This window comes from Phycodurus eques, chromosome 11, assembly GCF_024500275.1.
Source record: "Phycodurus eques isolate BA_2022a chromosome 11, UOR_Pequ_1.1, whole genome shotgun sequence".
NCBI classification, from domain to species: domain Eukaryota; kingdom Metazoa; phylum Chordata; class Actinopteri; order Syngnathiformes; family Syngnathidae; genus Phycodurus; species Phycodurus eques.
Window position 1 is genome coordinate 11,779,761 of NC_084535.1, and position 125,158 is coordinate 11,904,918.

Below are 125,158 nucleotides of genomic sequence, written 5' to 3' on the forward strand. Positions count from 1 at the left end.
AAAGAGCACGACAACCTAAGCAAAAATAAGCAGAAGCAGAAACGTCCACAAGAAAGCAAAATTTCAACTACTGTGAGGCAGATATGCTAATCGGTACCCCACGCCAATTTTGGATCCCAACTCACCCTGTTGAAAATAACTGGTCTATGCTGTCTTTGTAGTCTTGACTTCATGTCCGTTTACTCTGCAGTCCCACTGGCAGATATCTTCAGAGGCCTGATTCCAAATGAAACAGTCAATGCATCAATTTGTGGTTTAACTGAATAATCTGAAATCTGGTTTCCATCCCAGTGTTATATTGAGTTGAAGAATGTTGCTTATTGGTGACCTTTGTGGATGTAGCTGTCAACATGTTGTTCCTCTTTAGAAGGCAAACTAGTTGTGCTCCCAGTGGTAACCTCCATTTTGCAACAAATCAATTCCATACAATCGACAACGTTTTTAACAATCAATTGAGCACTGTGACCTTAATTATTTTGCGCTACAAAATGTTTGTATCTAATGACAACTGGAAGGAATGTAATATAATTAGAAGTTAAAAATTTTTTATTTTTTAAATCTCCACATTGATTTCCCTTACTTAAATGCTTAAATGACTAAAGGTAACTTGCTTTCAAAAGGTCAAGTCTACACTTGTTTTTTTGTTTGTTCGTTTTTGAGCTACCATTGAAGGAAAATCTGAATTTTTGAATGTTTTTGTCACCCTGCATTGACAGTACCCTTGAATATAAAGTAAAACATTTATGTTCTCACGGGCAGATATGACAGGAGGCGGCTGAGCTATCTATCATGGAATTTTTAAAATTTTTATTCTTCATCCTCGTGCGTGCGTGTTTTGTCCTTGGGCATGTGATTGATGGAAGTAGGACGAGAAGCTAGCATGATCCGTTTAGATAAAGGCAACTTCACTCAACTCCGGTGATATCGCGTTCCCATGATGTGAGCAACACTTGAGCAAAAGACTTTCACATTTTCACAAATCCCAAACCAAATGCTTTCCTCATGTTTGTGTTTCTCATTTTTTAAACTACCAGTAGCTGGTTATTTACTCGCAGTATTTAAGAAATCTTCATGATTTACTGTGTTAAATTACAATGAGTTCTCCTACATTTAAATATAACAATATTTGTGTGGAAACAGGCTGTTTCAGTGCTGCCCAGTGTTGGCAGAGGTTTGCACTTTATCTACCTACTGCCTTCTAACTTTTATTTGAACTTGTTGGCAGAGTGTGCAATGTGTAGGTGCTCATATTTGCATGCAGGAGGAGTGCAACAGACAACAAAAAACATTTTACATTGTGGTTTTGAAAAATCTCATTTTTATTTCTTGTACAGTGAAACCTCTCATGTTGAATACAAGCCATTCAAGTTTCCCAGAGGAAATAACAGAAATAGATTATATAATCTTTTTCTGGGCTTTGACAAATATTTTAACACTTCTTATCTGCAATTTTATTACTAAGATCTAAAAACAAAAGTCTTTAAATTTGAATAACAAAGGTATAATGGAGAGAAGATTTCATGTGGTTATCGCGTCTGCCTCACAGTCACGGGTTCGAGTCTCTCCACAGGCCCTCGTGTGTAGGTTTGCGTGCGTGTTTTCCCTGTGCTTGTGTGTTGTTTTTTTTCAGGCATGTCTCCAAATTCCATAGTTTACTTAAATACTCCAAATTGTTCATAGCTGCAAATGTGAAGGTGAATGGTTGTTTTCTACGTTATCTGTGGTCTGCAATTGGCTGGCAAAAAAAGTCCAGGCTGTACCCCGCCTCTGGCCCAAAGTCAGCTGGGATTGGCTCCAGCTCCCTGCAACCATAATGAGGAAAAGAGCTATATATAAAAAAATGAATTGACATTTACATTTTTAACATTTTCACACAGGTGCAAAAAGATGTTTGTGACTACATTTCCTGTCCCACTGCTCATTTTCCAAGGGCCCTCTTCACATAATTCCTGTTCTCCTTTTTTTTTTTTTAAGTCATACATTTGTAAAGATTTTTTGGGTACCAACAATGACTGGGTGTAATGCTCAGGTGAGTCACATGGCCTTAACATTTTTAACTGTTGCACAAGTGTAAAAATAAAATAATCACTGTTAATGTAAAACATAAGAAAAACAATAAAAGCGTCACCTTACGCAGTCAACTTGCGACTCATGCTAGCAGATAATGTTAGCAGCCGACTTTACTTTTGTCTGCTTATTACTTCATGAAACCGCAGCTGTACCTTCTTTTCACCTTATGTATCAACGAAAAAGCCAGAGGAAAAAGTAAAACATGTTCCAAGAGATGTATAGTTATTCAACAGATATCATGGCAGCAGTTTGAATTCAGACATTTTGTGTGACTTCAGATGCTTATTTTTCCTGAAAATTATAACTTTAAGTAGCTCAAGGGCATTCTACAATCAACTGTTAGTCAAAGTAACAATTGCTATCACCACAGAAGAAACTAGGCCTATTCCTTGTCTTGCTTTCCATTTCGAGGACACAACCTTATTCAACCTCTGTACTTTTGTGAATGAATGGGGGAAAAAAGTTAAAATCAAAGGATTAGCCCCAGAAGGAGCTGGAACAGAAGATTTGGAATCTTAATTGAAAGACTTTCTGTGTGTGTATTTCAAATGTAGGTCACTATTGTGTTTACAAAGCGTTTGTCTGGCGGGGTTAATGCCGTTGTGCTGCAAAAGTCAAGTAACTAAACAACTTGCGGCTTCTGAGAAAGCACGGCCTGCCACGGGAGCTGCTGAAGCAGTTCTACACAGCGGTCATCGAATCAGTCCTGTGTTCTTCCATCACAGTCTGGTTTGGTGCTGCTACAAAAAAAGACAAACTCCGACTGCAACGGACAATCAAAACTACTGAAAGGATTGTCGGTACCCTACCCACCCTTGAGGACTTGCCCGCTACCAGAACTAAGACAAGACTGTGCAAAATCCTCTCGGACCCTCCACATCCTGGTCACTGGCTCTTCCGGCTCCTTACCTCAGATAGGCGTTACCGATCAATGCAAACTAGAACTAGCAGACATTCCAACAGCTTCTTCCCTCTTGGAATCAACTTCTTAAACAGCTAACTTACAATTCCATTGCAACATGCTTCCAATTTCTTTTGTCTGAGTTTGTTGTCACAGTTCTGTCGGGCCAATTACATATTATTCGTGCACTCACTGTAGTAGTCACGCCACGCTGCACTATTTGCATATCTGTTGTTGACCAATACTGGCCACTCTTGCCAGAGTAGCATCTGCCCCATTTGCACACTGACTGAGAAGTATCTGCAACATTTGCACAATCAACATTGTCCCAGATTATCGCACTACTCGTCACTTCAAACTGCATACACTCCTTGAAGTCTCGGCGCAGTTTGCACAATGGTCATTGCACTGGACTATTGCGAGATTAGTCATTCGAACTGCTCTAAGTGCTAGAGGACTCAGCATATTTTTGCAGAATTGTCAAAAAAAATTGTACCGGCAATACCAGATATCTCGCAACCCTTTATTGCTCAGTGACTGTTTTTCTCAATGTCTTTATGTCTCAAAAGGGTTCTCTGTCAATTGACTGTCTGTTGTCGTACTAGAGCGGTTCCAACTACCGGAGACAAATTCCTTGTGTGGTTTTTGGAAATATTTGGAAAATAAAGATGATTCTGATTCTGAAAGATCAGTGCACAAAAGACCCTTCAGGTGCCTCTGCTGTTAGTGTAATGAGACGCCATTGGAGCGCTTGATGACTGAAGTCATGGTCAAACCGAGCAAGGGGGCCACAGATAAATGTCGACTTTGAATATGGGAAAGAAGACAATATACACTTTTCAATGTTGGATTTTCAAGTGAGAATACTTTTCAGCTAACTGAAACTTGACACTTCTGTTGAGCTAACATTGTTTTGCTAGAGTTGTTCAAAGCCTAAAAAAAATATGACTTAACGATGTAAAAACTTGATAGTGATCCTTTCTTAGATATTTGACAATAGGATAACTATGCCGGTTTCCATACAAAGATACATTATGAGCCCTGTCTAATCAGTTAGACTATGACTGATTATACAGTATTACTAAGAGCCCTAGGCAAAGAACAGTGAATTAAATTAACTGATTTCATTATGTTCACTAACTTTATATTTTGGGGTGATCTTGCTAGTCAAACTTGAAAAGTGATGGAAGCTGAAGGGGCCTTTCTGTGTTGGTCTTTATGACCAACACAGAAAGTTGGTCATTATCTAAAAATCTGTAAAAAGAAAATCACAAGTTTACACTCAAAGTATTTTCCAACAACGGGTGTCACTGGCTGCGATTGGCTGGCAACCAGTTTAGGGTGTACCCCGCCTCCTGCCCGATGATAGCTGGGATAGGCTCCAGCACGCCCGCGACCCTAGTGAGGAGAAGCAGCTCAGAAAATGGATGGATGGATGGATGGATGAAGCAGCCTGGTTGCCAGCCAATCGCAGGCCACACATAAACAACCATTCGCACTCACATCCGCACCTACGGGCAATTTAGAGTTTTCAATCAACCTACCATGCATGTTTTTGGGATGTGGGAGGAAACCGGAGTGCCCGGAGAAAACCCACGCAGGCACACGGAGAACATGTAAACTCCACACAGGTGGGGCCGGGGATTGAACCCCGCTCCCCAGAACTGTGAAGCTGACGCTCTAACCAGTCGCCAGGCTACATATGATCAGATAATGTATGTCTTTGAATCAGTTAAGCAGCAGATGCCCCATTGTCCAAGGGTTATTTTGGACACCATTTTCCAAGTAAACAATTGTGTTTTTATGACTTATCATAAAGTTATCATAAAGCTTAGTGTCGGGGGCGGGTGGGGTGCTTTTCTCCATTACTCATGGAAAACCTGCCTTTTCGCAGTTTTCTGTAACATGCCAAGGAGAGTCTGAAAACTTTGTTGTTGTGGCAAAATACTGTCTACAGTAAGAGTATTAATTATACAGTACTTCTTATATTGTAGTGTCTCTTTCATTAAGACTGTCGGCCGTAAACAGGCCTCAAAAAACAAAGAAAAACAAAAAGCGTATTGTCCATTCAACCAAACCTCCACTTAGGGTTGCATGATTATGGCCAAAATAATAATCATGATTATTTTGATCAGTATTGTAATCACGAGGATTATTCCTCACGTTAGAGAAAAATCTTTATTTTTATTGCACTACTTTTTAACAAACAATATGTAACAGTTTTCAGTTGGCATTTGCTTCTTGAATGTATACCCACTGACAATACACCCTGATTACATTGAAGAAACAAATGCCAAAATCAAACGTATGTGTTTGCAATTTCCTATTTTAACCCGGCAGTTCTTTAATCTCTCACAGATGAGCCACTTTGCATGGCGCTGAGAGGCTCATTCTAGGGATTTTTTTTTTTTTTTTTTAAATTTAAATCAAATAATCCAGTCTAGTACCAACTAGAGTTGGCTCTTACTCAGATGCAGGAATTGTTATGATAGCTTTTGACCAAATTGGATATCCTGGTATTCCTCAATAAATTCAGACCAGCGGAAATTCTGCTTTAGGGGGAAAAGTAGGTCAGTGTTCCCCGAGATCCAGCAGATAGCGCTTAAGAAAAATAGTGATTCAATATATTTAATTTTTATAAATCGACTCATATTCCTAATTGTAATCTAATTTCTCGAGTGAGTCTATGATCATGCCAACTGTCCCTGTCTTTTCTCTACTGTGTGTCGCACATGCCGCTTTTCCTCTGCACAGTACTTGGATTGGCTCTGCTTGGGATTCCACTTCAAAACAGTATCACCGGAAACTGCAAAAAACCCCAAAAAACACTGCATTCAAACATGAGACATGCTAACAAACAAAAACAATGAAGGGGAAATGTGATGTCCTTTATTCACTTTGTGGCATTCCGGCCACGGTAAGAAGACACATTTTATTCAAGAAGAGATTGTAAAGTATAATACTGCAGCATCTTGAGTTTAGGCATGCTTATTCTTATAATTTCTTCCAGTGTATCCTCAAATGCTAAAAGGTTCCGCCCGACCAATGTCCAACCAGGAGTAGTTTGTCACCCATATGGTACCTCAATCAGGCACTCAAATCAGTACTTCATAGTACTTGCTTTTGCCAATGGAAATTTGGCACTATTGATTCAAGTTGGGTCAGGAAGACTTGGCAATGTACCGTAGGGTTGTGCTGCTGGATTATGACCCAGAGAGAGTACTGTTGTTTTTCTAGCACGTACCCTACTTAAAGCGATCAATCAAAGTCAGCAAAGGCCCGATGATCGGATGTCTCGAAAAAACTTTCCAGAGCGATTTCCACCCTGATCTGCTCACCAAACGGTCGCGGCTGACAATTGTAAATGTTAAACCTGTTCAATATTTCTGCAAACCTTCTGGAAGTGTAGACGCCCCGTGGCACCGTGCTGCCTCTCACAGGTCAGTCTTGGTACATCTGGTTTGGGAAGGAGACTTATATATCATATTATGTTTGGTGTGCTATGTTAGTCATCTCAAGTCCACTACACACCATAACAGTAGAACATACTGTACATGCTGATTTGGGGTCTGTCACATTTTAAAAATCAGTTAAAAGATGTTAATCATTGGCAATGTGTGTAGCAGGCTTGAGTGTTCGGTGATATCTCCATATTCAAACAGCACTGCCAAACAGGAACAAAGCAGCCTGTCAAAAGCTATTGCGTTTCTGCATGATCCCACCGCTAATCGCACGCGAGCCTTCTTGAAGAGTCATCAGCATGTGTCAGCCTTCAAAGTGTCTCGTTCAGCGCGTTAAAAATCTGTCTTTGTCGCCGCTTCTGATCCCGCCGCCGAGCCTTCAGCATGAGCCGTTGCATGTGCTCATCATTTTTGCAGTGCTGTGTGCCACTTTTTTCCCCACCCATCTCTCCCTCTCGGATATCCCCCCCGCCAGTCATGAGCGAGCGTGGCACCACGTTAAGACCGAGAATGTGCATGTGTCGGAGCTGTCCCCTTAATCCTTACAGCAAATAAAGGGAGGCTTACCCAGTCTGGTGCACATAAACACCAGTGCAGGCTGGCAGGCCCATTTCCTGCGCATGTTCCTTATTTCTTCTCACCTCCATGCTTCATCCTGTGGTTGTTCCACTTTCACTTTCTTCATCCCCAGAAATCGAAGTGACCTCCCCCCCCAATCTTTTCCCCTTCTCCCTCTCTCCTGGGCTTGCACACAATCCTGGCAGCTCACAGCACCTCCGCTCCTTTTGCCAAGCCATTTTTGGGGTTTGGCTCGAAAAGCAAAAAAGGATTACCCTCGCACTCACAACAATTACACTTGTCTTTACCCAGCCAGCCGCCAGAGCCGCTGAATAAAAGGAGAGGTGCTGAGGAGAGATATGGGGTGCCATTTGTAAACATTTTGTCACATGTAGCTTCAAACAGTGTTTAAAAAAAAATGTAAATAAATGGTCTGAATTTTCAAGAATCACTTCTGCACATTTAGAACAATCTTTGTCAACTCTCTAGTTAAATCCAAAAATTTAATGTGACACCTAAATCTCAAATCTAAATGCTAAATATGTATTTATATGTTAAATATATATCTAAATATGAATCTTAAATATACATGTTAAATATATATAAAAAAAATTAAATTTTATATTTATATATATTTAAAATGTAAATTTGAATATAAATCTTAAAACTAAATGTTACATTTTTATATAAATGTTAAATCTATACCTAAATATAACTCTTACATTGAAACATAAATATTAAAACTAAATGTTAAATATATATTTAAATATGTTTCAGATCAAACTAAATATTTAGCTAATAGACAAATCCACACTGCAAAGAAATTGACGTACCAAAATAAAACTGTGTTTTTAGTGTCAAATAACGTATGCAAAAGATCTTGTACAGTGAAATGGACCCTTGAACATAGATTATCACTACCTGAAGTAACAAACTAGTTAGAGAAACTTTATTGGATGAGTACTTTGAGTGTTTAGTGTTATTTTTATGAAGATGTGCCTCTTCGCCACAGCTCTGCATTGGGTTATTGCTGGGTGCAGCTGGAAGATTGCGCTTCTCCTTCCGGAAATCCTCGCTGGCTGGGACCTCAGCCTTCTTTATCAAACGAGGAAGCTAGCTAGCTACCACAGCCACCGGCCTCTGTCGCAGTGCCTCTGCCATCGGGCGCCGTCTACCTTCAGCGCTGGGCAACCGAAGCAGAAAGCAGCCATTCGTGTGGACGTCGCGGGAGCCGGGGGTGCAAGCAAGCAGGGAAGGGGGGCGGGCGCTTCATCCTGAAATGCCTGTGTGAAAACAAAAAATAATAATATAAAAATCACAGCAGCTGCAACAGTTCTTTTTTTCCTCCCCTCAATCCTCTTGCGACTTGTTTTTCCTCCCCTTATTTCAGGAAGTGATAATATATTTCCAAGGGTCAATTTCACTGTCTAAAATGATTATTATTATTTTTTTTTATGTTGTTATTTAACGCTACAAACACACAGCTTTTATTTTGGTACTTCCGTTTCTTGGCAGTGTGGATTTGCATATTAACTAAATATTTAATTCAACCAGATAGAGTTAGATTTAGCATTTAACGTTTATATTTAATGTTTATATTTGCATTTATATTTAACATTTCAATAAATATTTAACATTTAGTTTTAATATTTTGATTTAAATTTAAGTTTTATATTTATATTTAGATTGAGATATATTTAACATTTACCGGTAGTTTTAAGATATATATATTTAAATTTACATTTAAGATTTATATATATGTTTTACATTTATATATAGATTTAACATTTCAATATATATTTAACATTTAAAATATTTATATTTAGATATATAATTAACATTTAGATTTGAGATTTAGGTGTAACATTTAATATTTGGATTTAACTATAAAGATGACGAATTGTTCTGAATGTACAGAAAAGTGACTCAAAAATTCACCAGTTTTTTTAAAATACGTTTTGAAGCGAAATGTGACAAAATGTTGCTGTTCTTTGTGGCGTGAGCAGCTTTACAAATGGCACCTCATAGAGAGGTCTCTCTGAGACAGCACGCTTGCAGCTATTCCCTGTGCACATTTTAGCCTTTAATATTCTTATATGTGAGACTTGGTTTCTCTCACTCAGTTGTTTCCACACCAATAAAGATCCATCAAATCAAAAACAATGCATTTTTTTTGTCCATTTCGGATGAGGATCTCCATTTGGATGACTCTCAACCCAGCTATGTACTGTAATATGAGACTCAAATCAAACTAGTGCCCGGACATGAGTGATGAGTCTTTTAATTCATCGAGAAAGAGCCAATTAAAGGTGCATTAATGCTCAAGTTTACAAAATGTTTAGTTCACATATAATACTATACACTATTTTTGTGTATTTTAGGGTCATATTAGGATTTCACTCGAAAGCTGAATATGCCTTTTTGTGAGGTACTGTTATGAGGTTTTTACCCATAAAGTGCAAAACAACAACAAAAAACCTCCCCTAAAACATTACCTACACTTTCATAAAAAGTGGCATCTACGAAGAGCCACCAAGTTTATTTACGCAGCCATAATGCAATGCTTCAGTGCACATTGTCGAATCCAATTTGAACTGTGTAAAACAGAAAGCTAGCTAAAATAAAAACCAGTATACATAGGATCTTAGGTTTAGCGCCATAGTCTATCACTAACCTACGCTAGCTAGTAATACTCATAGAGTAAATATTTGAAAAAAAAAAAAAACTTCTCGGCCAAATCAAACGATCAAATGAAAAACAGTAAGTATGGCAGTAACTGAGCATGCCTCTTGTTACGTTGTTGTTAAGCCGCTCCGCAAACTAGTTTCCTGTGCGTTTTTCATAATCTCTCAATGACGTGTCTCGATACTGTAAACCGGAGGACCCCTGTATCTAAATGCATGCTGATAAGAGTCACTCCCATTTTGGACAATTTTACGCTTCCATCTTTGTGGGACTGTGGCCTGGTATCTACATTTCTTTTATTTCAACTTCCTGTCATGGTCAGGTGTCCCGATGCTTTCATCTTAACAGGGCACACTTCGAATATAATTGAATTCTATAATTATCCGACTCTGCTTTATTTCTTTGAGCTGACATTGCACTTAAAATCATGACTCTATAAAAAAATTGCACAAAAAAAGGCTAAAAATAGAAAGTGAGGGAGTGTGCAACGATACAGAAGAGAGAACATCCAGAACATTCCTTAGATGAGGGGCTTCTTTCAAAAAAAATTTTTAAAAAGCCCCAGTCATCATATTTTTTCCATGTATTTCAATTTTGTTTTTGGGGTTCTTTTATTTCCGCCTGAAAACATTTTGAGGGCATGGCAAATCAGTGCAATCTTCCCTCCCCAAAATGTCAATTCCCTGCCTAGTGAGATAAAAAGATGGCGTCCTTGAAAGAAGAAGAAGAACACAAAGACGAATGTGCACACTACGTGAGCGGCTGACAAACTGTCACACTGCTCCTGACGTGTCCCTCCCATTTGAATCCGTCACTTTTCCGTATGCATGATTAAGCCGTCACAAGGTTGCTGCTTTTGTGTTGCCTCTGGGAGAAAATGTCCTACTGTGAGCGACTGAGAAAGTGGAAAGAAAGAGCATCCATAAATAAACAACCACCTCCTGCTTTTTGCTCAAATTAGGCACATTCCTTGGGAATGAGCGTCTACAAATATGCACTTCAGCTGCCATCAGCGCTTTAGGGTGTTTGGTGCGCTCGCAGCGGTACGTTTGGTGAACTCCTTGTCAGTGTATATGCGACGTGAATGAAGACAATCTTGAGGAGAAAGTTGTCAGTCGTCGTCCTCCTTGTGTGTCAATGCCCACGTCGCCTTGTCCTTTCTCCTCTGGGAGTCTTGGTGGCACTAAAGTGATTAGAAACACGCACGCGCACACTCGTGCACATGCACATGCACGCACGCATGCAAAAACTCCTGCTACTTACTACTGAATTACTATGATCCACTCGAGGCCAGAACCAATCCATGGGCATCCTATAAAAAGGAACTGAGAAAAAGTAAAACTAGATGATAAAAAAATTATTATCCATGCACGTAAAGTAGGAAGTAGGTACCAATAATAATTTATCCTCCTCGGCCAGCTGAGCTTCACATAAGATGATATGGTAATTATTAATTTCTATTAAAAACTGTATTGGCCCTTTAAGAAGAAAATGCGCCAGCAATAAACACTTACAGCAGAGACTGTCCAGTGTGGGCTGCGTAAATTGGTAAATTGGCTTTATTGAGTTATAAACAGTAGTTTAAAAAAATAAAAAACAGCCTGAATGTTAAAACTTTAAACAGCCTTACATTGGATAAATAGTAGATTTTATTTTTCGGTGATTTTGGATGTTGTGCAGCTCTTGTCATAATGCATCCAAGTGAAAGCAAACGTTTTTCTGCTCTGTCTTTCGCAATTTCACTCCCGTTTGCTTCGGCTATGTGCTCAGCTACGCTGCTGCCCCATCCAATTATGTGTGCAGCAAACATGCGAGGCCCTTCAAAGTAAATACATATTCATTGAAATGCCAACACAGGGTGAGAATGGTGTGTGTTTAATACTGCTCTCTTCCAAGTACAGAAAAAAAGATGTTTTGTTGATTTCACTGCTGCAAACTTGTTATGCTCTACGTGTTCACTTATTTGTGCTTTTGCCCAGTTTTTGTTTTCAGTTAGTGCGCTAATGATGAATTGTTTACTGGCTTGTTTTGAAGCACTGTTCAAGCTGCATGCAAGTGTTTGATTGTGAGGTTTTTTTTTTGGTTTTTTTTGGCTTTTTTGTGTGGAAATTGTTTTCCAAGTACTTCCTTGCAGCAGAAAAGCACCGTTGGAAAGAGGTATGTTAATGAATAACCAGTGGCTATATTATTCTTGTCAGCACTGCAGTCATTATTTCATATATGAGACGTTTTGTGTACCTTCAAAAGTGAATAGTCACTGTGGAATTTAATCATAAAAATGGCGCATAACTACGTCACCAGGGCTGCTCAAGTTCTTATTTTTTGGGGAAGGGGTGACTCATGCCGGTCATCCATATGTGTTACTGGGTGCTGTTTTAGCCATGCCCAAAAAAATCATGAAAAGATAAATGGTGAAATTAAGTTTAATACTACATCGTTTTCAGTCTTTGCATGTTTTCAGCAGTTATCTTATTCGTGCAGACGGAGAAAAAAATTATTACATGAACATAAAGTAGCAGTTAAAATGTGCTGGTTTAATAGAATTACTTTGAGATAATGGCCACAACATGAGCTGCACTTGCAAAATTAGATTTTATACAAGTACAGTGTATAAGTATTACTAAATTAATTGTATAAATTACAGTGGATGTAAAAGTGTTGCTGTTGTTACTGTAGTTATACTGTAGTTTGTAGTGGTGTACGTAGAACTGCACTACAGTACAACATACTGAGAAGTGTTTCTAATATGCTGGGTGCCTAATTTATTGTATTTCTTCACGTAGTAGCTGGCAGCTTTTGATTATTTTTTTTTTCAAGGTCTCTATGTAAAGGATGGTGATGATATGACCGTGGCTCCTTGCCTGGGCAATTATTCCCTCTGTTGGAGGGAAACAACGTGAGCACTTCACAGCTCAACCAATTCGGCTTAAAGGTGCCTCAGGAAAGTGAGCGCACAAAGTCATCGTGCGCCATAAATGTCACTTTGGGATTGGGCAAAATTGCCCCCCCCCCCTTTTTTTTTTTTTTTTTTTCAATTATTATTATAATTTTTTTTTTAGCTTGGTGTAATGACAAGTCATGAGGAGTCATTTCCTGTGTATTTAGTCTAGTTTAGCACTTATTTGTTCCCATTATTGAACCAATGTTGCTCCTCTATTTTACTAACATGGCACATTATCCTGAGGGGTTTGCTCCAACTGCTGACCTTCCTATAGCCTGTAAGTGTGTGTGTGTATGTGCACGTGTGTGTGTGTGCGCGTGTGCGTGCGAGCGTGCGCTGACATGGGGCTGAGGGAGCAGTGGGCTAATAGAAAGTGTATTGACTGGGCCAGTCACTCATGGCTGCTGTAATAGCTGCTGGGCCACTCTGGGCGCCAGTCGATAAAGTGTTGCTTGTCTCTGCGGGCTGGTGCGAAAGACCTCTGTCAGCAACCGAAGCAAAATTAAATGTTTGATCGACCGCCTTCAAGATGCAGTTTGTGGTGCGTTTGTCTGAGAGTGCATACTGAATTTATTTGCTATACTTGTCGGGGAAGTTGGGTTTTTATCGAATTTGATATTTAGCAGCTCTAGGGAACAAACATGGCGGGGAATGAAAACTTAGATTTTGGTGCAAATTCTGGATGTAACATACAGGTAAAGGAGGTAGGGGAATGCAGTATGCATGTATGCTGAATTCATGGTTGACTCAAGCGAGATCGAAAGGTTTTTGTGTGCGTGTTAACCTCTGGTTTTGTGTGCGTGTTAACCTCTGGTCACATTTTCATGCGTATCATGTTAGTATTTTGTATCTTTGCAATAGGTGAGGCAGCACGGTGGTTGGCACCTCTGGCTCTGGTTCTGGGTTCGAGTCCCGACTGGCCATCCTGTGTGAAGTTTGGATGCTCTCTGTGTGCTTGCGTGAGTTTTCTCTGGCTTTCTCTCACATTCACTAAAAATCTGTATGTTAAATTAAATGACGACACTAAATTGTCCATAGGCATGAATGTGAGTGTGACTGCTTATTTGTCACGTTAAATGGCATAGACAAAAAAAAAAAAAAGATTTGCATTTCAGCGACACCGATATGTCTGTGAGGTGTGACGCACAGACGCTCTAACGCTGGTTAGAGCGTCAGCCTCACAGTTCTGAGGACCCGGGTTCAATCCCCGGCCCCGCCTGTGTGGAATTTGCATGTTCTCCCCGTGCCTGCATGGGTTTTCTCCGGGCACTTCGGTTTCCTCCCACATCCCAAAAACATGCATGAATTGGAGACTCTAAATTGCCCGTAGGCACGACTGTGAGTGCGAATGGTTGTTAGTTTCTATGTGCCCTGCGATTGGCCGGCAACCAGTTCAGGGTGTATCCCGCCTCCTGGCCGATGACAGCTGGGATGGGCTCCAGCATGCCCGCGACCCTAGTGAGGAGAAGCGGCTCAGAAAGTGGATGGATGGATGGATATGTCTGTGATACTTTCTTCTGATTGAGGCTCATTTGGGCAAATTCCTTCATGAAGGTTCATCAAAGTACAACCCGTAGAATTCACCCAAAAAGACTGCTTTGAAACAAAATGGACAACTTCCTGTTAAATTTTGGACAATGGTCCTTAATTTTTCGTGCACCCTGCGCATGATAGACATGTCCTCCTCCTCATTCATATTAAACACAGTGATTCTGAGAGGGCCAACCAACCACTTGATACTTGTGCCCTGATCAAAAGATTAGACTTTTTCATGCTTTTAAAGTCCCTGTAAAGTGAAACTCAACATCTTTTGAGAGTGTTTACATGATGGCACACAGTTTTAACAGATAAGTAGCAATAGCATTTCTGTTACATTTTCATTAATGTAACAGAAAAGCAAAGCAAACATGGTGAAGCAGCATTTAGCTATTATGCTGCACGCAAATGGAATAAGTTGCCAACAGAAGTGACGTCAGCCCCAAGTGTGCATGTTTTTAAGTCCAGGTTAAAAACTATTCTTTTTCCCCATGCTTTCTAGAGCATTTCCACTTTTAACATATTTCTTGCACTGTATGCTGTTTTGTATTTTTATTTATTTTTGTTCTCTTTGTTTTAAATGCTTTTAATCAAGTAAAGCACATTGAGTTACCTTGTGTATGAAATGCGCTATATAAATAAATTTGGTTTGCTTTGCTTAATAAATTTTCGCAATGAATAATACAGTATGCGACTATTAATGACAAAAGGTAGACTGTATGCTGACTGAGTTTCAATGCGAATCAAAGTAGATATGGGGGGGAAATGCAGGTTTTGCACAGCACCCATAAATCCATGGTCCTGTGTGGATGACTGAGTCGTAATCCCTCAAACTGCACTCTTCTGTGTACCTAGACCGCAAACAACTGGCTCCATGGTTACATTGTTGATCCACCAACACGCACGTTCGAAGTCTCGCTGGATAAATGTTTTTTTGGCAACAAGAATGGAGTCTTAACCGGGAGACAAAATTAACTTTGCGTGGATAAAACCGAGAGATGTGACTTGCACCTTTTCGGTCCGCAGAGAAACAAACAAGTTTGTGTGGAAACTTATACAAAGGTAGTGCTGTATTGCTAAACAGCTCAGGCCATAGCCGCAAAAAAACTGTTTTGTGTGTTTCTTGCAGTGCAATAAAAGTACATTTTGGTATTATAGAAATTGGATGAAAACAGTTTTTTAACTTTACAGTATGTTTGAATAAATCAAGAGTAACTCTATCTCAAGTCCTCTTTCCACATTGAAATAAGTGGAACTGCCATTATTCTGTTCCATCCCCACATAGTGCTTCTCCTGCTGTTTGCGCCTTGGTCACCAGGAGGGCAGTATAAATATATATTGGTAATTTTTAGCAGAAGATAAAATATATACTTGAGTATTGTGAGATTGTCTGTCTACATGTGCTGTATGCCATATGTGTTCAGATAACTGTTGCTTAAAGGGTTAGAACACTGCAACATTGACGTTATTCGTTGGCGTTTTGTATTGTGTGTTAGCATTAAGCTACTGTATACGACTATGGTTGTTTTAAATACACATGTAATTCTCTTACGTTTGGTTTGACAGTACCGCAGTTCCTCTCCGGATACCCTGTCTTAGACTTTCTCTAGAGCAGGGGTGTCAAACGTATTTTTGCCGTGGGCCACATTGTAGTTACGGTTTCCCTCAGAGGGCTGTCGTAACTGTGAAACCATAAAAATCTTTAATCGCCTCATCATATTTACGCACGAAATGTATGAACTAGTTTTGGAATCAGAAATCAAGGGTAATGGGTTTTTGAACTATTATTAATGTTTGGTAACACAAAAATTTCTAATACAAACATTTCTAAGATATATATGCTTGGGCTTATTTATAAAAATAAATTTGCTCATAGCTATGGCTTGCATTAAAGACTGCAATACTGCAGCTATAAGGACATAATAGATCACAGCAGCTCCTTTGGTGCATAATGTCTGTCGCTGGAAGGGTCCCTGAAGTAATGCTGGCATGGGTGGGGTAGTGAGGTTGAGTGACAGCACTGACATTCTGACTGTGGGGGGGCAGAGACAGGTGGCGACACGAGCAAGGTCCCTGTCAGAGGAGGCTGAATTTGGAAGGACTTACTCGACATAAACACAGTTGGGATGAGACAATGCATCACGGGTAAGATCCTCCTCTTGATCACATGATCCTCGATGGAGGGGGGGTTGTGTCTTTTTGATGCACGGCAGCCTGATGGCGCTAATCCCGCTGTCTCGCCGCTAACCTCTGACACCTGCTTCCCGTCACAACCACGGCGACAAGCCGAAACAAGGTCGTCACATTTGAGTTTGCAAAATACCTCGAGAGGCAGTTCTGAAGCCTCGGCTTCCAGCGTCGACCTTTCATCATCCGTCTTTCTTTGTCGTCGCTCGCACGACCTTGACAGACGATTTCCAGCAAAGAGATAAGTGGTACATGTATGCCCAGCGGCAGACGAGGAGTAGAGCGGCTAATACGATTACAGCTAATTTCTGCCAAACTGCTGGTAATGCAGCTCGGGGAGGGGAAAACTTCCAAGTGCAAACAGACACACCCTGCACCGGCATAAAAATCAAAACGTCAGGCTGATTGAATTAAGGTAAAATTAACTTTCAAAAGCTACCTCTCTGTGAGCAAAGATCCGATTTAATTTCGCTTTCATACTTGGCGTCAGCACATACAAAGACAACATACCGCATAGTAAGGACCTTGGGCATTTATTTGGGCTAGTTGCTATCTGTCGCTTGTCCTAATTAGGGTCGTGGGTGAGCTTGAGCCTATCCCACCTTACTTTGGGAAAGAGGCGTAGTACACCCTGGGCTGGTTGCCGATCAATCACAGGGCACATATAGACAAAAACAAATATTCATACTCTCATCTATGGATAATCTGGAGTTTTCAATGTATGTTTCTGTAATGAGGGAGAAAGCCAGAGTACCTGCAAAAAACGCATACAAGCACGGGCGAGAACATGCAAACTCCAAACAGAAATTCAAACCACAAAACTCAGGACTGTGAGGGAGACCTATTAACTGATAGGCTACTGTACAGCTAATATTAACGGGATATTACAATATAGGTCAAGTGAAACTGAGGTTTAAAACAAAATGAAAAGGACATGAAAAATGTAGAGCAATAGCAAGAACCAACGCAGACTGCGTGGAATGAGTATGTCGTCTGTCTCCCCAGAAAAACAAACAAACAAAAACATCTACATCTACTGCAATCCTAATCGTTGTTAAATATGCCATCTCCACATAACCTTAATTGGTCGCTAATCCTGCAGTATGATGCCACACTTTAAATTGTTTGAAAGACAGTTTTTCGGTGCTGCTTTTTTTTGCTAGCAATCAGGTTAAAATGTGCTGAGTAGTTCTGTGAATTTTCATTTATAGACTTTAAGTTGGACGGCCATCGTTCGAGGAAATGTTGTATTTTTCACTCACTTTAGTGACAAAGGTATTAGGACACCTGGCGATTGCACCTAAAGTGTTTTTTGTTTTTGTTTGTTTTTTTGGTAACCAAACAGCTTTTATTCTTTTAGGAAAAATATTTTCTGGAGAGTGTCTGTGGGAATTTTTGTCCCTGTAAGAACAAGTCAGAGATTGACTGGTTAGGTGTTTGATGAACCCATTCAACCATGCCTTTACAACCTTTCATGAAACAAGCTTGAATTTAAAAAAAAAAAAAAAAAAAAAACATTCGCCACAAAGTAAGGAGCAGTGACTTCTGAAGTATGTGGGATCAAGAATTAGGTTGACCTCATAAGTCTATTTTAATGCCTGATTGATTAATTAATTGATTCGGAATATTCTGCCTCTGCTATCCAGTGCTGAAAGGAAAGTTCCTAGTTCGACTTTCTTGACATATACTGTACGACAAAGCAACCTAGCCACTCACTTGTCACGTGTACCCATGATGCAACTTTGTACAATTAAGCGGGTCAACTGATGCTATGAACAGAGGCGGCATGCGACAGTGTTTAACACAGATTGCCAGACAGAGCCGCGTTCGCCTACTCAGGAGTAATGAGCCCCTCGTTTCAGATGAATGTGTCTGTTTACAGCTTGTTGGCAAACGGTTATCATTAAATGAAAGGCTCTGATTGGCAAAAGACGCTGGCAATTAGCCGCTTTTGCTCCGCAAACAGAAAGTAATAGCATAAACTCGGCTGGGGCAATGGGTATGTTTAAAATTGGTGTAAATAAATAATCTGTCATTAAAAATCACTCTTGATTCAGTTGATTTTACTGAGTGGGCTTCCTGAGACAGCAGTCATGTTGCCTGTGAACTGTTTCGTACGATGCGACCTGTCATGGGTTGTGTGAGGGTGGCTAACGCACGTCTGTTATTTTGTTTGCCGTTCTGCTGGCTTTGCTCGGGTATGTTGACACACTCGAAGTGACGCTCATGAGAAAACTGTCAACTGCACAGACGTCAAACCACCCAGAGGTTTTAGGAACTTGAGAGATACGGTATCCTTCATTGATTGACACCCAGCTTTGAGGCCTAAAATAATTTACACTGCAATCTGTGAGGTCCAACAGAATCTGTTCCGAGATGCAGGTCGAAATAATGAAAATGGGAAATAATCTGCTTCAGGGTAAAACTGTCACTGTTATAGAACCTTGAATAACTTTATCAGTCATTTTCATATGTACCATACTGGTATAAAATATAAATTAACTACTGTAATATTAATTTTTAGGTGTGTGAAAAAAGACATCCAGGAGATTAAACTAAAGCAATCAATTTAAACCTTGACGGCACTTCATACATTACACTGTGTGCATGTGGCACATTGATACATTGTCAAACACAAATATCCGCCGGCACCAAATTTACCAAGCAATCAAGTAAGTGCCGCTTATCAAAAGCTAATACAGTCAGCTAATCTGCGCATTCGACACATCTGAATGTAGCGTGATTTACCTTTCGCAAAGCCACCACTGTCGAATTTAACCTTACCTGGTCGTCTACATATTGACTTCCGTTTTCTTCCTCGAGTGAAGGCTAAGTGCTTTTCAGTGTTCTAATGTGTGCACAGTCGTCCATCTCCTCCGCTCCACTAATACAACAGTGCCTCATTAATGACCTGCTCCATTTACAGTGTCGACTGCTTTAGAGGGAGGAGAGGATGTGTATCATTAGGGGAAGAGAATGGTTAATTCATTCCAGTCTTTAAATGATTAATTTATTGCAACCTTTTGTTCATTATAACAGTGAACTGCTTCACACTGGAAAGATTTAATTCCTGTAATTTGACATGACCGTAGTGAGCTGGTTTTATTGTTGTTGCAATCAAAGTAGGACTTAGCACTGCAGTACAATGCGGCTCATAAACTAGAGACTAAGGCTCCATAGACACGACTTTATCAGAAAGGTTTTCAGGTTTTGAGCCTGTTTGCTTGTCAACAGACTTACTGGATCTTTGCAGCACTATTGATTGTGGCTTTAAGAAAGCCCTAGAGGATTTTGTTTTTGATCAAATGTTTTGCACATTAATCCAATCCAACATGGCCAAATCTTTCACTGCTTGACCACCTTCCCCCTTTTCCTTCTGCTCCTACATAATGCTGATCCATTAAAACAAACTGCTGCCTTTTTATGTCCCCGCAAAGGTAATTTTCTGCTTAGCTAAAACTTTTAATTGAATTTGTGGCTTTTTTGTTGTTGTTGTTGTTACTGCTTCTGGAATCAGTTTATACAGTTTCAGAATCAGTTTTTTATCCAACACTTTTTCTATACAATTTAATGGCATGTGGGCACTAATGCTACATTTAAGCGCATGCATATGCAAAATCTGTGTGTAGCATTTATCAGTGTTGGTCTGGCGTGGGTTGTTTTTTAAAAAGATATATTTATACTCTAGACTCGAATGCCCAAGGAAAAGTTGCACTTTGGAGTTTCAACTGATTCATGGCTGTTGTCATGATACATCATGCCAACTTGTGAGCAAACAAGGGATTAACTCAGCGCTTGTTTTGCATTTTTGGACTATTTTCAAAACTTATTTCAAAAGGAGCAGCCGTAATACAGCACAGTGATGAAGTGGTTAGTACATCTGCTTCACAAATCTGAGATCGGTGGCTCAAATCCGGGCCTTTGTGGAGTTTGCATATTCTCCCTGTGGTTGCGTGAGTTTTCTCCAGGTCGAGGCTTCTTCCCAAACTCGAAAAATGTGCACAGTAAGTGGACTGAAGATTCAAAATTGCCCATCGATGAGAGTGTCAACGGTTGTCGATATGTTCCCTCGAATGACTTGTGACCAGTTCAGGGTACAAATCCAGTGTACCCCGCCTCTCATCCAAGGTCAACTGGGATAGGCTCCAGTGCAAGTGTAATCCTAATGAAGATAACTAGTAGAGAAGATGGATGGATAAGACTCAGTGTGGGTGTCAAGAGAAGAAGAGCGTGAGTACAGAAAAAGAAGAATATAAATTGTAAGTTCCGAGGAGTAAATAATTCAATTAGTTAATCATTTGTTTCTTTACAATAATTTGAAGTGCACTGCATTAATTACGGCGACCAGCGGTCTGATTTTCTCAGCTGTCTAAAGAAGCAAACATGACGTCAGCGATTGGTAGTTACAGTTACATACACTTTATTGCACAAGTCCTGCAGGCAGCATATATATATTTTTTTTGCTTAATATGACACTGGCTTGGAAACAGGAGTTCACAAAATTCAGAGATATTCTCCCCTCCCTTTAAAAAGAAAATAATCTCCCCATTCTCAAGTGGGAAAATTGGTCAAATGTATTCTGTAGTCGTTAGCATGATCTGCCTCACAATTCTTAGATTTGGCATTCAATTATCGTCAATGGGTTTGTCCTGCAAATGACTGGCCAAAGTCAGTTGGGATGGGCTCCAGCTCATTCGTGACCTGACTGAGGACAAGTGCTAAAGAAAATGAATGAAACTAAAAGTTTGAAACTCTCCTTAAATCATGTCATAATCTAACTGGTACGCTATTGCACATTTTTGGATCATGCCCCTTAATCTAATTTCCATTGTAGTGTCCCTTAATTGCATTCTCATCGTTTTGACAATGGTGGGTGTGACCTAAACACAGATAACTAACTGGAGGCAGAGCACCTGACTATCTGCCTGTTGGCTTTGATAAACTAATTTAAACTGTAGACAGTCTGTCTGTCTGTGATCGTGTGTATGCGTGTTACAGATTTAGCTCACCGGCTGTGGTTGTCGAGATGACGGCAGTCACTTGGGGGTGGGACATCAGATGTAGCCGTCAACTGACAGGCAGACTTATTACACTGGCTGTCCCCCTCCTGAGTGGAGGCCCAGATACATACAGGATTAGGCCAAATGCTGCCTCGCTTGCCTCACCCACTTTATGGACTGTTTACTTTAGAACTGGGGAACATGCACAGGAAAGGCCAGAGCTGAGTTTCAAACCCAGAACCCAAGAACTGTGAGGCAGACATACTAGTCCTGCCATAAATAAATGTAATTTTTTATTAAAAATTATTTGAACATTTTATTTTGTGAGGGAACTACATTGTTAGTGTGTAATTATGATGTGCAATGGGAATTTACCAGAGCAGGATGCACCGTGATCATATAATGGTGAAGCAGCATGTGGCACCTTTTAATTTTTTTTAACGCCCTGTTCCAAGTAACCATAAACAATAAACAGACCTTGTTTGCTGCTCTGTACAAGCTCTCCACTTTCTTCTCCTCTAAACTAAACTAAAAAAGACAACTCTTGTTTTTTCCGCAGTGTTTATTACAGTACATTGAGTCGACCTCTATGACACCTTTAAATCAAGAAACATACCACAGTTTAGTAATCCTTCCTGTCATAAAAGTAAAAGGTTCAGACGTGCATATTTTACTCAATTCATATTGCACTTCTCAATGATTATGCTTTGGTTGAAAAACACACGCACCTGTACAAACACACGCATCATTCGCAATGTATCAAAACTCAGACACAGACATTTACATAAACGTCAATATGCAAGATAACCTGTGCCCTATACCCGGCTGTACATAGACATTACACACACACACACACCCTGCCTGCCACATTGAAGGTGTCAGTTCAGCATTTTAATTAAAGCTCCTCTCCCTTGCCGTGCAGCAGCAACAGCAAAAAGCTTTTTACCAGAAGAAAGCTTTTGCACTTGGCAAAGCGTCCTCATTTGTAATGCAGCGCGAGATGCATTTGGATTATTGCAGAAGCAGAAAAATAAAAAAATAAAATTTATGCGTGAGTGGAGCAACAGTGTTGTTGACTTTATCCAAAAATAAATAAATAAAGAAATTGTCAGTTAACTGCCAGTTATTTATTCATGATTTTATTTCATTATCATGTGGTTACATAATGACTACGGGCTTGGTCAGAGAGGCGGACACAGTCAAAAGTATAACCTATACGTTGTATTTTACCTTGTACACAGTGGAACTTTACTTTTTTAAATCATATTTTTTTTAAAAACTAAATATTTGCTCTTGATAGTGCTGCTGTTTCTAACCAAACCAAATGTTGCAATTCACTCCTTTAAAAAAAAAAAAAAAAAAAAAAAAAGAATATTTTTTTTAGGAAGTGACAACACTATAGTTTTGCAAAATCAAATGTAAGTGTGGCTGCGAGTGCGGAACAAACACCTTATAAGTCACGCCGGCTGTCTGTGATTGGTTGTTTTTCCTCTGGCGCGGCTGTTTCTTTAACGTCAAATTAAAGGCACAAGATAGGGCCAGAGATGGCTTTTTTTTTTTTTTTTTTTCCCACAGACCATATTTATCATGCTATATCACACTGCTGTCAAGTCATAATGACTGTCTTAACAAATATGACAAGAAGTATCAAAAAAATGAAAAGCGCAAATTCCTCATTTAAATGTAAATTGTTTTTGTGAGTGTTATTATTGGATTTAAAACATACACTAACCAAGTACTGTAGGTTTGGCTGCAATATTTTAATCCTGGAAAGAATTAAGGAGAGCTCTCTAGTTGAGCAAGCTGTCCTTATTACCTTCAAACAGTTATTGTGTGACAGGGTAAAGTTGGTCCTGAAAACCTCTCAGGCCTCCTTGCCCCAAAGGCCTCATCACAATGGCTGCCGTCGGACATTTTATCTCTGTCTGCATGTATTAGCACAAGCTCTCTTTAGTTTTTATTGGTGGTTCCAGGCCGCCGATCTCCATCCGTCGTCTCAAATGTGGAGTTGAACCGAGGAGGGTCAGAAGATGTTTTTTGACAGGGACGCTCCGACAGGCACCGACACCTGCTGTTTTGGAGAGGGCTATTGAAGTGCAAATCTGTTTGTTGCTGTCCAATTTGGGCTCGCATCACCATTGTCGGCCGTAACAGCCACTTGCAGTTGCAATTTGTCTTTGATGTTTAATCTAGCTGGACAATGGGTTTTCCAAACTGCTGTGTTTAAGAAGCATATGTTTCCTTTAGATTAAAAGTGGATGGCAGTGTAATGACAGTCTAGTATAACAATTACACATTTACATTTATTTTTTATTTTTTTAACAAAATGTAAACGTTAAACGTGCATTTCCATCCATCACCAGTACACTCGTCACCAGCCACTTGCAGGGCAAACTGACAAACAACCGTACACACATTCACATCAACACCTTTGGACAGTTTAGTCTTCAGTAAACTTAACATGCACATTTTTGAATGTGGGAGGAAGCCGGAGTGCCCGCAGAAAACATGCAAGGGGAGAACATGCGAATTCTACACTGGATACCAAACCCCCAACCTCAGAACTGTGAGGCCGATGTGCTAGCCACCAGTGGCTAGCATTTCCTCCAGTTATTGTTTTTTTTTTTTTTTTTTTTTTTTTAAAACAAAACTTTACCTTCATTTTTTAAATTAATTAATAATTTACTAAAGGTTAATGATGGGCATTTCTTCCATAAAAACCCTTTACGTCTAACTTGAAGGAGCTAATTTCATGCAATTATACGAATTGGGCTGAAATTAGGGAAATTGTTAAGGCAAAGTTATTGGTACCTGATACATGGTGGAGGCTCTGTTATGTTTTGCTGCTTTGCTGCAACAGGAAGTTGAATTTGTGCAGGTCACAATGAAAAGGCCCTGTGGAGGGAAATATGCTGCCCTAGTGTCAGAAAACTTGGGTTCAGTCGCAGCTCAAGTGTCCTTCAACAGAAGAAAGACACAAACCACACACCTAAAAATACCCAAGAATGGCTAAGAACAAAACAATGGATTATTCTGAAGATCCATGTTCTAAATTCAATTGAAAATCTGTCGAAGGGGCTGAAACATGCATTCTGGAGAAGACACCCTTCAAACCAGATATGAAGAGATCCCAGAGCTGAGTCAAAGAAGAATAAATTTTTATTGGTGTTGTTTTGTTTTGTTTTTTCATAAAAAAAATAAAATTTTGTTATCACTATCAATAGTTCTTGTTTAACAGGAAACGTCAGGAAGGGTGCACGTTACAATCCTCAAGAGATAACCACAAATCATTTCCTTTTCTCAGGAAGACAGTTTGCTTTGTGCCACCCCCGAGCCACATGTACTGACATTTAGAACTAAATATATTCTTTTAATTATGCAGTTGTACATTGTCACAGTCAGGAGACTGTACTCTCTACTTACCGGACTTCCTTAAAGAGTGGCCTCTAGGTGTCTTAATTTGGTGTGTCATCCATTCAAAATAGATCCCTTGATACCTTTTTCCTACCAGAAAGTGAGGCTATATTCAAATCTTGCCAGCAGTTTTAATACTGCAAACTCCCTCTTTCACTTTGAATAATTTGAGCATTTGTAATTATTCTGCCAAAACACCACATCACCGAAACGCATAAAAGATATCCTCCTCGTTGTCAATTTTAGTGAACAAGATATTTGATCAATGCGGCCTTCAAAAAAAAAAAAAAAATGTTTACATTAATCTTTCTGTCACATACGAACATTCCAAAGTTTACTGCTAACCAAAACAGCAGCATCTAACGAGGTACGTAAACAGTCTCTCAAATAAAGACTTTATGGCATGTTGGAAGGTTTTGTGGCTGTGGGGTCTTTAAGGGCACACACTACAGGCTTCTTTATACTCGCGTGGACGGCGACCGCGCTGACGTCACTGCGGCGATCCCGCAAGCAGTTTACCTTTATACTCGAGCGCAACCCACGCGCGTTTTTTTGAAAGTGTGCTGCAGTTCACCTCCAAGTCGGGGGTGTCGCTACGGCTGGTATCGGCTAGGACGCCACAGGGTGGAGTTTCCTATGCATTTTTTGGCCATTTCCGGTAGACGTTTTTACTTTCCTTTCCAGAACAAGTAACAAACCAACAACAATGGCGACCGTGTAACAGTGTCTGCTAGAACCTAGACCTAGGTTCTATGGACCTAGATGTTAAGATGACAGTTTATTTATGCTGCAAAATCGATCGCAAAGGCGGTGTTGTAGGCGCTATGTGGAACCGGGAGAAACGCTGATTATGTCATCACAGCATGTGACTAAAATGGACCAATCACGAGAGATGATCTCCGCGGCATTTTACGCGCAGCAACAATTTTTGACGTGTGCGCGTCAAGTGACGCAGAGGGGCTGTGCGGGCCAATTCGTCGGTCACGTGATGCAATGCGGGCGTTGTCGGCCGCGGGAGTATAAAGTGGCCTTACCTGTATGCAGGCAACTGCAGAGGGTGTTGCTCACCTGACGTCATCAATATTCATGACCTTGATACCGTGCTCCACTGTGGGCTAACTGGAGGGGTGACCTTGTTTTCTCACCCCCCCTCCACACTTATAATACACATAGGTAGGATGGCACGGAGGAAAAGACATGATACCGATGTGAATGTTTTATTCAGTGCACCTCCTGTTGGCCATTAAGAATCCGCAGCATCTCCTCGTTCCTTGAGTTCCCCTCGCTCCTTTCATCGCTCTTGTTTTACTCAAACGAAATGCAAGTGCCTGAGTAAACACATCATTCAGTTATCCCGCAGTTCCATCCGACTGGCAGGTTATTGTGTTCCTTATGTCAACATTTAGTGAAAGCACGCGTTGTCTGCGACGGGCCACAGCCGCTCTTCCTCAGTCTTCTGCATCAGCGGCGTTACCATGGAAATGTTGCCGCGAGGCCAAAGCTTTGAAGCAGTTCCCTCTTTTGGAAAGAAGCAGAATATACTTTTTCTAATCATCCAGCATGGTTCACTGTATCTGCATGCAGCGCCACAACTTATTTTACTTCCCATCAGAAATTGCACTTTTACCTTATTTTTTTTTCATGAAGCAAAAAAAGTCACTGATAATGAAGCAAGCCCCAACCCAACTATTTTTTGCTGTACAATATAACAGTTATTTGACAAAATGTAAATGAAGTATTAGTACCCCAAAGAGTGGCATGATTCAGAGCTGTTAGTTTTGGTCCCCTGCACAATTTTTGACTGGAAACACTCACGAAAGGTTCCATATAAAAAATCTGAAATGCACTTCTGGGTGGAAACGGATTTTCCACAATAAGTACCTTTAACTGTAATTTCGTGGGCCATCAGAACACTGTTAACCAACTTGAAATTTCACATATGCTCCAAACGTTCTAACAACACAAATTGTATACACTAAATAACATACAAACTTTTATCATTTGCTGACCTTCCGGGATAACGTTCTGTAATAAAAGTACAGTCAGGTCTATAAATATTGGGACATGGACATCTCATCGTCCAATGGATTTGAAGCGAAACCAACCAGGCGTGCTTTAACTGCAGACTTCAGGGTATTGACATGCAAACCAGGTGAACGGTGTAGGAACGACAACAGTTTATATATGTGTCTCCAACTTTTTAAGGGACCAAACATAATGGGACAATAGCGTGCTCAGCTGTTCCTTGTCCAGGTGGGCACGAATGGCTCGATGGAACTGGTTCTCTCGTATTTACTGATGATGTGACTGCAGCAGTATAAATTCTGGTGTTTCGGGCAATATTATCTGCTCATATTCAGCCACATGCTTCTGAACTCGATGGACAGCAAAGTGTGACCCCGAAGCATACCGTGAAAGCAACCAAAGAGTTTAATAAGACAAAGAAGTGGAATGTTTATGCAATGACCAAGTCAATCACCTGACCTGAATCTGATTGAGCATGCATTTCACTTGCTGAAGACAAAACTAAGGGGGATTTGCAACCAGTATTAACAAGTGAAAGTCAGATTTATGATTGTTCATTTGTCCCATTACTTCTGGTCGCTTAAAAAGTGGGAAGCATGTTTACAGACTGTTGTAATTCCTACACTGCTCACCTGATTTGAAGGTACATACCCTCAAACGAAAGCCAAATATCTGCAGTCAAAGCACATCTTGTTAGTTTCATATCAAAAACTTGTGGTGTTTAGAGCCAAAATGGTGAGAATTGTGTCGATTTGCCAATATTTATGGGCCTGGCTTTATAAAACATCAATGCCCCAAAAATTGTTTCAATGTTTGACCCAAATTAAATGCATATTTAAACCCCAGAAGCCAATCTTCTGGATTATAGTCACCATTAAGTCTTCATTGTGATAGGAATGAGATATTTTCATGTCAGCTCTTGTTAAATAAAACAATTACAACAGTAAAAATGCATAAATTTTGGCTTCAAGAAAAAATGATTGAGAGTAGTTGCTTGAGAAACACAAATGCTGTATGGGATTATAGCAAAACAATACATGTGTAATCCAGAATTTTTATCTTTTTCCCCTTGAGTATTATCTTTTATTTATTTAATTTTTTAAGTTAAATACTTGTGAACAATGCATCTTTATCCTGCTTTGCATTGAGACACCAGAAACATTTTATGTCAACACATAATTTATACACATAAATTATGAGTTACTAATTTGAATTGAATGATCATAAATTCTAATAGGATATTGCTACATTTGTTTTAAGACACTAAAATTAAGAGGCTTCTTGTTCAACTGACTATTGTTTACGTAACACAGTTACAACTGCAGGGATTTTTGTGTTGGAGTAGAGGGACTGTTGTCCTCCCCCCCCCCCCAAAAAAAAAACAATTGAAAGGAATCATTCTTGAGTACATTCAGAAAATGGTTAACTGTGCTGAATTATGCATTTAAAAATACTACAACAGAAACTGATACCATGAAGATCTAACCATCTGTTTCTCTGTGGCATAGTTTTAGTCTTATTTATGAGAACTGCATCGTGACTGAGAATTGGACAGGGAAGCATTCAAAATGCAAATGACAGCAGCATTTGAAAGATTACATCGTGCAACCTTGCCACTTGGAAGTTGAAACAAATCACAAAAGTATTGCAACCTTTAAAAATGTTTACTATAATAGCTGAGAAATAACCATAAACATTTCCATGACCCTTGTCACAAAATAATTTGACTGTCAACAACAACAAAAAACTTTACTATTACCAACAAATTACTTTTTTTTTTTTTTTTTTTTTTTTGTCCTGTTCGGCCTTTAGGTCAAGCAGAATGGAATATCTGTATCCCTTTTATGCTGGAACAGTTTTACTGTGTCACAGTGGAGTTTTTCAGCTTCCGCTGTGGTTTCTTAGTATTATAATTGAAGGATGAGAAAACTAATTCATTACATTATCTACAAAACTGAAACATTAAATATGAGTGTTGCATGGGGCTCTCGTGCTACACCCTGTGAGGGAACGACAGGACAAGATAGAACAGGACAAGAACAGGAGAAGAACAAGGGTCGTGAACACGGCTGTACAACTGAAGTGTGGTGGGATTGACTATGTAAATTATATAAATCTATAGGACGAGAGTATGAGTGAGGGCATACACAAGCAATTTGCATATTCATGAGTTATTTGTCGCAATAAGTGAGTGGCCCTACACCCAGCGAAAAGGTCCCAGGGGTGTGTGCCTGCGGACACATGCAAGTGAATTGACACCGTTTTACATGCACAAAGACTGACAGAAGTGTCCTGTAATTGCTGTGCCCGCACCGTGGAGGCTGAGGACCCCACCCAATCAATAGAGGGGCGGGATCGGCCCAGGTGGACGGGACAGGTCCCACACCGAGGGACCCAGGGGGGTCCGCCGGCCCCACCGAGGCGCCCCGACAACCGGCCACCTGACGGGGGCCGCAGGGGCCCGATGCCAGCCCCCCAGTTGAAACCCGGTCCGACACCCACACCCTCCCGACCCCATACCAGTCCCCCCGGAACACTTTGATATGTATATGTGCCCAGATGTGATTAGTGAGAACCAACAAATTATTTGATTATGGCCAAAAAATAATTAACTACCACCGTGCACCTTGAATAATTTGATTATAGCCACCATATACTGTAACTTGAAACAACTAGAGGTTATAAATAATTACATGATAGTGACGTCACTTGATTGCAGCTAAAAATTACTAGAGTGATTCCCAACGAGTGTAAGAATATTATTTATTTACAACAAATAATGTAACTTCGTTCAACTATCTATGCCAGCGACATGTGTTGACAACCTGTACAATTAAGTGGACTTCCAGTAGATGGCAGAAAGTACACAATTAACCTGTTGGTCTACTTTTAATAACATTTTTGTTTGATGGCATGCCATGAGATTTCAGTATGTTCCTTGACTCAACAAATGTTGGGAAACACATAGTATAGCCCAGTGGTTCTCAAACTTTTTCGGCAAATCTATTGATATAGCGCATTTCATACACAAGATGATTAAAAGCTGCATTTCCTGTATCTCTCTTCAGAATGGCACTATTGCGTGTCACAACAGATTACATTCTGGAGACAGGGAGTGGTGGAGAGCTATGGCAAATCTGAAGAGACAAACTTCAGCTGTACACGAATGTGTTATTTAAACTAATCCACTAAAATATAGAAAGATGAATGCATATTATGTTAAAATGTGCATTTAAAATAATGATTTAAAAAAATAAGGGTTAGGAATGTGGTAATGACATGCCATATAACAGGGTGTGAAAAGAAATTATTTCAACTTCATGTCTGGACTGTAAACCGACTCAATAATACAGTGCATTTAAATACTTATAGACTTCACACAAATGACTCAAAACTACTATAAACTGCCCAAACAACATGGAGAGGGAAAAAGAGAAATGTGTGCTGGTTTTTTCATGTCACGAGTATGTTAACCTGTATTTTTTTACATCACAATATATGTCGCAGGTTTAGAAATTATTTTTTTTTTTTTATCCAGTGTCGTGCAGCCTGGTGGCCCGATGGACGACTGGTTAGCACATGTGCCTCACACACCCAGGTTCAAATCCGGCCTTGCTTGTGTGGAGTTTGCATGTTCTCCCCGTGCCTGTGTGGGATTTCTCCGGGTACTCCGGTTTCCTCCCACATTCCAAAACATGCATGGTAGGTTAATTGAAGACTCTAAATTGCCCATAGGTGTGAATGTGAGTGCGAATGGTTGTTTGTTTATATGTGCCCTGCGATTGGATGGTGACCAGTTCAGGGTGTACCCCGCCTCTCGCCCGGAGATAGCTGGGCTAGGCTCCAGCACGCCCGCGACCTTAGTGAGGATAAGCGGAACGGAAGAGGAATAAATGAATGATTTAAGTTGGTCTTTTTTAAAATTTTCCCCACAAAAACTTAACCCAACCCTTGGACAGGGGTGTGTAAACTGTTTAGACCCGCTGTATGTTCCTCTGCATTGAATTTGTCAATAAGTGTGTTTTCTAATGTGTTCCACATTCACCCTCACAAAAGTGCAATATTAAACAATTCTTATCCATGAATACATTTCTGTAACATTTAACATCACATAGTCACGGTGACATCAATGCAAATAGACTTTACTGCTTCCAATGGTGAATTCAAAGTGCTGCTAAGGAAGTGTAAAAAAAAAATATAAATCCACAGAGATCAATGCTGATGCCTGGTTCAGCATGTTCCAAAATGTGTGTAATTTAATTGCATTGAAGCCAAAATCCCTGCACGTCGTTCAGTGCAGTGATCCGCCGACACACACTCAAAAGACATTTTATTCTCATATCAATGTCAGCGTATTTATTATTATTATTATTCAATGAGAAGAACACATTTCCCTCCTCACCCGGTGGCTTAGTCCGGATAAACAATATAAATACAAAACTTGTGAATCTCAATACACAGACTTGAAGCTACTGCTTATTTACACAAAACATTTTATTTTATTTTTTTGCTTCTTTTCTGCTTCAAAACAGCCTTTTAAATTGTCCGTAGAGGAAAAACTACTGTGTAATTGCAGTAGGTCATTTGAAGTTCACTCATTTCTCACAGAATGCACAAATAAAAACATCTTTTTAGTGAACCAGCTCTTATCTGAAAAAAAGGAATAGTAGCTTGGTGTAGTCCAGTGCCATGTCAGTCCTCCACTTGAATGAATTGCAAATCCTAGTCCGTGTAGCAACAGCACAGGAAAGCGGAGCCGTTCCCTCTCTTAAAGTGCTACAAACAATTCAAAGTTCACTTTACAGACACTCTAATAAGAGGACACACACAATGTTGACAGTTCAGGTATCAAAAGGTTTCACTTTTTAATGAGACAGAGGTGAAAGTTGCCGTTTTCGTTGCTGAGGTGTGAGCAATAACGCGTTATTAAGCTAACACTAGAGAGCAGCACTATTGCCAAAATGTGCAAGAAATATATGAACAGAAAAGAAAAAAGCAAGTGAATGCCACATTTTCCATGCATGGAGATACATTATCATTACACATTGATTGCTACATACTGTAGTTCGCAAGTGATGTTTTTCCTCTGGCTCTAGCAACAGAAAAAGTTAGAATACATGTTGCCCTTTTCAACAGACCAGGGGAGTTTTTGTTGCCTCCGGGCTGCTTCTGACATCAATATTCAGCTCTGTAGGAATGTTTTCACCAGCTTCAACATGAGCTTCCTGTTGAAAAGTCTTTGTGTGTGTGTGTGTGTGTGTGCTGCTTTTTGTCTACTGTCATCAATCTAAGCCGGCGTTTGATTATTCCGAATCACCACAAAGATGGGGTTCAAGAAATCGTTTGGTTGGAGTCGCTTCCGTCCACAAAAAGAACTTTTCATGCAATCTGAGGTCATTAGGGGTTTTCTTGTCCTTGGATTTTAAAAGTGTGGGCCTGAGTGGTTTGTCATGTGATGTAAAAAGGAGCCCAAACTGAGAATTGGATCACTGTCCAAACACTTGGCACACTGGACAGCTTGATACACAAATGCTGTTCTATGACGATAAAAGCGAATTATTCGTACCCTGGCCAAATGTTGAGTTAAAATGAATGTGTTGATTGAGTGTCTGCTGGCTGGAAAGTGGCAAAATAACTCCTGTTAAGAGATATTAAGGACAAATATTAAATGTTTATTTTTACATCCTGATAATTATTCACTATTTCCTATCAGCCATCCATTTTCTATTCTGCTCATCCTCACTAGGGTTGCTAGGTCACTAGGGTGTACTGGAGCCTATCCCAGCTGACTTGTGTATTCGTACAACCGTTCTATTCTACATTCTACTCATGTATGTCTCAGTATTGGGTGAAAAGGTCACAAGGCAAAACATAATCCAGAGATACAAAGATACGGCCAAATGGGACACGAATAGCAAAATTTGATATTACACAATGTAACGCTTCGGGTTTGTGTGGTGTAGTGAAAAGGAAGAGGGCCAGAAAACCGTATCCACACGAGTGCTGGGATTCCTCAAAAAAAGCTTGTTGGTTATTTGAGCTGCAACTTTTACAGCCCAGTTGTACAGAACGTCTTTGTTCATATGTGAATCAAACAAAAAGACCACGTTACCTGTCGTTACAGGGTGAGTTGCTTGACAAAATAAAAGGAGCTATGGCGGATACCAAAACAAAGGCACTGCCCGACGATGACGTCACAACAACAGTTGGTCTGCTGTAATTGGTGGATAGCGTAAACGTGAAGCTGGCGTCTCAGGACAGGGATAATGTCTGCAGTATGGAAGTATTTTAACTTGAAAAGAGATGGCAGTGCAACAGTGTAAGTAAATTCAGCATTTTGCATTTCTGTTGTTCATTTCAATATTAGACTTGTTGATCTATATTCTCCAATGCCCTGAAATTGGATTGTATGTTTTTATTTGTGACTAAATGTGAAGCGACCTCTTGGAAGTGGAGTTAAGCGTAAGTGTGGTCTTATTTCTACAATGTTGCAGTGTATAAACTTGATTAATTGACCATTTAAGATCTTTATTTTGTTACTGCACTAAGTGGAATTTCTGGTATTTTATGTTTAAGAGTTTAGTTTATTTAAGACAGGATATTTAAATATAATTCAATTTATTTTTTATTTAAAAAAAAAAAAAAAGAAAAAGGACAATTAAGACAATTTGGATGTGCTTACTTTTTTTTTTGCTAAGGTATCGGATCTGGAGTCAGTATAGGTAGTGACTCGGACTCGGGCACAAAAAAATGTGATTGGGACAGTCCTACTTCACAGTTATTTCGAACTGAGAATGTAAAGAAAACCTTGAGTAACAAGCCACATGCCGCTTCACCAAGTCTAAAGACATGTAGTAGCCTGTTCTGGTAAATTTGCATTAAAATATTCATTTTTTAAAATGTAAATTCCACTGTCACTACACATAAATTGTAATATTCGAGTTAATATTGTTTATTATTTTCCCCAAAAATGCCTCCCCCTAATTTCCATCTGGAAAATGAACACTTCACCTCATCTGCAGTTGACTAAATAAATATAACTGGCCACTATTTACAGCAATATGTTAATTCAGAGCATTGTAATTAACTATACATTTTGGACATGACTATGCACGTACAGAGAAAGGGTATGAATAATCTTTAGACAAGAAACCTTAAGACAAAATGTAAAAAAAAAAAAAAAAAAAAAGGTAAAACAAGCAAATTTAAAACTTATTAACACAATGTTTTTTTTCAGCAAAGAGACACCCATTTATCAAAAATAACCACTTTTCACTTTAACTGAACATTTGGCCAGCGTATAAATAATTTATGCTTACCTGCAAGTAACATTCTGGGCATTGACATCATTATAATTCAGGTATTTTATTATTATTATTATTATTATTATCATTATCATCATATATGGCAGTCCACAGCCGCATTGCCTTTGGTGGCTGTTAGTGTACAACTCATGTGTAACACTTCGGTGCAGAATAAATCAGAACAAATCTCAAGAGATATCATTTTAGGTCAGAGAAATTAATAAATACCGTTGAAATAACCCACGCGCATGTTTCCGACGTGTGGCTGGATGTCTCGGACGGTCTCACACGCACGCACGGATTGTTCAGTTTATGACATATGGCAGGATTTCTGAAGTCTGTTAACTCCATGTCTTTCTTGAGAGGCCCGGGTGTTCTCGTGGCTCACTGCTGTTGCTGCTTCAGGCTGCAAGCGAACAAACACAGAAATGATTTTGTTAGTCTTGTTTGGTGTCTGATGTGGGCTCATCTGACAAGAAATGTCTGTTTTTGCCGGGGGCAACGTGGATGGAGCCCACAAGGGAGAAAGCAATTCTATTTGTAGCACGCTCAGGACAGGACCACGGCAAGTAATCTAATTTACCTTTAATCCATGTCGCCTGCCATTCTTAATCTAGTGGATGAGTGCAGAACAAAACAAAGGTCGAGAAGGCGAAGTGTTGAAACTAATCTGGAGAAATGAAATGTATTTTCATTGTAATTTCATACTTTATGCAACTAATCCCTTTTCACAATATTTAACCTGGCTGTACTTCAAATGAAAAAAAAAAAGAACACACAATGGACAAATCCTTCGGTTTATTTGCATTTCAGGTGCCGCAATTGCCGTAAAGGTGACCCTTTATCTAAAGCTGCTGATTTTTTGTCATAATGGAAGTCGCCGTGGCTGCATTCTGCCATGAAACAAAGCACTTCGCACTTAATTCAAAACAAAGCGATGAATTACGCCGAAGAAAACCCACTTAATCAAGCATTTTTAATCACATTTGGACTCCCCACAGAACAGTGAGATTTAAACGATCCATTATCATGACTAATCCTGCTCTTTCGAGTGTAGCTACATTTAATAAACGACAGAGGTGCTCAATTGATGGGTCACAACCCAATATCAGGTGGAATGCTGCCTGCTAGTTTGTTTAGGTTTTTTTTTTTTTTTTTTTTTTTAATTTATGGCTGTCTTACTTGCTTTATTTAGCAATCAAAATTCAACTAGTATGGAGCAGAAAAGTGCAGCAGTCTAGCATAGCTTTGGTTATTGGATTGGTGTTGCTGTAACATTTCAAATTTCAGAGATAAGATGATAAAGCATAATTGTATGTTTCGGTTGGGCGGATTGATCCAAATATCACCAATAACAAAATTAATAGTTTCTTTGCTGTTTATTTCCTTGAACTCTAGACTTTGGGGGTGTGATAGTTATTTACACTTGATTTTTATTATTATTATTTTTTTTATTTTCAAAGTCCGAAAACATGTTCACTCGAGGAGAGATGTTTTAACTTTGTCTTCTGTTACTTGAACACACATTCTACTTAGCCATTTCTTCAAATCTTTTGTTGAAAGAATGTATAATTTTTTTCCGCCTTATTTCATGAAACAAAGTACATTGAAGGGAGAAATAATATAAAATGTTTGTGTTGTAGTTTCTGAAACTTAAAAATTGTTTAATTTGTTCTTAAACAATAATTTTGCACACTCTCTCAATATTTATGCATGGGGAAAATTTATTTTGTTACTGTTCTCTTGTTTTGGAACAAAACCTTTATTTTTTTTTTAAGTCAAACTTCATACGTGTTCTGTCCTGGGTTATAACTAACTAATAATCTAAAACTAATAATAACTAATTATTACAAAGTACTGTGTCAGTATCTGTATCAGTATGGGCATCTGTGATGCTTGGCATGTATTTACGTCTTCTAAGATCGATATCAAATTTTGCTGTATAAGGCACCACTCGTGATATATAGTGAGGGGTGAAGTTTTCATATTTATTGTATTCACCTTTACACATGCACTTATTTTGTTCTGCACCAGCTTCTTGATATAGCTCTTTGAAAATGTAATGTATGCTTGTAAACACTTAAATGTTAAAAATATGACTCTTTTAATTTCAAAGGTTAGTTTTGAAAAGTACATTAAATCATTTGCTTTATTATGCTTCTATTAAAGTGGTTTGCTAAGGTTGTATGTTCTTTTTTTTTTTTGACGTAGTATTTCAAAATGACTTTTTTTAACACTGTGGGACAATTTAGAGTGTTTGAAAGTTTGTGTTTTTGTATTTCACACACAGCGGTTAGATTATTTGTTAGCTCTTTATGGCAGTTAAGAATCGCAAAATGTTACTTAAAACATTGCCCCCTGTAAAGTTAATAAAGGTTTCATGATGGCCACAGTTTGAACCTGGGACTGATTGTCATTTTCCATTATTTGCGCTGGGAATTTATTTTTGTAATTAGAGGAGAAATGCCCAATGCCAACATTTATTTAATTTAATTTAATTAATTAATTTATTTAAAATAACTAAAGCAACCTATATCACTTATGTCAGGCTGTGCACTTTTTTGTTCTTTTTTAGCAAATTCAAGGTCAGACAAAACATTGTTGATTGTTTTTATTTTTTATTTATATTAATAAGGTTATCTTTTTAGAAATTTCAAGGTGACCATATTGTAGTATACATCTCTTTCTGAAGTAGATAAAATGATGCAGACAGAAAGTGAATACATGGTTAGGGAAATGAGACTCCAGACAGGCATTCAAGGGAATATTTAATTCATTATAATTATTATGCTGTACCCTGAAAGTAGAAAAAAAAAGCATAGGGGCGATGCAGTTTCAACTTTGTATCAATTTAGCATGAGGAAGAGATTGAAGATACTTTGGAAGTGGGTTCACTGTCAGGGCAAGACTGGTGGCGTCCTCACTGAGTTTAACTGCTAAACTAACTTAATTGCAAGTCTAAAGTCTAATGCAAAGACACAAGCAAACTGAGTTACACATTGTATAAACTTGTGCTGAATGCAAATGGCCCATCTTTGCTTCTCATTACACTGGTACAAAACAGAAAGGACAACGAACAGCCATGATGCCTGATTTAAATCTACTTTTTTTTTGGCAAATGTCTGCCTCAGTCTCTTACCGTGATGTTTCCCCCTTAGAGATAGCTGTACTCTCTATCTAGCCATCTGTGCTCAAAAATAATTCAGGCTACAAGATTCTTGTACTCAGTCTTGAGCCTACAGCGCTAAAAGAATCCTGACAATAGAAAAGGTGTAGGAGCCACTGGTCTAACCAACATGTGCAGGACAGGTGCTGACAGCTACTACCAAGCGTGTGTCCAAACATTCCAATTAAGACGCGATAGGGGTGGTATTTTCGGTCGGTGATACGGGTGGATGGATGTGGGACATTTTATTCCACATGTACAGAGGCACACACCCCCCCCCCTCATGTCTCACATTGTTCACCTCTGTGAGCAAAGGTGAAAGCTGAAAAGGTGGTGCAAATAGAAAACCTCCTCACAAACACTGTGTGGCGTGGCTGTTGTGACAGGGAAGCAATTGAAGACTTAAACTAAGAGACTATATACAGAGAGGGCACTGAAAGGAGGCGTGTGGGCGGTCTCCAAGTGACCTCTTCACGGTGCAGATATTTGTGATCATCTTTACATCATCTGCCCGTGAAGGTCTGCTGGTCGTTCCCTATAAATGTACTTTGTACGGACTCGAGCAAATCAGTTTCTACTTTCACCGCGCTATGTCAACTACCGTCAGTGCTCTTCTAGCACGCCAGATTTAAAGGGAATGAAAGGAGCCGCTTCGATTGGACAAGATTCCAGTCTGATGTGAACACGCCCGCATCAACGCAGACATCCCTCTTTTAGGGAGTCTGCTCACTTCACTCAAGTTCAGTTGCATATTACATCAGTACAGCCCAAAAAAGCCACATAAAACAATGGAAAAAGCAAAACACACACACTCAGAGTTAATATTTGATGCTTGCTGAGCTAGTGGAATATACATGACGATAGTTCGAAATTCCCATCTGTACGAATACTTTGAACTGATTGACAAACTTAAATACAGTAGAGTATTTTCTAGTGGCGTAATAGTTCATGTATTCATACTTTTCAGTATGGAGGATCAGTACGGTATAGAGGCATACTGACTTTCTAGACTGAACATATTAAGTAAGGAACAGAAAAAATAACTACCTCACACTCTAGTCACACGTCTACTCTGTAATCGAATAAAGTGCAGCTCAACTTCTGGGCTAGTGGACATCATGGCTAGCGTTTCGGCAGTATGTTAACTTATTTCAAAAGACATCACATGAGCGTGAATATCAGTGGAGTATGAATAAAAAACCCTCAACTTTCGTGGCATTCAGACAGACTCCCTGGCTCTTCAGATGGAGCCAAAGTAATAACAGATGCCATTGTTTTTTTTCATCGCATAATCAGTAACGCTGTTTAAACTCTTACTGTTGTCTTCATTTTTTATTTCCTCAAAAGAGGACAAACTACAAATGTTGAACTTTCATAAAAAACATTCAAGCTATAAAATTTATTATATATTATTTTATAAAAATGTTTTTGTTCATTTGAGAAGCTTTCATTCATTGAAAAATGTACTCCGTGTAGTTCAAAATGTTCTCTCATTTTCAAAACCAAAAGTACGTAGCCTGTGGTTGTTGGCGTACCATTAGCTACTACTACAGCACTGTTTTGCTCAAAACAATAAATTCTAGTTCAATGTCTAAATCAGAGGACATGTAGAGTTAACATAATCGATGTAAAGTGCAAGGCAGCAAGGTGATGGTGTGCAAAAGTCGTGTGGTCTGTGTGGACCCATCTTAAGTGAAGGTTTTAAGCCCATAATCCGTCCCCGAGCCATGCATGTGGGAGGTGAGCCATATGAAGATGAGAAAATGAAAGCGAGAGAGCGCATACACAGCAAGTGAAGGTCACCTTGGCACCCTGCATTTGTGCTTCTGTCTGTGCCAGGTAAACGGCGCCAGTTGCTACAGGAGTCAGGATTCAGGCGTGCCACCCCTCAATAATGTCATTGATAGATGTGCTATGGGCTGGGATATCGTGTATCAAGAAGCCTACATTTTTTTTTTTTCCCCACTTGTGAGTTTTGATGTGCGTAGGGGGGCTAAACCTTCCACCACAGCAGTTTAAAGGAGACACCTATCCATCCATTTTTTTTTTATTGTGCTTGTCCTCATTAGGGTTGTCAGTGAGTTGGAGACTGTCCCAGATGACTTTGGGTGTGTGGCTGTGACACCCCGAAACTGGTCGCCAGTTAATCTCGGGCCACAAACAACAGCTGACGCTCAGATTTTCACATTTTTGGCATCTGGGAGGAAGCCGGAGCACTCTGAAAAGAACAATGCAATGCCACACAGAAAGGTCAGCGCCAACATTTGAACCCAAACCTCAGAATTGTGAGGCACACATGCTGAGGCAGCAGCTTTGTCTCGTACGAATGTTGCATATGGCTTTCGTTACAAAGACAACCTGTAGTTGCACTAGGGCATGCAACGAAGTAAACCTACTCAGTGTTGGCAATTTAATGACTTTTCCAACCCCTCCAGCCACTATGAGAAATTAAAAAAGCAATTGGCAACAAATCTAGCAACTTTTTGTGGTGTTATTGGAGACTGCTGGAGACTGAAAGGAGCATCTCTCGGTATCCAGGCTAAAAATGAATGGCGCCAAGCCACCACTGGCTAATTTAACAATATACAGTATGGACTCAGGCAGTTGCTATACAATGGCAGATCTAGTAGCCTGGCTGCCAAATCCTGGGCGGAGATACTCAGTGCAGTTATTATTTAAATAAGCACTACTCTTACATAACAGTGGGCCGGAATTGCAGAACGGCTGGCTTACACATTTACTTTGTTGTTTAATTTCAGGCGGCACGACTGGTTAGCGCGTCTGCCTCACAGTTCTGAGGACCGAGGTTCAACCCCCGGCCCCGCCTGTGTGGATTTTGCATGTTCTCCCCGTGCCTGCGTGGGTTTTCTCCGGGCACTCCGGTTTCCTCCCACATCCCAAAAACATGCACGGTAGGTTAATTGACAACTCTAAATTGCCCGTAGGTGTGAATGTGAGTGCAAATAGTTGGTTGTTTGTTTATATGTGCCCTGCGATTGGCTGGCAACCAGTTCAGGGTTTACCCCGCCTACTGCCCGATGATAGCTGGGATAGGCTCCAGCACGCCAGCGACCCTACTGAGGAGAAGTGGCTCAGAAAATGGATGGATGGATGTTTAATTTCACAAATGATGGGTGGATAGTTTTCATAATAACCTCCCTCTGTTGTGGATCATGAGGTGGTTATATTCAGATGAAGTACCCTCCGTTGTGGTTTATTCCAAACAAAATGGCTTTATGTGCATTGTTTTTAATCATTGAGATACTATGGTCAAGGTGTATATCAAGATAAATAATGTGTGCCTCACTATGATAGCAATGCAAGAAAGTGTGTGCGTGGTAGATGAGATACATACGGTGGCCACCGTAGATACAGGCTAATCAACAACAACAGGCCATGACACGCAATTACGAATGCATGTATGCAGGCCTGCCCATTAGTTGGTCAGTCACGAGGGACTTCTCGCTTAGCACTGTAATCTCTTATGCTCTCTGTTGACCCTTCCTGTGCTCTATCACCACTTCCTGATAAATGTACAGTACCTGGTTTTGCAGTTTGTGTACAGTATGTGCCTTCTGTGACATTGATGCCCAATAATTATCAGGGTGAGCAGGCTAAAAGGTTTGTCCTCGACATCACCAGCACACCCTAAGTGCGTTTGCGTTAATGTCAACATCAACATTACACATTGGTGCAAAAGCATACATGAGACAGTGCTTATAGACAGATAATGTCAGGTCAGAGGTCAGAATCATATGAGCACCCAGCATGTGGAAGCCATTTCTTCCTTGTGAGGGATGTAAAAGTAATTGATTAGTATTGTTTTGGGTGTTATATTGGGACTGTCACTTTGTCACTAAGATTCATCATTTATCATTTAAAACAGCGAAATACTATGTTTTATTAGTTAAAAACTACTGCAAGTGGAAAAATAGTTTTTTATTGGCCTTTTCACCTCTGTATGTAATGCCTAAGGAGGAAGGATTTTAATGAATTCCAAAATACTGCACCTTTGCACTTATGAGTTCAGCTAGCCAATAGTCAGGCTTCCTTTAAAGGTGCTAACACAGAACACTGGCATTTGGCTGCGGAAGTCAGTGTTTATGCCAGAGGCTCTCGCAAGGGAACAAAGATTATTTGTGGTATCTTCTGCTAAAGCTATAGGAGAAAAACAAGTTAGATTTGTTTAAGATTGTAACCTCCTATAAGAGGAGGTTACAACAGGAATTGCAGTAAGTTTGACTAGATTTTGATTCATTAAGAAGGAAGGAAATGTGGAGGAAGGAAATGTGGACAAGACTGTGAACATGACCTGCTGGTATAAAGTACACTACCAGCACAATTAACTCTAGAGGTGCATCTTGCATTAAAACAGATGATCAAAGTATCACAACGAGCAGTATAAACATAGTTAACACAACATTAAAATCAAGGCGCTTGTACAGTACTAAAGAGAACAGCAGTACACTTTGCAATGGATCATTATCGTACTTTGTTTTCTGAAATTATGTCAAATGTATGACATTGTATTTGGAGTGAATTCTAATGTAATAGAAGTAAGTCGTAGTGATCATAATTGTAACAAATCATATTATATTGTGATTGGAGTGAATTGTTTCATGTGAATCCTGTCCTACAGGAAGTCCTCGATTTACGAACGAATTCCGTTCCTACGTTGGCGACGTAACACGAATTTCCGCACAAGTCGAATTTCACCGTTAAAGTTTAAATTTACGGCAAAATACTTCTGTTACGGGTATTGTCCCACGTGATTGTGACAGCAGGCTCAGTGTGTGTGGCCGTGTGCGTCGATGTGTGAGTGAGACTGGACTGCACAGGCGTCATCCGGTGGGACTGTGAAGGAGGAAGGAGTGAGCGCCGGTGCGAGTGTGTACAGTAGCAAGTGTAGTAACGGCAACCGGGGAAGAGTAGCGATTAGCGGAGGACCGACCCATTGACGTTGAATGTGCAGAGGAGTTAATAAAGTAATTAAAGTAGCAAATCGGTGCTTCGTGCCTTTATTGTTGCCGCCACCCAGCTCAGCTGTGCAACGAGAGAAGCAAGTTAACCCCTGCGTCTCCCGACCACGGGCACGGGCGTCGTGAAGTCGCAACGTCGTAGGTCGAGTACGTCGTAACTCTAGAAATTCTTGTGTTTTGATTGGAGTGATTCCAATAGTAATTTCAGTGAATTTGATTGAATGAAACAAATTAATCGTATTGTAATTGGAGTGATTCATACCCTATAACTGGTCAGCAACATGGTGCCCGTGGACACCAGGTAGCCTCCGAGGACGACATGAGGACCTGTTCTAAAAATAGCTCACCAGCAAGAACGGTCTAATTTTTGTCTTGCTATTCAAATAAATAAATAAATAAAATAGTCAGTGAACTGCATCTAACTTTTTTCTCTTCTTTTTTTAAATCGCACTTGCACTGTAAATTGGAGAGACAATATTAAAAATATCCATCCATCCATCCATCCATCCAAATTCGGGATACGTCGTAGGAACGGAACCCGTTCGTAAATCGAGGACTTCCTGTATACTGTATATATTATATTTCAAAGTTTCATATTGTAGTGTGTGACCAAACAATTACTGTTTGTGGATACAGGCTAGTGGGCACAACGACGACTACGAGATGATTTATCCCCTTAATAATTTGAAGAAATTCAGGAGTGTGTATCAAACTGGTAGCCATTCGCATTAATCAGTAACCAAGAAGTAGCTGTTAGTTTCAAAAAGGTTGGTGACCCCAGCCCGAGACATAATCGGAGAGAATTGTATCATGTTTGGGGTGAATCATACCGTAATTGGAGTGTATCACATCGTAGTTGGAGTGAGTCAAATACCATTGTAATTGGAATTAATCTCATTATATCATAATTGGAATGAATCATATCGTGTCACAATTGGCATCAATCATATCATGTTACATCTAAATTGGGGAGAATCCTATCATAATTGGACAGAATCAAATCTTATCGTAATCAGAATGAATCGTATAGCATTGCAATTGGAATGAATGATATCACATCGGAATTGGAGTGAATTGTTTCGTAACTGAAGTGAATCATATCTGATTATAATTGGAGTGAATAGTATCGTAACTGAAGTTAATCATATCGGATTGTAATTGGAGTGAATTGTATCGTAGTTGGAGTGAATCGTATCTTATCAGATCGTAGTTGGAGTGAATGGTTGTGTAATTAGAGTGAATCATATCGTATTGTAATTTGACTGAATTCTATCATAGTCGGAGGTAATCGTATCACAGTGGGGTTAGCTTTGGATGAATCGTGAATGTATCATATCATTGGTTCAGTGATGGAGAGTCATATACCTAAATCCCTATTACTAACCTGGATTGACCCTACATATTTATTTGTCAGTCCCATTGGGACAGCAGGCTAATTCTTATTATACCTACATGGAATGTGGCATAGCGGCACGGTGGACGACTGGTTAGCACATCTGCCTCACAGTTCTGAGGACTGGGGTTTGCATGTTCTCCCCGTGCCTGCGTGGGTTTTCTCAGGGCACTCCGGTTTCCTCCCACATCCCAAAAGCACGCGTGGTAGGTTGATTGGAGACTCTAAATTGCCCATAGGTGTGACTGTGTGCGCGAATGGTTGTTTGTTTATATGTGCCCTGCAATTGGCTGGCGACCAGTTCGGGGTGTACCCCGCCTCTCACCTGAAGATAGCTGGGATAGGCTCCAGCACACCCGCAACCCTTGTGAGGACAAAGCGGTACAGACGATGGATGGATGGATGGATGGAATGTGGCATTGGATTACCTGTAGACTTATTATTCTTTCATTTTCTAGTTGCAGTTGACCAATTACTTTACCGGTGCTTCCGTAGTACATCCAGGTAAGTACTCTGGCATCACTGCAACACATTGTTTCGTGGGGAAATGGCCTGCCAAATAGACCTAGTTATATCTCTGCTGTTATCTTCCAAAACAGTTCCAATTACAGCGAGCAGTCTGCTGCGACAGAGTAGAGGGAGGATAGAGTGTTTCAAATGACCTGCAGCTGACGGTGAGCAAAACAGATGTGTGAGATAGATAAAGAAGGCTGGCAGATAAACACATCCAGCTGTTTCGAAGAGGAACAAAATCTGTTGTGGCTTTACCAATGACACATCCCAAGCGTCTAACACGTGCAGAGCCATAAATAGAGGTAGAAGAACACAGTGTTCATGCTTGTTTCCTCGGCCAGCGCTAAGCTCCTGCTACTGTCAACTGTGCTCTCATCTCCTCTGGATGAGCTTAAACTCTTAAAAGAATATGCACAAGAAACGTACATTTTCTGATGCACATTGACCTTTTTTCTTTTTTTTTTTGCATTTTATTTGCATTTTAGGTCAAAAACCTTTTTTTTTTTATAATTCCATCAGAGTATATATATATATTTTTTTTTTCTAAAGATAAACTGTTGCATTAACTGTTTAATTTGACTGTGCTTAATCTGAAAACTCTCTAAAAGTCTAAAACACTTCCAGAATATTACATATTGGGGAAAAAAAAAAAAAAAAAATCACATTTTTGTTTTGTTCATTGGTTTGCATAATCAACATGGTGCTGCAGTTTTGGTTAGCAAAAAGAGTTTAAATAGGCTCAGCTCAACTCTTTTGTCTGTATGTGAAAAACAGTGTACAGTTACGACGAAAAGCGATAATTGTGGGATGTTTCTATTTAGAGGATGACATGTCCAGCGTAGAATCGGGAGCACAGTGTCTATTAGAGGGACGGCCACTATTTAAGGAAATAGCGTATGATATTGAAAAGCTACTCTCCTTCACCATTAATTCAAGTAAGTATGTTTTTCTTTTTCCTTGATTCACTAAAGCTGTTATTATGCCTTTTGGGGAAATCACTTTCTTCAGACATCTCATTGATTAAAATGTTAATGCTTTTCAGGCTTATGATAGGGATAGGCACAAATATCCATCAATCATGTGAAATGGTTTGTTGATTGATTGTGTCTGGAAGCAAGTGAACCAAAATGGAGTGCGCTATTCATTTCTTGGCTACAGAGGCACTGTGTTGATTCCACCTTTACGAGTTTGGTGTGCAGAAATGTCACTTGTGGACGTTCAGCTACACAACCTTTCTGGGCAACATTATTCCGATCAAAATGACTTCAAAACATTCTGAGAGAGATTCATTACATTAACAATTATTTTATTATTAGTTACCAATTTTCCCCATAGTAGATAAAGAAAATGTAATGTCCCCTGTTGCTTTGAAATGTTTGAAAGCTTGCAAATGCATTTCTTCACATCCACATGTGGGACAGGAAGTAATTTTAAAACACTCTGCAATTTCTTTGAGGCTAAATTGGGAGAAAAAAGGTTTTTACAAAATATAGACATCTAAAATGCGACTGTGTGGCCCAAAATAAGGAATAAATCTTTCCCAAAGGACGTTGAGTTGTTGTGATGTTTGCATTCATGTCATGTGGACCAAAACTAAGGCGACACCCAAATCATCGCCTGTGGAGTCTCATGTCACCTTATTTCTTCACTCACAGTCCCTTCGAGCTTGTCTAGTGTGTGCATTAGTGTATTTTCATTCACGTCAGTAGAAAAAGTGACACTTGGCTAAATGTGCTGCACAATACAACCTGACAGGGGCTTTACATGCTATCATATCATGTCCCAATTTCTACTCCACCGTAAAGATGACAAACTGCACACTTCTTCGCTAATGGCTGGAGTGTGCTCACAGTAGTGGGATTTAAACAAATGTGATTGAAAGGTCCTGTAATTTGGCTATTTAGACCTCCACAGAGTGACAGGGACATGTTATAAGTGTCAATTTTATTTCATTTTTGTCCATATTTGGCTAAGACTGCCCCCTCCTTCTGATTGGTTGCCTCCGTGTAGAAGACCCACTTGTGAGAGCATGTGTTTGTTCTGTTGACAGCGCTGGCTCAGGATTGGAGAGGTAGGCAGAGATCTTCACTAGTGACGTAGGTAAGCTCGAGAAAATTCGAATGACCTGATTGCATGCCTCTCAGCAGAAACACTTCTGGAACTCTAATAACAGTAATGCATATTTCAAGTTTACTGAGGTATCATAGAGATGATATTGAATCCCAAAATACTAGAAAAAGTTGGTTTGGCAAAATATGTCCCCTTTCACAGTCATGCGCACGAATTGAGTAACACCTGAGTGACTGGAAGTGGGCAGAGCAAGTGAAGTTGATGAAGTAGAAGCAATTGGTCTTGTTCTGATCCCCAGAGGATAAATGTGGGGTTGGACCTATTTCCACTACCACTTGCGCAACTAAGCCAACGCAGTGCGCCTTTGCAATACTTCTGTAAGGGCTGCGCACTGTTAAATTGTGCTTCCAGTGGCTCTCTCTCAAGGACTTTTCACACTTCATACACACTGTAAGTCTGCGGAATCTCTTTCAAGGACTTACCCAGAATGCACTTCAGTGACCTGGGATGCAGGCAATTTCCAAATTTAATTTGATTAGATTAGATCAAACACTACCACAGCGCAATGTCTGTTACAGCTGGTTATATATATATTCCTCTAAACCAGTTACATAGCATATTGCTGTAAATCCGCCCAACAACCATGTCTCTTTGCAAAATTTCAGCCTCTGTGACTTTGACTTTGTGTATTTGTTGCCTCTACTCATTGTACCGTTAAGAAAATTTGCAGTCGCACCCCTCCCCATGTTCTTCTGTCTCTTTTGCAATCCCTCTGCTCGTTGGCCTCCGACACCATCTTTGTGCTGCGTCGCATCTCTCTGGCCATCTGTCTGACTTTGTCTGCGGCGTGTACTACCACTGCTGTGTTTATTAAGCTCTCCAATAAACAACTCTTTCAGTGTCTCAGCATCCTTCTCTGCTTTACCACAGGAAAAGTAACAACACTGAGATTTATGAGCCAACGCCTTGAATTACAGCCCACATGCAGAAATCTCAAACATTGCAATTTGGGAAATTAGCCCTCAACCATGCCAGTTTACCCTTCGGTATCCACAGTAGGTTTTTGCCTACCGTGCTAAAAGTATTTAGTTGCAGTCCAAGTACAATGGTACCTCGAACTTCGAACGCTCCAGAAGTTGTACAATTTGGAGTTCGACCAAGTATAGGGTGTCCCAAACGTCACTATATAGTACACTTCCTTTTGTCTATTTCGTGTCAAGCATCATTCAGACAGATGTGAGGCCATCGGCATTTGACAACTTCGGCTTTGTAGTTGTAAGCATATCATTCCCTTCCCCGTGGCTCGCCAATTGACATTTGAGCAGCATTGCAAAATTGCTGCCGAGCAAAAACTTTTTTTCTGTCCCCAACTGCAGTTCAGTGCCAGTTTGAGAAGCTTATGGTATCCATATCCATTCCATTTCAAGTTTCTTGAAATGGAATCTGTTTTTGACAAACCATGTAGTGGAAGGCCTGCTACTACCACCACTGATGAAAACTGAACTTCTAAAGCAGGTGATTGCGCAAACCCAGGGAAATTCTATCTAAAAGACTAATGAGCACAAGCGCTATAGACAATGAATGGATGGATGTTTGTGTGGTTGAGTCGTGTGTTGGTGTAGACTGCGATTTTAGCTTCTCGTGTTAGGAGCTAGCCGCTGACTATTTAGCTGCCGTGTGCTTGTCACTCATGATCAAAAGGTTGAGTGCTTTGTGTGTGTGTTATGTTTGAATGTCTTATGTGAGTGCTGGATTTTTAGACTTCTGTAAAAGTTCATGTTAAAAAGTTAAACATTCATTACCCCTACTGATTTAATGTATTGCAAGGAAATTGTTGTTTGGCATCTCAAAACCTCAACCGACTAAATTTAAGCACGTTCTTCGAACATACATCATCTTTTGTGTGTGTGTGTGTGTGTGTGTGTGTGTGTGTGTGTGTGTGTGTGTGTGTGTGTGTGTGGCATGTTGGGAATATTAATTGTTTTCATCCTGGCCAGGATTTGACTACAAAGCCACAGATGGGATCTTAATATTTTTTTTCAATATCTTTTGCCTTGTTCAATGAAGTTATTAAAAATACTCACAGCAGGGTGAATACGAGCACAGTCATGCAGTCTATTATGCAAGCCTATGATTGCTCTGAGGAATTAAGACTAAAATGTAATTCTGTACTTCACTACTTGCAACTGTTTTGGTGGAATAGCAGGTCAGCCACTAATGGGGTAGTCAGCAAATGATGTGTGCAATAAGAGCAAATAAATGCAAATTTTTTGTTAAATTCTCAGCAGCAGGATGGGATGGAAACGGACCATGTACAAGCCAATTCCAATGAAGTTGGGATGTTGTGTTAAACATAAATAAAAACAGAATACAATGATTTGCAAATCATGTTCAACCTATATTTCATTGAATACGCTACAAAGACGATATGTAATGTTCAAACTGATAAACTTTATTGTTTTTAGCAAATAATCATTAACTTGGAATTTTAGGGCTGCAACACGTTCCAAAAAAGCTGGGACAGGGTCATGTTTACCACTGTGTTACATCACCTTTTCTTTTAACAACATTCAATAAACGTTTGGGAAATGAGGACACTAATTGTTGAAGCTTTGTAGGTGGAATTATTTCCCATTCTCGCTTGATGTACAGCTTCAGCTGTTCAACAGTCCGGCATCTCCATTGTCGTATTTTACGCTTCATAATGCGCCACACATTTTCAATGGGAGACAGGTCTGGACTGCAGGCATGCCAGTCTAGTACCCGCACTCTTTTACGACAAAGCCACGTTGTTGTAACACAAGCAGAATGTGGTTTGGCATTGTCTTGCTGAAATAAGCAGGGGCGTCCATGAAAAAGACATTGCTTCGATGTCAGCATGTTTCTCCAAAACCTGTATGTACCTTTCAGCAGTAATGGTGCCTTCACAGATGTGTAAGTTACCCATGCCATTGGCACTAACACAGCCCCATACCATCACAGATGCTGGCTTTTGAACTTTCCGTCCATAACAGTCTGGATGGTTCTATTCCTCTTTGGCCCGGAGGACACGACATCCACAATTTCCAAAAACAATTTAAAATGTGGACTCGTCGGACCACAGAACACTTTTCCACTTTGCGTCAGTCCATCTTAGATGAGCTCGGGCCCAGAGAAGCTGGCGGCGTTTCTGGGTGTTGTTGATAAATGGCTTTTGCTTTGCATAGTAGAGTTTCAAGTTGCACTTACGGATGTAGCGCCGAATTGTATTGACAGACATTGGTTTTCTGAAGTGTTCCTGAGCCTATGTGGTGATATCCTTTACACATTGATGTTGTTTTTTGATCTAGTGCCACCTGAGGGATCCAAAGTCACGGTCATTCAATGTTGGTTTTCGCCCTTGGCACTTGCATGCAGTGATTTCTCCAGATTCTCTGAACCTTTTGATCTTATGATGGACCGTAGATGATAAAATCCCTAAATTCCTTGCAATTGTACGTTGAGGAACATTATCCTTAAACTGTTTGATTATTTTTTCACGCACTTGTTCACAAAGAGGTGAACCTCGCCCCATCTTTGCTTTTGAATGACTGAGCAATTCAGTGAAGCTCCTTTTATACCCAATCATGGCACCCACTTGTTCCCAATTAGACTGTCCACCTGTGGGATGTTCCAAACAGGTGTTTGATGAGCATTCCTCAACTTTGTCTTTTTTGCCACCTGTCCCAGCTTAATGATTATTTGCTAAAACAATAGTTGTAAAAGAGTGCGGGTACTAGACTGGCCTGTCTGCAGTCCAGACCTGTCTCCCATTGAAAATGTGTGGCGCATTATGAAGCGTAAAATACGACAACGGTGACCCCGGACTGTTGAACAGCTGAAGCTTTACATCAAGCAAGAATGGGAAAGAATTCCACCTACAAAGCTTCAACAATTAGTGTCCTCATTTCCCAAACGTTTATTGAATGTTGTTAAAAGAAAAGGTGATGTAACACAGTGGTAAACATCCCCAGCTTTTTTGGAACGTGTTGCAGCCCTAAAATTCCAAGTTAATGATTATTTGCTAAAAACAATAACGTTTATCAGTTAGAACATTAAATATCTTGTCTTTGTAGTGTATTCAATTAAATATAGATTGAACATGATTTGCAAATCATTGTATTCTGTTTTTATTGATGGTTAACACAACGACCCAACTTCATTGGAATTGGGATTGTATCACAGCATATGTGATAGATGAATAATCCACAACTGTAATTTATATTATATTCAATCAAGAAACGCTGAAAATACATTTATTGGGGGTAAAAAGAAAAAATCCAAGACACTGCCTGAAATACTGTGCAGAGAAGCCTACATGCACATATCCACTGGCATAGACAGCCTACAACCATGCTGGTAGCTATCTCATAGTAAATATGTGATGTCTAACTGTTTCGTCCCAGTATTTCGGCTGGTGGATGCATTTTTTGTTCAGAAACAACCAAAACTCATTTTAGTATTTATTACTTATAGGAGAAAAATTGATGTGACATTGTCAAGTCTTTAGGAACACTTTGGAGACTCACTGATGCCGAAATATTTCGCATTTTATGACAAAGAATACTTCACCAAACAATAACAAAACAATGAAAGTGATGTCAGCAACTTTGCAAGCTATTAATTGCGTAACCATTTTTGCATGTTTATCACACTGCTGTCAAAACATGCTTGGTTCTCTATAGGCCAGAAAAGAGATTTTACTTCGCTTCACTTCACCAGCCAAGAAGCCATCACACAAACACACGCACACACACCTCCTCTTATTCAGATCAAAATGCCTCGTAGGTCGTTTGTCCTCACACGCTACGATGAGCCGTTGTACTCACTTGTTCTGATGTTTGGAGCCCTGGAGGTGTGCATGGTACTGCTCGATGGAGTTGAGGACCACGCTGCAGACGCTGCAGGAATAACTTCTACGCAGCCCTGGAGAGACATTAAACACACAACTCGCACTTACTTTCCAGGGTGCTTATAAAGACGTATGGGCTCATTTAAAAACCCTTAAAAAGATGCTATTATCATCTTTATCATCATAATTATCAGCAGAGGCCAGGGCAGCAAGCAAAATAATAGTTCCCTTAAACTTTGAAATGGTATTTTAAAAAAAATTATAAAAATAAATTATATCTGTATGTATATATTTGTAATACATTCCAGAGTTCAGCCTGTTGCCATTATAAAACTTTTTTAGCTGTACAGGCAACATTTTAGGCCTCATTTTAACATGATTAATTTTTATACAAGTGCAAGCACAAGTTAGGCAGTCTCATACATATCCATTGAACACAATAGAACACTTCTTAAACGCTCCACTTTCATGTTAAAACCTGAACTGTATGGCTGGAGCCTATCCCAGCTATCTTCGGGCGAGAGGCTGGGTACACCCGAACTGGACGCCAGCCAATCCCAGGGCACATATAAACAAACAACCATTCACATTCACACCTAAGGGCAATTTAGAATCTTTTTGGGACGTGGGAGGAAACCGGAGTACCCGGAGAAAACCCACAGAGGCACAGGGAGAACATGCAAACTCCACACAGGCGGGGCCAGGATTTGAACCCCAGTCCTCAGAACTGTGAAGCGGATGTGCTAACCAGTCTTCCGCCATCTCCTATGATAACAGTTCAAATTTCAAGTTGTGTTTGAACTCCAAATCGCACTTTTGGGGCATTTAAACTTCAAAGTATGCTTTGAAGTGAAACGACGCCAAATAAGCACCCATTTTCCATTCTGCAGAGCAGGCTAATTTTCCTAATCAAGTTGCATCTGGAGAAAAAAATTAATTCTATTAATCATTAGCAGAAAGCTGATTCCATTTTTAGATCACAGTTTGTTTCGTGCGTTTATGTGTGTTTTCAAGCTGCTGAACCTCAACAAGGTGAGGGAAGGGGGGAAGGACAGTGCAGTCAGCTGCGTGTCAGATGCTGTATCACTCTCCTGTTTTTGCACGCATATTGTGTTGGTGAATGTAAGCTCGGGAGCGTGCAGCTAAGACCCAGATGTGCGCAAACTGGAGGGGTTGCAGGTGGTCGAGATGAACGGGTCTCCCAAAAATAGATGGATGAAGATGGCGACGGAGAGCAGAGATAAGAGGGTTAGGTAGGACGAGCGAGTGACGTGGGCAAATTTCCGGCAGGAAGTGAAATGGAGAGAGAGAGGAGAGGAGATGGAATTTTGGGGAAGGGGAATAATGAGTTACACTAAACATTGCTTGGCTCGTAAAAGAAGCTAACATCACGGTCTACGCATTCACTCACTGCTCCTTTTTGTCAAGAGCATGAACAGATGGACTCAATTGCACAGCACCAATCACAGAATATGGGAGCCCTTTGTTCACAAAAAGTTAGTCAATACTGGCACCGGCTGAGGCCAATCAAGCCCCTGGTATAGGAAGCGGTTAACGGCGCTAAACATGGCTGAAATGAAGCAACACTTTTGCTCAGGCATCCACATGACTACTGGCAATCATCCCCAACTATTACGACACTGAACCACTCGCTAACGCTGGACAAAAGTACTTGGACACCGTTGGAGTCTTTCCTGCTTTCGAGGACTCCACTTACTTGACAGAAACTTTCCATGGATATTCTTCTTTTACTAAAGTGTCTTGGGGGGGGGGAAGTGTCCAAAAAAAAAAACATAATACACATACACTTATTGATTTGATGTGAGGCAATTTCACATGATATTTTGACATCACACACTGAACATTTTTATTACATTGAAGGCATATTCATTCCCAAAAGTTTTAGTTCCACTTGCATCAATTTTATGAGCTTGAAGGAATTCGAGGCACTGCTGTACTTCCTTTCTCAGACAAAACGCCATTACTCTTAATGATCGGACTATTAACTCGAGGGAACAAAGGAACTCACTGACCAGCCTATCTCCTTTTTTTTAAAATTACATTTCACTCCCCTCTTATTCTATACCACAGTAAGGATTACACAAAGAGATCTGCTCTTTTATACGCTTTTCAATGATTAAGTGTGGTTCGTGCGTCTGTGAGAAAGCTCTTAGCCTGATTGACAGATTGGGCCTGATCTCCAGAGGTAGGAAAATAGCTACCTACATGGTCCTTGTTTATACACAATAACACTGTCTTTTGGTTAGTCAAGCAGTTTTGGTTGATGAGACCACGGCGTGGACTAATCCATGTAAATGAGGTGCACGACACAGTGACTGCATGTGGGTAAGGGTGGTGAATTTATGCAGGCGCGAGCAGTATTCTGTGAGGGCGTTTTAAGCCTTGTTAATTACATAAAACAATATGCTACTGACAGAAAAGGGGGGTGGGTGGCATGAAGGCTGTTGTCTAATGTACAGCGTTCTAGCTGTTCTGGCAACGTGGGTATGGAGACTTCGCAATGCTTCACAAAAAGTAATAAGCTAGTGCACGGAAAATGGAGAGTATTGTGCTCTTTTTCAAAAAACGTTGCACTTTGGTTGTCTGAAGCGCTTTAACTTGGCTAACGAAATCTTAATGGGCCATTCAGTGCACGTTGCAAATTGGCCATTCCGTCAAGATGCTCTGCCAAGCACTAACTGCGCATTGTTTCTTTTGTAAATGATTTTTTATTTTATTTTTTGCAAGTGCTCTGTGGTAACAATCAAGGAATCTACTGCTGCTGTCAAGATACTTTCTTTAAAAGAAGGATGGACTCCAGAGGAGAATAAAGGAAATTAGGCCTCAACACGCTGTTTAACCACCACATGTGAATATCAATGTGCATCATTTTCAGGGTACTTTCCACCTTCGGGTGGGCCAACTTAATGACAGGTAGTCATCTTTTAATTGTAGAGCTCCTTGCAGCACGGATGATTTACTGTATCCATTGTCTTGCTTAATTAAATGGCCACTAAATGTAAAAAGAGGCCTGTTGAGAGTAAGTATGGGCATTATAATTACAATGGTGCCTTGACTTACGAGTTTAATTTGTTCCCTGACCACATTTGTAACTCAAAACACTAGTCCCTCAAATCATATGTCCTCATTGAAATGAATGGAAATGCTATTTAACTGTTAAAGCACCCCAAAACACGAACAACATTTTTGTAATGTGATACGAAATATAGCACTCTACAGTATTGTACTTTGTAAAAAAGAAAATAATAACATAATTAAATAGAATGTAAATAATTAAACAGTCTGTGCATCATGATTTCATGTTTTCATTCATTGTGCTGCTCCTTCTGGTGTGCGTGTGTGTCTTAGTCACCAGGAGGCAGTATAATACATACATACAGCAATATTACACGTATAGCTGAGGATGAAACAGAGAAGAAAACCATCGCAACTAAACGGCAGTAAAGTTAGTCGTTTTTCACAGAGGATAACATATGTCTGTAAGTATTGTTGTATGCTCTTTCTGCATGTGTGAGTGCAAATGGCTGTTTGTTTATATGTGCCCTGCGATTGGCTGGCAACCAGTTCAGGGTGTATCTTGCCCAAAGATAGCTGGGATAGGCTCCAGCACGCCCATGACCTTAGTGAGGATAAGCAGTATAGAAAACTAATGGATAGTATTTATGATTGTCAAATCTTGGCATTTTGGTCTATTGCTCACCCAAAAAAAAAAAAAAATTCTGGTTTTACAAACAATAGTCTTGAGTGTCCCTAAGATGTTTCTGTTTGCTGTTGGTAATTTTCGGTTGGCATTTTTAAGAAAGCACATAAAAAGTTAAAGTAATTGATAATTTGTCAGGATCAGAATTATCTTTATTTGCCAAGTATGTCAAAAACACGCAAGGAATTTGTCTCCGGTAGTTGGAGCTGCTCTAGTACGACAACAGACAGTCAATTGACACAGAATACTTTTTAGACATAAACACATAGTCACTGGGCAATACAAGGTTACCAGTAATGTGGTAATGCCAGTACCAATGTATTTATTTATTTTTTGGGGACAATCGTGCAAAATGATGCTGAGTCCTCTAGCAATAAGAGCTGTTTGAAATGACTAATAGAACAATAGTCTAGTGCAGTGCCCATTGTGCAAATGGCGCAGAGACTTTAAGAAGTTTATGCAGTTTAAAGTGACTAGTAGTGCAATAATCTAGGACAATGTCAATTGTGCAAATGGTGTAACACTATTCTTGTAATGAAGATATGTGACTTTGTGTATTGGAGCACCTGTATATTGAGTATAGTTGGTGTGAGGGTAAAATGCAGACAAAATGAATTTAAAGTACAGTAGTGTTTTTATTATTTCAGAGGTGTGAGTGAGAAATGTCAACAAATTGTCACACGATAAAGATCATGCTGATGTATTGGCGTCGCAAAAGAAAGATTAACTGTAGATGATGATGACATTCTATATAAATCCTCTTTAAGTTGTATTTGTGTGAATAAGAGACTTCAAACATTAAGGACTAGATAACATAAGATTACAACGTGAATGTTTTCTGTCAAATGTGTCTGCACCAAACAGTTCAGTATATTGATTGCAATGTTCCTATGCATCTGTGTGTACACCTGCTCGAACAGTGCCACAATATCACATGAGCATCGTTTCAAGGGAGAGGAGGTCAGCGGTGTCTCCTGACTCAGACGTCGTCATCAATTACACACCATTTTCTCTGCTTTGCTCCTTGGCCCTCTCTCGGGTCCGTGCGCGCTCAGGCACTCGCTTATCTCACTGCTCCTAATTCACAGCCCCGTCTCCGGAGAGAAGAGGCAATCGTCCGACCCTGTCCTGAGGGGGTTTCTACCCCGCCGTGATTTATGTAAAGACACATCCGAGTCCGCCGGGCTCCTTGCCCAGCCGCCAGCTTCCCACTGATGCAACTCCCACGTCAGACCCTGTGCTCCATCTCCCAGTGTTTTAGTCTAGCACCTGACTAGTCCCCATTCTCGCCCGCATCTCATCAGTGGGATAAGGGGAAAAAAAAGAGAAACTATGCAAATGCGTGTGTGCCATGAGGCTTTAGAATATGGAAGTACAAGTAAAGGTAAGTATCATCAATAGAACAACAACAAGGGTGTGTAAATAAGTCACCTGCGCCTTACGGGTAGCTAATGAGCATGACAGATGAGACATTACACGGTCGGTGCCCCTTGTGGTCAAGACACACACACAAACAGAATACCGAGTGAAGCAGTAGCAGGAAATGTTCCATAACTAGAATGACAGTTGGGAGAGCACAAGCATCCACAAAAGCCAAACAATCTTAAAATGGATCAGCACCAAATGCTCCTGAATATGTCAGCCTAAAGTTCACACAAATATTTCTCACAACGTTGAGAAAATCGGACGTCTTTGTCTGGGTCCACAACAAAATGTATGATTTTTTTTTTTAGCCCTTGTGCCAACCTACCCTGAAACAGTTTTAGTAATTTTTGCCTAAACCTACTCACCAGGTATGCGCACTCTCTCGGTAATATAAACCAGGTTTGGGCACACTTGACACCTAAAATCCAGTTCGTTTGACTAAAGTGAGCTCTCCAATCCATTCTGAAGCGTGGTACACTTCCCTAACAACAGTACACTTGGATGAGTTTGCGCCGAATCCTTATGTTAATGCACGAGTGGCAAACCTAGACTTGTAATCAATGCAATCGCTCCTCCTCCCGGTCATTGGTGATAGCTGCCAATTTGCAAGATAGAAAACAGAAAGCCTTGAAAGAATCCACAAATTCTGGAAAGCCGGAGTAACAGTGTTGTATCATGAAGTGATGGCTGAAACCCAAAAGAGTAAAAAACAACCAAATAGGTTTCTTTAGCAGGATTCAGTAGAAACAATTGAGACATGGGCCTTGATAGAAAAACTTCTGGCGCGGTCCGGGACAGAGGTGATCCAGAAACATTCGGAAAGGGAACTTTACACATGAACATTTTTTAAACTAAAAACTGATTCAAAATTAGTCAAGACTGAAAACGAAAACTGAAACAGATTTCAAAGTCGCACTTGAAAAAAACAATAGCGCTCATTCCTGGCCAAACGCCAAAAAACATGAATCTTAAAAACTGAAGGACGGACACACCTTTTTTTGTCTGTGGTTGTGCATCTCACGACAGACACGAACAAGAATTAAAAAATGTGAGGATCAGGCCCACTAAGCAATAGCCACACACCATGAAGTGACAGTGTGTTCTGTTATCAATGCAAAAGAAGATTTGACGAAGAAACTAGCTGTAAATTTGTTGTAGCCTCATTAAAATTACATTACAATGTATCACACATTTTGTAAAAGATCTGCTCATTTTAAGTCATATAGTATGACTTACATTAATCTTAAAATTAAGTGTATAAGAAGCAGGACGTAGCGGCGTACTGCGTTGACCTACGAGGGCCCCAACTTATTAGAGACAGTCGCCATTGCACTTTCAGCGGTTTATTGAATGATACAGTCAAACACAAAAATACAAAATGATAACACTTGCTACGCAGCTACAGTAGGCCAAAACTCCCGTCCAGACGCTCATACGCAGACTAAAGGCCTCTTTATACTTCCGTGGTCGCATGGTCGACAACGCCCGCATTGCATCACTTGACTGACGAATTGGCCCGCGCGGCCCCTCTGCATAGCTTTACGCGCACACGGCAAAAATTGTTGCTGCGTGTCGAACGCCGCGGAGATCATCTCTTGTGATTGGTCCGTTTTAGTCACATGCTGTGATGACGTCCTCAGCGTGCCCCCTTTGTTCTACATACCATCTACGCCGCCGCCTTCTCAATCAATTTTGCCGCATAATTAAACATATCATCTGGTCATCTAGGTCCATTTGTTCTGTCGCGGTCGCCATTGTCGTTGCTTTGTTTCTTGTTACTGAAAGTAAAGTATAAACGGCTACCGGAAATGGCCCAAAAGATGCAGAGGAAACGCCACCCTGTGGTGTCCTAGCCAATACCAGCCGCAGCGACACCCCTGACTTGGAGGTGAACTGCAGTGCATTTTCAAAACTGCATGCGTGGGTTGCGCTCGAGTATAAAGGCGTAAACTATGCGCGGGACAGCCGCAGTGACGTCAGTGCGGTCGCCGTCCGTGCGAGTTTAAAGAAGCCTTAACCGCTGGCCATGTTCTGGGTGTCACTTACTAGGCCACACCCCTTAAAGGCACACACAACACTTCAGCTGCTGTGACACTAATAGCGCTTCATAAAACCAGTTTATTTCTTTACATACTCTTATTATGTTATCAGTATTTATCCAATACAGTGAAATTTTCCTTGACAAAAGATGATGTTTTTTGCAGTGTGGAACAGATTAATGGCATTTTGAATCGTTTCAATGGGGACAATTGATATGATATGAGAAAATTGAGTTACGAGATTGGTCACGGAACAACTCAAACTTGTAAATAGAGATGCAACAATTAATCGATGGATCGACAGCTCATATATTATTTAATTAATCGATAACTATTTTGATTATCAATTAATCATTTAGAGACCTTGTTGAACTTAAAATTGTCCAAATCATCATAAATTCAGCCTCTCAACAGTAGAAATTCTCAGCTTTTGATTATCTTTCTGTTTTATAAAAATAAGACATTTGCAAACATCAGCTTTGACTTTGGAAAACAATGATCGTTTTTGCCTTTTTTCTGACATGTTAAAGACCAAAACAGCAACTTATTCATAATCAATGTATGTTTGTGTATTTTCTGCACTGTTAATTTGAAATCATGTCCTGTTTTTTAATAAGGAGATGGCAATTTAAAAAATCTGATTGATCAAAAAAATAACTGACAGATTAATCGATTATTAAAATAATTGTTAGTTGCAGCCCCACTCTTAACCGAAAGTACCACTGTAGCTTATTCATATGTGTTGCTGTGCATGTATAATATTTCATTAAAATGAGCCTTCACCAACTACTGACTGTTTTTTGCAGATCTGTGTGAAGAGGGCTACTTTTGAACCAATTTTCAAGACGTCTCATTTCGATTAATTTACTATCACGTAAACGTACCCCAACACATAGCAACAATAAGCCGTACCTCCTTGGCAGACTAATTAACCTTCACAAACATTTCCACCACGTTGTACCTGTAGAGACATCTAAAGTCAATTGGATGTGAGAATCCTGTGCCAATGGAAACACGTCACACGGGAGGACCAAATTCCTGACAATAGCGGCATGATTAAAAGACACCGGAGGAGAGGTGTGATTGATGGCACATGTAATGAATCACATCAGCGCCGGGTTAAATTCTCAGACTGGCTCGCCCGCTCTGGAAAAGGGAAGGCACCAAATAGATTCTGCAACATCTTTAAGTAAATGAAAACCTGCCTGTGTAAATTACACAAAAGCAGGATAGCCTGACCATTTCCAAACGTGTGCTGCACTGCAAATGGGGATTGAAATCTTGCCTAAAAAGGCAGTGGACATTGCTGGATCTGGGTCACAACGAGTGGCTGGAGGATGATATCTAACATGACACAACTTATAGCCTCTGAGCCAGTGTAGGCGGCAACATGACTCATGCTTTTAATATGATTGGTTCCTTGAGATGATTGCTTTTGTCATGGCACCTGGAGCACACAGCTCACGCCACAGCTTCGACGGACAGAGCATTGGAGTGTGTACTTACTGTATGTGTGTACGTGTTGATTTGTCATAGAGTGCTCACGAGCATGTTGGGCTGCCTACTTCAGCAGGATGACGTTAGATATTTCATCACTGGGGAAGCAGAAAGGAGCATTCTATCTGGACTAAATCGTACTCATTAGAGCTCGGACTCACCGTCTAAATCCCCAATCGCTTATTCGCATTGACAGTAACAACTCTGAAACTTGGTATACATTGGAATTTGCATGAATAAAGTGGCAATTTCCAAATTTGTGTTTGTGACTAGCAAAAAACTGAAGAACATTGCAGCATCATCTTGCTTAAAGGTCCCGTATTTTGGCTATTTAGACCCCCACAGAGTGACTCTCTAACATGGACTTAGTATAGAATAAAAGTATCAATTTCATTTAAAAAAACAGAGAAGGCCCCTCTGGCAGCTATCCACTTTGTCCATATTTGGCTAAGCCCCCTTTCCTCTTATTGGTTGCCTCCGTGTCGAAGACCCACTTGTGAGAACACGCGTGTTTATGTTGACAGCGCTGGCTTGAAGCAGAGAGGGAAGGAGGAGATCTTCACTAGTAACGTAGATAAGCTCGATAAATTTTAATGAACAAATTTCTGCCCTCTTGGCAGAAAAATGTCTGGACGATTTTAATTCATACTTGGGGCGGCTGTGGCTCAGTTGGTAGAGCGGGTCGTCCAGTAACCGAGGGTGTATATATGGTCTATTTACCATATTTCACATTTACAGAGGCACCATAGAGATGACATTACATCCCAAATACTAGAAAAAGTTGGTTTGGCAAAATATGTCTGTTTTAAAGCAAATACATATGATACAGATTTGACCCTCAAATATTCGGCTAGAACATTTGAGGGTCAACATTTTATTGACTACTTAGACTTGCCCATATTTCAGTGAACAGACTTTATTAGGCGGGAACAAACATTTGCTTCGCATGATGGATGACCAGTCTGACAAAAGTAATCCAGGGGTTTTGATAGCTGGAGCCAGAATTGATGCACAGAGAAAACTGACGCTACTGACCTTGAGTCAGTCCAAAGCTGCTCCAACTGCATTTCCTCAACTTCAAATGCAAATCATCCAACCTTAAACCCTGCTCACTACATTTGTAAAGCAGGCTTGATCATAACCCCCCCCCAAAGCCTTCTGTGTGAAAAGAATTGGAAGGCATTTGGAAACTCTGTTGATATTTAAAAGTAATTATCATAGGGTAATCCCTCTACCTTTCGTAGTATGCTAGGAGCGTGACTGTAAAGTTACACACTTAGGGCACTAATTCTGTCCAACTGCAGTGGCATCGGTGTGAAAGCAAACATAGAATGAAATATGTTTGAACCTTTCCTCCCGCAGATGTTAAAAATGATCTCCCCTTCTCGTGTTTCCCTTAAAAAAAGCACTGACACCCCTGCTGCCTTTCACTTCTCACTTTCATTGGCAGTGGGGGGTCTTTTAGGAGGGATTACGAGGACTGACCTGTGCTCTCCGTGGCATCCAGGCTTCCCGCGAGCTGCTCCACCAGGCGTGCTCGGCCAGCGTTCCTGCGGTGCTTCTTGCCCTTGTAGTGCTGCTGAGCCATCAGCGGGTTGTTGAACCAGGCGCCGCACAGGCAGCAGTACTTGCCGGCTTCTCTGCCACCGTTGCCGCTGACCACCGACGTGGGTGGAGGAGGGGGGCACGCCGTGGGGTCTGAGGGCAGCGGTGTTGAAGGGGAGGAATCTGGGCGGTGGGGGGGTAATGATATCATAATGTTATTTCGGATTTTGCTGACATCCTTCAATATGAGCACAGGCGCTTCAAAAAAAATTCTGTCTCGCCACAATTTTACTGATGCTATCATAAAGAGATTCATCGAACTGCACTGTGTTTTAGTGTCTCTGAGTGGTATGGACGATAGACTCTCTAGCTTAACAGTACATTTTTTATTAGGTATTAAATAGATGTAGACTTCACAATTATAGCTGAACATAACATGCAACCTGCATACAACTCTTGAAGCCCAGCTGCCTTAAGTAACTTCTTTCTGCTATCATCCATTACATTTTTTTTTTTTTTGTCCCCAGGATAACTGGGCCCTATCCCAGTTCACTTTGGATGAGGAGAGGTACAACCTGGACAGAATGCCAGCTAGTCACAGGGCACAGATAGACAAACAAGCACTGACATTCACATTCATAACTAAGGACATTTTAGAGTCCTCAATGAACCTAACTAATGCTTTTTTGGAATGTGGGAGGAACACGGAGTACGTGCGGCGACACTATCATTCAAAATCTATAGGGCTCGTGTACCTAGTGATCTCACCACAGGTTGACTGAGTGCAGCGATCCATAATAACTGGCATGTGTGAGTAATAACAGAAGTGCCTTTTACATAGCACCGGAATATTGCTGTAACTGTGGGCATTTTCAGTTAGTGACACAGCGTCCCGCAATCAGATAATTAGACGTCTGTGTAAAATACTTGTCAGACAGTGACAATTTCATTCCCTTCCGTGTCAGCGTCGTTTATATATACATAAGCCTTCCACAGGCAGCGTGAAATGGGCTACTGACTCCAACAGAGGTAAAAACAAAAGGAACACTTAACATTCGGTAGGGCCTACCACGGCAATTATGAGTCGGAATTAAGTGAAAAGAAGAAGGATTTTTATTATTCAGACGGTAGTGCTGAATATCTATACTCACTTTCAGATGTGAGCTTTGCCTTTGGGTGAAACCAACATGAAAACCAGACAGCTGCCTATGAGTGAAAAACAGCCATTGTGAATCTGAGAGAAAGGGAACACTTTTGACCATCGGTACCTTGACAATTATGAGTTGGGTCATTTTACAAAAATATTTTGTGTTTATAGAGAACAGGAGCCCAGGAAAAAAAGGCCAGATCAATTGATATTTTTGGGCAAATTTGAAGTTGCTGTTGTTCTGTTTTTATCTGCCAAACCGATATACTGTAGTTTCAAGGAACCACTGCATGAATACAGAAAGACAAAACATCCACTCAGCCAAGCTCACACTCAATCTCTCTCAGACATTAACCCACACAGGTTAGTTTGAAAGATGTGGGTTTTAGACTGAGGGCAAAGAGCAATCGATTGTAGTAAGCCACATGTGTGAAACACAGATGAGGGTCACAAGAAGGTCGTTGGCCCTTCAGAGGCTAACCTTCAAGAAACTGCTGTTCTACTCTTGAACTTGTACTTCGGAACCTTTTTGCTTCATCTTTTATTCTTATACCTTCCTTTCCTATATCATCCTGCTCCTTTCATTCCTCTCCTCAGTGAGGGAATGAAGCTAGACCCCCAGGTGACCCGCTGGTCGTGACATGATACTGATTAGTTACCATGGTGATTGTCCATTAATAGTCACCAGCAATGACATTGTGGCTCATGGCTTTGGCTGTGCTTGTTTGTGTGTGTTTAGATGTCGTGCGTGACTTCATAGTTCCATGTGTGTGAATCGAGCTCCAGAATATGGAGCTTGGCTGTGTGTAAGGTTCAGATACTTGTATATTTGGACAACCACAAGAAGGTGGGGGTGTTAGGTCCACAGCCAAATTGCGTGTTGAACGCTTAGAACGCCAGATGGCGTGTTCAAATGTGGCGATCTGCCATGCACAATGTGACAGTGTACATAGAGTTATGTTGCCGATGACTTCAGCGCAACAATACCACGCGTTCACACAAACAAAAAACACCACTCGTATATGAGTCATAACAACTCTTTCACAGGGACTGTTTAGAATTGATAGTGTGCAGTAAACGTTGCCCAAATCTGGATACGTGTATTACACTAGCCAGCAAGCAACTTCATGTAACTTTGTCGAGCTGCTTGTAGCAAGGACACATTCTGAATGATTTCATTTTGGTGAGGCGCTATGAAAAGGTAAATTAATTTTTTGTACATTTTCGCGTCATTAACGACAGAGTTCTGTTCCTACGCCGGCGAAGTAACCTGAATTTGTACACAATTCTATACACACTTCATCTACACTATTCTTTATGTACAGTGTCTCCTTGATTTACCACTGAATTCCTGTCCCACAACAGAGGTGCACCAAATTTGTAATACTGCTACTGTGTTAGCGTAGGGGAGTGATAGACTATGGCACATTCTGACTAATGCAGAAAGTCATTACATTGCCACTGTAAAAAGGGCACTGTGTTATGAACAGAGGATCTACTGTAAAAATGGCTCCAAATGTAGTAAATCTATAATTATCCTGGGATATGAGTTCCTTGGACTTTCGCATTAATCTAAGAATTGGTCAATCCTATGAGTGCTGTTTAAAGTCCAACGAGAATGTAGAAGATTCAGCCCTGGTTATTAAAGCTTTTGTTGTGGTTAGAAATTCACATATACAGGGTGTCCTCCAGTTCCGTTCCTGCAGCGGCAATGTAACCCAAATTTGTAACGACGGCACCATATGCTTTCACTGACCTACACTAATGCAGTAGTATAGTCATAATTATAGTAAATCTTTGCATGATAAACACTTGAGAAGTATCTGCACCATTTGCACAATTGACATTGTCCCAGATTATCGCACTACTAATCACTTTAAACTACATAAATTTCTTGAAGTCTCCGCGCCATTTGCACAATGGTCACTGAAACAGAGTATTGTTCTATTAGTCATTTCAAACTGCTCTAATTGATTGAGGACTCAGCATCATTTTGCACAATTGTCTAAAAAAATTATTTAAAAAAATCTACCGGCATTACCACCTTACTGGTAACCTTTTATTGCTCAGTGACTGTTTTTATGTTTTTTATGTGTCAAAAGTATTCTCTGTCAATTGACTGTCTCTTGTCGTACTAGAGCAGCTCCAACTACCGGAGACAAATTCCTTGTGTGTTTTTGAGATACTCGGGAAAAAAAGATGATTCTGATTCTGGGCCCTAAATATAAAAAAAAATTAGATGGAAAACAGTAACTGACTATGCCTCCTTTTGCATATTCTTAGGCCACTGAGTAAACTAGTTAATTGCGCACCGTTTGTAACCTCAAAACTTCCAAATGTTGGGAATGATTTATTTTCAACTGCTCTGTGCCAGGAATGCTTTGTGTTGATATGCACACCACAGTCATTCCCCCTTGACGGAGGTCTGAGCTTCACCGAGTGCCTTTTGAGTTTCTTCTATTTTACTGCCAGTGTGCTAAAGCCGATCTTTGGCTGTTCGTTCCACTAACTTCACCTACTCATGTTCCCTTCACTTCTTTTTGGCGCACCATAAATCTTAGTTAAAAAATAAATCCCCGTGCCCCTTTACTGCTATTTAATTTTCCTGATTTAAAAAAAAAAAAAAAAATCACCCTAAAATCTGTGCGCCACTGTGACAGTTTTGTAGTAGACAGCATGTGCTCGAATGCAAAAAGTAAAGACTTTTGGATTCACCCCCCCCCCCTCCCCCCCCCCACACACACACACCTCCTCCTTAGGTTTTCCCACCCTGTCTTTTCTCATGACTGTGATCTCTGCACACTGGAGCAGAAGTAAGTGATTTTCACGGAGTGGGGCACATGAGAGAGAGCGAGAGCTTAGGAGCTGTCGACGGGGGTGAGATGTGCGAACTGCGAAGAAGAAAACGGGTCTAATTCAAAAGCTTCTCTTTACACTGTGGTTATTAATTCCCATTCTCAGACTTATCGATATAAAGACGCTGTTACTGTATTTTCTTGTCAATCCCATGATATCTCTGTGTTTACTGTGGAGAAGTAACAACCTGCATGCACACAGGGCAAAAAAACAGGAAAATAAGGATCCAAGGCAGCTTTATGGATAATAATACAAATATTGAATGTTGCAGTGGCAGGCTTTATCCGAGCGGATCTTTATCATAACCCACCATTGGGCTAAATGTGACTCTGATATGAGGATATCCAATTCCATGTTTTTTTTTTCTTTACATTGTCTATGCACCTGTAAACTTTAGTTCTACGTTGGATTTCCTACAGGTGTGTTGTTTGGGTTGACACATCATTGATTGTCATATTCAACGTTGTCCAGTACGCACTGACGATCTGTCTTCATAGACCAATTTCCAATTCATATTTGATTGGTATGATTCGGACCTCAGGCTATCCGATGATGTCTGTCAGAAGTGGACCACATGGGATAAGATAATCAGAATTGTGTTACTTGAATCATGTTGTGCAAATCCAGTCTTCGTGTCCATATCTCCCGAGATGGAAGCATGAACGAAGCAAAGCAAAGCAAATTTATTTATATAGAGCATTTCATACACAAGGTAACTCAATGGGGTTTACATGATTAAAAGCATTTAAAAACAAAGAAAAAAAAGAGCTTATAAACATTTAAAACAAAGAGAAACAAAATACAATGAAATCAGTGTACAGTGCAAGAAATGTCATTTAAAAGTGGAAATGGTCTAAAAAGCATGGGAAAGAAAGTGTTTTTAACCTGGATTAAAAAACATTCACACTTGGGGCTGACGTCAGTTCTGTTGGGAACTTATTCCATTTGTGTGCAGCATAAAAGCTAAATGCTGCTTCACCATGTTTTCTTTGGACTCTGTGCTCCACTATTTGACCTGAGTCTGTCGATTTCAGAGCCCTACTGGGTTTATATTCCATTAGGATTTCATTCATGTATTCAGGACCAAAACCGTTTAGTGATTTCTAGACCAGTAGCAGAACTTTAAAATCTATTCTAAAGCTGACTGGAAGGCAGTGTAAAAACTTTGGTCTTGGAGTAATATGCTCTGACCTCTGCGATGGGCTGGCGACCAGTTTAGGGTGTACCACGCCTCTCGCCCGAAAGATAGCTGGGATAGGCTCCAGCATGCCCGCGACCCTTCTGAGGATAAAGCGGTACTGAAAATGGATGGATGGATGGATGCTCTGACATCTTTGTTCTGGTCAGAACACGAGCTGCAGCATTCTGAATGAGCTGCACCTGTATTGATGGTCTTTTTAGGGAGTCCAGTCCTAAGACCATTACAATCGTTAAGTCTACTTGCGATAAACGCATGGATGACCTTCTCCTGGTCTACTTGACACATGCAAGCCTTCACTCTGGATATGTTCTTCAGATGGTATAAGGCAGTTTTAGTAATTGATTTGATATGACTGTTGAAAGTCAGGTCGGAATCTATCAGAGCACCAAGGTTTCGGTCTTTGGTTTTTAAAGAGCCTGATCGCCATAGTGGTCTGACTTATTCTGGAAAAGACCCCGCGGATATCAGTCAGATTCCCAGAAAGTGTCCATCCTCTTTCTTACTTTTCTGATATTAAGCAGTACATTTCATATCAGTTGTATGGTTTACAATTCTTTTGTGTTCCATCTATCGATTTTGGTATCATTACCTACCTATCCCATCTGGTGAACACAGGACTACAACCTCATCTGCAGTGTGATTGTGAATGAGACATTGAGACAATGAGACATTGAGTGGTTGATTGTTCAGTCAGCGATATGAACCACTGCACTACCAATAGCCCATTTTTGGTGTTTTCTATGTTTGAAACAACCTCGGCACTGGAGAAGGCGTCTCGCCTGCGTCTCCCGACCACCGTCAGGCGACCGTAGCAGGAAAGGTTAACACTTCGTGTAAAGAAACTAAAATACATTCAAATAAAAAAAAATAAGATGCTGTACTTACCATTACTGCTTAGAGTGTGAAAAAAGGAGGGCGAAAAAGGCAAAGATACTCCCGGCACACACACACAGATAAGCACTAGCTAAGCAGAAACACTATGGTGCTGGGGACAAAATGGAGGACGAGGCCCGGGCGTCGTAAAGTCAAAACGTCGTAGGTCGAGTATGTCATAACTCGAGGACTTCCTTGGAGTTAAATATGGACTGATAGTCTACTGCGTAGCTATTAATGTTAGTTCACTAGATTCCAGTCATCCTTTGGTCAAAATTACAAAACTACACAATTATTGACATTTTAATAACATCTTTAAGCAAAGCAACTACATCAGAACAAAATATTTTTTTTTCCCCACTCTCCTTTTGTGTTGACTTCAAGTAGTGAGCAGTTTGTATCCATAAGGGATGGTCACTTGATTAGGGATCGTGTGGAGGACCGCAGCCCGGCTTGTTGTCTCCATGGTTTTGCACACAAAACATCCCAACAGCTCGTATGCCATATTTAAGAGAGAGCTTTGAGGTACAGAAAATACAATGATCACTCCCATAATTCAGGGGAAGCCAGCCACTGCAAAGCCATGTTTTGTTTTATGTACTGTAACTTGTCCGATGTCCAGGTATGTGCCCATCCAGCGTAACTTGGGACAGTACACTCCCAGAAAAACATAGAAACGCAGAGTTGGAAGAAATTTTGTAATCGGTGGCTTGACTCCTTGTGACTGGCCGTATGATCTTTCAGAAGCTCCTTAAATGTATCGCTGAATACACAATGTGTCAAAATAATCTTTGTTTCCATGAGTGGAAAAGTTCCGCCGCTTACCTCTCTCATTTTGTCCGTGCAACGCTGGCGCCGCTTTGCGTGCTGGTTTGCAACTGCCTTTCAAGACACGCTAGTACTTACTAGAATCCTGACAACAATGCCCGGCAGTAGTAATGTTTGATCGTTTTAACTTTTTCATTTCCTTTAAGGTTTGAATTGCAAAACCCCCCAAAAAAACACGGCCCATATAGGTGTATTGTCCCGTGCAAGCGTACCGAACGATACTTGGTTTTACCTGAGTTCCGCTACACCAGCGCTCCTTGTATGTCGCTGGCAAAGCTATTACCGTCCGACATAAGCGCCCTATGGTGGAGACACAAGCCTGGTTAGTGTTTGTTCCAAACCATACAATGACGAACTGAACTGTTCCGCTCGGCAGAAACGCAGCTAAATTGGGTGCGTACGTGTGTGTTCTAGTGTTTTGTCTGACTGGTTGTGCATCACAGAGTGAAGGCTACTTTGGACTTCAATCCCATCTGAAATGCCTCTCTGCTCTCCCAGGATAGCATCTTCTGTTGCTCCACTCCAACTGTTTGCTTTCCTCAGACAGGTCCTTACACCGGAGGAAACTGCACGAGTGACACATCTCCAAAGTAGGGCAAACTTGGGGAAAAAAAAAAAAAAAAAGTCAATCTGAGGCTCCATTATCATGATCCTTTTCCATGTGTGTGCAAATTCATAGCTCTATGAATTGTGACAATAAATCCAATTAGAGTCACATTATGTAAAGCCGCCCTGGAGATGCCTCACCAGCGTTATGACAACCTAATTTAAAAAAAATCACGAGTTTGAATAAACATTAATTCGTCTTTATTAAGCTTCCCCTTCCAAGTTTTTTTTCACTTGGGCCTCTGGCATGTTTCCAGACTTTCTTTTTCCTCTGAGCCAGATGAGACGTTTTGACTTGAAGTTTGACTAAGTATTTCTATAAAAAGACCAGCTTTCATTGAAAATAGTTTACACTGAAGCGATACACGAGAATATACAGTATGCAGTGTGTGCATGTGCCTTTATTATATAATCCACAACATCATTTGGTCTTCAGTGAAAATGGGTGCCACATAGCAGCATTCACAAGTGGAATTCAATAAAATTGTCATTTTATAAACAATTACATATGAGATACATCATCGGAAGCTTGAAATACAGACAAATGAAAATACAAATGAGTTTCCATGAAAAAACCAAGATTTGATATTGAAACGGTAGTAGTAGAATATAGTATTCCTCAGTCTGTAAAGAGGTGCTTCTTGGACTGGAGTGATCCTCAAAGGAATTAATGTGAATTAAAAACAAGTTAAAATTACATGGAATTTGAAAAGATATTCTTAATGAACTCTTGATTTACAGTTACAAGCGTACAGATTGGTAAGAGTAGCTGGAAAACTCCACACCTAATACCTTTTTGTTGCTCGTCTCCATTAAAAGTATCTAGATTTGTCGCGTATTGCTTTAAAAAAAAAAAAAATATATATATATATATATATATATATATATATATATCACTAAGCGATTGGAAAAGTTGCTAAATATAGCAAAGAAGTCACTAAGTTTACGATACTGAGTAGCTGCTCGCTTCGTTTCATGTGCTGCACACAGGTCGTCAAGGTCTCAAAAGCCGTGGCTGCTATTATGTGACAGAACCGACCCCCCCCCCCCCCACAAAACAGCATGATTTGAACCATAGTGTGTCAAGTGGAAGTTAACGGTGCTGTAATTCTTTGTCATTCGTGTAGTTTGACCAAAGAATGTCAGAAACCTTTTATGGCATTAAGACATTTGGCAACTGTTTTATGTGTGTGTGTGTTGGGGGGTCGGGGGGACGACGACGACATGGTTCTAGGCCCAAAAGGCATCTTTTTTGTAAAGGTGGCTCCCCTTTGTTGTTAGAAGCTATCCTAATATTGTTGTGATCTGTTGGACGGTGTTGGATACCTGCATTCGTAGGCTGCATGGGCAAGGCTGCGGGGATGCTCGGTGTCTCACCCAGCACCAGACGGACTCTCTTGGCGTGGGTTTTGCCCTGGTAGTGGGACTGAGCCACGATGGCGGAGGTGAAGAACATGTTGCACAAGGTGCAGCACTTGTTCTTGTCCACCTCTGTCTCGTCGCAGTCCTGGAAGAGGTCGGAGAGGAGCACAGTGGTGAGGAGTTGATGTGGGGAATATCGGGAGCAGACACACCACACAGATGGATGATCAGCTAATCATCACTCTTCGGGGTGACACTGTGGACTCTTTGCCATTTCATCATGTTGGATCATTACAAAGGATGATGAAGCGAATGGGGAAACACAAAGGAAAAGAGTAACTGCCGAGCTGACAAAAAAAAAAAAAATGAAAAAATACACTACCACATACACACGCACAGCGAAGCCAAGCATTATTGGCTGTTCCCTCTCTTTGTTCTTGCCCATCTGGTGTATAGGCTGTAACAGGATGCGGAAAATCCAAGAATAAAATCTCCATATACCCGGAGAGGCATACACTACAGACTTCATCTTAGGTGCAGAGAAGCCATGTAAAAATAGCCAAATTTACTGGCCTTTTTTATACACAGAGCACTGGACCATTCATTAGGTACACAAAGAAATGAGGTCTCTCTGGCCTCATGCCTGGGGAAAAACAACCAATCACAGACAGATGGTGTGACTGACGAGGAGTCAATCACGTGTCGCGCACTCGCGGGCACATATAGCAGTGGCCAAAAAAAGAAAACTTCAAACCAATAACATTTAGCGAGACTCTAAATTGCCCGTAGGCATGACTGTGTGTGCGAATGGTTGTTTGTTTGTATGTGCCCTGCGATTGGCTGGCAACCAGTTCAGGGTGTACCCCGCCTCCTGCCCGATGACAGCTGGGATAGGCTCCAGCACGCCCGGGACCCTAGTGGGGAGAAGCGGATCAGAAAATGGATGGATGGATGGATATAGTAACACTCCATTACCAATAAGGTGCCTATCTGGTAACAAAGCCACAGGGGTGACCCCGCTATCAGTGTGCCAACGGGTGCATGACAAATTATTGACACCTCGTCAGTCAGGCCTTCTGTGTGTGATTGGTTGCTTTTTTTTTTCTCAAGAATGTTGGTTTCTTGCAAATCCAATGAGAGGAAAGGAGGTGAGGTCAGAGAGGGCTGATTTATTTTTCACTAATCATTTCAATCATGTTCGACTGTAAGGTCATACTGAGAGTTTTGACAAAAAGCGATGTTGGGACGTAAAATTCCAAACCTCCCCTTTAAACTCGTGGGACTAAAACAGTCATATGGTTAGTAATGCTATGGTTACAATAATAATGCTAATATTTGGCCACCTAGAATTGTTATGTAACTATAGGAATATGTGTCACAACTAGGAAATCTCCATGTAATACAGAACAAAAAGTGATCAGACAATGTCTGTCTTGTCTTTGACCCGTTTTCTCAGCTATTCCTTTATGCTGCACTGTCTGTAACTGTAAAGAATTTAACTGTCAGGAGCACGAGTCTCCTCATGTTGTGTACCAGAGCCCCAACAAGCACTCTGCAAATCAGAGGACCTTGTAATTGTAGTTACGGCACCCTGCAATCTTCTCAATGCAGCCTCTCCTACTCTCTGCAGAAAATAAAATGACAAAAAAAACCACTATTGGTTTCCCAGTCTGTATTACGGTAATATAGAAAATATTGCCCAAAATCTCCCAAAAGTTAAAACTGTCCCATTTAACAAGGGTTGACAATGCTTTCTGTGGAACTTCCAATTGGGACAAAGCTGACCATGATGGATAGTCTGGACTGTAGCGAGATTTAAAAGAAAGTAGTATCCCGCTCTTGTTTTGTGACAAAAATCTGCTGTTCTTGTTCAGCTTTCTGTCTGATTTCGTTCTTGTACGTCTCTGCTCACTCTGAGGAGTCAATTCATCCACGCTTGTGCACTCAACCGTCTTCTTTCGTCGTCTTGGCTTTCTGTGACTCCTTTTCACACCAGCGCTCCTGCTAGTCCAGGTGTCAAGGTGGAGGAGACTCTCTCAGGTCGGGAAAGTGGAGGGTAAAAGAGAAGTGTGTGTGACACCCACATCTGTATATGTGTGTGTGAGGGGTGTCATCTCTGCTTAGCATCACGGTCATAAATGTTGAGGACACCTTCACCTTCCAGGCCTTGCTATGTCTCAGCTGTCCCCGCTTTCTCTTGTTCCTCTTTCCCTCTATCATTCACTCTCTTGCCTTTCTATATTTGAACCCCCCCCCTCCCCCTGGGCATCAGGCTCAGTGACTGTGTGTGTGTTGTAGGATGAAATATTTGTCAGTATTGGCAGGTTTTCCACTGGCCCCCTCTCCCCTCACCCCCCCCCTCCAACCCCCTGCTGTAATCCTCTTTCCGCTCCGCCCAATTCCACGAGTGCAGTCGCCTTCTGTGTTGGCACACATTTACTTTATTGTGCTGGGTTGGTATTGATGGACCATCGTTTAGAGTTGCCGCATACACATGATGGGAGCATGTGTATCCCAGTAATTATCTCTGCCAAGGGAGTTGGGATTTTTATGGGCTTTGTTTTGTGTGTGCTTGCAACTTCTTAAACATGTATTTTTAATGACACACTATGTAGGTAGTGTGAGAATCCACACATGAATGAAATTTCACAAACTATGAATCTGTCACTGGTTACAGACTTTTAAAACGATTTCTTCTCATCTGAGCTTTTTATTGCCCATCTAATAGTTTTTTTAATATAAATGTATTTATTTATTTTTCAAGTTTTTGTCTGTATATGCAATATCGGGAAAAAAATAAAATGCCATTTTAACATTAATAACTGGCATTCAATTGTAAAAATAAGTCTGCCCCAGTTAATATTAGACCTTTACTGTATGGGTGACTTTATCTTCTTTATTAACAATATGAATGATAACAAACATTTGTTCAATCAAATTATTATTTGGGGGGATCGGCGGAACGCTTTCTGAATGTTCTGAACTCCTGCTTTGGGCACAATAATGCTGCCCGGAGGAGTTGTGCAATAGCACCTCTCTGGATGAATGTAGCTCAACTTCCTATTTCCGGTGTCCTTGTGTAAAAAAACAAACAAAAATGAAATAAATTAAAAACAATACATACAGTACATCTTAAAACAGAATTAGGGCGCAGATGTTGTATTTTGTCAAAAACCAATTACATCTGGATCTGACACCAAAATAACATGACTAATGTTCAAATGCTTAAATCTCTGAAATTATCATCATATAAAGTTGTAACTTGAGGCACATAAGAGCATTTTGATATGTTTTATCAAAGTGGAAAAGACATTTGATAGTTATGATGAGGTACTTGTAGAAGTGTTATGTAAAACAATTTCCCATAAAACCCAAACACAAGTGTATGCAGGCTCAGAAGCTGCATTTTCAATCCAAATTGCACATTTGACACCAACTTGACATGGAAATTCCAATGTAACAGGTTCTATCTTTGTAAATTTCCATCAGCTCAAGTTGTAATTTCATGTGCATAATTGTACAGTATTACATCTTGTTCGCTTGAATACAGAAGACATTCTGAACTTGGATGAAACTGTAGCTCCTGTTAGCGTGACATCATTGCTGCGCCTCATTGATTTTGTAGGTGAGAAATGCCTTGTTATATCCATGCAGTCGTCCCATTTCCATATATATTCATGATAGTTTCACAGAAGCCATAAGCCCCATGAGTACAAGTCACAAAAGCAACGGAGGGATTTTATGCATTCAGCCAGTGTGCTCATTAGCATATCTTCGTATTCTGCTCTAATATGTATTCGCTGCTCCTGTACTCTTTTTGTTTTTCTTTTTCACTTATTATTATCCCGTTATTCTTTGCCCGCCACTTTGCCTACTTTATCTCCTCTCCCATGGGTATAGTGCTGCTTGTTCTGCCAAATTTGTCTCAGGACTGTCAACTCCTTTGGTACCTGTCAAAACACTAAAAAGCAAACACACACACAAAAAAAGTGACAGAGCATGGAAAGTTTCAAACAACTTGTGTGTGCGTGCACGCTTGTGTGTGTGATAGTGCAGCTGCCACTCCGCTGAATCACAAAAAAAGCATCGATGACTCACGGTTTGCACCCTTTGTCTTTCTGAAAAGTGTCATCAAGCGTTCACAGTTTCGAAGTGCACTCATTTAACTCTCCCTGTATGTTTGGCTTTCATTGTTTAACACTTAACACGGAGTAATTCATGGTACACTGGGAATCGTGGAGTCACTCATACTGCAATACTAACGGGACTTTTAGACAACAATATAGATAGTATCACGATAGAGCAATTGGGCCATCATCAGTATCATGGATGAAAACTATTTACGATGCATTATTAATTTGTCCATTTAACTGAAGACGGTAAACCTTGGATGTATTACACACAATCAAAATAGTAGATATATAATCTAAAAAAAATATATATTTAATATTAATTCATCCTATTTCTATAGCGCTTGATCTTGTCAGGGTCATGGGTGAGTATTGATTCATCTTTAAGCGATCACTATCAGGGTTTATGGCATCTTTTAGGAATACAGTACTTAAATTCTTAATTCTTCATGTTTTAGAGTGCGTAACATATGTACAGTACTGTACCTTATGTTCTGTTAACTTTAGTTAGTCAAGTAACTCAGTGTTTACAAATGCAAGGACATTTATATTGAAATTAGCATAAATTTAAAAGTGGCTAATTCAACCACCTGATTTTTTATCATCAATTGGACATGATTTAACGTTTCATCTCAAAACATTACGATCACTATACTAGGTTGTCAGCACTAAGATTATTGAAAAGAAAAATAACAGCTTTATTACAATTGAAGCAGGGTACACATTCAGAAAATCTGGCCTAATTGGAGCATAGTACCGCTCTTCCAATTAAATGCAGCAAAGGCCTGATTGTTGAATGTCTCTAAAAGATTGTCTAGTCGTGTGGGGTGTGTTATAGGAGTGATTTCTTTTTTTCCCTTTACACAAATAGCTCGGAAAATGTTCAGTGCTGTCAATCGCAAATGTTAAACCTATAATATTAAATATGTACGATGGCAAATCCTTGTTTCTATGGTTTTCTATGCAGAATTTGGTCAAGCCACGATCATGGAATCCGTTGTTACATGAAAAAGAACGATAGCCAATCAGGAAGCGACTTGAAAGCTGTTGCCGGATGCCAATAGAGGAGCAACTGGGCATAATGTGTCTCACAATTCTACTATAAAAATGACAGGAAGGTTTTAAAACCACAATGCAGTTAGCCTTGCTTCTATTTCTTCTTCTGCTAGTTTTTCTTTCTTTTTGGTATTTTGCAGCAGTCAGGATGCCCGGGGGCATCATGCTGCCTGTCACAGGTCAGTCTTAAAACTATTGAAGATATCTGGTAAGGGCCTCTCTGTCATTTAAAAAAAAGTTGGTTAATATGTTACAAATTATTGTGTGTACCATCCTTAATGGAACAAGTCAGCAAGTAGCAACCAATTGTTATAAGTACACCACGGGATGAAGTTGGTCTTTTTCATGCCAGTACATGGAGGATAAGGTGGGGATTCAGCAAGGGCACAGATTTTGTTATCATCGGACAATATAGATTTTCTATATTGGTGTATCTAACACTGCATTATAAGAGCTATTGATAATTTTTTTCCACCTCTATCTTTACTTTAATTTATATGTTGATTGCTGCCTGTATAAACTGCATGTATGCCGGTTTATTCCACGCCCCCCGCCTGACGTCTGCATCTCTGAATATTCTCTCTTCCTGCCCGCGATACACCTCACAATAGACTCCTAATTAGCTGTGTTTATCGTTCTCTCCTTCTGTTTTGCTCTGCATGCTTCTGCTTTCACAGTGCTGCGTTCAGGCGCTGTGGGAGACATCGCTGCTAAATATACACTCAAAGGAAGCTCTCATTTGGAGTTTGAGGAAGAAGCGCTTGAAAGTGTAAAATAAAAAGGGGGGGTGCAAATATAGTGTTTTTGACTAATAAATGGCATTTCCCTATGCCCTTTTTGTGCAGGCAGATCCGTATGAGCAGAGACTCAACAAGGAGAGATGAAAGCCAGGTGGAGAATTGGATTAAAACATACAACACACACACACACACACACAAACACGCACATCCCCACCTCGCTTTCATCTGCGAGCACCTTTACGACCTACTTTCTCTGCATTTTACCTCCACTTCCAAACCCAAAGAGCCACAAAAAGCTCAAGGCATGGCATTTCACACCGAGTAAACATTGGCATTTCCTTCACTCTACCCAAATACCTTTGTGCTTTTCCCATTGCATGCATGGGGTCAATCCAGGTAAGAACAGAGAGCCACGTTTTAAATAATATTTTCTATGTGTTTTTCTTTTGTTTGCAAGCCAACTTTATCCAAAGTTACTGAAAATTGGACATGTTGGTAAAATTCTAAATTGCTTGTTTGAGTTTCTGATTCAGGTCACAATGTGCGCCATCGATATTCTAGTTTATAGTCTGTACTCCGTGAATTCCTTTTGCCTCTGGCATTTGCAGATCGGGGGGGGTTAGATCAACTGGCGGTAGGTCATTGAGGAGGGCACTTTAAAACTGCCCATTAACCAAAAACGTTTTTTTGTTTTTTTTCTCTCCTCCTTTTCATGGCTTTTTTGGAATGTGGTGTCCACCTGAAGGGAGATGGGAGGTGGGGGAGGCACTGTGTATCAAAATGTAAGGTTACGTAAATCTGGACTTTAAGACAAGATGACTTATCCAGCTCACTGGAACATAAACATGTACAATGATAAACAAAGTCCGCAACACTGCTGTAAATTAGTGCTGGGGACAAAAAAAAATCGAATTACTCTGCTAAGTCGACTTAATAAATAGGTCGCCTTAACTCATGTTTCACACAGACATTCATTGCAGACAGACAGTTAGGTGTTGTGCCAATGATAAATGACAAAGGAGCGTCTGTAAGTGATTTTTAAGACAATGTTAAATGTACATATAATATTATAAGTACGAGTGTGCTGAATGGTAGTTAGTTCATTTTACCTAAAATGGTAATCGCTAGTGCGCTAATGCTAATCGCAATTTCTAACTGTTTAGCATTTACCATGGTCCTCTCTCAAATTCTGTACACCAAATTTATATCAAATTCTCAGTACCAATATATGCAGTTTAGGGAGTGAAGTCCATGACAATAAAATGCATGTTCGTAGTAAAAAAAAAATAAAAAACTAGAAGTCGAAATAGTTAGTAGGCAATTGTTATTAGATTATTCGATCATTAATCAACAGCAGAATCGTTTCTAAAAGGATTCGATTGTGACAGCCCTACTGTAAACATCAGATTTACAGAGGCCAGGTCTGCTTTTCTGTGTGCGTGTGGTGTGTGTTTGTGGTAATGAGGTCTTCAAATGGGCAACGCATCCCACGATAAATTAGGGCACAGTCTCTATGAGAGCGGAGACCACTATTTTGGGGCAATATGGTATGGCAAAGTCAGTGGTTAGCACGTCTGTCTCACGGGTCTGAGGTTGTGGGTTGAAATCTCAGCTCATGGACTCATACCCTGCTGCGTGGAGTTTGCATCTTCTCTAGAAATTGTCCATAGGTGTGAAAGTGACTGTTAATGCTTGTTTATATGTGTGTCCCCTGCAATTGGAAGGCGACCAGTCCAAGGTGTACGCCGCCTCTTGCCCAGGGCTGGCTGGGATAGGCTCCAGCTTAGCCGTGACCTTAATAAGGACAAGCGCTATAAAACGGAACGGATGGTAGGGGAAAGTATAAGAACCAGTGTGAATTCTGTATGCTGTACCGTATTACAGTTGAATAATTTGCTGGGGTTTTCATGCATTTTCAGAACAAATAGCTGTTTGGATCCTAGGCTATTAAACAAATTGAACAGGCCAGGATAATTCATTCTTGGGTGTTGTCTTGGATGTCTGTATTATTAACAATGTCACTCATCAGATATGGAGAGGGAGTGCCAAAAATAAATAAATCTCAAAGTGAATGCAAATAGAGTCCTCTCTTGAAGAGTGTTTGTAAGCCGTGCGGCAAACTACGAGAATAAATGCGAAGAAAGGTTATGAACGAAGTACTGACCGCCGTGATCCTCTCACAGTGTAAGTGAGTGTTTGTGTATTTAGTGGCCCACATGAGGTGAAAGCCAGAAGGGGCTGAGTCATGTCTTGCTCACTTAGGAAGGCAGATGGAGACGCAGGTGTGATTTTTTTATTAATTTATTTATCTATTTATTTATTTATAGAAATGTGTGTGTATGTGTGTCCTTAACATGCCAATTTCATGGGAGCAGGTTGTGTGGAGCACATGCATGACATTTGTCCACACAGCTTGTGAAACATTTGACGCTAAGATGAGAGGATGGCAACTAACATATGACCTGATTTCCACTTGATTTACTTTTTGTTGAACTCCTTGATAACATACCAGACTTTGCTCAATTTCCCATGTGACTGTTAATGGACTGTACGTGATAGCATTCAGAGCTAATGACATATTTGTTTTGCAATGTATAATAGTATTCCAGTCCATATCTGCAATTTGTGTTTTTGGATCGTAGTAGTGCATGAATCTGACCGGACAGGACAAATATGGATGGAAACTGCTGAGATACAAATAAAATTTGCAATGTGATTGGACAAACATGCTGTCTACCATGTCCATTACAGGCCAAACACATCAACAAGTACCTGTAGAATTGAACACATTTTCAATTTTTGATAAAACTGCTGCTATGCTGACATTGGTGTTTATCTCTTATTTACAAGCTGCCAGTTTTTGCTTTGTTTATTTTGGTACACAACCCAGCGCCTACATGTCAGGTTAGGGGAGCTACCGTATATCCCCAAAGACTTCTGCTATGGCCGCATTACTCTCAATACAGAACACTGACAGCGACATTCCTTAAAATTAGATTTTTGAACAAATAATTTTTAATCGAATCATTGACAGTTAATTATCCACATTTTGATCAAGTGGTGACCCAGAGTAGTTTTTTTTTTTTTTATTAAATACAAAGCAAAGCTGGTTGTCGAGTAGTTTTGCAAGGTTATTTCTCTCCTTGCAAGAAGCTGGACAGTGCAGTACTGACAGTATACTGGGGTTTTGATCAGTGATTGTTATTGGTCTACAAATACATCTCGACGGCTTCCTTTTTCTTTGCTTTGGAACTATGTAAAAAAAAACAAAAAAAAAAAAACAAAACACACAGGCTCTTAAGTGTGCCTTTGCCTTGCTGCATTAAATCACTTCCAATTAAAAAAAAAAAGTCTAATCTCTTTCTTTGAAGATGATTGCCTGGGGCTCTCAACCTATTTCATCATTTAAAAATGTGCGCTTTTTAGTCATGGACACAATTATGCAAATGTTTGTGTGTGTTCTGGCACAAGGACATGTTTGTTTGCTGACTGAGCTAACTGGCCCGTAACAACCAGTAAATGTCTCACTCCTTGTGTGTGGTGACGCTAGAATTTACCGCCTTGTTTGATTTGTTTTTCCACCAGCTATGTCCACACTGTGAGTACTTTGTGAGTGTGATGTGTGGAACTTGCAGTCTAGGCAAATAAATGGGGCACACGCTGTTGAATGCACAATTATTCCACTGACATCCATCACATTCACACCTCTCTTTTCCATTGCTGTTGCTTGCATATTGCTTGGTGTCATTAACACATTCAGCTCTGTCTGTCATGCAAGCACACACAGAGACCCAAGAAGAGCTCAATTTATAACCAGACACAATTCTCAGTAAAGGCACATACTTGCAATGCACTGCCCTCTCCAGCCATTGCCTGCTGTAGTCCGATACCGAGCGACTTGGCAGCCACCGAAGCTGACCAGTAACACCACCATTGTCACTCTGGGGAAAATTACAGCCCACAAAACCGCACAAGTGATTCAACAACATATAAACTCCCATGAGCACTCTGCTGCCACGGCCAAGCTTGAGAATGGATGATCCAGGCGGGTTACACTGTTCTCTGTAGTAAAGTACAGCCAAGGACAAAATGACCCATTTGCACCTGCAAGTTGAAAGACGCCATGGCTCAATTAGCAGGCATGTGCATCGTCCACTGAATAAATAACTCTTTATCCCATTCAGGGTAAAAAATAAAAGGTGGTTGCAATTCCCTTCCCTATGTCATCTGATGCCATCATGCGTCACATTAGATGGCATCTGTTGCTGTTAGTTGACATTCAAGATAAGAGAATCCTTTTGTATTTAATTAGATTAATAATAAATAATAATAATAATAAATCAACTTAAATGTATTATTATTATATGATTGGCTAGCAAGCAGTCCAGGTTGTACCCTGCCTCTCATCTGACGTCAGCTGGGATAGGCTCCACCTCACCTGTGAACCTCAGAGTTGCCAGCCTCTAGAAATTCACTTCCAGAACAATTTGTCTGAATTTCCATATTTTAAAATGATGTCAAGAACTTTACTGCAGGACAGTTATTGCAGCATATTATGTAATAGGATCAAAAGAAGTCTGCATCCTGTTCAATTGCACAACATAATCATTACTCTATACTCATAATCGTTAATAAATTGTCTTCAGTATTTGATATTTTAATGTATTTATTGCATCAATCATCCTTGTAAAGGCAGACACAGTTGCAGCTTGACTCAAAGTACAGTATTAGATTTCAACAAGACGTCATTAAAACTATCTGCATTAATGGATTCATTAGCCTTTACCAGAAATCTCTGAGTTGGTTACACACACATACATTATGTAATGAGTACAATTGAGTGACAACATACCGGATTGTCTGGCCTCAGTCTCTTAGAAGGTGGCCCTCCATCTTCCGGGTGAAGCATATAAAACAGACGCACCTTATTGGCGTGTTTCTTGCTCTAGAAGAGACACAAATAGAGACAGAAAGAAAGTGTCAATCCGTTTGTATTCCCTGAGATTATATTATTGGAAGACCACTGTAAGGTATAGTGTGTATGGGTGTAGACAGGGCCTGCACATGTTGGTGTTGTTCCAGTGGACTCAAAAATGTTGTGAGCCTCTATTTCTTGATTAGGAATAGGCATAGTAATCAAATAATTTGGCCTTTTTCTGTGCTGAGTTTGCATGTGCTTCTTACCAGAGGTTAATTATGTTGGTTAGGTTAATTGAAGACTACTTTGCCCGTAAATGCGAATAGGAGTGTGAACATTGTTGTATGCCTGCCCTGTGATTGAATTCTGATTGATTGTAAATGTTTTCACTCATTTCTTTGGCAGACTGCGACTGTTTTGGATGAAACATTTTGGATTGTCCCTGGTACAAAACATAAATGTGTTTTACCTTGTATCTTTCATGTGCCTTTTTAATGAGTCTGTACTATTCCAAGCAGAAACGCTGCACCTGAGGCTTTATTCAAAATGACAGTGAGCTGTCCTTGAAGTTGCTCACTGTCACTTTAATGCGGGACAAGGAAAATCAAAAGAAAAGCGCTGCGGGCGAAGAAAATAAAATTATAGCATGTGTTTGTATGCAAGGTTGACACAGCTATCTTCCTCTATTTGTACTATTCTATTATAGCATCCGCTGACCTCTGATAACCTCAACTATATGCTGGAGAATATCTTTGGATAGCTGATGTCTTGCCATATAATGTATTATGATTTAAGAAATAGTTTTTGTTGAGATTTTGTTGTTTTCAATGTGATTCTGTGGATTATCTTTAAGTACTTTGTACTGTATCTGTTGTATCGTTATGTCACAATACAGTATCAATACTGCAGCATCAAATATCAATATTATTGCTGTCTGATGACATACTACAATGAATTTTTTAAATGATAAAACAAATTTGTTTTTGCATTCAATAATTTCGGAAACTTTTTCATATGCCATGTAGACAATCACGTTTACATACAGGTTGTTCTTCCAATATTGCACAAACGCTATTGTGTACTGTGGGAAAAATATCACAATAATATTGTATCGTACCTTATTCTTTGATTCCCACTCTGGGACAAAGTTTCAATATTGCTATTGTACAGTATATACCAGTATGCACCAACATCAAATATAGATACTGTCGCTGTCCGACATCAAAGTAAATATAGATTTGTTTTTTATGCATGAATTATAAATCTTATGATGTTTATTTTCCCTGTCTTTTGAATGTTAAATTGACAAATCAGCTTTACGTTGAATAGGAACAGAGTATTGTTTTCACTTATTTTAAAATATTTTATTACGTATTCCTAATGTGCAAGAAGAGTGTTTCTGCAAGTATTTCCTCATTCAGTTATATGTGTTGGTGTTTTCTTTCCCAATATATAAATTTTTGCACACTCGCTTTTTTTCCCACCCTGAGGAGAGACTCATTTAAATCAATACACACTTATTTTAATGTGTTAAGCAATGGCAAAAACAGAGCCAGAATTCCATTAGAGGCCATAATTTAGGATTTTTAGATAAGTGTTAAATCAAGGCAGGGCAGCATATAAAGCAAGTGAATGGATGACTTTGACAAGGCATTGTACTTGCTGCTCTGCTGCATCCATTGGATCCTCTACACCAGTGATTCCCAACCAGTGTGCCGTGGCACATCAGTGTGTAATTTATCTTTGTTCATCTATTTATACCAGCAAGGCAGAGTGACAGACAGAACAAATAAATGCTCTTCAATTAGATGGCAGGAAGTACATTCAGTAATTAATGTATCCACTTTTTGTGACATTTTTGTTTGTTGGTGTGCCGTGAGATTTTTCAACCGTAAAATATGTGCCTTGGCCATATGTTACACCCATCCTTGAAACCAAACAAGCGCCACAGCTTTGACAGGCAGTGTGAACGTGATATTTGTCTTCACGCTCATTGGGAGATTACATCAATCACATTATTTGCATTCTGACCCGGCTGTCACCACCCTTTCTACACACCTGTGGTGGAAATGCGAGGCAAATGAGGGGTGACCATTCAAAACTGTGCAATAAGTCAGCTGAACTGAATTGTTGGAAGTGGGGCTTGAGAGTCCAATAATTATCAGTATGTGGTTCATTATTGTTTATTGTGCCTTGAGGGACAGGCATTGACTACTCCTTCACTGCACTTTGAACACTTTTTTGCAGCAGCATGTAGACGTAAACTTTAAAACCGGTCCAGATTCAATGAGGACGAATCCAGATGCTACACACTGCTGCACTTGTTCTAACTTGACACACTCTTGCAATTCAGTGAATCTTGGTTGCTCAACTTGATTTAATTTTGATGGTCAAAAGCGAAGGTCACATCTGTCCAATTTCCATGACCGCAATAACTCATCGACGCCTGGAGGGAATTTAATCACACCTGGCACAAATGTTGACCTTGCTCAAGGAGAAATTGTTTAGCGTTTGGAGGTTGAGTGTCACTGTAACCTTAAAATTGCCAATGGGCTATGTTATAGCATTTCATCAGACGCTTGTGGAGGCAATCGACTAAGTAGATTTCCTATGACTGTTTTGGGCTTAAAAGGGCGGCACGGTGACCGACTGGTGAGAGCGTCTGCCTCACAGTTCTGAGGACCGGGGTTCAATCCCCAGGCCCCGCCTGTGTGGAGTTTGCATGTTCTCCCCGTGCCTGCGTGGGTTTTCTCTGGGCACTCCGGTTTCCTCCCACATCCCAAAAACATGCATGGTAGGTTAATTGAAGACTCTAAATTGCCCGTAGGTGTGAACGTGAGTGCGGATGGTTGTTTGTTTATATGTGCCCTGCGATTGGCTGGCAACCAGTTCAGGGTGTACTGCGCCTACTGCCCGATGATAGCTGGGATAGGCTCCAGCACTCCCACGACCCTAGTGAGGAGAAGCGGCTCAGGAAATGGATGGATGTTTTGGGCTTAAAAGCATTACTAATATAACTGGTAATATTTTTCTCATTAAAATCTCACTTACTGAGGTTATTCTTTCTCTGGGCTTGTCCACTTCACCAAATGTAAAATCATCATCTGTGATTTCATTCACTCAGTCGGCATGTGTTGCTCCTCTCTCTGTAAATTGGGTTTGTCATTTAGTCCCACTTTTTCAGTGGCTGGCTTTTTAATTACTGATAATGTATCAATGGACGAAATTGATGGCAGCATTACCACTAAATAGTCGCATGTCAACCAGCCATGAAATTTATGTTTTTGTTGTTTGTATTTATTTTATTAAACATTATTATATTATATGAGGCTATTTACATTAACTATGTAATGTTTATTTGAGTAAAAATATTACACAAGTTTAATGGAATGTAGGTCTCTTTAGTATAATTATCCATCCATCCATTTTCCGTACCGCTTATCCTCACTAGAGTCGTGGGCATGCTGGAGCCTATCACAGCTGACTATGGACGAGAGGCAGGGTCCACCCCTGGTCACCAGCCAATCGCAGGGCACATATAAACGAACAACTATTCCCACTCACATTTACACCTACGGGCAATTTAGAGGTTTCAATTCATCAATCTTCAATTAAGCGACCATGCGTGTTTTTGGAATGTGGGAGGAAACCGGAGTGCCCAGAGAAAACCCACGCAGGCGCGGGGACAACATGCAAACTCCACACAAGTGAGGCCGGATTTGAACCGGGTCCTCAGAACCGTGAGGCAGATGTGCTAACTAGTCTGCCACCATGCCTGCCCTAGTATAATTATGTAAATTATAAATATGTATTATTATGGTGGAATAGTTGTTAGCATATTTGTCTCACAGTTCTAAGGTTTTGGGTTTGAATCCGGGCTCTGTCCTTCCTGTGTGGAGTTTGCATGTTCTCCCCCGTGCTTGGGACTTTTCTGAGGGTACTCCGTCTTTGTTTTTTAAGTTAATTGAAAACTAAGTTTTCTGTAGGTAACAACGTCAGTGTATGTAGTTGTTTTTCTATATGTGCCCTGTAATTGGCTGGCAACCAGTTGAGGGTGTATCATGCCTTTTGCCCAAAGTCAGGTGAGACCTTGGCTGAGGTGGTGCAGAGAATGCATTACTTGATATGTATTATGTTTACTTATATACGATACATGTTAAGTTTGGAATTGTGCATTTGTTTTGATGACCGTAACCCAGAGGTAGGACAACATAAAATTCAGAGACAGTCATATTGTACTATAACTAATTACATACTTTCAAACGACAGTGACTAGTAATCCATCAATCTTTGCTGTCATGCTCCACCCAGATTCATTGTTTCCACTTGTCCTCATGCACGTACAACTTGGACTTTTTGCCAACCAATCGCAGACAGTGACTAATAACCTACAATATACAGTGTTTCATTGAGAAAGTAATTTGTCCAACACTGTTTCAAACGTCAATAATCTAACACAAACTATTGACCTCTTCAAGAAACTTTTGCATTTGCGATGACATAAAGTAGATAGGTTGCAATGAGTTTATTTGTGCATTTCAAGGTTGTGTGTGTGTGTGTTTGCTCATCTAATTAGCGTGGTTGGTACACACTCAAGCATGCGACCACACGTTGGTGCCGTCCTCGCTCGCTCTCTCCAGATAAGTGCTTGTCCTGATTAGTTTCCTTGTTAATCCCAATTGTGCCTTGTAATCAAGAAAGACCCTAATGCATGAATGTAGTGTGTGTGTGTGTGTGTGTGTGTATGCATGTTCACTTGGTAAATATAGGACAGGGCTGATTATTTAATGGACATTCATTAAATCACTCTTAGGGAGTATTCTGAGAGGTAGAGCGCATTAAAACAAATAGTACATTTGTGTGTGTGCTTGTTTGTGTGGGATCCCCAACCATTACAATGATGCATTAAGTCTATGGATAATGGATGAGCACTGTTTTTCTGTACAAATAAGCCCAATACGAAGACCACAGCGCAGGAATCTGTCTGCCAAAGCAACATTTGTGCGTGCAATTCCTTTTGTGTTCACTCAGCTTGAAAATGAGTCAAAAAAATAAATAAAGAAAGAGAAAAAAAAAAAAGCCAGTGATGACAAAAAAAGATGTACGGAGACAGACTCACCTCATAATGTGCCGTGCGCTGGGACTCGGAAATGAGCTGGGCATTGCAAATGTTGCAGTAACTCTCTGTGAACAAGCCTCCATCCACCATGCCCGCAGACTTCATCTTCATCGGAGACTACACGCAAACACACAAATAACAAATAATTGGATTTGTGAGGAATGTCAGCTTGTGTTTGAGTTTCAAAAGCGTGCGCATGTCAATTCAGCAATAGTTTCGATTCAGAATGACAGATCCACCATGACACTTTGTCATCCTGCGGATTGTTTTAGCTTCAGTTTGGGGAACAATGGCCTGAAGGTTTGACTTGTGGTGGTGCACTTTATTTAGCAAGGAATTTTTCAATCATCTTACCACCATTCCATGAATCATGAAATCATCATGAAATAAATGAAGGTGGCATTAAGATATATTGAGTCATGTTTGTATTTACGAGTACAGTAATGCCTTGGTGATTGTCATGGTTCCAGTGGAAATAAGAAATGCATTTCCCCGTACAGTGGCCAAGGGTGTTTATTTACACAACTGCAGGTTGATGGAGGTGTCTTTCATTTATATAATGTAAAATGTCCTTTTTGCATATTTTTCACAAATAAATTATGATGATGCAGTTCATGTCAAGTCAAACTGAAGATTAAAACTAAATAAAAAGGATTATTGCAAAGAAATTCAGCCCCTGAATAAATCACGTGGCTCCCCGGAACATAGACCAATGCACACATAATTGTGGGGGAATGACATCACCACTAGAACGCTAGACAGTCGTTAAAGATGACATCTCCACAAAACATGAGATAATATTTAATATTATGCAGGAAACTCATTTACACTCTCGGTCTCCACACACAGTCATCTGAGAGACTTTACGTTCTTCGGTAGGTGCTTCTGTTTTGGTTAGCCAGTCTATCAGATTTCATTCTATTTTACGATGTATTGTATGTGTGCTGTAATTGACCAAGACAATGCTCACAATATCAAAGGGATAAGGGCATGTTAGTTAAACAATGTTGTTAAAGTGAACCAAAAATTACTGGTCTGCTTTATGCTACTTAAAGTACATTACTTGTGTACAATAGCTTGCTAAACAAACTTGATTGTGTCTCACAGTTTACACACTATATGAATAATTTTGAAGCGGACTCAGGCAAATTGTCCCGCGCAATTAATCCACCAAGACCTGAGAAGCCAAGTGGAGTTTGTCATTGTGGATTCTTAACAACCTGAAAGTGTCTCATTGCTTTCGTAGCGAGTACCATAGTCTAAAAATGGTTTAATGATGTACTCGAAGCTCCCGTGTTCAATTTTCTATTCTCTTCATTATGTGCGCCCTGCAGTGCAGTGCTCTGACAAGGTTAGGTAGAGTAACGGGTCTTTAGGGAATGATCCAGGAACAGCAACTGCTAAAGTGGATTAGATCTTTGCCCCAAGGAAGATCTAGATGTTTGCAGGGGCAAAAATCTTATGCGGCTGAAGATACAGGTACACGGACGCTTCAGAGGTCACTTTCACTAAGTGTGAAATAAAACTGCCATTATGCTGAAAAGATGGCCTTGAGAATCACAGTGTCAGTGATGGTATTGAGTAGCTAGTGACAGTAAGTAGAAGTCTTTATCTCACGTTGAGTGTGTAATTACTTCGCACCAGTGCACGACAGCGTCACTTCAGTACACACTTCTAAACACGTATGCGGCTTTTTAATTATCCCTCTATATTCTTCCCGTGTGTTTAGTGCACTCTGGACCTTTCAATTAACTGCACACATGCTGTATAGACACTTCCATTATCTTGCTCAACCCACAGAACCTTCACACATCAACATTTAGTAGACACGCAGATGCTTTTCATCTTTAGCTGCAGACTATCACTTATTTATTTTTATTTTTTTAAATGCTCCTTTGAAATGATTATGACTAGACAGTAGATGGCGGGCCGCAACACTACCAACCGATCGTAATTTGAAAAACATATTAGCTTTTGCCACTGGTCAATTTAATCATCACCAGCGAAAGCTCGTCTTAGCCATCATGCTCCACCCTCATTCATGGATGCAACTCAAAACCTTGTTTAAAGTTATCCATTTGTCTTGTATACCCGGTCAGACTTTAAATGTAATACAGTAAAACCTATAGTACCCCGTTGAATGAATAGGTACATATTGGGAACCAATTTTTTAGATATGTCCTGTCACCACTAAGTGGCCCTGTGACTATCCATCCATCCGTCCATCCATTTTCTGAGCCGTTTCTCCTCACAAGGTTCGCGGGCTATCATCGGGCCCCAGCTATCATCGGCTATCATGGAGGCGGGGTACACCCTGAACTGGTTGCCAGCCAATCGCAGAGTACATACAGACAAACAACCATTCACACTCGCATTCACACCTACGGGCAATTTGGAGTTGTCAAATAACCTACCATGCATGTTTTTGGGTGATGGGAGGAAAATGTTCACCAGGATACACACTTTCTGCAGTAGTATAGGATCATATAATGGACAATCATACAGTATCCCACAGTATAAAATTAGGTGTTTGTAGACAATTGTCCCATATTAACAGGTTGAAAGTAATTAATTCACATTTCATCCAGTATACTCACAAACACACACATTACTAGTCTTACCTCATCCGTGTACATTCTTAAAAAAACTGGCTTGAGATTAGCCAGGCGTCAAACTGTTAAACCCCTGCCTAATTAAAAGATGGAGTGACAGCAGGAATAGCCTTATCTACTAAATATCTCCATTATTTGTGAATATCACAAGTGGGACGTGATCGGCAGGCTAATTAATAGGGGCTATCAGTTGGTGGGATTTGCGGAAATGCATGACCAACAAAGCGTAAAGATGAAAAGACAGATAGCGGAGGAATTAATGAAAGTGGGAAAGAGAAGGGGGGGGGGGGGGGGGGCTGGTGCATGACCGAGGAGATGTTCATACTCTTGTGATATTTTCATGTTTGGAATTTAAAGCCACTTAATTTCCGTAGGAACATACAGTATTATGTCACAGAGAATCTCATTTTGTTGTGACATAATGATAAAGTTTTTCAACGGCATGAGCCAAAAGCTGGGTACGTTGTCTCCTTAGCATAAGCAGGCTGTTTTGTCAGATGAAGCCGAGAGTAAATCGTCAATCTCATCTGTTTGATTATTTAGCGGCATCATTTGCATTTCGTTTTCGGTCAAACGCATTTAAAGAGGGCAGCATAAACTGTGGACTTGGTGAACCCATTTTCTCAGTCAGGCACTGATGCAGGGTACAATTTCAGTTCAAAAATACTTTAAATGCTCTTGCTTTCTTTCTTTGAAGTAACTAAGCTCACTTGGAAATGGTTGTCAACTCCGAGTAAAATAAAAGTACAATAGAATTTAAAGTCGAACACCATGTGATTGCGCACTTCTTGAATTGCAATTGAATCTAAAACAGTTAAAATCTCGTGAGACGTCAGCTCTTTCCTTTTTTTGACATCCATCACAGTTGTGACTGCAGTGTTGTGTGTGTCCATGTATCTTTTCCTGGGAGCTCCGAAACCTCTGCCCAGTCTGCCCCGATTCTTCTCGCTTCTCAATGATAGTGTTTTTTTTCTTTTGTTTTAAGCCCCAGTTTTACTTCACATGAATTCTAATGTACCAGTAACATTGTTTGATATAGAAAAATAAAATTAATGCCTCCCCCCTAATAGAAGCTTTCCTCATCTGCAGTTGAGTAAATAAACAAAGCCCCAAGCGAAGTACGGTATTTCCGTTAAAACTTGAAACTGAGAACACGAGTTTAATTAAGGACAAGAGATGGACATGATAAACTAAGCGTTTAAAAAAAATAGCCCTAAACTCAAATTAGACACAGTACTGAGGGGGGGGGGGAAAGGATTAGCATGCAAGCCAGACCGAGATGCCTGAAGACAGTCAACCTTAAGCGGATTCTCTTTTTAAGACCACATCAAGTATTTAACATGAATGTGAACTCTGAGCCTCTTTACTGAAATCTCAGTGCCTCTGGCCCATTATTCATTAAAAAACTGTCACTGCATTTGGAGGTGGCTTTTATATCTTTTTAATAACCGCTCAGGTATTTTTCCACCACCTGAGCTTGGTATATCCATTTGATTTTTAACAACCCTTGTACCCTGGTAGCTCTGTTCAAAATGAACACCTCTTGTACAGCAAGATATCTAAAATTTTTACGCATTTTTAATTGCGGCTTAATTTTTAAGCTGCTGTGAACTACACTGCAACACATTGTTGTTTTTGCAACGGACAATCAAAACTGCTGAAAGGATTGTCGGTACCCCCCTATCTACCCTTGAGGACTTGCAGGCTGCCGGAACTAAGACAAGAGCGTGCAAAATCTTCTCGGACCCTCCACATCCCGGTCACCGGCTCTTCCGGCTCCTTCCCTCAGGTAAGCGCTACCGATCAATGCAAACTCGAACTAGTAGACATTCCAACAGCTTCTTCTCTCTTGCAATCAACTTCTTAAACACCTAACCTACAATTCCATTGCAATATGCTGGCAATTATTTTTGTCTTGTGCTTGTTGTCACATTTCTGTCGGGCCAATTATATATTATTCGTGCACTCACTGTAGTAGTCTCGCCACGCTGCACTATTTGCATATCTGTTGTTGACCAATACTGGCCACTCATGCCAGAGTAGCATCTGCCCCATTTGCACACTGACTGAGGAGTATCTGCAACATTTGCACAATCAACATTGTCCCAGATTATCGCACTACTCGCTTGAAGTCTCGACGCCCTTTGCACAATGGTCATTGCACTATTGCAATATTAGTCATTCGAACTGCTCTAAGTGCTAGAGGACATCTTTTTGCACAATTCTCAAAAAAAATAAATGTATCGGCATTACCATATAACTAGCAACCCCTTATTGCTCAGTGACAGTTTTTTTTTTTTTTTGTCAATGTCTTTATGTATCAAAAGTGTTCTCTGTCAATTGACTGTCTGTTGTCATACTAGAGCAGCTCCAATTACCGGAGACAAATTCCTTGTGTGTTTTTTTGGACACACTTGGCAAATAAAGATGATTCTGATTGTTTCACATTTTCAGAAGTTGCTCCTTTTGTTTGAGCTAAAGAACTGCGTTTTTATTGAAATGTAAAATTATGCAGCCAGAATATGAACTATTGACCCCAGCCTTTGAGCCAATGACCTCTTTAATGACTCACTCACGAGACCAACTAGCTTGATAGTATGAAACCTCATACATTGCAAAAGCACTCGGCAGTACCACTTTGATGGTCGACATCACAAGCAGCTCAGTTTCTTGCTACCCCTCGAAATACATGTACACCCAGATGAACAAGCCTCCCTCTTGCACAGAAGCAATCAAAGGTTCCAGGCTGAGTCTGGTAATAAAAAAAAAAGAAAGTCTTCAAAGGAATCCAAAAGCTAATTCAACGCATTTGCACTGTGCTAAATACAGCAAACTAATGCAAATACAGCGGGGCATAAACACAACGGTGCAAAATAGGAATACAATGGAGAAGCCGAAATAGCTGACACAGATACATTATTAGGACTCCTGTGTATGTTCCAGCCCTCATTTCATGAAGAAAACACTTTTAATTTAGAGGTATTTTGGATTTTTGTTCATATTTGTTTTCTTTATTTATGAGAGTCAATGTAAAAATCAGCTTTTGAGTAAAAATTGAGAGCTAGCATCAAGACAATCAGACTGAGAAGATGTCCGTAATTTCAAATTTCATGAACATCTAACAGACTACAAGACAAATTTGGTCTTTCACAATTACACTATGTCAGACTACTGCAATAAAATCTTGTATTCCAATACCACCGCATCCCGTCTTCTACGAACATTGGGCTTTATCTGGTCAACTCAAACACGACCAGATACACTCGTTACCATGGCGACGACAACAACAATGGATCACGCAAATTAATTGTGTGGGGGGGTGCACGGGGGAGAATAATAAAATAAGGAAAATACTTGTGGTGGTCATCACTGAAGCTCGGGAGAGGATGTTCATTCACGGATTGCTTGAGCTATGTTCACATACTTTTAATACGATACGGCTCGCAAGCAGACAACAAAAGTTAACTTAGTTAGCACTCATTATTTCTGTCATGTTGTAATGTTGGTTTGACCTGACTGAAAACTTAAAACTTATGTCAGTGGCCAATCCTTGAATGCCCCTTGGATGGCATTGTTTTACCTTTTGTCTAATATTTGTCTAAAAGTATATACAGCTAATGTACAAGTCATTTAAATAGACACATTGGTCCATCTTGTGATCGGATCGGTGATAGGTTAGCGTTTTTCTAAACTCGTTGATTGGTGATCGGCCCCAGAAATCCTGATCGTGTAAAGCCTATTATATATTGTATTGCATAAAATTCTGCTGGGAATTTAGAAATGTGGAAATCATGAGACCCGACTTTAAAACATTACAGACAAACATAAGCAAAAAGAAAATGTAAAAAAAACATGGCTGTTGCCAACAATATGCTCGTATTTATACAGTTTGTGATTAGCTCAATTGATTGTCACCAGTCCTGGCAGCAATATGGAGTCATGTAGCAATCCAGTATATCCACAGCCAATTTCCACACAGTTAAATGCTAATATTTAATAATTCCACTTTCCTCATTAGAGTCACGGGTGAGCTGGAGCATATCCCAGCTGACTCCTGGGGAGTGGCAGGGGGACAGCCTGCCTGGACTGGTCATCAGTCATTCGCAGGCACATACTATATACTGTAGACACAAACAACCAATCAGGCTAAAATTCACACCTATGAACTATTACAGTTGAATTAACCTAACATGCTTGTTTTTGGAATGTGGGAGGAAGCTGGAGTACTGGAAGAAAACCAACACAAGCACAAAAAGAACTCCACAAAAGCTGGAGCCCAGATTTGAACCCCTCACCGCAGAACTGTGAGGCAAACATGCCAACCACTGGTTCACTGTGCTGTAATAGTTCATATTATTATGATTATTATTATAATTAAATTAGTCCACATTTCCTAATTTAAAGTCTTCTAGCAGCCAATGACTTCTGCTCCGAGTTGTGTTGCTTAATATGGCACTCCAATTAACATTTCCTGGGAAGTGGTAGAGAACAACAAACTTTTGCTCTTCCTCTTCACTGTTGTTCCAAATTGTGCATCTCATGCAGTGGTTGCACGTTCCTCTCCATCTACAATCTGAACAGTCTGCCTGTGTGCAGCTCCTCCCTCTGCTCGCCCTTCCTGTGGTGCGAGCATGGCCTCAAGTGCAGTGATTATTCATGAGGGACGGTGTAGGCTAGACTTATCAACTCATGAGAAAGAAGAGCTACTGTATCATGCATCTTACTACTTCTGTAGTGGATTACAGTGCATCATGAATTGAAGCATTCCTCCTACCGAGTGATAACTTCTCGAATTATTCATGATATTTGCAATGCGGGTGCATGTCTTCTCATTTGCATTTAAAGAGTTCGTACAGCTTCACAATCTGGAAAGCGTAAAATATTCCACGGTCTTGTTGAGGAAGAAAATTTAAAAAGAGCCTCATTTTCTTGAACGCAAATCCATCTTTGAGCAACAAAGATTGCGGAGAATCATGTCCTTGATTTCGGTGTGGGCCAAACAGTTATTTACAACAACCAGTTGGTCCAGTGACGTAAAACTCCAGGATTCTTTATGTGAGGTAAAATTGAGCTCCTGTGACCCATCAGCGATGTAAAAATAAGTGTCTTCATTCTGGTGTTTTAGATTATCCGCAGCTTTCCTACTGCACGGCTGCTTGAGTGAAGACAGCACAATAACCTCTGAGAAATAAAGAAACAATAAACAATAGAATTCAAACAAAGGTTGGGTATTGATACAGTCATGAATGTATATTCAGCTGGGGATATTATTTGTTCATAATATAATTAGCCATGCATAGAATTGATAGAAGAGCACCAGCCACAGAAGAGTAAAATTGAAACACTTCCAAGGCTGCTGCCGACTTCATTATCACATTTTAAACACCACTATAAAATGCTTTCCTAAAAAAGAAAAGTTTCACGATGCTCAAAACAATCAGCGTACCAGGTTTATTTTCACTTTGCTCATTTCTAAAGAATCCAAACAAATGTGACGTAATCCCATTAAAAATAATAAAATATTTAGGTATTTACTGAGTGAAACTGTGAGTGAAAGCTTAATGTTAGGTTAGGTACTATAGATACTTTTTTGATCCCGTGCCCCGTGATTGACTAGCAACCAGTCTGGGGTATACCCTGCTTTTTACTCAAAGTCAGCTGCGATAGGCTCCAGCTCACCGTGAACCTAATGGGGGCAAGTGCTATGGAAAACTTATGGATCTATTGAGCCCAAAGGAAACCCTGGCTTCTTCCTAGGGAACTATAATACTAAATTCAATATTTTGATCCAAGACAATCAGTTTTTCATATTTTGAAAAACGTTAAATCATACATACTGCATATCTAATTGTCACGATATACCTTTATTATATTTCATTAATGTATTATAATCTTGTCATTACTATCATTATTTTCTTTGCTGATTGGCTGGACGAAGTTCAACTTTCTTATAATATGACTTCAGAGGTTCATTCCACACCCACTTAAGTTATCATATATGGTTCAATTACCAGATTTAATTGCAATTAGGGATGGGCGTAATAATACAAACTAATGGTTGAACTGATTGGTTATAGGCAATTAAAAATATTCTTCTGGCGGGCACATCATCTATTACTCGCATTTTTGGGCTATTCACGTGTCGCCGGGCTCGCCCCCTTGCCCCTATACGAACACTACTTGGATGTAGTCAGCAGAAGCGATGTTAAGTCAGTCTCATGTCTTATGCCTAGATCAGACTACAGGACAAATTTGGTCTTTCACGATGGCACTATGTCAAACTACTGCTTTCAAATCTTGCTGTATCTTGGTCAGACAGTGGCAACGCTACAAAACAGATATTCCAATACCATCGTATCCCGTCACTGGGCTTTATCTTGTCAAATCTTACACTGTCGGGGAGGCGGGACCAGAAAATGTGTCACCTTTCACCGCAACCGGATACAACATGCTAAACTTTTTAGTTTGGTGTCGTCGGGCTATTGGAGGGCCAAATCGTTGGTTGTGGATTATGTTTATGTATTAAGTTTCTGACAAAATATGTCAGGCCCAATCTGGGAAATCGCCCACGATAGCTAATAGGGCCAATATCGGCGCTAAAATCCTGTAGTCTGATTTTGGAATTAAGAAGACCAAAATGACAGCTTCGAGAAGCTGAGCTTAATCCATGCTTTGAGTAGGGATGGGAATTGATACGAATTTAGCAAGATCCCAATACTTATTCTCTTATCAGTTCTTATTGGGTGAGGGAACAAAATAATACAAATGGGTTTGTTTGTTTTAACTTTTTAGTATCTTCAACTTTAAACACAAGATAGAGCATATACAGTCTGCACTCAAAAGGAAAGTAGGTGACTTCTCAAACTATGTCAAGAGACCAAAAAGCTGAATGCAGTTTTTGCATACCTTACAAGATATCAGAATGCCCTAGGAAATGAACAGACGAATCAAAGTTGCTGCAAGGATATCAGCTCTCTTTAACCCACCAGGAATAGATTTTTATTTATTTTATTTTTTTATTTTTATTATCCTGGAGACGTTTCCCGATGTATGACACTTTGTCTACTAACATTTGGGAAGAGTGCTCCTTTTGGATTCAACTTGATCCAAAAATATTCAGACATACAAGAAAATGTGTGTTTTGCAAGAACAGTTGACCTGATTTTGCAAAATACTTTCCGCATGATTATGGAAATCCACTTTTTAGAAACTGCCACCTCCAAACAACAACAAGGCACATAAGTGGTCTCACAAGCGACCGAGCCCCTGTCAATTTAAGCCATCCATCCATTATCTGTACCGCTTATCCTCACTCGGGGTCACAGGCGTGCTGGAGCCTATCCCAGCTATCTTTGGTCGAGAGGCGGGGTACACCCTGAACTGGCCGCTAGCCATTCGCAGGGCACATATATACAAACAACCATTCATACTCACATTCACACCTACGGGTTAGGGTTAGATTCTTCAATTCACCTACCATGCATGTTTTCGGGATCTGGGAGGAAACCGGAGTACCTGGAGAAAACCCACACAGGCACGGGGAGAACATGCAAAGTCCACACAGGCGAGCCCGGGATTTGAACCCGGTCCTCAGAACTGTGAGACAGATGTGCTAACCACTCAGTCACCATGCCGCCGTCAATTTAAGCATTGTTTTGTTTTTTGTTGTTGTTTTTTTCTGAAACGAATCGAACGGAATCGTCAGGCAAGCAAAGAAGTAATTCCTAGGAATCTAATTACTGGGAACCGGTTCTTAAAAAGAACCGATTTCTATCCCTAGATATGAGATAACGCCTCTTGGAAGCCTTATACATACTGTATATAAATACTGGCATGGAGTTAAGAACATTCAAAATTATATATATTTTTTAAAAGAATGGCATTAATTTCAATGAGGTTTATTCATACTCTTATGAAAAAATTATCCAAAGCATCTTTTAGGCCTTGTATTAACCTTGCTTCTTGAGTTATTGAGTTTTGAGTCCCAAAAAAAAACATTATCTTCCCATTTTTAAGAGTTTGAACAGAGCTCATTGAAAATGCTCAGGAAAGAAAATGTCAAAAAGAATAATAATACAATGCATTCCCTCCATTTAGCTATTCTCACCTCACAATCCTGGACAACATCTTCCTGCTGGTGAGGTGTTGAGGTTCCTCTCTCAGGATACCTTAGTGGTATTAATGGCAGATTATCTGCTTGGGGCCATGATATGGACACATTAGAGGGTGAATCAGGACTATTATCGTGGGGAAAAAAAGTTTTCCAGTTAAGCCGAGCCCATCCCTGCCTCTCTGTGTGGTTAGTAACAGACTTAAGCATGTGACTTAATGGTGGGTAGACAACATTGCGCTGTTATGCTGCTGTAACATATGGGTAAGGATATACTGGATGGCAACAAAACTGTTGGGGTCTCCATATTATGTGAGCGGCTAATTGCTGTCTTTTATAGTGTTGGCGGAACTTTCCAGGCAAACACTTCAGGAGCTGTGGGGCATCTATAAAGTACTTGTGGTTTTTGCACCCACATTCAAAATCACATCTGTATTGGATGCGAAACTCCAGGGGTGTCAAACCCAACAAAACTGATAAATAAAAAAAAAAAAAGCAATAAAAGTTTTTTTTTTCCCCCAAAAGGGCTATGGAACAGAAATATAAGCTTGAAGGTTTTTCGGGGCATTCTTGGCAGTCTCTGTGTAGTACCACCACATATTTATTTTGGTAGGCAGCAAATGAAGTCATAATTCAATAGTTTCATGAATATAATCCCCAAAACCTACAGGAAAAAGTCACTTATGAGCAATCTTTTCAAAGTTATTGAAAAAAGGTTTCCTGTGAGACTGCAGTTTCTTGGTTAAAAATGAATAAAAATTGGAAACATTTGAAGTCAGGCAAATGACATTTTGTAATACTTCTCTCTCCCTCAACCCGCAATTATTGCATCACCCAATTAGGAAACAGAAACAGGCTCTTTGTGAGGTGACACAAAGGTCTAGAGCACTGCAAAGCGAACGCAGTGTAATTTATTTGACGGCCTCCCACTTCCTTCAAGTGTGGCGCACTATCTAAGCGTATATAAATAGAATCTGTTACCGTACGGCTGACAGCTACTGAAACACTGTGGTCCTCCTAAGACACACCCACATGTGTCCTTGTGGGATCAACTGTCAGTCACAGGGTTTCAATTATATAAGTGTATATGAGTGTAAATATAAATTGATGTACTTACAAAGGTTCACAAGTGTGGAATTCCCACTGAGATATGTGGAAACAAATCACATATTACCAAAATGGTGCCCTGCGACTGACTGGCGACCAGTTCGGGTTGTAGTTCGCCTTTCGCCCGAATTAAGCTGGGATAGGCTCCAGCGCCCTGCGACCTTGAATAGGATAAGCGGTGTGGAGAATGGATGGCTGGATATTACCAAAATGCACACCGGCATGGTCTTATAGCTATGCAGCAAGTGCAAACCTGAATAGATGTCACAGCACACATCAGTGTAATGCTTAGAAAGTGTGTCTACCATACAGTATGTGAATGGGAGGAAACAAGTTCCTACTATAATAATTCTGCCTCCAAGTGCACTGCATTATTGATAGAAACAAACCCTTATACAAGCGTTTGTACATAAAAAAAAAAAAAACGCACTGAAGAAATACAGTGAGTGAAATGAAGATGCAGTGTGTTGATTTTAGGCTTATTTTTCCCCACCCAGTTTTCAAGCGCACAGATACAGTTGGTACACTTCTTGGCGATCACACAAAGGAACTGAGGACCTTTTCGAAAAGAAGCCTAAGAAAACGAAAGACCACTGTCAATGAAAAAAAAAAATACAGATGCATCTCAAATTTGAATGCTGTGAAAATGTCTAATCATTTTAGTAGTTCAATTCAAAAAGTGAAAATCATATATTAAGTAAATCGATTAAACACGTAGGAAAGTACTTTTCAGAAGACAAATTTGTAACTAATTAAAATAGATTTGATTGTTTCTTATGTAATATTCTAATATGTTGATGGTTAATCAGCTAACAACCCCCCAAGTTTGTTAGCTGTAAGCAGTAACCATTGAAATTATAACTGTGTGAAGTGAATCTGTTTAATATTTGTGTTTCACTTTTTGAATTGAATCTACTAAAATAAATTAAGTTTCCAAATACTATGTAATACATCATAATAACAGGCATTTTCTAAATGTCATCTAATTTACAGAGTCTTTGTCGTCCACATTCACATGAGTGTTCCTTTTACAAACAAACTTGATATAAATATCTTACTGTGCTGTGTTCATGCAAATTCTGACGTGACACACTCAAGAGGGGAACACGCTATTGATATGTGTGAGCGTTAAGGGCACGCTAAGACCAGAGCATCACACTCATACTGTGGAGTGGATTAAATAGGGCGTGACCTTGCAGCACCTAGCGTCTATAAATACCAGTGTGTGATGTCTACTCTGAGACACGTGATCATTTTCCATATAAACTTATTCCATGCAACTCTGTGTGTGTAGTGTTACAATCCATTTACTGCATTTAAATGATATTCCAAATAATATGTTCCGTTTCTCAACATTTGAAAGGTCTCGCCGGTTATATGAAAGGGGTTCCAATGTACATGCGTAGAAAAAATTGTTGGCTCGTATGGGTTCTGGGGCTGTTTGTTTACTCTGTGCGGGCTACAATGAAATCTCTAGGCTACTGAGGCATTCTGGAGTGAAAATGAGTCGCATGTGTCAGAAAGCTTGTTCTCAGTTTTGACTCATGGGTCCCCCAGCAGAGTAAAAGACCCAAACCGCACAGCTAAAATGCACCCAAGAATGGCGAAGAACAAAACATCAGACTTCAGTGGTATCTTGGATCTAAATCTGCACACATACACACACACACACACACACACAAACACATCCACGCACAACATTTAATAATGTTGCACGTATGGAAAAGACAAAATGGACCAAAAATGTAGCGTGCCAAACAGTTATTGTCAGATGAAAAATAGATGTTTTTAAACAGTTAAACATCAATGCCTGTGTTCTTCGATCTGTCCACTGTATTGGATGTTTCACAATTAATCCTTGAGAGGGTGGTGCTCTGAGTCAACATTTTCCACAAATGCTCAGGTAAAAAAGTTACAAATGTTTCTAGCGACAATTGGTTGATAATTTATTTAGTTTTTTTTATATTTATTTATTTTAATTTAGGCTTGGTATTGCGAGCCAGCTTCAGATACGCTGCCGGTCGAGTGAAGTGAGAAACAGCGTTTTTGTAATCAAGTTACTGTAATGCCTTGCATGGGTTTATTGAATGGGACAGTCAAACACACCAATACTAAATGAGAACACTTGCAAAGAGTTGCTGTCGGCCACAGCTCACATTCAGATGCTCACACTGAACTAACTCCAGCCAACCCGACTTTATCTGCTGACGGTCACGCCCCTTAAGGGCACACACCAAACACACAAATACTACCGTACATACAGTAATTATGTTCGTCATCCCAGCAGTGACTGTGTATTGCAGCCGGCTGCATGCTTCTACTTGCAAAAGTTAGAACCCATAGTGTGGAAAGTGTAGTCAGTATAAAGACAAAATAAACATTTTAACTTGTGGAGGCAGCAGTTCCATACACTACACTGTGTGTATGTGGCATACAGTGACATCAACAAATCAACAATTTGCACACAGTAATTACCAGCCTGTTCATGGTTCGCCATTCACAGTAATTATGCTTTTTCTTTTTTTTTTTGTATGTACTCTTCATTATTTATTGTTGTGTTTTCTCTGTAATACCTTAAGATGCCACAAGATGGTGCCAAACCCCTGAATAGAAATCGGTCTCAAGGAAGTATCTTGTTGGCACACATCTCGACCGAGGGACATGTTTTCTATGTTGGAGAGGAGCTAAAGTTTTGCCTCGGTTGTTAGTGTGACAAATCCAATAATCTTTTATTTCATCAACTTATTTAAGGGTAATATTGTAACATGCGTTAAAAATATATTAAAGTGTTTTCAATCACAGCATGTGGTATATTTATAGTTTAAACTATTATTATGGGCAATTATAAACATTTTTGGGGAGTGGCAATTTCCTGCTTTTCACTATTTACGGTAATTACTGTACAAGTAAAAAAATAATAATAATAAAATAAATTCACACAAATTTATTCCAATATATATTTAAGATTTTATAATGGCCACTGATTTATTTTTATTTCCACCGAACATGTCTGAAATTGGCAAGCATTGTGTTGGACCTGGCGGCACGGTGGGGACGGCTGGTTAGCACATCTGCCTCACAGTTCTGAGGACCGGGGTTCAAATCCCGGCCCCGTCTGTGTGGAGTTTGCATGTTCTCCCCGTGCCTGCGTGGGTTTTCTCCGGGTACTCCGGTTTCCTCCCACATCCCCAAAAACATGCATGGTAGGTTAATTGAAGACTAAATTGCCCGTTGGTGTGAATGTGAGTGTGAATGGTTTGTTTCTATGTGCCCTGCGATTGGCTGGCGACCGGTTCAGGGTGTACCCCGCCTCTCGCCCGGAGAGAGCTGGGATAGGCTCCAGCGCGCCCTTGTGAGGATAAGCGGAACGGAAGATGAATGAATGTGTTGGACCTCAGCGGTACCACTGTAAAACACACAGTTCTGGTCAGGTTCAAACCTTCGAAAAATCACATCTTTCACTTGACTCTCGCTTCATTTTTGGGAGCATTTAACGCCGTCTCCTTGGCACGCTTTGAGCTGTGACAAAAATGTCAAAGTGTCATCCCTTCCGGGTGTGTCAGGGTCGATCAACTGTGACATTTTAAAGTAGCATGTCACTCACGTGGCAGGAGCAAATTTTATAATCTATTTTGATATTTCGATGCCTCATTCCCTAATGGACCCACAATATCCCCCTCACTCATCCTGCCCACCTGGCAGAGGGCCAGTTTCCGTGCACGGTTATGGAGGGAAAGAAAATTGATTTCCAAAGAGCTCTGTCTGCTCGGATATGAAATATGCAAGCAGTTATTAGCCCAACACCGGTATTAACATAACATGACAAGTGTGTCGAGATATATACTAAAGATGCGTCTGGTTCCCGCTGAGTGATACATGAATCATGATATGCTAACATTTCAGTAAACTAATCATTATCAGCGCATCACAATTATGATGATCTCTGCTTTATCTGAGAGAGCTGGACGCACAACAAGATCTACTTAGCGCTCGTAATATCTCCACCGTGTACACAACCACAGCGGGCGGCTCCGTATTGCTTATTATGCCGCTAATGAACGTAGACCGAGAAAGGTCAAATGAGCCACACGCTGATGCGCACACACACTCACGCACACACAAAAGCGCTGATCCAGAAACACTCGTGCGAACACTGGCATGCACACAGTCAGCAGAAAGGTCACAGGATACGTTGCTTGTGTGTGTATGTGTGCGTGTGTGCGCGTGTGTGTGTGTTTGTATGTGTGTGTGTATGCATGTGTAGGTCTGTGTTTGTGCGTGTGCGTGTCTGAGAGAAGGATATTTGAAGATTATATGCTGCCTGTTGCTATGGAGCGGTACGACTCGCAAAGACTAAAAAAAAAAAAAAACACACACACACCTACACACATCACCACATTCTTATAGTCCGCAATCAATTAATGCCAGGATTAAAACTTTTTTTTTTTCCCCTCAAATATTGCACTCATATTGATTGTGTTTTAAAATGGTTACTGAGTAACCATTTTATTCCTGATTTGGTTTGATGAGGAAAATTAACTTGATGAGTTTGTATCGATTTATCTGAATCTCAGTGTGGTGTTAGAGTGGTTAGCATGCCTGCCTCACAGCTGAGAGGTCCTGGGATCGAATCTCATGTGAATGAGGCATGTTCTTGCCGTACTTGTGTGGGTTTTTAGTCGGGTACTCCGGCTTACTCCTACATTCCAAAAACAGACGTTAGGTTCTTTGAGGAATCTAAATAGTCCATGTGTGTGAATGGTTGTTTGTCTTTATTTGCCCTGCGATTGGCTGGCGCCAAGTCCACGTTGTACTGTCTTTTGACATCAAAAATTATAAAACAGTGGTGCCTTGAGATACAAGTGACTCGACTTATGAGTTTCGCGATTATACGAGCGGTGTATGGTGGCCGTGACGCAAGTTACTTCACAAGCAGCAGTTTGGTAGATACAATTAGTGTACAACTATTTTAAAAAAAAAAAACAGCCTTCAAGTTGTATAATGCCACTCCCAGTTAAAGGTTACTGTCAAACATAAAAAAAGAGAATTACACCTTGTGTATTTAAAACAGTCTGATTGCTAAGTGCTAACTCGAAATAGTATCTAAGTTGCAGTGCTTTAATACTTTAAGCAGCAGATATTTGAATAGAAATGATGTATATGGAGATAACAGTACCTATTGTCATGCAGTATATTCTTTATATCTGGGAAGAATGACTAATATTAGTGCTGTACTGATGAGCACATGAATTGATGCAGTGTGACATAAATGTATTTAAAATTGTATTCATCTGACGGCTGTTTTTATAAAGTACAATGTTATGCAGTGCTATTTTGCTCATTAAAATTACAACAATTTAGGTTGTTTTTTGGGGAAGGGCTGGAATAGAGGCATTTCCATTCATTTCAATGGAAAAATATGATTTGAGATATGAGTGTTTTGAGCATGGTCAGGCAACGAATTAAACTCATCTCAAAGAATCAATGTATCTATATTTGTGTCACTTTTTTAAAAAAATGCATTATATATGTCAAGCGAATGGTCGGAACAATAAAGGCACATATGTAGCTCCCTCAGAAGACGTCATCTTCTTTTAAGAAAGGGACTGGTTTACAAAATGCATTTATGTGCATCAGATTGTTGTTTTGGTTAGCGACAGAATTCATGTGAACTTTTTAATGTGTGTTTTGTGATTATGGTAATTACGGTTCCTACACTTTTTTTTCCTGAGGGGGAAGCGGGAAACGACTATTTAAGTGGATAATTCAGCTGACTAATTGAGACATGGTGACTATTAGTGAAGGGGCCACTGTTTGAGGAAAAATGAAAAAAAAAATCAATTCCACACAATTGACAAAACCTTCTCCAATCAATTCATCAAGAAATACATTATGATTCCCATCCCAAAGCCTCAGACTGTGTTTGTCTTTTTGTATGTGTATGTGAATGCTTTATTTGAGTTCACAGAAGGAAAGCTAGCACTTTTCAAGAGGACGGCTTCCCTTCAGGGTTGAGTAAATTATGCCAGTTGGTTAATCAGATTCTCCCCCACTTGCATTTCACCACCTCATGAGCGACAGACAGCCAAATGGACTACTTCCAGGTGGCTCAGAGCTCTTCTGCATTATGCACGCATTAATAAACTGGTTGTATTTATTATATACAGTGATTCTTTTTTTAATTTGCCCATGTGACTTGTCACCCTGCTTTCTCTGCCTTGGAATGGAAAAATACAACACAGTCTAACTCACAATGTGTGTAAAGATGCAGCTTTATGTGACAATCAACATTTTGCCAGACAATTCATCTACTTTGTAGGAGGACAAGGATGAAAAGAACAAAAATTCCTCTACTATTACGGCGAAACAGCAAGACGTCAGGCAGACCAGATGGCACAAACATGGTTACACATGCAATTGTGGAGCGATCCCATGTCAGAGTCTACTGAAATATTGGCACTAATTTAGAACATGCGGTAAGACTCAACCCACAACTGAGAGACTGTTTACATGCTTCAGGTGCTGCTGTTTGGTTAGAAACTGAGTTTTAATGAGCTCCTCAGTTGACTTTAATGTTCATCTGTGAACATTAAAAAGTCTACTGAGATTGCAGTTAGTAACTGTGTTTATTTTTATATATTTGTTTGTTTGTAAATGTCCTGTTCAGCTGCTTAGTATTGCAGTATGCTGGATCTGTATGCCTCATCGTGCCAGAACAGTTTTGCTCTGCGACCGGCGAGTTTACTTTTCCGCCCCTGTTTCAATTTGTATTGGCACGTACATTCATTGGAAATGCAGTTGGACAGAATGAGGTTTGAGAGGGGGCAGACAGAGAAAAGGGAGAACAGAGCAAAAAACGACCATAAAACCAAAATAACTTTATAGCATATGAGAGTTTGTGGACTGGAAAGGCAGTGCGACATCCTGTGGTGAAGAAACATGATAGGACGGAACAGGATAGGATAGGACAGGACAGGGGTATTAAGACAGACATTGATACCCGTGTGTGCTGGGAGTGGCTATGCAGTGCCAATGGCCCGTGTTCGAATCCATCCATCCAGTTTCTGTAGCACGTGTTCTCATTTGGGTTTGCAGGTGAGCTGGAGCCTATCCCCGCTGACTCTGCATGACAGGCGGGGCTTACCCTTGACTGGGCGCCAGTCGATCACAAGTCACATATAGACTAGCAACCATTCACTCTCAAATTCACTTCACTTCAGTTAACCCAAGAAGCATGTTTTTGGAATGTGGAACATACGTACAAAAGAGTGACGTAGACGTTAATCACTTGTCCACCTGTAAAGAATTTGAGTGGAAATGAGAAGACAGAAGGCGTCACGGTGGACAAATGGTTAGCACGTCCGCTTTAAAGCTCTGAGGAACCGGGTTCAAAACCGGCCTCGCCTGTGTGGAGTTGGCATGTTCTCCCCGTGCCTGCGTAGTTTTTCTCCGGGTACTCCGGTTTCCTCCCACATCCCAAAAACATACACGCTAGGTGATTTGAAGACTCTAAATTGTCCATAGGTATGAATGTGAGTGCACATGTTTGTTTGTTTTCTATGTGCCCTGCGATTGGCTGGCAACCAGTTCAGGGTGTACCGTGCCTCCTGCCCGCAGTTAGCTGGGATAGGCTCCAGCATACCCGCGACCCTAGTGAGGATAAGCGGTGTAGAAAATGGATGGATGAGAAGATAGTAGAGAGTGGCCATACACCAAGCGACTAAATCCTACTGGTGTGCACGTGTAACCAACTTCTTCTTTTCCTGATGGGAAGTAAATGACCTTTTTTCCCCCCACATAAGGCATGGGTAGAAACAAATAAAAATACACCTCACAATTATACTGAACATAATTTTTGTGATTAATAGAAGCCCTGTGCTTTTTTTCTCGACAAGTCAGTCCCATCTTGTGGTAGTGGGCGACACCCCAAGTGTGTTATTTAGGTCAGTTTATTCCGAAATGACTTTTTGGTCTCCGTCATTGCCTAAAATCCCGCTTCACAATGACAGGATGTTGGAAATGGAAGTATTCAGGCACCCATCTGGGAACCAGTGGTTGGGGACTGCTGTATGAGAGAGATGGCCACTATTTGCACTTTTCAATTGTATCACAGATACTGTGATGCCACGACCTGAGTAGAGTTGGGGTGTAATCGCTCACCAACACCCTTAACTGACAAGGCGAAATCAATAAGTGGATGGACAAACAAGAGTGTGAGTCCTTTGCTACATGTTGTAATATAGACCGGGTTTAACGCCTCATGTAAGAGCAGAAGATTGAATACGCCAAGGAAAATAAATGTTCTTTTGTGAGCATTGAAACGACGACTGCTTTTGAAGATAGAAGTAAACACAGTTGTTTGACCCCCCATGGCACTTGCATTACAATGCATTGGCATTACAATGCGTCTGACTGAAAGATATTTAAGGAGTGTGTGTGTGTGTGTGTGTACAAATATGTGTGGCTGGGGAGCTCTTGTGACGGGCAGACAAGAGCAGTGAAAAGACCATAAAGTGGTATCACGCCGCCACAGACGCGCAGTAGAGCAGACGCTCATCCCAAAGTGACGGGTATTTTTCGAATTAAAGCAGTTTTAGTGAGATGGAGCAGAAGTAGTGAAACAACAAGTCTTCCATGCAACTCATCCACTGTTAATGTTCATGTTAAAGCTCCCCTCAATGCTCAGTTTGGGGGCTGAGAGAAATGGAATGGCTAGGAATATTATCTGCTTGATTACAATTAACCAATTAAATGACTCTTTGATATCTCCATTACGTTTTTACCACAGCATGAACATGAAATTATGATTTTAATCAACAAAAACTCTCCTGCCTGCCTCTCTGATCACCTTGGCTGAAGTGGTCCAGTCTTCTGGAAGCTCCTCCTGTCCACCGATAGCCTGTCTCACCTCTTCCCGAAAAGCTGCACAACACTCGTCCTGTCTCAGCTTCCACCACATGGTTCTCTGCTCTGCCTTTGTCTTCCTAATCTTCCTCCCCACCACAGAGTCATCTTACACACCACCATCCTATGCTGTCTAGCCACACTCTCCCCTACCACTACCTTACAGTCGGTAACCTCCTTCAGATTACATCGTCTGCACAAGATGTAGTCCACCTGCGTGCTTCTACCTCCACTCTTGTAGGTCACCCTATGTTCTTGTCTCTTCTGGAAAAAAGTGTTCACTACAGCCATTTCCATCCTTTTTGAAAAGTCTACCACCATCTGTCCCTCCAAGTTCCTTTCCTGGATGCCGTACTTACCCATCACTTCTTCATCACTCCTGTTTCCTTCACCAACATGTCCATTACAATCTTCACCAATCACGACTCTCTCTCTGTCTGGGATGCTTAGAACTACTTCGTCTAGCTCCTTCCAGAATTTCTCTTTCACCTCTAGGTCACATCCTACCTTTGGGGCATAGCCACTAATCACATTATACATAACACCCTCAAGTTCTCATCACTCCATCTGATACTCTTTTCACCTCCAAGACATTCTTAGCCAACTCTTCTTTTAAAATAACCCCTGCTCAATTTCTCTTCCCATCTACACCATGGTAAAATAATTTAAAACCTCCCCCTAAACGTCTAGCCTTACTTCCTTTCCATCTGATCTCCTGGACACACAATATATCAACCTTTCTCCTAATCATCGTGTCAACCAACTCCCGAGATTTTCCTGTCATAGTCCCAACATTCAAATTCCCCACATTCAGTTCTAGGCTCTGTGCTTTCCGCTTCTCTTTCTGCCGAGGAACCCGCTTTCCACCTCCTCTTCTTCGACTTCGACCCACAGTAGCTGAATTTCCACCGGCGCCCTGCAGGTTGACGGCGCCGGTGGCGGACGTTGTTATCCCGAACCACGACCGATCCGGTATGGAATTCTTTGGATGAACGCTCATATTTGATTGGGAAAGTTTTAAGCCGGATGCCCTTCCTGACGCAACCGCCTGCATTTATTCGGGCTTGGGACCAGCCTACAGTTTGCACTGGCTTGTGCCCCCCATAGGGCTGCATTATCCATCAATACAGTAGCTGTGCTTTAAACTTCATTGTACACATTTAAACACCAATGTACTGCAAAAACTCATTGAAAATGGTCTTATTTTAGGCACAGATGTGTTAATCTGTGTTTTAACATGACAGAATGAACCAAAAGGTCCAAACTGCAGCACAATGCTGGTCCAGATGATATGCCTTGAACCTACTGTGCATTTAGACAAAATATTACTTCAAGGGTCATTGAAAGAACAACTTACTTAAGGCAGTCAAACATTCAAATTCCCAAAGTCCAAATTTCCATTTTAATACCAGTCCTCATTTATGTGTCATAATAGTGTCTGAAATGTCTGTTACATGTGCCTTAAACTTTATGTTGCGCACACAGACCCCTGCAAGAACTCCAATAAAAAATATCCTATTTAAGGCACCGATGCTTTCCTCTGTAGTTTAAAATGTTAGAATGAACTAAAAAGTCACAAAGGCTTTGCGTCATTCATCTGTCATTCATGCAAATATTCAGACAGTGTCAGAAATGAGCCATAAACTTCATGTTGCATGAATTTAAACACAATACAGTACTCCTGAGAGACTGCATTGGAGGAAAAAAATGACTTACTTAAGGCAGTAAGACATTGGCAGGGATCACCAACATAGTGCCCACGGGCAACAGGTGGCCCCCAATTAGTGGAGCCTGTTCTTAAAAAAGCTCACCAGTGAGGGTGCATTGTGATTTCCTAGGAATATTGTAGACGTGAGGTCACTGATGGTGTCGTGGTACACTCGCCTGACTTTGGTCGTGGGTTCAGTTCCCACTCAGTGATGGTGTGAATGTGAGTGAGAATGGTTGTCTGTGCCTATATGTGCCCTGCGACTGATTGGCGACCAGTTCAGGGTGTAGTGCAACTTTTGCCCGAAGTCAGCTGGCATAGGCTCCAGTACCCCGCGACCCTGAACAGGATAAGAGGTGTTGAGAATGGATGGATGGATGAATGGATATTGCAGAAGTGATCACTTTAAAATGTAAGCACTTGAAGAGATGCATAGAAATAAAATGTTGCATATTGAACATTTTCTTGTTATATAATTGTTGATAAATATTGTGAGGAAATCATTAACTTGATCAGTGTCTTCACATAGATTTGCAGTTTTTTTTTTAAAAATGCCACAAATGTTAATATTGTATGACCTGACAGGAGATTATTGTTATTTTAAAAAATCATCACTCTCTGGCCTCATTGCATGCCTCAAGTTTTATTTTAATTGACAACTGGTCACTGGTCACAACTGACCAATCAGAGGCAGTAGAGACAGGAGGCGTGACCAAATAGTGTGTCAGTTATTTGCACACTCCCGTCGCGAATACAGAGCCTCGCGGGGACACGCCGCAGCCCCTGGCAAAGGAGACTATTATAGTTTCTTGCCCATATTATTTATCTCCGGTCATCAACAAATGTTAAAAAGAAGTAATTGGGACACTCTCGAGACAAATCAAGGGTAAACATATGTAATGGTGGTGTCTTATACGTGGACGGCTGCAGGCTGGGCTTGAAACCACCTCAAACATCATGGCACCACTCTCACCAAGTCGCCAGTTAAGTTGATCACCTCTCCTATATTTGTAATTGATTGTACATGGTCAAAAATATGACATCAAACCAGTAACATTTCGTGTTTGGCAATAGTCGATCATGAATAAGTCATGTTAGCAATGTAGCGGCCTTGGCGTGCTGTGCAAAGCGACGTTGCGCACGCACTCATGGCCAAGTGAGGCTAGCAGTTGGAAAACGGCATACTGTAATGTACTTAACGATAAGAATAACATATAAAGGTAATTAAAGGGAATTTGTTATTTCAGAAGTGTGTATAAAGCTGGTGGCACCTTGTATTAATCAGTACGGAAGGTAGCAGCTCTCAGTTCCAAAAAGGTTGGTGACCCCTGATCTATAGTTTAAAATGATGGAGACAAAAATCCCAAACTTAAACTCAGTGCTGGTCCCAATTCATCTGTCATTCATTTAAACATTCTGTGATGTCCAAAATGTGCGCCACTCATGTCTTAAACTTTGTTGCATACAAATCTCCTGCAAGAACTCCATTGGGGGGAGGGAATGATTTATTTGAAGCACAGATGTGTTCATCTGTGGTTTACAATGATAGAATGAACCATAAAGTGAAAAAGGTATTTATTTCCTCAATCATCTGTTATCCGTGTAAATATTTAGTTTCAGAAATGTGCATTTTAAAGCAATACCCCTTCAAGACTTCATTGAAAAAAAATTATCTAAGCCGTTCAGCCATAATATGAAATGACCAGTCAAAAGTCCAAACTTAATCTCAATGCCTGTCCTCATCTAACTGTCAGTCAGGCATATATTTACATGCAGTGACAGAAATATGCCTTAAACTTTTATGTTGCGCATATTTAAATGCAGTGCTCTTAAACGTACATATCAACATATGCGTTTCTTAATCCAGGCATACTGTCAGAATCCTATCTTTTTCTTTAAACTTTTGCACATTTAAACACAATACTCCTCCAAACTACTGATTTAAAAAAAAAAAAAAAAAACTGTACGTGCCTTCATCCATTGCGTAAAATGAAAGGAGTCAAAAAGTCCAAATTTAAGATCAGTGCCTTAAATATTCATACAGATATTCACACAGTGTCATAAATAGGCATCATGATGTGCCTTAAACTTTGTTTACACATTTTAAACGCGTTGCTCCCAAGAAGACTATAGAAAAATATACTTGTTAAAAGCACGTGAGTTTCTTCATGGTCCTTTATCTGTTTATTTTCGCACATGTGGTCAGTGTCACTGTCATTGTGCTGTACTTTTGCCTCAAACTTTGCACACACACAAACACAATACACACAAACACCTTCATATATGCCGATAAATGACAGTTAGAAACTTCAGCATCATCAATGAGCCAGTTATGCAACTAGTCACAATTCACTTGTGCCTTAAACTTACTTTGTGCTCCATGCATTTCAACGCAACCCTCCTGCAAGAGCTCCATTGTGCCACATGCAGCTACTGAAAGCACTGAAAGTCCAATGTCTGTCCTATTCATGCACATATTCAGCTAAACTCTCCGTGATAAGTTGAGGTCTCACCTTGCAGAGGGGACTCCTCTCTTCCAATTCGACAACCATCCGCCTGCCGAGTGTCTTCCCCGCTGCACCTGCACCGTAGAAATCCGTCAATCCGGATTAAACCGCGCCAAAACCACTTTTTGTTGTTTTATTTGTTTGTTCCTCGGCAGTCCTCTCGCACACGCGCCCAATGAAGTCCTGTATTGTAACGCGTGTCCTCTAGCGGCTCCTCTCTGCCGTGTGCCGCCGCGGAGGCAAAAAGCGCAGCGTCGTGGACATGATCCTCCGCTCGATATCCCGGCACTGGAAAGGGGGGGGGGGGGGGTATATGATGAAGACGGGGGGAGAAATGATGATGATGATGTGCTGCAGCCTTGACTGGGATGAATGAAAAGACGAAGAGCCCTCGACTCGCGTGAAAGGTGCCCGCGCGCGTGCGTGTGCGTGCACTTTGGATGCAGGAGCTGCCACAGTGAGTGGGAGCACCGGGCGAACGAGTGGGTTAGTGCACCCACACTGATATTAGACGGATTATATAAAATGATCACAAAGCGTGGACCGCGTGACTCATAGTAGTCGTGCAGCCCCCCGCGCACACACACACACACACACACTATGTCAACTGTACACACTATGACCATAGGTGAAATTGTCACGATCCAGACGGTTATGGTCAAAATGATTAACGCCACTCTTGAATATTTGCCTAAAATGCTCCACAATGTTTACAATTGTCACAACATTGTATAACAGGAAACAATTCATCGATAATATATTTCCTATTTCCTCGGTCCCCAACCTTGTTCGTGCTGCAAGCTGTTTATGGGTATAGCAATCTGTTGACGTACCACCATAGAAAGAAAAGAAAAACAAATGATTAAAAATACAACTCATCGACAGGCTGAATGTAGTGGTCATAATTAGTGGGAGCCATGTGTTCGTTTGTCTTCAACGTGCCAGTCCCATCTTGGGGTAATGGGAGACGATGACACATGTGTTCCATATGTCCAGTTTATTAACGTATTTCTGTTGTAGTCAGTGGATGGAAGCCTAGAGTTCTGTGCTTTTTGTCAGTTTTGAAGTTTTTGAAGTTTCTTATTCATGAACTTGTTGCCCGCCACATATTAAGCAGTAAGGGCTTGGTGTGTGAGAATTGCGATAAACCCGCATTTTAAGTAAGACTGCTGATATTGTGTCTTAAATGCAACTTTTTGTTGTTGTTGTTGTTGTTGTAGGCTCTTTTTCATCTGTCTCATTATTTGGTTGTTTCTCCTTTCCATAGACGTTTTAAAATTTCCAGTTTCTTTTACAAAATGTTGCTAGTTTTTGGGCTTACTTTATTACTTCCGTATCATGTGACTGAAACGAGCATTCTGTCACACATACAGAGACACAAGATGCATTTAATTTTCAAAATAAAACATAGTGTTTTTATTCAGATAGTGGGTGCTCATCGTACAGGGAAAATATTATTTTGGTATACAAATAGTTCTCTGGAGTGCGTGCCCAACCATCAATGGGAACTTTTTTTAATCGTGGGAAAAAATGCATAACACGTCTTCTTTAAATGATTCCAAGTAGCATGGTGAGTGTCACCTGCCCATTTGATCGAAAATAACTACTCTCGAGGTCTCTAAAATATTGGTAAATGTTTTTATCATTATGCCAAAAAACAAACAAATAAGTCTAGACCTCAGAAAATAGTGGATGCTTATCTGAAGAGTGGAGTATGTACTGGCATTCCCTAGCCTTTCATGGGTTCAAGAACAGCTGTGCTTTGCATAATCGCAAGAAAACTAATCAGATATTCCAATAAGAACACCTGCATGTCAGCAAAGATGATTGTTGCTGGACTGGGTTCCTCTGGACTTGACGTTTCACCCAAGACAGTTATGAGGGCTCAACGTAGTGATGTACTTCCTGGTCATGGTCAAAGAAGACATTGCTTTCACATCAGCACATCAAAGCCTGACTGCAGTTTGTCGGAGAAAATCGGTAAGATCCCTATCTCACTGGCCTGGAGACGAGTCGGTGTCCTGATTGCGACTCGAATCTCCGCATCTCCGTGACGTCTCCTGGAGTGTCCTGAAGATGAGCAGGGTTGCCAGGGATTCAGATTTGATTTCATTGGAGACCTTTTGGCGTCTCCTCAATGTGATCGCTATAGAGAAAAACCTTAACCTAGCTTAATGGCACAAAACTGCAATCAATCGTCACCAAAATGTATGTGGAGATCTCTAATTATGGCCACTTCAACCTCTGCAAATATAAGAACAATAAGATTTTTTCTCTTATATTGACAAAGCTTAATGTTGCTTAATGGCAGTAAGAATACGCCATTTTGGCAAGTTTTTCTTGTCATTTCTAAGCTAGTCATTACCCATTATGCTTTTTACATTAACATCTGCTTGGTTAAAAAAAAAAAAAAAAAAGTGAATTGAATTGTATTTGCTTGTATTGTACTGAGCATCCAGACACCTTCCTATGTTGCAGTACAAGTTCAATTTCTTGTTCAGTGGTTATCTTTACTCTTCGCCACCGCTGGTACTCTTTTTGTGGTCGCATCATAAGAAATACATACAGGTATAAATCTTCCAGGATTTGCTGACATCACACATGATGATGGCTTCATTTCCATGTCTTGTTTGACTTTTGAGGCATGTTTTCCACAGGCATTTTGGTTTGCAGTCACTTTTGGAGGTTCTGCAACATGTAATCCAGTAGTTCTTACTCTATAAATAAAATAGCTGAGCAGAATTCGCCAGCACAAGACTTTATGACGCAGAACCTTTATGAATCTTCAGCAACATGATGAACAGTCCATGGGGATAAAGTGGTGGCTTGATTTGACCAATTGAGCAAATCCAAACTGCTGCAAATGAACCCGTTATTGGAAGAGGAATGTATTTTAGAGGAAGCTGAATTTCCTAACAGTGAGAGGACATTACTCTGCCAGCAGAAATCCCAGAATGAACCCCACAGCTAACAATAACCACGCCTAGACTGAATATAGAGTGTAAGAATGACATTGTTATGCCCCCTACCTGTTTTTATGCATATTTCTTGTTCGATTATCCCAAAATCTACTTAAAATGCCACATTTTCTCCCAAGTCTATGCATGTGTGTTCATTCGTGGGAAAATGGACACACATTACATGCTTACAGAGGCTTTTTATGGCGCCCCTCAGTGGCACTTCACCGCTCAGACAATGCACTCCGGCAAACGTTAGCACACGATCATGGACACACGAGGAAGCTAATACCCACAAACCCACTGACACAATGCACACAGATGAAACGAAAGGGCCAATTTATCAAACCACCAGCTCAGGCATGCCCGAGGATGTATAGTGCCAGTGCCGGTCTGTAGAAAGGGGGCACGAAGTGTGTGCATATATGTGTGTGTGTGTACGCACATTGTATGGCTCTTAATTTTTCACCTTGCTGAAGTCAGTCCTACAAACATAGCATGCACTGTTGCCTGTGGCTACCTCTCCCCCAAGTAAGAGCAATTCAGCTGACGTCGCTGGGTGACAAGGGCTTTTGTATTATTTATTTTTTTCTTCTTAAGTGATTGTCAGGTGTTTCGGCCTATTCTGTGCGATAGGTGTGTTTGGGCCCAGAAAGAGAGAGAACGAGAGGTAGAGTCACTGTTATGGTTTGCCTCTTGCTTTTTCTCATTAAAGTGCAAGACCCGTTTTTATTCTCACGGGCTTTGCAGCATTTACAAGCCCAAACGATGGTACTTGAAATGAGATGCATGAGAGAACTACAGAGGAAACTTGTTCGAGATGAGCAAAAGGCCAGTAGTGCATGACATTGTTATATTGTTTGTTTTAAACCACGAAAGAGCGTTGTACAAGCATATAAACACTGCACGGCATGTATATTTCATAGAGACACTCAAGCAACCACAGGAAAATAGATTGTACTTTATTTTAGTGCGTCTATCATAACTATTGCTCTCTTTGTTATCATCTGAAGGCAAAATTATCCCGGTGTCCATTTTCTGTGGTGCTTGTCTTTGTTAGGTGGTGAGCTGGAGTTTATCACTGTAGACTTTGGGGAAAAGGCGTGTTCCACTATGGATTGGTTGCTAGTCAATCACAGTGCTGCAAATATTAGAATATTAGAATATAAAGTTATGTATTGCAACATTATAATGAGGCTTGCTCCAGTGTAAATAACAGTAAAGATGGCTTGAGTGACATCTAAGGGCCATTTGTTAAAGAACCAAAAAAACCGAACTTTTAAGAAACTAAGGTGCATTTGTGGCAGTTTTCATAGAAAAGGTTTATTAAAGGGGTTATATAAAGTTTACAAACAGCTAGCAAGATTTGCATCTAGCTCTACCTTAAAGCCCTCTTTATACTCCCGCGCTACCGCGGCCGACAACGCCCGCATTGCATCACGTGACCGACAAATTGGCCCGCGCGGCCCCTCTTGACGCGCAGACGGCAAAAATTGTTGCTGCGCGTAGAATGCCGTGGAGATCATCTCTCGTTGATTGGTCCATTTTAGTCACATGCTGTGATGTAATCCCCCCTCCCGGTTCCACATAGCACCGACACCGCCGCCTTCTCGATCGATTTTGCAGCATAATTAAACATATCATCTGGTCATCTAGGTCCATTTGTTCTAGCAGACTGTTCCACGGTCGCCATTGTTGTTGCTTTGTTCCTTGTTACGGAAAGGAAAAACGGCTCCTTGAAATGGCCACCAAACGCAGAGGAAACTCCAGCCTGTGGCGTCCTAGCCAATACTAGCCGTAGTGATACCCCCGACTCGGAGGAGAACTGCAGCACACTTTCAAAACAGCGCGCGTGGGTTGCGCTCGAGTATAAAGGCAAACTGCGTGCGGGATAGCCGCAGTTACGTCAGCGCGGTCGCCGTCCGCGCGAATATAAAGAAGCCTTAACTCTCCGCGTCCCCTTGTGTCTCTGACCAAAGAAACACAACCACCTCACTAAACTTGAAAACAAGAATAAGATTCAGGAAGAGACTTATTGCATTGCGCTCGTCTGGTCGCCTCAGAGTGCACCACGGTCGGTCGTACGCGTGTCAACGGCCCGCTGGAATTAGCTTGGAGGAAGGGACCGGTGTGTTGCTGTCGTTTGGCCGCCTCAATGTACACCACAGCCGTGAACGCGCAACATTACTGTGCACAGCATACAAAGAGTACTGCCAAACACGAAATGTTATCGGTTTGATGTATTTTTTGGAATGTACAGTCAAATCAAAATATAAGAGAGGTGATCAATTTACCTGATGCCGCAGTGAGAACGGTGACATCAATACAGGTGGTTGTAGTGGCAAACAAAGGGGTGGCGGACGTTGCGGTGCCCCGGGGCAGCCACCTGTGGGGTGGGGGACCATCCAAACAGGGTTTTAGGGTCATCAACAGCCGGCCCCCTAAACAGTTTCCTGGGCAAGCGTTGTTAAGAGGCGTCCAAATATTAATACCGACGCCCCATTCTGGTTGATGATCGGTATTTGAGGTGGGAAAACCTACACCCTCCCCCGTTGATGATCGGAGGTTGGAAAACGTACACAGTGTTGATCATTTTTCGTGGTTTGAAAACTTACATATATTACATTACATTTATTGTATTTTGCTAAAACCTGCCTATAATTCAAATACTCAGATTAGTAAAAATGAATTGATTTTCAAAATGAAATTCAGTGGGGATTGTCTTTACTGTTATTGATCAAATTATATAAAAATGACCCAATTACCCACAGTAATATGAGTCTTTATCCGCAGAGGATTGAGAATGTATGCCTTTAAGTATTGCTTATTGTCTGTCCCCATGTGTTACTCCACTGTTTATGTTCAAATATCTGTCGCTTTTTTTAAATAAACGTTCACTAATAATGCTGTGAAGTGAGTTGAGTTCAGTGCCACCATACAGCGCTCGTATATCAGATTTTTGCATGCAAGTTAAAGCAAAAAAATAGGCTAAACAATGGTTCGTCTTGAAAAACTCCTAAGTCGGGTCATCCTATCTCTAGGCAACACTGCATATATGTATATTCTGTATATATGAAGCACAAATATGCAGAGGGATTACTGTAAAGCGATGTTGGCAATGTACTACCGTAGACTTAAGGATACACTGAATAATGAATACATCAGAATGCCTAGTGATACATACAAAACACACCCCTTATATGCAATTAAAAAAAAAATATTTCTATTCTCATCGCCCATGAAAAAAACAACACTGGTGGGAGCATGGCTCCATTACGTATTAAACAGGGCGCACAGAAGCACACACTTCAAGGGTAAAGGCAAATCAGAGGAGATTAAAGTGATACACCAATTTTCAGCCATCCGCAAACTGTCTCGGCGAGGGAATGTTTATATTTAGACACCAGTATGAGCGTGTTTGTGTGAAGGGATATTTTAAAAGGTATCCATTTTAGTGGCGTCGGCTTCAGTTCCGTGCATCTGTTGGGCTTTGGCATCTGCAGGGGGGCACGGTTCGGTTCCTGCTGAAACAGCCAAGGTCTGCAAGGCGGCCCTCAGGCACCGCCCATTATATGTGATGGGACCAAAATGGCAACAAGCCCCAGGAATAATGGCTCCAAATGTATTTCCTACAGGTCAGATGAATAATTAACTCGTCTCAGACACACATACACACACAGAGGTGCTTCTAAGTGATTGTGTAGTAATCGTGCCACAAATATAGAACCAAGCTCTCTTTTATAAGGTGTTCATAGGCAGAGAGTGATTCAAAGATGCAGGTTTGATTTCATGGACATTAGTAGCTCTCACACTTGGCTCACTAACAAAGTGCTACATATAGAGCGCACATAAACAGTGAATAGCGCAATCAGCGTGCTAAATCAAGATTAATGCAAACTTGTCACCACCTTGGACACTAGACAAACAAGCTGAATAAACAGATTAACGTTTCATTTCTTAATTTCCCTTACCTTAAAAAGACATAAAATGCATTAAAACACCACTCTTATATTGCAGTTTGACTGTAAAAGTTAACACTTTTATGACTTTTATTTATAGCAGTATAATATTACATACGACCCGGCCACAACATTATGACCACTTTCATTATCTCACATGAGATCCCATACAAATACTCTGCCTTTATAGAGATAATAATGCGCCGTCTTGATTGACAGTAAAAGAGCGCTATTAGGGTATTTCGTCACACTGTATAGTGGCCTGGTGCATTTATTTACTCAAGGAAAACCTTTTTATGTAATTACTGAATAATGAATTTTAAAAAAAATCACAACTATTAGAATAAATATAACATACTATGTCTTTACATTACTTGTTTGTGGTTGTTTCACATTGAGGAAATGCACTCTAAAAATCTCTGCACTGCACTTGAAGCGCCACTGTAAATGTCAGCTATACAGATGCCATGTCTGCGCTGCTCTGCGCTATGTGTGTGCTGTGATGAAGACTTATTTTGTGATACGTTGAGGCATCAATCATACCAACGGTAATTAGGGCCACATTTTTAAAACATTTTTACCGAGTGGAAAAAAAAGTCTGGCTCTATTGCATTTGTGGTGTCGCGTTTATTTATTCACAGTGATTCATTGAGACACAGCATCTCTGGGAATAAAGGCCACTAGAGTAATTGAATATGTTTATAATTTTGCTTTTGATGTGCAGTGGTGTCAAACTGCACTGATATTTGTGTATTTCAATTATTTTAGGTATTTTGTCAGTTGTTCGCTCCAGCAAATGATGATATAGCAGTATTCTCTTTTAAATACAGTGTTAAGCTATGTATTGACAATCAAAATCTTCTGTGACCGATTTAAATGCATTTGCACTTCACGTATATTTGCTACAAAGGAATTATACTGTATATTCTCGTATTATTATGCATAAACTACTTCACTCATACGCGTACATGTTGTTATATGTTTCCATGCATGGATCCTTTGGTTTTGCCTTGGTGTCGAGGTCATGGGTGACTTTCTAGTTGACTATTGATTCATGAAAGTTCTTACGCCTGATTGTTGTTTTCTTTTGTCACGTGGTGACGTTGAACTGACGTCTGCTGGCCTCAAAGCGCAGCACCGGGCAAACATGACTCGCGGTGATGTTGCAGACAGGTCTCTCTATCAGTCACACTCTTCAAACACCATACCTGTCACTTCATGTCTGCAGCTGCATTTATATTAAGGCATCAACGACACCTGCACAATGTGAATATGCATGACAATCTGGCTGATGGCATTTTAGAAGGTGCTGGGTTAAATGTTTATCTTTATCGCACACCAAGTAGGGATCAATGTGATTCATTCAGTGCGGCATGTCAAAGTGATTTATTTTATTTTATTTATTCGTCTATTTATTTATTTATTCATTTATTTATTGTCATGGAATTTGTGTTTTGGGTTTGTCTTTCTACATTTGCTGCTACTGCCACCTAGATGGAAAAATTGGCACATTGCAATTCCAGTGACTACTGGATGTAAGAGCAGTATTTTAAACATATTGACACGTATGCGTACAGTGTGAATCTGCCTTGAGAGTCAGTTTTAGCAACGTGACAGGTGTAAAATATCAGAAGCAACTCTCACCATATAAGTGTGTCCACAGTCAAATAGAATAATACATGTCAAATAAAATTAAATCAGATGAAATAAAATTCAACGCAATTGAATTATGTAAAATATTAAATACAATTATAAACTCAATACTGATTTTTGATACTGTGTTCTGTCATTAGCTTGTACAGGTGTACCTAATGTTGCTACCAATGTTGTTAATAAGCTGCTACCAAACAAACTGTCGCTTCAACTTTCATAAAAGAAAGACGTCCACGTATATTAGTTTTATTAGATATTTCCATTCAAATACAATTACTATTTTAATAATTGTTCTATTATAATAATCTCCATCTGCTGGCTGCTTTACACTGTTTTAACAGTTGAATTTCAAATCTTGTCTTATACTGTATATTTAAAATAATAAACACACCAACTTTTTCTAGATGATTTTGTTATATCAGTGTTGAATCTTATATAATCAATGTAAACATATTGTAATTCCTCTATGTATTCGTGATTATATTTAGAAGTATACACCCCACTAACCTAATCAGAAAAAAAATAAAAAACAGACATATACTGATGTAAACTGATAGTAATTAAAGTAAGTAAAACACTTTTTGATGCAGTTCATAGCAGCAACTGTAAGTTTATGTCACGTCTCTGAAACGTTTTCGACGTGATTTTGAATTAAATGAGTGTTTAATATTGGATAACGTAAACAGTCAATCCAAGTATCCACCCCCCAAAAAAAGTTAAGTAAACTGAATTAAATATACATACTATTTACATTCACAAAGTCTCCATCTCATACAGTTGCTGTCTGTCCTGCATGACACAATCCACACGAATGTAACATAAACTCAATGACTGTATAGTGTGGCTCTATTTCTCACTGTCTTCTGCTGTTGGATGCATTTGGAGGCACAGGGTGGCAGTAGACACTGTCTGTAGTCCTACATCTGATTCAGCAAAGAAGCAGCCTGAGGGAGCCTCATAAAAAAAAAATAGATAGGGGCTAAGTTGAAACATCAGCAAGTCTTTATGATCCACAGTCAGTTGAGTGCTTCCATTAAAACTAACATTAATTAAAGATATGGCGACTGGAGATGGCACACTGGAGTTTCCCTTTCGGAAATCACTTGGAGTTTTGATTTACACCATCTTTTCCCCCTGGTCGCACATAATTGCATCCATTACTTGCAAATGACTCAGTGGTCATTACAGACGTCTGCCTGAAATTGAGATACTTCACACTGACTTGTTGAGTCTGCGCTTGTGTGTGCAATCTGATCTCATGTTTGTTAGGACAGTGGAACAATTTGGGGAAGGCCTCTGAGGGCCGTACTAAATGTATGAAAAAAATATAATCCAATGATCAAACACATGTTTATTGTTAAATATTATGAGTATTTGTGGGTTAAACGTTTTTCTCCGAGGTTTTTAGAACTGCATGGCGGGCGAGAAAAATGCTCTCATGGTCTGTATGTGGCCCACCCCTGCTTTAAGGTCAAATGCAATCCGTTCTGGGATGCCGGTTGACCTACAATTTCTTTGTATTTTGGAAAGAAAAAAAAAATAATCCAATAGGAAATACTGGAAATAAAATAGTCAAATCTTTTGCAGGGTCCACATATTGTGGCAATATTTTTCTATATTATTTTAAACCAAACATAAATTGACACCAAGAGCTGTCTTTTTCATTCATTCTTGCAAGGAAAAGTCATTGTTTAAAGCAAACAGAGAATGCACTGTAGATCCTCTGACAAACATTGCAGCTGCTGTCAGATTCATACGAAGCAGAAGCAACCATTTGATCATAAACAATAAATAAATGCAACAGACTATATGAGAATCAAGCAAATGCTGCTTCACTAAGTCTAAAGCCAAAGATATTATCTGATCACATGTAAACAAAATGTTTTGGTAAACGTCCTTCACAACTGGCAACATTTTACATTAGTGACATTGGTGTAGAAAATTTAAAAAACAAATGTATGTTTTATAAGACCCTAATACACCCCAAACTCCATATTTTCACTTCCTTTACAACCAGGTGTCCCAATACATTTGTTCATGTCTCCATAAAATGTCACTAAACACAAATATTGTGCACATACAATGGTGTGGTCAACACAGACTAAAACAGAAAGTGATCTATTACTTCGCACGTTTCCTTAAAATCTCCATAAAACAACTCCAAAAAATGAAATCATCCACTCAAGGAAGAAATTGGCAAAGAGGAAACACTGAGCTCAGTCGGCATAGACCGCAAGAGCAAACAGCTAAATCAAATGAAAGCCGAGACAGACTAATGTTTTGTTGGCATGGCTTCCCCCTTCATTTTATTTCCATCCTGGTATCCTTGTTGTGGATCTCTGGGGGGATTGAGAATAAAGCCACTGGAGGATCATGTCATCGTGTGCAGCGGAATGAAGATACAGGAAACGGATGTCCAAGGAGCTTAGGTGGACCTCCATGTTGATGTGTTTGTGAGTGATGATGAGAAGAAGGAGGTGAAAAGTACACGCAAACCTGAGCATCACATGATTGGATGCATACATCCTCGTTATACATTATTGCACAGAGTGGTACCGCAAAGGTTTTACATTAAAATTGCCACTAAAGTTGAATACAACTTTGGTCTTTAAGCTATCATCATACATGATGTCAAATGAGACCTAAGGGTACTGCACAAGAATTAGGTTTTCTATTTATTTGGCTGAACTGTCTTGCAGTGCGCGTGGTTTGGCAACTGTTTCCGTGAGTGGTCAATCAGTCTGCCACTGGTTAATCGCGGGTGCAACGTCAAAGATTACATCCAATCAAAATGAACATAAGCTTTCACTCATACGAAAAATACATTTCCAGGTTTTAAGCGAGTGAGACAGAACGGCTGTCGCATCACCCCCGAGCCATATGACTATATAATATAACGTATCAAGCGTTGTGTTTTACAACACTAAAATGTGTCATGTGCCTGTAGAAGAAAAGGCAAAGTTTGTGGCCAATATTTACACGCTAATTATACACCAAACAGGGTATGTTCAGAAGAATGGGAGCGAGCGAGTTTCTTTTTCAAATGTCCACTCTCGCTTTTATTTTCGACCACGTCCTCTCTCTTTAGCAATCTGCTTCTTTCCTAACTATTGCTCTGTCTTTTGTATGGTTTAATAAATGTACAACATACTGTATGGTCAGCATCAAGCGCCTATACAGGCTCGTTGTTCAGGACGTCCGTACCGTATATCCAATCGCTCAATGTGCGGGGGTGAGTCGGCAACTCTAATTTTTTTTTGCGATAATTGGGTCCAATCGGGTTCAACCGCAGTGTGCGGCAGGCCTTAAGTCTTCAATGAATCTGCAGTAACATGCATGTGTTTGGAATTTGGGAGGAAGCTGTAGTACACTGAGAACACCATGGGGAGAACATATAAACTCCACACATGGCAGGCCGGACCTAAAATTTGAGCCTCAAATCTCCGAACTGTGAGGCAGTCATGCTAACCACTAGTTCCGCATGATGTCCTCCCAAGAAATCCTTCCTTGTTTAATTTATTTGACCTTCTAAGTGAATCATTTCATTTCAGACAAGTAGACTAATGCCTTTCCTTCCAAAACTTGAGCACCTTACTTTAGAACTCGGGGAAAAACATTGAGAATCTGCTCAAAGAAAACATACAGAGCCATTTAGCTTCAGTTGAAACACAGTCAATATTTCGTTTCAATAACTCTTGTGAACATGCTCATTTCTCACAGCGGTCCTTCAGGTTAGCCAAGTGGCCAAACAGAATGGTTATTATTGTGACGCATGCATTTAAATGAGAGATGGAAGTGGCCATCAAACACAATTACCGCTGAGGCCTACACACACTGTTGTACGTGTGCTTTGTGCGACTGAGACTGAAGACTGTTATTCCACTAATTCAATATCCATAATTTCCTACACTTTTCTACTCGGCCATTGCCAAGAAATGATTGACAGCTGTGCCAAGTTGGTTGGCGCTGGCTCAGTGGGCCCACTGTCAATGATTTATGTCTCTCAGGTGGACACACAGCAGGAAAATGTGAGATGATATTGAGATCAGCATGTCATTTATGTTTGTGTGTCCACTAAGGCCTCGCAGGTGAGTGCAGGTCTGACAGCGGAAATGCTGCCGTATTAGTGCGCATTGTGACTGCGGGTGCATCTGTAAAAGTACACTTGCATGTGTGTCCTGGAAACAGCATATTTCATACTGACATGTCTTTTGGAGCAAGTAGCACTCTGGAAGATGTTCAGCTATCTGAAAGGAACATCCGTCTGCATCATAGTTGGAAGGACGTTTCTGGGCTTGCTGAGATTGATGCGAGCATTGATCGTGCGGTGTCTGCTTGGAAATACAGGATACGGTGGACCCTCTGAGGTCAAACACAATTCATTCAAGGCTGCTGGTCAACCTTCCATTTGTTCAGGTTTCCCACAGGAAAGAAGCAAAATAATCTGTTCCACAGTCAAATTATCGTCATAAAGCCTATTAACTGTGCAGCTACTTTAAAGTCAGATTTTAACATTTTTGGTGGAAGAAGTTAACTACAGCACTCCTAAAATGTTGTTTTTAATAATGTCAGAATTTTCTCTTCTCATTTAATATTAAAAATCAGTAAAACACTGTAAAACATGCGTTTAGTTAGTTACTGCTTTAATGTAATTCATTGAGTTTTGGAAAGGCTGGCGTCGATGAACAATACAGGGAACTGAACTGTTCTTGTTGTTGAAGAGGTTTCGCCTTCAATCCAAAAGGCTTCTTCAGTTCAAAATTGTAGGTGTGCAGTCTCCCTATTTCTGTCGTTGCCTGTTTTGGTTAGTGAATTGACCGCCCTGCATACCAATCAGTCGTTCACACATCTTGTGCCAAACAACTCGTTAGCGGCACTCTTCCTGTACAATGAGGCAATCTTTGGGGGGGAAGATGTCAGTACATAGTTATAGGCAGACGAAGCATCCATCCATCCATCCATCCATGCAGTCAACCCATCTGTCCATCAGCCACTGATCATCCATCATTCATCCATCTATTTGTACATCCACTCATCAATTAAGCCATCATTTACCCATCCACCATCCATTTAGCTACCAGTTCAAGTCATCGATCCATCAATCTGTCAAGTCATCCATCCATCCATCCATCCATCATCTATTCATCTAGCTATGAATTCAGCCAAGCATCCATCCATCCATCCACTCATCCAGTAATCCATCCACCATCATTCATTCATCTAGCTATCAATTCAGTCAAGCCATCCATTCATCATCTACTGAAATCCATCCATCATTCATCCATCGATCTATTCACTCATCAATCCATCCATCCACTCACCAATCCTCCAGCCATCGAGCTATGAATTCCATCAACCATCCATCCATCTGTCAATCATTCACTCATCCAATTATCCATCATCCACTGATCAATCATCATTCATTCATCCATCCATCCATCCGTTCATCCATCCATCCATCTATTTAGCCATTGATTTATCCATACATCATCATACATCTATCAT

At 40.4% G+C, this 125,158-nt stretch overlaps 1 protein-coding gene across 1 annotated transcript; it reads right to left on the minus strand.

Moving 5' to 3' along the window:
• Positions 1-34,029: 34,029 nt before the first annotated feature.
• Positions 34,030-111,347, minus strand: zgc:171482 (zinc finger protein). The gene is made up of 7 exons (XM_061690936.1): positions 111,091-111,347; positions 86,137-86,253; positions 80,952-81,044; positions 70,138-70,318; positions 61,241-61,483; positions 51,051-51,147; positions 34,030-34,488 (listed from the first exon to the last, which is right to left on the minus strand). The coding sequence occupies exons 1-7, from the start codon at positions 111,127-111,129 to the stop codon at positions 34,467-34,469; spliced, it is 792 nt and encodes a 263-aa protein (XP_061546920.1). The 5' UTR covers positions 111,130-111,347; the 3' UTR covers positions 34,030-34,466.
• Positions 111,348-125,158: the final 13,811 nt, after the last annotated feature.

Excerpts from the sequence above, each read along its gene's own strand:
- zgc:171482 (XM_061690936.1), bottom strand. The coding sequence starts at position 111,129 with ATGGTTGTCGAATTGGAAGAGAGGAGTCCCCTCTGCAAG. Across the intron at positions 81,045-86,136 it reads AGCGCACGGCACATTATGAG|AGCAAGAAACACGCCAATAA; the intron begins GTGAGTCTGTCT and ends TGTCTCTTCTAG. Across the intron at positions 51,148-61,240 it reads GGATGCCACGGAGAGCACAG|GGCTGCGTAGAAGTTATTCC; the intron begins GTCAGTCCTCGT and ends ATGTCTCTCCAG.